Source organism: Carcharodon carcharias, assembly GCF_017639515.1.
Source record: "Carcharodon carcharias isolate sCarCar2 chromosome 27 unlocalized genomic scaffold, sCarCar2.pri SUPER_27_unloc_1, whole genome shotgun sequence".
NCBI lineage: Eukaryota > Metazoa > Chordata > Chondrichthyes > Lamniformes > Lamnidae > Carcharodon > Carcharodon carcharias.
The window spans coordinates 2,434,007-2,574,810 of record NW_024470624.1 but is presented as its reverse complement, the minus strand read 5'-3'; the positions used below and the strand labels follow the sequence as shown (position 1 = coordinate 2,574,810).

At 45.8% G+C, this 140,804-nt stretch overlaps 9 protein-coding genes and 1 pseudogene across 12 annotated transcripts; 3 read left to right on the top strand and 7 right to left on the bottom strand.

The window, feature by feature from the left end:
- Positions 1-22,963: 22,963 nt before the first annotated feature.
- Positions 22,964-24,610, bottom strand: LOC121273604 (zinc finger protein 239-like; the record flags this gene model as incomplete). The annotated part of the gene is made up of 2 exons (XM_041180759.1): positions 22,964-23,018; positions 23,946-24,610. Coding segments are annotated over 2 exons (720 nt in total), but the record flags the coding sequence as incomplete, so codon positions are not given.
- A 1,799-nt stretch (positions 24,611-26,409) lies between these two features.
- LOC121273681 (zinc finger protein 229-like) lies at positions 26,410-64,045 on the top strand. 2 transcript variants are annotated; one of them, XM_041180832.1, is made up of 4 exons: positions 26,410-26,670; positions 27,667-28,824; positions 42,005-42,819; positions 62,659-64,045. In XM_041180832.1, the coding sequence occupies exons 2-4, from the start codon at positions 27,994-27,996 to the stop codon at positions 64,043-64,045; spliced, it is 3,033 nt and encodes a 1,010-aa protein (XP_041036766.1). In that variant the 5' UTR covers positions 26,410-26,670; positions 27,667-27,993. The 2 variants fall into 2 exon arrangements, with proteins under 2 accessions (XP_041036766.1, XP_041036767.1); XM_041180833.1 differs by lacking the exons at positions 26,410-26,670; positions 27,667-28,824; positions 42,005-42,819 and adding an exon at positions 62,450-62,622 and having other exon boundaries at positions 62,707-64,045.
- LOC121273685 (gastrula zinc finger protein XlCGF57.1-like) lies at positions 34,355-36,415 on the bottom strand. The gene has a single exon (XM_041180839.1). It carries the CDS (start codon positions 36,232-36,234, stop codon positions 34,588-34,590), a length of 1,647 nt encoding a protein of 548 aa, XP_041036773.1. The 5' UTR covers positions 36,235-36,415; the 3' UTR covers positions 34,355-34,587.
- On the bottom strand, positions 57,696-60,500 carry LOC121273696 (zinc finger protein 239-like). 2 transcript variants are annotated; one of them, XM_041180853.1, is made up of 2 exons: positions 60,333-60,500; positions 57,696-59,719 (listed from the first exon to the last, which is right to left on the bottom strand). In XM_041180853.1, exon 2 carries the CDS (start codon positions 59,359-59,361, stop codon positions 58,432-58,434), a length of 930 nt encoding a protein of 309 aa, XP_041036787.1. In that variant the 5' UTR covers positions 59,362-59,719; positions 60,333-60,500; the 3' UTR covers positions 57,696-58,431. The 2 variants fall into 2 exon arrangements, with proteins under 2 accessions (XP_041036787.1, XP_041036788.1); XM_041180854.1 differs by having other exon boundaries at positions 60,343-60,500.
- Positions 64,046-72,690: 8,645 nt separating the features above from the next.
- On the bottom strand, positions 72,691-84,165 carry LOC121273603 (zinc finger protein 229-like). The gene is made up of 3 exons (XM_041180758.1): positions 84,055-84,165; positions 76,756-78,026; positions 72,691-72,699 (listed from the first exon to the last, which is right to left on the bottom strand). Exons 2-3 carry the CDS (start codon positions 77,752-77,754, stop codon positions 72,691-72,693), a joined length of 1,008 nt encoding a protein of 335 aa, XP_041036692.1. The 5' UTR covers positions 77,755-78,026; positions 84,055-84,165.
- Positions 84,166-86,886: 2,721 nt separating this feature from the next.
- LOC121273692 (oocyte zinc finger protein XlCOF20-like) lies at positions 86,887-92,557 on the bottom strand. Its single transcript, XM_041180847.1, has 2 exons — positions 92,496-92,557; positions 86,887-92,290 (listed from the first exon to the last, which is right to left on the bottom strand). The coding sequence occupies exon 2, from the start codon at positions 92,073-92,075 to the stop codon at positions 91,038-91,040; it is 1,038 nt and encodes a 345-aa protein (XP_041036781.1). The 5' UTR covers positions 92,076-92,290; positions 92,496-92,557; the 3' UTR covers positions 86,887-91,037.
- Positions 92,558-102,681: 10,124 nt separating this feature from the next.
- Positions 102,682-120,588, bottom strand: LOC121273699 (zinc finger protein 239-like). Of its 2 annotated transcripts, XM_041180859.1 has the most exons (4): positions 120,423-120,588; positions 118,510-119,515; positions 116,899-116,931; positions 102,682-104,530 (listed from the first exon to the last, which is right to left on the bottom strand). In XM_041180859.1, exons 2-4 carry the CDS (start codon positions 119,181-119,183, stop codon positions 103,555-103,557), a joined length of 1,683 nt encoding a protein of 560 aa, XP_041036793.1. In that variant the 5' UTR covers positions 119,184-119,515; positions 120,423-120,588; the 3' UTR covers positions 102,682-103,554. The 2 variants fall into 2 exon arrangements, with proteins under 2 accessions (XP_041036793.1, XP_041036792.1); XM_041180858.1 differs by lacking the exons at positions 116,899-116,931; positions 118,510-119,515; positions 120,423-120,588 and adding an exon at positions 108,010-108,217 and having other exon boundaries at positions 102,682-104,845.
- On the top strand, positions 108,255-123,221 carry LOC121273725 (annotated as a pseudogene).
- A 2,262-nt stretch (positions 123,222-125,483) lies between these two features.
- On the bottom strand, positions 125,484-131,254 carry LOC121273602 (zinc finger protein 239-like). The gene is made up of 4 exons (XM_041180757.1): positions 131,209-131,254; positions 128,741-129,705; positions 126,973-127,063; positions 125,484-125,648 (listed from the first exon to the last, which is right to left on the bottom strand). The coding sequence occupies exons 2-4, from the start codon at positions 129,337-129,339 to the stop codon at positions 125,484-125,486; spliced, it is 855 nt and encodes a 284-aa protein (XP_041036691.1). The 5' UTR covers positions 129,340-129,705; positions 131,209-131,254.
- Positions 131,255-138,617: 7,363 nt separating this feature from the next.
- On the top strand, positions 138,618-139,567 carry LOC121273706 (oocyte zinc finger protein XlCOF15-like). Its single transcript, XM_041180867.1, has one exon. The coding sequence runs from the start codon at positions 138,697-138,699 to the stop codon at positions 139,453-139,455; it is 759 nt and encodes a 252-aa protein (XP_041036801.1). The 5' UTR covers positions 138,618-138,696; the 3' UTR covers positions 139,456-139,567.
- The last annotated feature ends 1,237 nt before the right edge of the window (positions 139,568-140,804 follow it).

Here is a 140,804-nt window from a genome sequence, read left to right as displayed (position 1 = left end):
AGGAGGGAGACAGAGTGGGAAAGGAGAGAGGGTGACAGAGTGGGAAAGGAGAGAGGGAGACAGAGTGGGAAAGGAGAGAGGGAGACAGAGTGGGAAAGGAGAGACGGAGACAGAGTGGGAAATCAGAGAGGGAGACGGAGTGGGAAAAGAGTGAGGGATACAGAGTGGTAAAGGACAGAATGACACAGAGTGGGAAAGGAGGGAGACAGAGTGGGAAAGGAGAGAGGGAGACAGAGTGGGAAAGGAGAGTGGGAAAGGAGAGAGGGAAAGGAGAGAGGGAGACAGAGTGGGAAAGGAGCGAGGGAGACAGAGTTTGAAAGGAGAGAGGGAGACAAAGTGGGAAAGGAGAGAGGGAGACAAAGTGGGAAAGGAGAGAGGGAGACAAAGCGGGAAAGGAGAGAGGGAGACAAAGAGGGAAAGGAGACAGGGAGACAAAGTGGGAAAGGAGAGAGGGATACAAAGTGGGAAATGAAAGAGGGAGACAAAGTGCGAATGGAGAGAGGAAGACAAAGTGCGAAAGGAGAGAGGGAGACATAGTGCGAAAGGATAGAGGGGAAAAGAGTGGGAAAGGAGAGAGGGGAAAAGAGTGGGAAAGGAGAGAGGGAGACAGATTGAGAAAGGTGAGAGGGAGACAGAGTGGGAAAGGAGAGGAGACAGAGTGGTAAGGAGAGAGGGAGACAGAGTGGGAAAGCAGAGAGTGAGACTGAGTGGGAAAGGAGAGAGGGAGACAGTGTGAGAAAGGAGAGAGGGAGACAAAGCGGGAAAGGAGAGAGGGAGACAAAGTGGGAAAAGAGAGAGGGAGACAAAGTGGGATAGGATAGAGGGAAAAAGATTCGGAAAGGAGAGAGGGCGACATATTGGGAAAGGAGAGAGGGAGACAAATTGGGAAAGGAGACTGGGAGACAGAGTTTGAAAGGAGAGGGGGAGACAGTGTGGGAAAGGAGAGAGGGAGACAGAGTGGGAAAGGAGAGAACGAGACAGATTGGGAAAGGAGAGAGGGAGACAGAGTGGGAAAGGAGAGACGGAGTCAGAGTGGGAAAGGAGAGAGGGAGACATATTGGGAAAGGAGAGAGGGAGACAGAGTGGGAAAGAGAGGGGAAGACAGAGTGGCAAAGGAGAGAGGGAGAGAAAGAGGTAAAGGCGAGAGGGAGACAAAGTGGGACAGGAGAGAGGGAGACAATTTGGGAAAGGAGAGAGGGAAAAAGAGTGTGAAAGGAGAGAGGGAGACAGATTGGGAAAGGAGAGAGGGAAAGGAGAGAGGGAGACAGATTGGGAAAGGAGAGTGGGGAACAGAGTTTGAAAGGAGAGAGGGAGACAAAGTGGGAAAGGAGAGAGGGAGACAAAGTGGGAAAGGAGTTAGGGAGACAGGGTGTGAAAGGAGAGAAGGAGACAGAGTCTGAAAGGAGAGAGGGAGACAGAATGGGAAAGCAGAGAGGGCGACAGAATGGGAAAGGAGAGAGGGAGCCAGAGTGGGAAAGAAGAGAGGGAGACAAAGTGGGAAAGGAAAGAGGGAGACAACGTGCCAAAGGAGAGAGGGAGACAAAGTGTGAAAGGAGAGAGGGGAAAAGACTGGGAAAGGAGAAAGGGGAAAAGAGTGCGAAAGGATAGAGGGAGACAGATTGAGAAAGGTGACATGGAGACAGAGTGGATAAGGAGAGAGGGAGACAGAGTCGTAAAGGAGTGAGTGAGACAGAGTGGGAAAGGAGTGAACGAGAAACAGTGGGAAAGGAGAGAGGGAGACAGAGTGGGATTGGAGAGAGGGTGACAGAATTGGAAAGGATAGAGGGAGACAGAATGGGAAAGGAGAGAGGGCGACAGAGTGGGAATGGAGAGAGTGCGACAGAGTGGGAAACGAGAGAGGGAGCCAGAGTGGGAAAGGAGACAGGGAGACAAAGTGGGAAAGGAGAGAGGGAGACAAAGTGGGAAAGGAGGGAGTGAGACAAAGTGGGAAAGGAGAGAGGGAGACCAAGTGCGAAAGGAGAGAGGGGAAACGAGTGGGAAAGGAGAGAGGGGGAAAGAGTGGGCAAGGAGAGAGGGAGACAGATTGAGAAAGGTGAGAGGGAGACAGAGTGGGAAAGGAGAGGAGACAGTGTGGGAAAGGAGAGAGGGAGACAGAGTGGGAAAGGAGAGAAGGAGACAAAGCGGGAAATGAGAGAGGGAGGCAAAGCGGGAAAGGAGAGATGGAGACAAAGTGGAAAAGGAGAGAGGGAGACAAAGTGGGAAAGGAGAGAGGGAAAAAGAGTGGGAAAGGAGAGAAGGAGACAGATTGAGAAAGGAGAGAGGGTGACAGAGTTTGAAAGAACAGAGGGTGGCAGAGTGGGAAAGGAGCGAGGGGGTCAGAATGGGAAAGGAGAGAGGGCGACAGAATGGGAAAGGAGAGAGGGAGCCAGAGTGGGAAAGGAGAGAGCATGACAGAGTGGGAAAGGAGAGACGGAGACAGAGTGGGAAAGGAGAGAGGGAGACAGACTGGGAAAGGAGAGAGGGAGACAGAGTGGGAAAGGAGAGAGGGAGACAGAGTTGGAAAGGAGAGCGGGAGACAGAGTGGGAAAGGAGAGAGGGAGAAAGAGTGGGAAATGAGAAAGGGAGACAAGGTGCGAAATGAGAGAGGGAGACAGAGTGGGAAAGGAGAGAAGGAGACAGAGTGGGAAAGGAGGGAGACAGAGTGGGAAAGGAGAGAGGGTGACAGAGTGGGAAAGGAGAGAGGGAGACAGAGTGGGAAAGGAGAGAGGGAGACAGAGTGGGAAAGGAGAGACGGAGACAGAGTGGGAAATCAGAGAGGGAGACGGAGTGGGAAAAGAGTGAGGGATACAGAGTGGTAAAGGACAGAATGACACAGAGTGGGAAAGGAGGGAGACAGAGTGGGAAAGGAGAGAGGGAGACAGAGTGGGAAAGGAGAGTGGGAAAGGAGAGAGGGAAAGGAGAGAGGGAGACAGAGTGGGAAAGGAGCGAGGGAGACAGAGTTTGAAAGGAGAGAGGGAGACAAAGTGGGAAAGGAGAGAGGGAGACAAAGTGGGAAAGGAGAGAGGGAGACAAAGCGGGAAAGGAGAGAGGGAGACAAAGAGGGAAAGGAGACAGGGAGACAAAGTGGGAAAGGAGAGAGGGATACAAAGTGGGAAATGAAAGAGGGAGACAAAGTGCGAATGGAGAGAGGAAGACAAAGTGCGAAAGGAGAGAGGGAGACATAGTGCGAAAGGATAGAGGGGAAAAGAGTGGGAAAGGAGAGAGGGGAAAAGAGTGGGAAAGGAGAGAGGGAGACAGATTGAGAAAGGTGAGAGGGAGACAGAGTGGGAAAGGAGAGGAGACAGAGTGGTAAGGAGAGAGGGAGACAGAGTGGGAAAGCAGAGAGTGAGACTGAGTGGGAAAGGAGAGAGGGAGACAGTGTGAGAAAGGAGAGAGGGAGACAAAGCGGGAAAGGAGAGAGGGAGACAAAGTGGGAAAAGAGAGAGGGAGACAAAGTGGGATAGGATAGAGGGAAAAAGATTCGGAAAGGAGAGAGGGCGACATATTGGGAAAGGAGAGAGGGAGACAAATTGGGAAAGGAGACTGGGAGACAGAGTTTGAAAGGAGAGGGGGAGACAGTGTGGGAAAGGAGAGAGGGAGACAGAGTGGGAAAGGAGAGAACGAGACAGATTGGGAAAGGAGAGAGGGAGACAGAGTGGGAAAGGAGAGACGGAGTCAGAGTGGGAAAGGAGAGAGGGAGACATATTGGGAAAGGAGAGAGGGAGACAGAGTGGGAAAGAGAGGGGAAGACAGAGTGGCAAAGGAGAGAGGGAGAGAAAGAGGTAAAGGCGAGAGGGAGACAAAGTGGGACAGGAGAGAGGGAGACAATTTGGGAAAGGAGAGAGGGAAAAAGAGTGTGAAAGGAGAGAGGGAGACAGATTGGGAAAGGAGAGAGGGAAAGGAGAGAGGGAGACAGATTGGGAAAGGAGAGTGGGGAACAGAGTTTGAAAGGAGAGAGGGAGACAAAGTGGGAAAGGAGAGAGGGAGACAAAGTGGGAAAGGAGTTAGGGAGACAGGGTGTGAAAGGAGAGAAGGAGACAGAGTCTGAAAGGAGAGAGGGAGACAGAATGGGAAAGCAGAGAGGGCGACAGAATGGGAAAGGAGAGAGGGAGCCAGAGTGGGAAAGAAGAGAGGGAGACAAAGTGGGAAAGGAAAGAGGGAGACAACGTGCCAAAGGAGAGAGGGAGACAAAGTGTGAAAGGAGAGAGGGGAAAAGACTGGGAAAGGAGAAAGGGGAAAAGAGTGCGAAAGGATAGAGGGAGACAGATTGAGAAAGGTGACATGGAGACAGAGTGGATAAGGAGAGAGGGAGACAGAGTCGTAAAGGAGTGAGTGAGACAGAGTGGGAAAGGAGTGAACGAGAAACAGTGGGAAAGGAGAGAGGGAGACAGAGTGGGATTGGAGAGAGGGTGACAGAATTGGAAAGGATAGAGGGAGACAGAATGGGAAAGGAGAGAGGGCGACAGAGTGGGAATGGAGAGAGTGCGACAGAGTGGGAAACGAGAGAGGGAGCCAGAGTGGGAAAGGAGACAGGGAGACAAAGTGGGAAAGGAGAGAGGGAGACAAAGTGGGAAAGGAGGGAGTGAGACAAAGTGGGAAAGGAGAGAGGGAGACCAAGTGCGAAAGGAGAGAGGGGAAACGAGTGGGAAAGGAGAGAGGGGGAAAGAGTGGGCAAGGAGAGAGGGAGACAGATTGAGAAAGGTGAGAGGGAGACAGAGTGGGAAAGGAGAGGAGACAGTGTGGGAAAGGAGAGAGGGAGACAGAGTGGGAAAGGAGAGAAGGAGACAAAGCGGGAAATGAGAGAGGGAGGCAAAGCGGGAAAGGAGAGATGGAGACAAAGTGGAAAAGGAGAGAGGGAGACAAAGTGGGAAAGGAGAGAGGGAAAAAGAGTGGGAAAGGAGAGAAGGAGACAGATTGAGAAAGGAGAGAGGGTGACAGAGTTTGAAAGAACAGAGGGTGGCAGAGTGGGAAAGGAGCGAGGGGGTCAGAATGGGAAAGGAGAGAGGGCGACAGAATGGGAAAGGAGAGAGGGAGCCAGAGTGGGAAAGGAGAGAGCATGACAGAGTGGGAAAGGAGAGACGGAGACAGAGTGGGAAAGGAGAGAGGGAGACAGACTGGGAAAGGAGAGAGGGAGACAGAGTGGGAAAGGAGAGAGGGAGACAGAGTTGGAAAGGAGAGCGGGAGACAGAGTGGGAAAGGAGAGAGGGAGAAAGAGTGGGAAATGAGAAAGGGAGACAAGGTGCGAAATGAGAGAGGGAGACAGAGTGGGAAAGGAGAGAAGGAGACAGAGTGGGAAAGGAGGGAGACAGAGTGGGAAAGGAGAGAGGGTGACAGAGTGGGAAATGAGAGAGGGAGACAGAGTTTGAAAGGAGAGAGGGAGACAGAGCGGGAAAGGAGAGAGGGAGACAGAGTGGGAAAGCAGAGAAGGAGACAGAGTGGGAAAAGTGCTAAGGAGACAGAATGGGAAAGGACAGAATGAGACAGAGTGGGAAAGGATGGAGACAGAGTGGGAAAGGAGAGAGGGAAACAGATTGGGAAAGGAGAGTGGGAAAGGAGAGAGGGAAAGGAGAGAGGGAGAGAAATTGGGAAAGGAGAGATGGAGACAGAGTTTGAAAGGAGAGAGGGATACAGAGTGGGAAAGGAGAGTGGGAAATGAGAGAGGGAGACAGAGTGGGAAAGGAGCGAGGGAGACAGAGTTTGAAAGGGGAGAGGGAGACAAAGAGGGAAAGGAGAGAGGGAGACAAAGTGGGAAAGGAGAGAGGGAGACAAAGTGGGAAAGGAAAGAGGGAGACAAAGTGCGAATGGAGAGAGGGAGACAAAGTGCGAAAGGAGAGAGGGAGACATAGTGCGAAAGGAGAGAGGGGAAAAGAGTGGGAAAGGAGAGAGGGGAAATGGGTGGGAGAGGAGAGAGGGAGACAGATTGAGAAAGGTGAGAGGGAGACAGAGTGGGAAAGGAGAGGAGACAGAGTAGGTAAGAGAGAGGGAGACAGAGTTGGAAAGCAGAGAGGGAGACAGATTGGGAAAGGAGAGAGGGAGACAGAGTGGGAAAGGAGAGAGGGAGACAAAGCGGGAAAGGAGAGAGGGAGACAAAGAGGGAAAGGAGACAGGGAGACAAAGTGGGAAAGGAGAGAGGGATACAAAGTGGGAAATGAAAGAGGGAGACAAAGTGCGAATGGAGAGAGGAAGACAAAGTGCGAAAGGAGAGAGGGAGACATAGTGCGAAAGGATAGAGGGGAAAAGAGTGGGAAAGGAGAGAGGGGAAAAGAGTGGGAAAGGAGAGAGGGAGACAGATTGAGAAAGGTGAGAGGGAGACAGAGTGGGAAAGGAGAGGAGACAGAGTGGTAAGGAGAGAGGGAGACAGAGTGGGAAAGCAGAGAGTGAGACTGAGTGGGAAAGGAGAGAGGGAGACAGTGTGAGAAAGGAGAGAGGGAGACAAAGCGGGAAAGGAGAGAGGGAGACAAAGTGGGAAAAGAGAGAGGGAGACAAAGTGGGATAGGATAGAGGGAAAAAGATTCGGAAAGGAGAGAGGGCGACATATTGGGAAAGGAGAGAGGGAGACAAATTGGGAAAGGAGACTGGGAGACAGAGTTTGAAAGGAGAGGGGGAGACAGTGTGGGAAAGGAGAGAGGGAGACAGAGTGGGAAAGGAGAGAACGAGACAGATTGGGAAAGGAGAGAGGGAGACAGAGTGGGAAAGGAGAGACGGAGTCAGAGTGGGAAAGGAGAGAGGGAGACATATTGGGAAAGGAGAGAGGGAGACAGAGTGGGAAAGAGAGGGGAAGACAGAGTGGCAAAGGAGAGAGGGAGAGAAAGAGGTAAAGGCGAGAGGGAGACAAAGTGGGACAGGAGAGAGGGAGACAATTTGGGAAAGGAGAGAGGGAAAAAGAGTGTGAAAGGAGAGAGGGAGACAGATTGGGAAAGGAGAGAGGGAAAGGAGAGAGGGAGACAGATTGGGAAAGGAGAGTGGGGAACAGAGTTTGAAAGGAGAGAGGGAGACAAAGTGGGAAAGGAGAGAGGGAGACAAAGTGGGAAAGGAGTTAGGGAGACAGGGTGTGAAAGGAGAGAAGGAGACAGAGTGTGAAAGGAGAGAGGGAGACAGAATGGGAAAGCAGAGAGGGCGACAGAATGGGAAAGGAGAGAGGGAGCCAGAGTGGGAAAGAAGAGAGGGAGACAAAGTGGGAAAGGAAAGAGGGAGACAACGTGCCAAAGGAGAGAGGGAGACAAAGTGTGAAAGGAGAGAGGGGAAAAGACTGGGAAAGGAGAAAGGGGAAAAGAGTGCGAAAGGATAGAGGGAGACAGATTGAGAAAGGTGACATGGAGACAGAGTGGATAAGGAGAGAGGGAGACAGAGTCGTAAAGGAGTGAGTGAGACAGAGTGGGAAAGGAGTGAACGAGAAACAGTGGGAAAGGAGAGAGGGAGACAGAGTGGGATTGGAGAGAGGGTGACAGAATTGGAAAGGATAGAGGGAGACAGAATGGGAAAGGAGAGAGGGCGACAGAGTGGGAATGGAGAGAGTGCGACAGAGTGGGAAACGAGAGAGGGAGCCAGAGTGGGAAAGGAGACAGGGAGACAAAGTGGGAAAGGAGAGAGGGAGACAAAGTGGGAAAGGAGGGAGTGAGACAAAGTGGGAAAGGAGAGAGGGAGACCAAGTGCGAAAGGAGAGAGGGGAAACGAGTGGGAAAGGAGAGAGGGGGAAAGAGTGGGCAAGGAGAGAGGGAGACAGATTGAGAAAGGTGAGAGGGAGACAGAGTGGGAAAGGAGAGGAGACAGTGTGGGAAAGGAGAGAGGGAGACAGAGTGGGAAAGGAGAGAAGGAGACAAAGCGGGAAATGAGAGAGGGAGGCAAAGCGGGAAAGGAGAGATGGAGACAAAGTGGAAAAGGAGAGAGGGAGACAAAGTGGGAAAGGAGAGAGGGAAAAAGAGTGGGAAAGGAGAGAAGGAGACAGATTGAGAAAGGAGAGAGGGTGACAGAGTTTGAAAGAACAGAGGGTGGCAGAGTGGGAAAGGAGCGAGGGGGTCAGAATGGGAAAGGAGAGAGGGCGACAGAATGGGAAAGGAGAGAGGGAGCCAGAGTGGGAAAGGAGAGAGCATGACAGAGTGGGAAAGGAGAGACGGAGACAGAGTGGGAAAGGAGAGAGGGAGACAGACTGGGAAAGGAGAGAGGGAGACAGAGTGGGAAAGGAGAGAGGGAGACAGAGTTGGAAAGGAGAGCGGGAGACAGAGTGGGAAAGGAGAGAGGGAGAAAGAGTGGGAAATGAGAAAGGGAGACAAGGTGCGAAATGAGAGAGGGAGACAGAGTGGGAAAGGAGAGAAGGAGACAGAGTGGGAAAGGAGGGAGACAGAGTGGGAAAGGAGAGAGGGTGACAGAGTGGGAAATGAGAGAGGGAGACAGAGTTTGAAAGGAGAGAGGGAGACAGAGCGGGAAAGGAGAGAGGGAGACAGAGTGGGAAAGCAGAGAAGGAGACAGAGTGGGAAAAGTGCTAAGGAGACAGAATGGGAAAGGACAGAATGAGACAGAGTGGGAAAGGATGGAGACAGAGTGGGAAAGGAGAGAGGGAAACAGATTGGGAAAGGAGAGTGGGAAAGGAGAGAGGGAAAGGAGAGAGGGAGAGAAATTGGGAAAGGAGAGATGGAGACAGAGTTTGAAAGGAGAGAGGGATACAGAGTGGGAAAGGAGAGTGGGAAATGAGAGAGGGAGACAGAGTGGGAAAGGAGCGAGGGAGACAGAGTTTGAAAGGGGAGAGGGAGACAAAGAGGGAAAGGAGAGAGGGAGACAAAGTGGGAAAGGAGAGAGGGAGACAAAGTGGGAAAGGAAAGAGGGAGACAAAGTGCGAATGGAGAGAGGGAGACAAAGTGCGAAAGGAGAGAGGGAGACATAGTGCGAAAGGAGAGAGGGGAAAAGAGTGGGAAAGGAGAGAGGGGAAATGGGTGGGAGAGGAGAGAGGGAGACAGATTGAGAAAGGTGAGAGGGAGACAGAGTGGGAAAGGAGAGGAGACAGAGTAGGTAAGGAGAGAGGGAGACAGAGTTGGAAAGCAGAGAGGGAGACAGATTGGGAAAGGAGAGAGGGAGACAGAGTGGGAAAGGAGAGAGGGAGACAAAGCGGGAAAGGAGAGAGGGAGACAAAGAGGGAAAGGAGACAGGGAGACAAAGTGGGAAAGGAGAGAGGGATACAAAGTGGGAAATGAAAGAGGGAGACAAAGTGCGAATGGAGAGAGGAAGACAAAGTGCGAAAGGAGAGAGGGAGACATAGTGCGAAAGGATAGAGGGGAAAAGAGTGGGAAAGGAGAGAGGGGAAAAGAGTGGGAAAGGAGAGAGGGAGACAGATTGAGAAAGGTGAGAGGGAGACAGAGTGGGAAAGGAGAGGAGACAGAGTGGTAAGGAGAGAGGGAGACAGAGTGGGAAAGCAGAGAGTGAGACTGAGTGGGAAAGGAGAGAGGGAGACAGTGTGAGAAAGGAGAGAGGGAGACAAAGCGGGAAAGGAGAGAGGGAGACAAAGTGGGAAAAGAGAGAGGGAGACAAAGTGGGATAGGATAGAGGGAAAAAGATTCGGAAAGGAGAGAGGGCGACATATTGGGAAAGGAGAGAGGGAGACAAATTGGGAAAGGAGACTGGGAGACAGAGTTTGAAAGGAGAGGGGGAGACAGTGTGGGAAAGGAGAGAGGGAGACAGAGTGGGAAAGGAGAGAACGAGACAGATTGGGAAAGGAGAGAGGGAGACAGAGTGGGAAAGGAGAGACGGAGTCAGAGTGGGAAAGGAGAGAGGGAGACATATTGGGAAAGGAGAGAGGGAGACAGAGTGGGAAAGAGAAGGGAAGACAGAGTGGCAAAGGAGAGAGGGAGAGAAAGAGGTAAAGGCGAGAGGGAGACAAAGTGGGACAGGAGAGAGGGAGACAATTTGGGAAAGGAGAGAGGGAAAAAGAGTGTGAAAGGAGAGAGGGAGACAGATTGGGAAAGGAGAGAGGGAAAGGAGAGAGGGAGACAGATTGGGAAAGGAGAGTGGGGAACAGAGTTTGAAAGGAGAGAGGGAGACAAAGTGGGAAAGGAGAGAGGGAGACAAAGTGCGAAAGGAGAGAGGGAGACATAGTGCGAAAGGAGAGAGGGGAAAAGAGTGGGAAAGGAGAGAGGGGAAATGGGTGGGAGAGGAGAGAGGGAGACAGATTGAGAAAGGTGAGAGGGAGACAGAGTGGGAAAGGAGAGGAGACAGAGTAGGTAAGGAGAGAGGGAGACAGAGTTGGAAAGCAGAGAGGGAGACAGATTGGGAAAGGAGAGAGGGAGACAGAGTGGGAAAGGAGAGAGGGAGACAGAGTGGGAAAGGGAAGAGTAAGACAGAGTGGGAAAGGAGAGAGGGAGACAGAGTGGGAAAGGAGAGATGGAGACAGAGTGGGAAAGGAGAGAGGGAGACAGATTGGGAAAGGAGAGAGTGGGACAGAGTGGTAAAGGAGAGTGGGAGACAGAGTGGGAAAGGAGAGAGGGAGACAGAGTTCTAAAGGAGAGAGTGAGACAGAGTGGGAAAGGAGAGAGGTGGACAGGATGGGAAAGGGGAGAGGGAGACAGTGGGAAAGGAGAGACGGAGACAGAGTGGGAAAGGAGAGAGGGAGACAGAGTGGGAAAGGAGAGAGGGAGACAGAGTGCGAAAAGTGAGAGGGAGACAAGTGGGAAAGGAGAGAGGTAGACAGAGTGGGAAATGAGAGAAGGAGACAGAGTGGGAAAGGAGAGAGGGAGACAGTGTGGTAAGGGAGAGAGGGAGACAGAGTGGGAAAGGAGAGAGGGAGACAGAGTGGGAAAGGAGAGACGGAGACAGAGTGGGAAATCAGAGAGGGAGACGGAGTGGGAAAAGAGTGAGGGATACAGAGTGGTAAAGGACAGAATGACACAGAGTGGGAAAGGAGGGAGACAGAGTGGGAAAGGAGAGAGGGAGACAGAGTGGGAAAGGAGAGAGGGAGACAAAGCGGGAAAGGAGAGAGGGAGACAAAGAGGGAAAGGAGACAGGGAGACAAAGTGGGAAAGGAGAGAGGGATACAAAGTGGGAAATGAAAGAGGGAGACAAAGTGCGAATGGAGAGAGGAAAACAAAGTGCGAAAGGAGAGAGGGAGACATAGTGCGAAAGGATAGAGGGGAAAAGAGTGGGAAAGGAGAGAGGGGAAAAGAGTGGGAAAGGAGAGAGGGAGACAGATTGAGAAAGGTGAGAGGGAGACAGAGTGGGAAAGGAGAGGAGACAGAGTAAGTAAGGAGAGAGGGAGACTGAGTGGGAAAGGAGAGAGGGAGACAGAGTGGGAAAGGAGAGAGGGAGACAGAGTGGGAAAGGAGAGACGGAGTCAGAGTGGGAAAGGAGAGAGGGAGACATATTGGGAAAGGAGAGAGGGAGACAGAGTGGGAAAGAGAGGGGAAGACAGAGTGGCAAAGGAGAGAGGGAGAGAAAGAGGTAAAGGCGAGAGGGAGACAAAGTGGGACAGGAGAGAGGGAGACAATTTGGGAAAGGAGAGAGGGAAAAAGAGTGTGAAAGGAGAGAGGGAGACAGATTGGGAAAGGAGAGAGGGAAAGGAGAGCGGGAGACAGATTGGGAAAGGAGTTAGGGAGACAGGGTGTGAAAGGAGAGAGGGAGACAGAGTGTGAAAGGAGAGAGGGAGACAGAATGGGAAAGCAGAGAGGGCGACAGAATGGGAAAGGAGAGAGGGAGCCAGAGTGGGAAAGAAGAGAGGGAGACAAAGTGGGAAAGGAAAGAGGGAGACAACGTGCCAAAGGAGAGAGGGAGACAAAGTGTGAAAGGAGAGAGGGGAAAAGACTGGGAAAGGAGAAAGGGGAAAAGAGTGCGAAAGGATAGAGGGAGACAGATTGAGAAAGGTGACATGGAGACAGAGTGGATAAGGAGAGAGGGAGACAGAGTCGTAAAGGAGTGAGTGAGACAGAGTGGGAAAGGAGTGAACGAAAAACAGTGGGAAAGGAGAGAGGGAGACAGAGTGGGATTGGAGAGAGGGTGACAGAATTGGAAAGGATAGAGGGAGACAGAATGGGAAAGGAGAGAGGGCGACAGAGTGGGAAAGGAGAGAGTGCGACAGAGTGGGAAACGAGAGAGGGAGCCAGAGTGGGAAAGGAGACAGGGAGACAAAGTGGGAAAGGAGAGAGGGAGACAAAGTGGGAAAGGAGGGAGTGAGACAAAGTGGGAAAGGAGAGAGGGAGACCAAGTGCGAAAGGAGAGAGGGGAAACGAGTGGGAAAGGAGAGAGGGGGAAAGAGTGGGCAAGGAGAGAGGGAGACAGATTGAGAAAGGTGAGAGGGAGACAGAGTGGGAAAGGAGAGGAGACAGTGTGGGAAAGGAGAGAGGGAGACAGAGTGGGAAAGGAGAGAAGGAGACAAAGCGGGAAATGAGAGAGGGAGGCAAAGCGGGAAAGGAGAGATGGAGACAAAGTGGAAAAGGAGAGAGGGAGACAAAGTGGGAAAGGAGAGAGGGAAAAAGAGTGGGAAAGGAGAGAAGGAGACAGATTGAGAAAGGAGAGAGGGTGACAGAGTTTGAAAGAACAGAGGGTGGCAGAGTGGGAAAGGAGCGAGGGGGTCAGAATGGGAAAGGAGAGAGGGCGACAGAATGGGAAAGGAGAGAGGGAGCCAGAGTGGGAAAGGAGAGAGCATGACAGAGTGGGAAAGGAGAGACGGAGACAGAGTGGGAAAGGAGAGAGGGAGACAGACTGGGAAAGGAGAGAGGGAGACAGAGTGGGAAAGGAGAGAGGGAGACAGAGTTGGAAAGGAGAGCGGGAGACAGAGTGGGAAAGGAGAGAGGGAGAAAGAGTGGGAAATGAGAAAGGGAGACAAGGTGCGAAATGAGAGAGGGAGACAGAGTGGGAAAGGAGAGAAGGAGACAGAGTGGGAAAGGAGGGAGACAGAGTGGGAAAGGAGAGAGGGTGACAGAGTGGGAAATGAGAGAGGGAGACAGAGTTTGAAAGGAGAGAGGGAGACAGAGCGGGAAAGGAGAGAGGGAGACAGAGTGGGAAAGCAGAGAAGGAGACAGAGTGGGAAAAGTGCTAAGGAGACAGAATGGGAAAGGACAGAATGAGACAGAGTGGGAAAGGATGGAGACAGAGTGGGAAAGGAGAGAGGGAAACAGATTGGGAAAGGAGAGTGGGAAAGGAGAGAGGGAAAGGAGAGAGGGAGAGAAATTGGGAAAGGAGAGATGGAGACAGAGTTTGAAAGGAGAGAGGGATACAGAGTGGGAAAGGAGAGTGGGAAATGAGAGAGGGAGACAGAGTGGGAAAGGAGCGAGGGAGACAGAGTTTGAAAGGGGAGAGGGAGACAAAGAGGGAAAGGAGAGAGGGAGACAAAGTGGGAAAGGAGAGAGGGAGACAAAGTGGGAAAGGAAAGAGGGAGACAAAGTGCGAATGGAGAGAGGGAGACAAAGTGCGAAAGGAGAGAGGGAGACATAGTGCGAAAGGAGAGAGGGGAAAAGAGTGGGAAAGGAGAGAGGGGAAATGGGTGGGAGAGGAGAGAGGCAGACAGATTGAGAAAGGTGAGAGGGAGACAGAGTGGGAAAGGAGAGGAGACAGAGTAGGTAAGGAGAGAGGGAGACAGAGTTGGAAAGCAGAGAGGGAGACAGATTGGGAAAGGAGAGAGGGAGACAGAGTGGGAAAGGAGAGAGGGAGACAGAGTGGGAAAGGGAAGAGTAAGACAGAGTGGGAAAGGAGAGAGGGAGACAGAGTGGGAAAGGAGAGATGGAGACAGAGTGGGAAAGGAGAGAGGGAGACAGATTGGGAAAGGACAGAGTGGGACAGACTGGGAAAGGAGAGTGGGAGACAGAGTGGGAAAGGAGAGAGGTAGACAGAGTGGGAAAGGAGAGAGGGAGACAGAGTGCAAAAAGTGAGAGGGAGACAAGTGGGAAAGGAGAGAGGTAGACAGAGTGGGAAATGAGAGAAGGAGACAGAGTGGGAAAGGAGAGAGGGAGACAGTGCGGTAAAGGAGAGAGGGAGACAGAGTGGGAAAGGAGAGAGGGAGACAGAGTGGGAAAGGAGAGACGGAGACAGAGTGGGAAATCAGAGAGGGAGACGGAGTGGGAAAAGAGTGAGGGATACAGAGTGGTAAAGGACAGAATGACACAGAGTGGGAAAGGAGGGAGACAGAGTGGGAAAGGAGAGAGGGAGACAGAGTGGGAAAGGAGAGTGGGAAAGGAGAGAGGGAAAGGAGAGAGGGAGACAGAGTGGGAAAGGAGCGAGGGAGACAGAGTTTGAAAGGAGAGAGGGAGACAAAGTGGGAAAGGAGAGAGGGAGACAAAGTGGGAAAGGAGAGAGGGAGACAAAGCGGGAAAGGAGAGAGGGAGACAAAGAGGGAAAGGAGACAGGGAGACAAAGTGGGAAAGGAGAGAGGGATACAAAGTGGGAAATGAAAGAGGGAGACAAAGTGCGAATGGAGAGAGGAAAACAAAGTGCGAAAGGAGAGAGGGAGACATAGTGCGAAAGGATAGAGGGGAAAAGAGTGGGAAAGGAGAGAGGGGAAAAGAGTGGGAAAGGAGAGAGGGAGACAGATTGAGAAAGGTGAGAGGGAGACAGAGTGGGAAAGGAGAGGAGACAGAGTAGGTAAGGAGAGAGGGAGACTGAGTGGGAAAGGAGAGAGGGAGACAGAGTGGGAAAGGAGAGAGGGAGACAGAGTGGGAAAGGAGAGAGGGAGACAGAGTGGGAAAGGAGAGAGGGAGACAGAGTGGGAAAGGAGAGATGGAGACAGAGTGGGAAAGGAGAGAGGGAGACAGAATGGTAAGGAGAGAGAGAGACAGACTGGGAAAGGAAAGAGGGAGACAGACTGGCAAAGGAGAGTGGGGGACAGAGTGCAAAAGGAGAGAGGGAGAGAGCGTGCGCAAGGAGAGAAGGAGACAGAGTGCGAAAGGAGAGAGGGAGACAGAGCGGGAAAGGAGGGAGGGGAAAAGAGTGGGAAAGGAGAGAGGGACTCAGAATGGGAAAGGAGAGAGGGAGGCAGAGTGGGAAAGGAGAGAGGGAGACAGAGTGGGAAAGGAGAGAGGGAGACAGAGTGGGAAAGGAGAGAGGGAGACTGAGTGGGAAAGGAGAGAGGGAGTCAGAATGGGAAAGGAGAGAGGGCAACAGAATGGGAAAGAAGAGAGGGAGCCAGAGTGGGAAAGGAGAGAGCGTAACAGAGTGGGAAAGGAGAGAGGGAGACAGAATGGGAAAGTAGAGAGGGAGACAGACTGGGAAAGGAGAGAGGGAGGCAGAGTGGGAAAGGAGAGAGGGAGACAGAGTGGGAAAAGAGAGAGGGAGACAGAGTGGGAAAGGAGAGTAGGAGACAGAGTGGGAAAGGAGGGAGACAGAGTGGGAAAGGAGAGAGGGTGACCGAGTGGGAAAGGAGAGAGGGAGACAGAGTGGGAAAGGAGAGAGGGAGACAGATTGGGAAAGGAGAGAGGGAGAAAGAGTGGGAAAGGAGAGAGGGAGACAGACTGGGAAAGGAGAGAGGGAGTCAGAATGGGAAAGGAGAGAGGGCAACAGAATGGGAAAGGAGAGAGGGAGCCAGAGTGGGAAAGGAGAGAGCGTAACAGAGTGGGAAAGGAGAGAGGGAGACAGAGTGGGAAAGGAGAGAGGGAGACAGACTGGGAAAGGAGAGAGGGAGACAGAGTGGGAAAGGAGAGAGGGAGACAGACTTGGAAAGGAGAGAGGGAGACAGAGTTTGAAAGGAAAGAGGGAGACAGTGTGGGAAAGGAGAGAACGAGACAGAGTTTGAAAGGAAAGAGGGAGACAGAGTGGGAAAGGAGAGAGCGAGACAGAGGGAAAAGGAGAGAGGGAGACAGAGTGGGAAAGGAGAGAGGGAGACAGAGTGGGAAAGGAGAGAGGGAGACTGAGTGGGAAAGGAGAGAGGGAGTCAGAATGGGAAAGGAGAGAGGGCAACAGAATGGGAAAGGAGAGAGGGAGCCAGAGTGGGAAAGGAGAGAGCGTAACAGAGTGGGAAAGGAGAGAGGGAGACAGTGTGGGAAAGGAGAGAGGGAGAGAGAGTGCGAAAGGAGAGAAGGAGACAGAGTGCGAAAGGAGAGGGGGAGACAGAGTGGGAAAGGAGAGAGGGAGACAGAGTGGGAAAGGAGAGAGGGGGACAGAGTGAGAAAGGAGATAGGGAGACAGGGTGTGAAAGGAGAGAGGGAGACAGAGTGGGAAAGGAGAGAGGGAGACAGAGTGGGAAAGGAGAGAGGGAGACTGAGTGGGAAAGGAGAGAGGGAGTCAGAATGGGAAAGGAGAGAGGGCAACAGAATGGGAAAGGAGAGAGGGAGCCAGAGTGGGAAAGGAGAGAGCGTAACAGAGTGGGAAAGGAGAGAGGGAGACAGTGTGGGAAAGGAGAGAGGGAGAGAGAGTGCGAAAGGAGAGAAGGAGACAGAGTGCGAAAGGAGAGAGGGAGACAGAGTGGGAAAGGAGAGAGGGAGACAGAGTGGGAAAGGAGAGAGGGGGACAGAGTGAGAAAGGAGATAGGGAGACAGGGTGTGAAAGGAGAGAGGGAGACAGAGTGTGAAAGGAGAGAGGGAGTCAGAGCGGGAAAGGAGAGAGGGAGACAGAGTGGGAAAGGAGAGAAGGAGACACAGTGAAAAAGGAGGGAGACAGATTGGGAAAGGAGTGAGACAGAGTGATAAAGGAGAGAGGGAGACAGATTGAGAAAGGAGAGAGGGAGACAGAATGGGAAAGTAAAGAGGGAGACAGAGTGGGAAAGGTGAGAGGGAGACAGAGTGGGCAAAGTGAAAGGGAGACAGAGTGGGAAAGGAGAGAAGGAGACAGAGTGGGAATGGAGAGAGGGAGACAGTGTTGGAAAGGAGAGAGGGAGTCAGAGTCGGAAACGAGAGAGGGAGACAGATTGGGAAATGAGAGAGGAAGACAGAGTGGGAAAGGAGAGAGGGAGACAACGCGGCAAAGGAGAGAGGGAGACAAAGTGGGAAAGGAGAGAGGGAGACAAATTGGGAAAGGAGAGAGGGAAAATCAGTGGGAAAGGAGAGAGGGAAAGGAGAGAACGTAACAATAGTGGGAAAGGGGACAGGGAGACAGAGTGGGAAAGGAGAGAGGGAGACAGAGTGGGAAAACAGAGAGGGAGACAGAGTGGGAAAGGACAGAGGGAGACAAAGTGGGAAAGGAGAGAGGGAGACAAAGTGGGCAAGGAGAGAGGGAGACAAAGTGGGAAAGGAGACAGGGAGACAAAGTGGGAAAGGAGAGAGGGAGGCAAAGTGGGATAGGAGAGAAGGAGACAAATTGCGAAAGGAGAGAGTGAGACAAAGTGCTAAAGGAGAATGGGAAAAGAGTGGGAAAGGAGAGAGGGGAAAGAGTGGGAAAGGAGAGAGGGAGACAGATTGAGAAAGGTGAGAGGGAGACAGAGTGGGAAAGGAGAGAGGGAGACTGAGTGGGAAAGGAGAGAGGGAGTCAGAATGGGAAAGGAGAGAGGGCAACAGAATGGGAAAGAAGAGAGGGAGCCAGAGTGGGAAAGGAGAGAGCGTAACAGAGTGGGAAAGGAGAGAGGGAGACAGAATGGGAAAGTAGAGAGGGAGACAGACTGGGAAAGGAGAGAGGGAGGCAGAGTGGGAAAGGAGAGAGGGAGACAGAGTGGGAAATGAGAGAGGGAGACAGAGTGGGAAAGGAGAGTAGGAGACAGAGTGGGAAAGGAGGGAGACAGAGTGGGAAAGGAGAGAGGGTGACCGAGTGGGAAAGGAGAGAGGGAGACAGAGTGGGAAAGGAGAGAGGGAGACTGAGTGGGAAAGGAGAGAGGGAGACTGAGTGGGAAAGGAGAGAGGGAGACAGAGTGGGAAAGGAGAGAGGGAGACAGAGTGGGAAAGGAGAGAGGGAGTCAGAATGGGAAAGGAGAGAGGGCAACAGAATGGGAAAGGAGAGAGGGAGCCAGAGTGGGAAAGGAGAGAGCGTAACAGAGTGGGAAAGGAGAGAGGGAGACAGAGTGGGAAAGGAGAGAGGGAGACAGACTGGGAAAGGAGAGAGGGAGACAGAGTGGGAAAGGAGAGAGGGAGACAGACTGGGAAAGGAGAGAGGGAGACAGAGTTTGAAAGGAAAGAGGGAGACAGAGTGGGAAAGGAGAGAACGAGACAGAGTTTGAAAGGAAAGAGGGAGACAGAGTGGGAAAGGAGAGAGCGAGACAGAGGGAAAAGGAGCAAGGGAGACAGAGTGGGAAAGGAGAGAGGGAGACAGAGTGGGAAAGGAGAGAGGGAGACTGAGTGGGAAAGGAGAGAGGGAGTCAGAATGGGAAAGGAGAGAGGGCAACAGAATGGGAAAGGAGAGAGGGAGCCAGAGTGGGAAAGGAGAGAGCTTAACAGAGTGGGAAAGGAGAGAGGGAGACAGAATGGGAAAGTAGAAAGGGAGACAGACTGGGAAAGGAGAGAGGGAGGCAGAGTGGGAAAGGAGAGAGGGAGACAGAGTGGGAAAGGAGAGAGGGAGACAGAGTGGGAAAGGAGAGAGGGAGACTGAGTGGGAAAGGAGAGAGGGAGTCAGAATGGGAAAGGAGAGAGGGCAACAGAATGGGAAAGGAGATAGGGAGCCAGAGTGGGAAAGGAGAGAGCGTAACAGAGTGGGAAAGGAGAGAGGGAGACAGAGTGGGAAAGTAGAGAGGGAGACAGACTGGGAAAGGCGAGAGGGAGGCAGAGTGGGAAAGGAGAGAGGGAGACAGAGTGGGAAAGGAGAGAGGGAGACAGAGTGGCAAATGAGAGAGGGAGACAGAGTGGGAAATGAGAGAGGGAGACAGAGTGGGAAAGGAGAGTAGGAGACAGAGTGGGAAAGGAGGGAGACAGAGTGGGAAAGGAGAGAGGGTGACCGAGTGGGAAAGGAGAGAGGGAGACAGAGTGGGAAAGGAGAGAGGGAGACAGAGTGGGAAAGGAGAGAGTGAGACAGAGTGGGAAATCAGAGAGGGAGACAGAGTGGGAAAAGAGGGAGGGAGACAGACTGGGAAAGGAGTGAAGGAGACAGAGTGGGAAAGGAGGGAGACAGAGTGTGAAAGGAGAGAGGGAGAGAGAGTGGGAAAGGAGAGAGGGAGACAGAGTTTGAAAGGAGAGTGCGAATGGAGCGAGGGAGACAGAGTGGAAAGGAGAGAGGGAGACAGAGTGGGAATGGGAGTGAGAAAAGAGAGAGGGAGAGAGAGTGGGAAAGGAGAGAGGGAGAGAGATTGAGAAAGGAGAGGTGGAGAGAGGAAGAGAGAGTGGGAAAGGAGCGAGGGAGACAGAGTGAGAAAGGAGAGAGGGAGATAGAGTGGGAAAGGAGAGAGGGAGACAGAGTGGGAAAGGAGAAACAGAGTATTTTTTAAATGGTGAGAAATTGCGAAGTTTTGATGTCCAAAGGGAGGTGGGTGTCCTTGTTCAGTCGTCACTGAAAGATCACATCCAGGTGCAGCAAGCGATGAGGAAGGCAAATGGTATGTTGGCCTTCATTACAATTGGATTAGAGTACAGGAGTAAAGATGTCTTCCTGCAGTGATATAGAGCCTTGGTGAGACCTCACTTGGAGTATCATGTACAGTTTTGGTCTCCTTATCTAAGGAAGGATATACTTGCCATAGAGGAAGTGATGCCAAAGTTCACCAGACATTTAGATGCAAAATTACACGGATGCTGTAAATCTGAAGCAAAAACAGCTGGAAAAACTCAGCAGGTCTGACTGTGTCCCTGGAGAGGAACACAGTTAATGTTTCGAGTCCGCATGACTCTTTATCAGAACTAAAGAGAAATAGAAATGAGGTGAAATATAAGCTGTTTAAGGGGGGGTGGGAGAGGTGGAGCTGGATAGAGGGCCAGTGTTAAGTGGGGGCAAAGGAGAGATTGCCAAAGGTATCATAGACAAAAGGTCAAAGGGGTGCTGATGGTGGTGACAGTAGCTAAAGGATGTGCTAATGGTGACATTAAGGGTAGAAAGCAGGATGAGCAAGTGACAGATAGCCCATGTGGGAGTGGGGTTGGGGGGAAGGGATCGAAATAGGCTAAAAGGTGGAGATAAAACAATGGATGGAAATAAGTTTAAAAATAATAATAGAAATAAATAGGAAAAGAAAAATATATTTTAAAAAATATAATAATTATTAGAAAAAAGGGATCGAAAAGGGGATGAGGATGGAGGAGAGAGTTCATGATCTAAAATTGTTGAACTCAATATTCAGTCTGGAAGGCTGTAAAGTGCCTAGTTGGAAGATGAGGTGCTGTTCCTCCAGTTTGCGCTGGGCTTCACTGGAACAATGCAGCAGGCCAAGGACAGACATGTGGGCAAGAGAGCAGGGTGGTGTGTTGAAATGGCAAGCGACAGGGAGGTCTGGGTTTGGCCTCTCCAATGTAGATGAAACTGCATTGGGAGCAGCGAATGCAGTAGACTAAATTGAGGGAAGTGCAAGTGAAATGCTGCTTCACTTGGAACGAGTGTTTGGGCCCTTGGACTGTGAGGAGGGGGGAAGTAACTTGCAGGTGTTGCAACTTCTGCGGTTGCATGTGAAGGTGCTGTGGAGGGGCTTGAGGTGTAGGGGATGATGGAGGAGCGGACCAAGGTGTCCCGGAGGGAAGGGTCCTTACGGAATCCCTATGGAATGAAGGGAAGATGTGTTTGGTGGTGGCATCATGCTGGAGTTGGCGGAAATGGTGGAGGATTATCCTTTGAATGCGGAGGATGGTGGGGTGATTAGTGAGGACAAATGGGACCCTATCATGATTCTAGGAGGAAGAGGAAGGTGTGTGGGCAGATGTGCGGGAGATGGGCCGGACACGGTTCAGGAGCCCTATCAAGCTCCGTGGGTGGAAAACCTCGTTTAAGGAAGAAGGAGGACATGTAAGAGGAACTGTTTTTGAAGGTAGCAACATCAGAACAGATGCGACGGAGGCGAAGGAACTGAGAGAATGGATTGGAGTCCTTACAGGAAGCGGGGTGTGAGGAGCTGTAGTCGAGGGAGCTGTGGGAGCCGGTAGGTTTGTAATGGATATTGGTGGACAGTCTATCACCAGAAATTGAGACAAATAGGTCAAGGAAGGAAAAGGAAGTGTCAGAGATGGACCACGTGAAAATGATGGAGGGGTGGAAATTGGAAGCAAAATTGATCAATTTTTCCAGGTCCAGACGAGAGCATGAAGCAGCACCGAAGTAATCATCGATGTACCAGAGAAAGAGTTGTGGGAGGGGGTCTGAGTAGAACTGGAACAAGGAATGTTCCACATACCCCATAAAGAGACAGGCATAGCTGGGGCCCATGCGGGTACCCATAGCCACACCTTTTATTTGGAGGAAGTGAGACGAGTTTAAGGTTTAGCCAGCTGGAGGAGAGTGGTGGTGGTGGATGGGGATTGTTCGGGCCTCTGTTAGAGGAAAAAGCGGAGAGCCCTCAGACCATCCTGGTGGGGGATGGAGGTGTAGACGGATTGGATGTCCATGGTGAAGAGGAAGCGGTTGGGGCCAGGGAACTGGCAATTGTTGACATGATGTATGGCGTCCGAGGAATCACGGATGTAGGTGGGAAGAGACTGGAAAAGGGGAGAGAGAGGATGGAGTCAAGATTGCAAGAAATGAGTTCCGTGGGGCAGGAATAGGTTGACATGATCGGTCTGCCGGGACAGTCCTGTTTGTGGATTTTGGGTAGGAGGTAGAAGCGGGCCGTCCGAGGTTGGGAGACTATGAGGTTGGAAGCTGTGGAGGGAAGATCCCCAGAGGAGATGAGGTCAGTGACAGTCCTGGAAACAATGGCTTGATGTTCAGTGGTGGGGTCCTGGTCCAGGGGGAGGTAGGAGGAAGTGTCTGCGAGTTGACACTCAGCCTCTGCGAGGTAGAGGTCAGTGCGCCAGACAACAACAGCACCACCCTTGTCAGTGGGTTTGATAACAAAGTCAGGGTTGGACCTGAGAGAACGGAGTGTGGCAAGTTCAGAAAGAGACAGGTTAGAATGGGTGAGAGGAGCAGAGAAATTGAGACGACTGATGTCACACCGACAGTTCTCAATGAAAAGATCAAGAGCAGGTAAGAATCCAGAGGGAGGGGTCCAGATGGAGGGAGAATATTGGAGGCAGGTAAAATGATCTGTTGAATGGGGAATGGGACTCCTGCCCAAAGAAGTGGGCACGGAGACAAAGGCGGCGGAAGAAGAGTTCAGCATCGTGCTGAGCCCGAAATTCATTGAGGTGAGGGCGTAAGGGTATGAAATTGACTCCTTGGCTGAGCACTGAACGTTCAACAGAGAGGGGAAGACAGACAGAGGGTGGGGGGTGGGGGTGGATGGCGGCATCTGGAACCAGGGTCTCAGAGTAACAGGTAGGCCATTTAGGATGGAGATGGGGAGGAATTTCTTCAGCGGGTGGTGAATCTTTGGGAATCCTCTACCCCGGAGATGCTGTGGAAGCTCAATCATTGATGAGCTTGCTGAAGACTGAGATTGATAGATTTCTAGATGGTGCAGACATCAAGGGGATTCTGAAACTGAAGATAGTGCGGGAAAATGGCATTGAGGTAGATGATTAGTGATGATCTAGTTGAATGGCGCAGCAGGCTTGAGGGGCCGAATGGCCTACTCCTACTCTTATTTCCTATGTTCCTATGCACCCCACCAAACTTAAACAAATAGAACTTTCATACTCCTTAACCTTGTGTCGATCCTCAGTACGAGGTGAACCTGGGTAACATGTTCACCAATCTAATCCACATGCTGACAAGGTGCAGCCACTATCTAACACAGCACAGTTGAATGAGTCTGTGACTAACACACTCATCACTGGACCAAAGCTCCTTGTGACTTGTACAATTCCTTCAGAGTGATCATCATCATCATCTTCAGCCTCAGAATTCTCTGTGTCATGTGTCACTTCAAAGACCCTGATTTTCCATTTTGGGCAGTTCATCACATAATGATATTTTAAGTCAGACCTGAAACACCTGTTAATTGTTCCTTGGTCATTCCTGGGGTTCATTCACCTATTAGTGCTGTTCCAATCCTGTCCTTTGTTGTGATTTCCAGATCTGCTAAAGATGTTTTCACCCTCATTTGATACCTGTCAAAGTCCAACTATGCTTCATAGGCATCCAATAGATCATCTTTCTTGTAAATCTCATCAATGAACCTGAATAGAAAGATCCAAACCTTCATCAGTATCCAACTGAGGGGCATCCAGCTCAATAAATACTTTGCTTCTGATTTTACTTTTGTTGGGAAGTGACAATGCCAAGACCAGACCTTGTTTCCTCCTTGGTAGAGACGTAACCCGTGTCCACATATCCACTTCATTCTTCCACTGGTCTTGTGGCTCAGACTCCGAGAACATCGGCAGGTAATCAGACCCTGACAATTTCCACTTGCTTTCAGCCATTTCTCACAAAAGCTACTCAGATTATAGGTTTCTGTCTGATATTTTATTTTCATTTAGTTTCCAACCTCCACCATTAGACAAGCATTCTCTGTTACCATGTTATAATCCTGACAGTCTGATGGTGAAGGAGGAAACTGGAGCCAGTCTTTACATGATATAGATTTATTCACTGAGTGAAACATTACAGGTATATACCTCCTGACTCCGCTACACCCTATGTCAGTAAGTGTCTCTTTTACTCTTTTGAATAAACCAATTAAAGTAAATTAAAGAAAACGAGGGACAAAGTAAGAGGCAGCCCCTTAAAGGGATACTGCAGAAAGAAAAACTAATCTTAAAGGAAACTTACAAATATTAATCAAAATGTGATTAAAGGGGTCAATAAAGCCCCCCAGTCCCCCGTGGTGAGTGTCTCTTTAAATGCTTTCATTTAACCATTCAATCAATGCCCTCCATCTCTGTATACTTAACCTCAACTGATACAATTAACACCCACAGTCAGAGCATCGAAAAGGTCTCTAATCAGTGTGAACTGTCTGGTGTCTCAGCAGCTCGGACGAACAAGTGAATCCCTTCCCACACACAGAGCAGGTGAACGGCCTCTCCCCTGTGTGAACTCGCTGGTGTGTCTGCAGGTGGGATGACTGAGTGAATCCCTTCCCGCACTCAGAGCAGGTGAACGGCCTCTCCCCGCTGTGAACCCGCTGGTGCCTCTGCAGGTTGGATGAATCACTGAATCCCTTCCCACACAGGGAGCAGGTGAACGGCCTCTCCCCGGTGTGTACCCGCTGATGCCTCAGGAGGTCGTATGACGTCCCAAAGCTCTTTGCGCAGTGAGAGCAGCTGAACGGTCTCTCCTCAGTGTGAATGCGCTGGTGGATCATCAGGTAGGCAGAGTTTCTAAAGCAACTCCCACAGTCAGAGCATTGAACAGGTTTCTCATTGGTGTGAGTGCAGTGGTGTCCCAGTAGACTGGATGACTGGCTGAATCCCTTACCACAAACACAGCAAGTGAACAACCTCTCCCAGGTATGAGTACATTGGTGTCTCCGCAGGCTGGATAACTGAGTGAATCCCTTCCCACACTCGGAGCAGGTGAATGGCCTCTCCCCGGTGTGAACTCGCTGGTGTATCAGCAGGTTGTATGAACTACTGAATCCCTTCCCACATTCAGTGCAGGTGAATGGTCTCTCCCCGGTATGAACTCGCTGGTGTCTCTGCAGGGTGGATGAATCAATGAATCCCTTCCCACACTCTGCGCAGGTGAAGGGCCTCTCCCCTGTGTGAACACGCTGGTGTATCAGCAGGTTGTATGAACTACTGAATCCCTTCCCACATTCAGTGCAGGTGAACGGCCTCTCCCCAGTGTGAACTCGCTGGTGCGTCTGCAGGGTGGATGAATCGATGAACCCCTTGCCACACACGGAGCAGGTGAATGGCCTCTCTCCACTGTGCCTGCGTCGATGAGTTTCCAGCTCACAGGGGGCACGGAATCTCTTCCCACAGTCCCCACATTTCCACGGTTTCTCCATGGTGCAGGTGTCCTTGTGTCTCTCCAGGTTCGATGATCAGTTGAAGCCTCATCCACGCACAGAACACGTGTATGGCCTCTCCCTACTTTGAATGGTGCAGTATTTTCAAGGTTTGTAACCGGTTAAAGCTCTTTCCACAGTCCTGACATGAGTTTTGGTTTGAGATTTCTGTCTGCAAATCCTCCCCTTCTAATATCCTGTAAAAGGAGTTAGGAGTTTACAAAAGTCATCACGGTCAGTACAGGACAGAAATTCAGAACAGACAAATCTAGTTTCTATGGAATATTTTTTCCTCTCTCATTTCCCAAAAGCTGTAAATCTCCGTCCCACACACTCTTCCTCCATTCTCATTCTGCTGTACCTAATATACACCCTCCCAATTCTCCTGAAAGTGCCAATGAATGATCATCCATTGATCCATGCTCATCGTCTCCTGTTCTAGGCAGAGAGGAGTTCAAAATCTTTATGCAGGCTGCTCGGCAAAAATCAGTCTATATTACTGGACACAAAATGTGCGCAATATACAGTACTGTAAGACTTGATTGGAGATATATGGTGGGCGGAAGGGGGGTAGGGTAGTGAGGAAGAATTTTATTGAGGCAGAGTGGTCATGACCTACAACACTAGACATAGAAATTCAGAACAGACAATTCTATTTGCTATGGTTCCTGTGACTGGAAATATTATATATATAAGCACCATAAGACAAGAAAGATCCATGAATAATATATCTAACATGTACCATATAACAACACTAGACATAATCTCTGTTGTTACAATCTCCATGGAGACCGATAAACTTAAATTAAACAAACTCCCAGGCAACCTCAAGGAAGTAAACTGAAGGACAAGGTTTCCCTTTTTTTAAAGTGTTACTGTAACAATCAAACTAAAATCAACATCAGTGAAGCTTGAATTAAGAGACAAATAGTATTTGAATAGACAGGATAAATCTGACTTTAAGCAGCTCATACAATAAAAACAGGGTCCACAAAATCCCCAGCATTTCCCCCCTCAGCACTAATTCCAGTTATAGTGTCCCACACCTCTCTGTATTTCCCAGGGGGAGGGGAAAGAAAGTGTTTTACTCACAGATGTTGGACACAGGAGGAAATGTTAGTCTGTGGGTGAAGCTAAAACCAAAAGTTGTGCTGTTTAAAATCAAACTGCATTGACTGGGAAGAAAATGAAGGGAAGACATTTTGCAAAGTGCCCTCCCTTCCCCCACTCCCTCTCCCTTTCCCTTCCCCCACTCCCTCAGCTGCTGGGCTGCACGCAGGCGCAGAGAGCACCGCTGAGCCGAGCTGTCCGGAGCAGGCACAGTGCGGCTGCCGCCAGCTGTCACTCTCGATCTCATTTCGGGCCAGCCTCCCCGGAGGAGGTCTCCAAGCCTCCCTCTCGCTCTGGGCGCAGCCGTCAGCCGGTTGCCTGGAAACCTTGGCTCGTGGAGGTGGAGAGGGATCAATGGGTGGGGGCGGGGCTCCCGTGTCCGCGCGCTTGGCCTGCGGACTGGAGCCCGAGGACGTCACCGCGGAGCCAGAACAATTCCGATTGGCTAATTCAGTGCGTTCTGTTGCGGACGTCATAATAATTGACAGGGGCGTTGTCAGCACGCTGCATCCGATTGGGAACAATACCACTAGTTACTGTACGGCGGATTGGACAACAGCTCAGCGCGGCTGGCGGTCAAAGTCTGCCACCCCCACGTGGTCTCGGGTACCGCCCCCTCATTGTCTTCGTGCGGGGCATTGACGAATGGGAAGATCTGGAGGACCGGATGGTTTTCTGGTCCTCCAGCCAATCATTGCGCGAGCTTTGTGTGAATGAAGATTGAGCTTCACACAGACTAAAACTTCCTCCTGTGTCCAACATCTGTGAGTAAAACACTTTCTTTTCTCCCCCTTTCCATTTATTTTCTCATTCTCGGGGCAAATTGTTGACTTGCAGGAACTGAAGGGAAAGGAAGTGAATCCAGGGAGGGTGCAGACTCTGGAAAGGTTGGCCCAGGTCTCTCTCTCTCTCTCTCTTAAAGACATTGACATCCTTTGCTCCCTCAGCTTGACACATTCATTTGTCTGGCTAAAAGGATGCTCTCTTTCCTAATGTTCACAATTAAAGGGGTGGTCTCCCCAGGAGATGACTGACATTTAAGGGGACAGTAAATTAATATAGGACAGAGATATGTCTAGTATTGTTTTATGGTACATATTAGATATATTATTTATGGTTCTGTATTAAAGTTCATTTGTCATTATTTGTAGTGTTGTAATATAGTACTGTAGCTACGTTATATATTTCCAGTTATAGAGTCATTATGGCACAGGAGTCCATTCAGCAGCTCGAGACTCTCTGTAGAGCAAACCAGTCAATCCCATTTCCCCTCCGTATCCCCGTTCCCGTGCAAGTTTATTTCCTCCAAGCGCCCATCCAATTTCATTTTGAAATCATTGATCATTTCCGCATCCACCACTCTCGCAAGCGGCGAGTTCCAGGTGATGGCCACTCGCTGCTTAAATTAAGTGCTTCCTCACAACCCCTCTGTGTCTCTAATCATGTAATACAGCCCTCTTTGTTACATGCATTTTTAGTCCACGAAGGCCAGCACCTGCATGTAGCTTTTCAGTCTCTGTGTCCTGGATGGGAATCAGTGAGCGTGCAACTGGCGGTCAGCTTGAACTGGCACATTAAGGAGAATTGGGAGGGTGTATATTAGGTACAGCAGAGTCAGAATGAAGGGAGAGTGTGTGGGATGGAGATTTACAGCTTTGGGGGAAGGAGAGAGGAAAGAATGCTCCACAGAAACTAGAATTGTCTGTTCTGAATTTCAATCCTGTACTGACAGTAATGGCTTCTGTAAACTCCTTTTACAGCATATTAGAAGGGGAGGATTTGCAACTGAAATCTCAAAGCAAATACCACATCAGGATCCAACAGAGTCACCTTTTCATTTTCATCAGCCTTTGAATTTAGAAGGAGAAATGTTTGTCTGGTCTGTCAGCTTCCAGAGATTTTAAACATGAGTCTGACTGAAAAATTACTAAGAGCATAGGTCAGAGTGGTAGCATTCCAGTGCACCAGTTACACTGCCTAAAAGATATCAGAATGTTCACAGCAGCAAGAGACCGTACACATGTTCTGTGTGTGGACGAGGCTTCAACTGATCATTGATCCTGGAGACACACAAGGGCACCCGCATCATGGAGAAACCTTGGAAATGTGGGGACTGTGGGAAGGAGTTTCGTTGTCCATCTGAGCTGGACACTCACCGGCGAGTTCACACTGGGGAGAGGCCATTCATCTGCTCCGAGTGTGGGAAGGGATTCAGTGATTCATCCGGCCTGCTGGGACACCAGCGAGTTCACACCGGGGAGAGACCATTCACCTGCTCCGACTGTGGGAAGAGATTCAGCCATTCATCCACCCTGCTGAGGCACCAGCGAATTCACACTGGGGAGAGACCATTCACCTGCTCTGTGTGTGGGAAGGGGTTCACTCAGTCATTCTGCTTGCTGAGACACCAGCGAATTCACACTGGCGAGAGGCCATTCATCTGCTCTGAGTGTGGGAAGGGATTCACTCTGTCATCCATCCTGCTGACGCACCAGCGAGTTCACACTGGGGAGAGGCCATTCATCTGCTCTAAATGTGGGAAGGGATTCATTGACTCATCCAACCTGCGGACACACCAGCGGGTTCACACCGGGGAGAAACCATTCATCTGCTCTGATTGTGGGAAGGGATTCAGCGATCCATCCAACCTGCGGACACACCAGCGAGTTCACACTGGGGAGAGGCCGTTCACCTGCTCTGAGTGTGGGAAGGAATTCAGTGATTCATCCAACCTGCGGATACACCAGCGAGTTCACACCGGGGAGAGGCCGTTCACCTGCTCTGAATGTGGGAAGGGATTCAGTGATTCATCCAACCTGCTGACTCACCAGCGAGTTCACACCGGGGAGAGGCCATTCATCTGCTCCGTGTGTGAGAAAGGATTCACTCTTTTATGCAACCTGCTGAGACACCAGCAAGTTCACAAGTGATTGAGTTGAGAATCTGACAAAAACACCCTAAGGGAATTTGCAACCACAAGGCATGGCCCATGTTGACTTAAGAAGTGATATCTCGAAGGATAAGAACTGTAAAAGGGCAGGTGGGCTCTTTTAGCTGGAGACATTGGGTCTGACAATTATTGTCCCATCTTTGTGAGAGAGGTGAATTCTTCATGCAGACCTCAGGGTCAAAAGCTTTGGTTTTGAAGCTAAAAGTTAATTCATGTCAACATCAATTGGACATCCCAACTGGTGTCTGTTACCATAGAGATAAGTGATTGAGGGTGGAGCCTTGGTTGGAATTCTGGGTGTTTCTCACAGAAAGCAGGCTGTCTGCAGGTCACTTGGAAGCAGGAGCTGTGAACCAGCTGTGGGACTAGAAGCCAAGAGGACCATCAGGAATTAGGGGCGTCCCTAATGTTCAAATCCCTCAGCAAGAAGGTAGTGAAGGACTGAGGAGCCCACCGTTTTCAGGCCTTAAAGTTGGGTTTCTTAGACTAACATTAATGGAAGGACCCCCATTAAAATCTTGGAGCTCGGAGAGTAGCTGGACTACTGTGGAGAATTAAAGTGAATTCTGGAGAGCGTTGACATCCCTTTGGGATGGTCCCAGGCACAGAAGCGAATGAACCTTCAAGATATCATTCAGCATAAGGGAACTCTTGGGGAGGAAGTTTAAAAGTAGAACTGGGTTTATAGCATAAATCTTTATAAACTGTAGTGTTAAGTTTGTAGTACAAGTTTTCAATTTTGTTTTATATACACAGTAAAGTTTGTTTTTGTTTAAAAAAAGAATCTTGTGGTGTAATTCTTTCAGTTATCACTGGGTGTTCGAATTTCTCTTTAAACATTAACTGTCCCAACTGGGATTGTAACAATACGTACAGACAATATTTCAAAACAAATCCAAGAGGAAAAAATATGATTTTCCTTATTTTGTTACATTGTAAGACCTCCCCCCCTCTTCTTGGATCCCCAACAATTTCTTAGCTCGAACACTTTTTATGAAACAATCTGATAATTGATGACGAAAAATGGAACTAATTGTAGTCCCTTCTAAAGCAAGAGGGCTATCGCCCAGCACAGAGGCTAATTTGGGATTTCTCTTATAGTCCGTTTGTTAGGGACTATACCCTCCAACCATCTGAGGTGAATTCTTTACATGAATCGTCCATGTCAGTGCAGTTGTCGACTTGAAGTTTGGCTGATCAGCTTAGATTTTCTGCAGCATTTCATCGATCACAGCGTGACTCCTTTCACAGAGTCCATTGCTGAAAGGACTTTCAGCTGCGGTGTTCTTGACCATAATGTTCATGTTTTCACACACGTCTCTAAACTCGTCATTAGCAAATTTCCCCTCCATTATCGGTCAGAAACTTAGCTGGTGCCCCAGGTCCAGACCCTATCTATTTCCCCATGACTTGGTCTATAATCTCCCTTTTGTCCTTGCCATGTATTATTGGAGAAAGACTAAATCAGGCTACCATATTTTTTTTATTCATTCATGGGATGTGGGCTTCGCTGGCTGGGCCAGCATTTGTTGCCCATCCCTAATCGCCCCTTGAGAAGGTGGCAGTGAGCTACCTCCTTGAACCGCTGCAGTCTATGTGGTGTAGGTACACCCACCATGCTGTTAGGGAGGGAGTTCCAGGATTTTATCCCAGCGACAGCGAAGGAACGGCCAATATATTTCCAAGTCAGGATGGTAATTGATTTGGAGGGGAACTTCCAGGTGGTGGTGCTCCCATGTGTCTGCTGCCTTTGTCCTTCTAGACAGTAATGGTCGTGGGTTTGGAAGGTGCTGCTCGAGGAGCCTTGGTGAGTTGCTGCAGTGCATCTTGTAGACGGTACACACTGGCTGCTACTGTGTGTCGGTGGAGTGAATGCTTGTGGATGTGGTGCCAATCGAGCGGGGCTGCTTTGTCCTGGATGGTGTCGAGCTTCTTCAGTGTTGTGGGAGTTGCACTCATCCAGGCAAGTGGAAAGTATTTCATCACACTCCTGACTTGTGCCTTGTAGATGGTGGACAGGCTTTGGGGAGTCGGGAGGTGAGTTACCGTCGCAGGATTCCCAGCCTCTGACCTGTTCTTGTAGCCACAGTATTCATATGGCTAGTCCAGTTCAGTTTCTGGTCAATGGTAACCCCCAGTATGTTGATAGTGGGGGATTCAGTGATGGTAATGCCATTGAATGTCAAGGGTCAATGGTTAGATTTTCTCTTGTTGGAGATGGTTATTGCCTGGCACTTGTGTAACGCGAATATTACTTGCCACTTGTCCGCCCAAGCCTGGATATTGATTGTCCAGGTCTTGCTGCATTTGGACATGGAATGCTTGAATATCTGAGGAGTTGCGAATGGTGTTGAACATTGTGCAATCATCAGCAAACACCTCCACTTCTGAACTTATGATGGAAGGAAGGTCATTGATGAAGCAGCTGAAGATGGTTGGGCTGAGGACACTACCCTGACGAACTCCTGCAGTGATGTCTTGGAGCTGAGATGACTGATCTCCAACAACCACAACCATCTTCCTTTGTGCTAGATATGACTCCTACCAACAGAGATTTTTCCCCCTAATTCCCATTGAATCCAGTTTTGCGAGGGCTCCTTGATGCCATACTCAGTCAAATGCTGCCTTGATGTCAAGGGCAGTCACTCTCACCTCACCTTGTGAGTTCAGCTCTTTTGTCCATGTTTGAACCAAGGCTGTAATGAAGTCTGAGTCAGGAGCTGAGTGGACCTGGTGGAACCCAAACTGGGTGTCAGGGAGCAGGTTATTGCTAAGCAAGTGCCGCTTGATAGCACTGTTGATGACCCCTTCCATCACTGTACTGATGATCGAGTGTAGACTGATGGGGCAGTAATAGGCAGGGTTGGATTTGTCCCACTTTTTGTGTACAGGACATACCTGGGCAATTTTCCACACAACCAGGTAGATGCCAGTGTTGTAGCTGTACTGGAACAGCTTGGCTAGGGGTGCAGCAAGTTCTGGAACACAAGTCTTCAGTACTATTGCTGGAATATTGTCAGGGCCCAAAGCCTTTGCTGTATACAGTGCCTTCAGCCGTTTCTTGATATCATGTGCAGTGAATCAAATTGGCTGGAGACTGGCATCTGTGATGCTGGGGACCTCCGGAGGAGGCTGAAATAGATCATCCACTCAGCACTTCTGGCTGAAGATTGTAGCAAATGCTTCAGCCTCATCTTTTGCGCTGATGTGCTCGGCTCCCCCATCATTGAGAATTGGGATAATTGTGGAGCCCCCTCCTCCAGTGAGTTATTTAATTGTCCAACACCATTCATCACTGGATGTGGTAGGACTGCAGAGCATAGATCTAATCCTTTGGTTGTGGGATCGCTTAGCTCCATCTATCATTTGCTGCTTATGCTGTTTGGCATGCTAGTCCTGTGTTACAGCTTCAGCATGTTTAGGTATGCCTGGTGCTGCTCCTGGCATGCCCTCCTGCACTCTTCATTGAACCAGGGTTGATCCCCTGGCTTGATGGTAATGGTAGAATGAGGGATATGCTGGGCCATGAGGTTACAGATTGTGTTCAAGTACAATTCTGCTGCTGCTGATGGCCCACAGCGCCTCATGGATACCCAGTCTTGACTTGCTAGATCTATTCAAAATATTTCCCATTTAGCATGGTGATAGTGCTACACAACAGGATGGAGGGTATCCTCAGTGTGAAGGCAGCACTTCATCTCCACAATGACTGCGCGGTTGTCACTCCTACCAACACTGTCATGGACAGATGCACCTGCGGCAGGCAGGTTGGTGAGGATGAGGTCAAATATATTTTTCCCTCTTATTGGTTCCCTCACCACCTGCCACAGACCCAGTCTAGCAGCGATGTCCTTTTGGACTTGGCCAGTAGTGGTGTTACCATGCCACTCTTTGGGTGGGGGACTTCAATATCCACCACCGAGTACATTCTGCACCCTTGGTCCTTCCTCCAAGTGATGTTCAACATGGAGGAGCACTTATTCATCAGCTGAGGGGGGCAGTGTGTGGTAATCAGCAGGAGATTTCCTTGCCCATGTTTGACCTGATACCACGAGACTTCATGGGGTCCGGAGTCGATGCTGAGAGGAGTCTTAGAGCAACTCCCTCCCAAATGTATACCACTGTGCTGCCACCTCTGGTGGATCTTTCCTGCCATTGGGACAGGACATACCCAGGGATGGTGATGGTGGAGTCTGGGACGTTATCTATCAGATATGATTCCATGAGGATGGCTATGTCAGGCTATTGTTTGACTAGTCTGTGAGTCAGATCCCATGGCACTAGATGTTAGTAAGGACAGGGCTGGGTTTGCCATTGTCACTTCCAGTGCTTGGATCGATGCCAGGTGGGTCTGTCCAGTTTCATTCCTTTTTTGAGGCTTTGTCACAGTTTGATACAACTGAGTGGCTTGATGGCCATTTCAGTCAACCATGTTGCTGTGTGTCTTTCCAGGCCAAGTAAGACCAGATTTCCTTCCCTAAAGGGCAATAGTGAATTAGGTGGGGTTTTTTTTAATGACAATCGACAATGGTTTCATGGTCAGCATTAGACTTTTAATTCAATTTTCCATCATCTGCGGTGGCGGGATTCGAACCTGGGTCCCGAGAGTGCCATGTCTCCGAATTACCCAGATTACTAGTCCAAGCACAATACCACTACACCATTGCCTCCCCTTTGGCAGGAAGTGTGAGCAAATTGTCAGTGTAACTTTAAGAACATTTCCTTTCTTTCCCTCTGATTCTTATCATTGATGCCATTAATCCTTCTCAAACACTCTGATTAGAAACATCAGGTATTGTTAAGGGGAGACGATAATGTCCTGATTGAGTCATCTGCAGATCCACTGACTTTCCAAAAACAGTTGCCTGATCTCGCTTCATGTCCAGTTGCATTTGTGCATTTTTCATGGAAGGTTTACTCAACAGGAAGGGTATCTCACTAGAGACTGCACCAGTCCTGATAAAGTGGCTGACTTCACTATTTTGCATGCAATCCCCACTCTTTTTAGTGACTTCAATGTGATCACATCACCAAAGACAAGGACAACTTTCATACTCCTTCACCCTGTATCGATCTTCACCATGAGGTGAATATGGATAATGTTTTCACCAATCTGATCCACATACTGTCGAAGTGCAGCCACTGTCTAACACAGCACAGTTGAATGAGTCTGTGACTAACACACTCATCACTGGACCAAAGCTCCTTGTGACTAGTACAATTCCTTCAGAATGATCATCATCACCTTCAGCCTCAGAATTCTCTTTATCATGTGTCACTTCAAAGATCCTGATTTTCCACTTTGGGCAGTTCATCACATAATGATATTTTGAGCCAGATCTTTCAGCCATTTCTCACAAAAGCTACTCGGATTGCAAGTTTTATTTTCCTTTAGATTCTAACTTTCACTATTAGACAAGCATTCACTGGTATCATATTATAATCCTGACCACCCTTTGGTGAAGGAAGAAACTGGAGCCAATCTTTATTTGGTATAGGTTTATTCACAGAGTGAAACATTACAGGTATATGCCTCCTAACTATGCCCTACTATGTGTCAGTATTTCTTTATATGTGTTCATGTAACCATCCAATCAATGCCCTCGAACAGTATGTTAACCTCCATTAACAAAATTAACACCCATCGTCAGAGCATCAGAAAGGTCTCTAATTGGTGTGAACTAGCTGGTGTCGCAACAGGTTGGTTAACCGAGTGAATCGCTTCCCACACTCAGAGCAGGTGAACGGCCTCTCCCTGGTGTGAACTTGTTGATGTGTCAGCAGGTAGAATGAAAGAGCGAATCCCTTCCCACACATGGAGCAAATGAACGGCCTCGCTCCAATGTGAACTCGCTGGTGTGTCTGCAGATGGGATGACTGAGTGAATCCTTCCCACACTGAGGGCGGGTGAATGTTCTTTCCCAGTGTGAATTCGTTGGTGTGTCAACAGGATGGATGGCTGAGTGAATCCCTTCCCAAACTCAGAGCCGGACAACGGCCTCTCCCTGGTGTGAACTACCTGATGTGCCACCAGGTGGGATGACTGAGTGAATCCCTTCCCACACACAGAGCAGGTGAACGGCCTCTCCCTGGTGTGAACCACCTGATGCGCCACCAGGTGGGATGACTGAGTGAATCCCTTCCCACACTCGGAGCAGGAGAATGGCCTCTCCCTGGTGTGAACTACCTGGTGTGCCACGAGGTGGGATGATTGAGTGAATCCCTTCCCACACTCAGAGCAGGTGAACGGCTTCTCCCCAGTGTGAACTACCTGGTGTGCTACAAGGTGGGATGACTGAGCAAATCCCTTCCCACACACAGAGCAGGTGAATGGCCTCTCCCCAGTGTGAACTACCTGGTGTGCCACTAGGTGCGCAGACTGAGTGAATCCCCTCCCACACTCAGAGCAGGTGAAAGGCCTCTCCCTGGTGTGAACTACCTGGTGTGACACTAGGTGGGATGACTGAGTGAATCCCTTTCCACACTCGGAACAGGTGAATGGCCTCTCTCTGATGTGAACTACCTGGTGTGCCACTAGGTGGGAGGATTGAGTGAAACCCTTCCCACACACAGAGCAGGTGAACGGCCTCTCCCTGGCGTGAACTAGCTGATGTGCCACAAGATGTGATGACTGAGTGAATCCCTTCCCACACTCAGAGCAGGTGAACGACCTTTCCCTGGTGTGAACTACCTGGTGTCTCAGCAGGTGGGATGACTGAGCGAATCCCTTCCCACACTCAGTGCAGGTGAATGGCCTCTCCCTGGTGTGAACGACCTGGTGTGCCACTAGGTGAGATGACTGAGTGAATCCCTTCCCACACTCAGAGCAGGTGAATGGTCTCTCCTCGGTGTGAACGACCTGGTGTGCCACTAGGTGAGATGACTGACTGAATCCCTTCCCACACTCGGAGCAGGTGAAGGGCCTCTCTTCGGTGTGAACTACCTGGTGTGCCACAAGGTGGGATGACTGAGTGAATCCCTTCCCACACTCTGAGCAAGTGAACGGCCTCTCCCTGGTGTGAACTACCTGGTGTGCCACTAGATGGGATGACTGAGTGAATCCCTTCCCACAAGCAGAGCAGATGAATGACCTCTCCTTGGTGTGAGCTATCTGGTGGGCCACGAGGTGGGATGACTGTGTGAATCCTTTCCCACACACAGAGCAGGTGAACAGCCTCTCCCTGGTGTGAGCGACCTGGTGTGCCACGAGATGCAATGACTGAGTGAATCCCCTCCCACACTCCGAGCAGGAGAATGGCCTCTCCCCAGTGTGAACGCGCCGATGAATTTCTAGCGCAGACGGGATCCGGAATCCCTTCCCACAGTCCCCGCATTTCCATGGTTTCTCCATGGTGTTGGTGTCCTTCTGTCCCTCCATGTTTGTTGATCAGTTGAAGCCTCGTCTACACACAGGACACTTGTAGGGGTATCCCCGCTGTGAATGGTGTGATGTTTTCTCAGGCTGTGCAACTGGCTAAAGGCCTTTCCACAGTCAGTGCACTGGAAACACTCTCACTTGGGTATGTGTGTGTCGCTGCTTTTCCAGTCACACTGATGTTTAAAATCTTTCCCCACAGACAAACATTTCTTCTTCCACATTCAAAGGTCAATGATATTCAGGTCCCAGTGAATTGTGTGACTCTGTCAGATGTTGACGTGATGTTTGGTTTGAGATTTCTGTCCGCCACTAATATCCTGCAAAAGGAGCTTACAACAATTATCACAATCAGTACAGGATTGAAATTCAGAATAGACAATTCTAGTTTCTATAGAAGGTTCTTTCTTCTCTCATTTGTGGGGAGGCAGTGGTGTTGTGGTACTGTCACTGGACTCGTCAGTCAGAGACCCAGGGTAATGTTCTGCAGACCTGGGTTCGAATTCCACCATGGCAGATGGTGACATTTGAATCCAATAAAAATCTGGAATGATGATGACCATGAAACCATTGCCAATCGTCATAAAAACCCATCTGGTTTACTGCTGCCCTTTAGGGAGGGAAATATGCTGTCCTTACCTGGTCTGGCCTGCATGTGATTCCAGACCCACAGCACTGTGGTTGACTCTTAAATGCCCTCTGAACAAGGGAAATTAGGGATGGGCAATGAATGCTGGCCTAGCCAGGCGATGCCCACATCCCATGAAAGAATATAAAAAACAGTTGCAAATCTCCATCCCACACACACACTCTCCTTTCTCAATATCCTGTACCCTCCCAATTCTTCTGAAGGTGTCGATTTATGCTGATCAATAGATCCATGTTCAGCACTGCCGGTCCAGCACATAGAACCATGAGATATATATATACGTACATATTACTGGAGTACAAGTGTGTGTAATATAATGTAATATGTATTCCATGATTAGAGGTATAAAGGAAGACCTGTATTTAGGAGTGAGTGATCATGCTAGGGAAGTCTTGTTACAACTGTACAGGGTGTTGGTGAGGCCACACCTGGAGTACAGTGTACAGTTTTGGTCCCTGTATTTATGAAAGGACATCCTGGCATTGGAGGCAGTTCAAAAGGGATTCACTAGGCTGATTCCTGAGATGAAGAGGTTGACTTTTCAAGAACGGTTAAACAGGTTAGGCCTTTATTCATTACAGTTTAGAAGAATGAGGGGTGATCTTATTGAAACTTACAAGATTCTGGGGGCGGTTGACAAGGTAGATGTTAAGAAGATGTTTCCACTAGTGGGGGAATCTCGAACTAGGGGACATACTTATAGAATGTGAGGACACTCATTTAAAAAGGAGATGTGAATGAATTCCTTCTTCAGAGGGCAGTGAATGTCTGGAATTCTCTACCCCAGAGAACTATGGAGGCGAGATCACTGAAAGTATTTAAAGAGGAGGTAGATAGATTTTTGTAATATCAGGGAGTTGAGGGTTATGAGGAGCTAGCATGAAAGAGGAGTTGAGGCCTGGGGCAGATCAGCCATGGTCTTATTGAATGGCGGGCTTGAGGGGCCGAATGTGCCTACACCTGCTCCTATTTCTTATATATGGCCTGGAACTCAATGTATCTGAGGAAGGTGGGACTAGAGATGATCAATGATTTCATAATAAAACTTGATGGGCACTTGAAGGAAATAAACTTGGAGGGGAACAGGGATATAGTGGGGGAATGGGACTGACTCGATTACTGTACAGACAGTCGGCATGGAATTGAGTTGCTGAATGGACTCCTTCTGTGCCATAATGACTCGATGACTGGAAATATGTAACGTAGCTGCAGTCCTATATTAGAAGACTAGAAAAAATAAAAATGTATTTTATTACTGAACCATAAATAATATATCTAATATGCACCATATAACACTGGACATATCTCTGTCCTATATTAATTTACTGTCCCCTTAAATGTCAGCCATCTCCTGGGGAAACCACCCCTTTAATTGTGAACATTAGGAAAGAGACCATCCTTTTAGCCAGACAAATAAATGTGTCAAGCGGAGGAAGCAAAGGATATCAATGTCTTTAATGATGTGAATGCGTTGGGAGTCAGTTCAGAGGGTGTTTACTACGTTGAATAAGTGGGTTGTCTTATGAGGAAAGATTGGAGAGACGGGAGGTTAGAAGACTGAGGAGAGACCTGATTGCAGTGTATAAGATCCTGAACGTAGACGTGGAAAGGATGTTTTAAAAGGTGTCCTTTCAGGGCAGAGGTGAGGAGAATTTTTTCTTTCTGAGGGTTGTGCGACTTTGGAACTTTCTGCATCAGAAGCGGTGGAGGCGGGGCCACTGAATATTTTTAAGCAGGTGAATAGATTCTTGTGAAGCCGGGGGAATCAAAGGTTATCGGGGGTGATATGGGAATGTAGAGCTCGAAACACAAACAGATCAACCGTGATCTTATCGAATGGCGGAGGAGGTTTGAGGGGCAAATGGCCTACTCCTGCTCGTAAGAGAGAGAGAGAGACCTAGGCCAACCTTTCCAGAGTCTGCACCCTCCCTGGATTCACTTCCTTTCCCTTCAGTTCCTGCAAGTCAACAATTTCCCTCCAGAATGAGAAAAGAAATGGAAAGGGGGGGGGAAAGAAAGTGTTTTACTCACAGATGTTGGACACAGGAGGAAGTTTTAGTCTGTGTGAAGCTCAATCTTCATTCACACAAAGCCCGCGCTCTGATTGGCTGGAGGACCAGAGTCCTTCCAGTCCTCCAACTCTTCCCATTGGTCAATCCCTCAGCATGAAGGGAAGGGGGGGCGGGCTCTCCCCTGCACATGCGCAACTTCCCCTCTCGCGAGTTCTCCGAGCGGCTTCTCGCTCTGGCCGGTGACGTCAGCCGGTTGCCTGGAAACGTCAGCTCGAGGGGGTGGAGGGGAAGGGGGAACAATGGGTGGGGGCGGAGCTCCCGTGTCAGCGCACCTGGCCTGCAAACTGCAACCTGAGGACGTCACCGCGGAGCAGAATGATTCCTATTGGCTGATTCAGGCCTGGTTCCATTGTGGACGTCACAATGCGGAAGTTAGACAATGAGCTTCAGAATAAAACTTCCTCCTCTGGGCAACATCTGTGAGGAAATTAATGTTTCCTCCTTTCCATTTATTTTCTCATTCTGGGGGGAAAAATGCTGATTTGCAGGAACCGAAGGAAAAGGAAGTGAATCCAGGGAGGGTACAGACTCTGGAAAGGTTGGCCCAGGTCTCTCTCTCTCTTAAAGACATTGACATCCTTTGCTCCCTCAACTTGACACATTTATTTGTCTGGCTAAAAAGATGGTCTCTTTCCTAATGTTCACAATTCAAGGGGTGGTTTCCCCAGGAGATGGCTGACATTTAAGGGGACGGTAGAGTAAGGTAGGACATAAGCAAAATACTGCTGGAAATCTAAAACAAAAACATGTCTTGGGTTTAGATAGAGCATGTGTAGTGTTATATGCACATACTCAATATTTGTGATTCTCCGAAAAAGTGAATTTATTATTTCTCATTTTTTACATCGTATTCCATATTTCCAGTCATTGCAGCACCGAAAGTCCATTTAAGAGGCAGTAAATTAATATTGGCAGATAGCTCTAATGTTGTGATATACTGATCTTATTTATGGTTCTCTGATTAAGTACATTTGTCATGATTTCTAGTCCTGTAATATAGTACTGAAGCTAGGTTTTAAAAATTTATTCATGTATGTGGCATCACTGGCTAGGGCAGCATTTTTTGCCCAACCTTAATTGCCCTTGAGAAGGTGATGGTGAGCTGCTTTCTTGAACCGCTGCAGTCCATGTGGTGTAGGTACACCCACTGTGCCGTTAGGGAGGGAGTTCCAGGATTTTGATCCAGCGACAGTGAAGGAACGGCCGATACATTTCCAAGTCAGGATGGTGAGTGACTTGGAGAGGAAGTTCCAGGTGGTGGTGTTCCCATCTATCTGCTGCCCTTGTCCTTCTAGATGGTACTGGACATGGGTTTGGAAGGTGCTCCCTAATGAGCTTTGGTGAGTTCCCAGAATGCATCTTGTAGATGGTACACACTGGCTGTCACTGTGCCTTGGTGGTGGAGGGAGTGAATGTTTGTGGATGGGGTGCCAGTCAAACATGCTGCTTTGACCTGGATGGTGTCAAGCTTCTTGAGTGTTATTGGAGCTGCACTCACCCAGACAAGTGGAGAATATTCCATCACAGGGAGGATGCAGACTCTGGAAAGGTTGGTCCAGGTCTCTCTCTTTTAAAGATGTTGACATCCTTTGCTCCCTCAACTTGACACATTTATTTCCAGTCAGAATAATTATGGCACAGAAGGAGTCCATTCGGTAACTCGAGTCCATGCCGATTCTCTGTAGAGAAATCCAGTCAGTCCCATTCCCCTTCTATATCCCCATTGCCCTGCAAGTTTATTTCCTTCAAATTGATTTCCTTCATCCATTCATTCAATTTCATTTTGAAATTATTGATCATTTGCGCTTCCACCACCCCCTTAAGCAGCGAGTTCCAGGTCCTGACTGCTTGCTTCCTAATAAATCTCTTCCTCACTTCCCCCCTGTATCTCTAATCAAGTGATACACACTGTATATTACACATTTTTAGTCCAGTCATATATATGCCTAGCAGCCTGCAGGAAAACTTCAGATCCCTGAGCTCCTGGATGGGAAACAGTGTGCGTGGGTATGTTGGGAGGGTGCATATTAGGTACAGCAGAGTGAGAATGGACCGAGAGTCTGTGGGACGGAGATTTACAGCTTTAGTGGCTACAAGAGCAGGTCAGAGGCTGGAAATTCTGCAGAGTCTAACTCACCTCCTGACTCCCCAAAGCCTGTCCACCGACTACAACCCACTTGATTGGCACCCCATTCACAACCGTTCAGCTTTCACTTCCTCCACCACTGACACACGGTGACAGCAGTGCTTACCATCTACAAGATGCACAGCAGAAAGTCACCAAGCTGCTTTGACAGCATCTTCCAAACCCGTGACCTCTACCACTTAGAAGGACAAGAGCGGCGGATACATGGGAACACCAACAGCACTTGCAAGTTCCCCTCCAAGTCACTCACCGTCATGGCTTGGAAATATATCGGCCGTTCCTTCACTGTCGCTGGGTCAAAATCCTGGAACTCCCTCCCTAACAGCACTGTGTGTGTACCTACACCACATGGACTGCAGCGGTTCAAGTAGATGGTTCACCTCCACCTTCTCAAGGGGCAATTAGGAATGGGCAATAAATGCTGGTCTGGCCAGCGACGCCCACATCCGATGAATGAATTTTTAAAAAGCTAAGAATATTCCATAGAAACTAGAATTGTCTGTTCTGAATTTCTATCCTGGACTGACAGTGATGACTTTTATAAATTCCTTTTACAGAATATTAAGAAGTTGAGGATTTGCAGACAGGAAACTCAAACCAAACATCACATCAAGACCTGACAGAGTCACTGATTCCATCAGGACCTGAATATCATCGGCCTTTGAATATAGAAGGAGAAATGTTTGTCTGCTCTGTCTGCTTCAAAACGTTTTAAACATCAGTGTGACTGGAAAAGCACCGAGACACACACACCCGAGTGAGAGTGTTTCCAGTGCACTGACTGTGGAAAGAGCAGTCACCAGTTACACAGCCTGAAAAAACATTAGCACCATTCACAGTGAGGAGAGAGACCATTGTGTGTGTGGACAAAGCTTCAACTGATCTTCGAACCTGGAGAGACACAAGAACACCCGCACCATGGAGAAACCGTGGAAATGTGAGGACTGTGGGAAGGGCTTCCGGTTCCCATCTGAGCTGGAAATCCATCGACGCAGTCACACCGGGGAGAGGCCGTTCACCTGCCCCGAGTGTGGGAAGGGATTCGCTCATTTATGCAACTTTCAAACACACCAGCGAGTTCACACTGGGGAGAGGCCATTCATCTGCTCTGAGTGCGGGAAGGGATTCACTCATTTAACCCACCTGCAGACACACAAGCGAGTTCACACCGGGGAGAGGCCGTTCTCCTGCTCTGATTGCGGGAAGGGATTCACTCAGCTATCCCACCTGCTGAGACACCAGAGAGTTCACACTGGGAAGAGGCCGTTCACCTGCTCTGAATGTGGGAAGGGGTTCACTCACTCATGGAATCTGGTGACACACAAACGAATTCACACTGGGGAGAGGCCATTCACCTGCTGTGCGTGTGGGAAGGGATTCAGTCGGTTATGCAGCCTGCAGACACACCAGCGAGTTCACACCGGGGAGAAGCCATTCACCTGCTCTGAGTGCAGCAAGAGGTTCACTCAGTTATCCCACCTGCTGTCACACCAGCGAGTTCACACCGGAGAGAGGCCGTTCACCTGCTCCATGTGTGGGAAGGGATTCAGTGAATCGTTCACCCTGCAAATACACCAGCGAGTTCACAACGGGGAGAGGCCATTCACCTGCTCAGAGTGTGGGAAGGGATTCACTAAGTCATCCAACTTGCTGACACACCAGCAAGTTCACAATGGGGAGAAGCCGTTCATCTGCTCCGAGTGTGGGAAGGGATTCACTCAGTCATCCAGCCTGCGGAGACACCAGAAAGTCCACAACTGATTACAGATTTTGGATTCTACTGTTATTGCTGCTGTTAATCTCATTCAGGACTGAACCATGTTCATTCTGACACTTGGTGAAGTGGGAGGGTTGGACGGTTTCTTTCTGCTGGACTGGCCGGTCTCACAACTTTGCTTCCAGTGGCTGATGCTCTTTGAGACTTGTTGTGAATATCTAGTTTCATATTTTATATGAATTACAGAATGAAAGGGTGTTTGGAATGTAAAAGATATTTAGTTTGAAACTTTTTGGAACTCCCCAGAACATGCCAGGTTGCCATGGAGGTGGGCTGTGCTGGCTGGAATGTTCTTTTGTTTAATTTATCTAAGGTGTTTCTCACAGAAGGAAAGTTGGCTGTGGTAGATTGGGAAATTACATTTAAAAATATGATGCTAGATAGGCAATGGTTGGCATTTAAGGATAGATTATATCCTAATTGTTTTAAATTCTGTTCCTCTATTGAGTATATGTCAATGCTTTGACAATGTTACAATTATGTCTCATTCCCTTGGCCACATGAACCATTTCATGCCACACTTGGTGTCAAGTGGCTGTGCATGTTTGGGACTCGTTTTTCCGTGTATTTCATCATGTGCTTCCGTGTATTAGTTGCTTTACATGTAATAAATCACATCTGCACACTCACACCGGTATCCCAATAGCATGTGTGGCAGGAGAGGATTTAATTTAAATAGCACCATTTTTTCCTCTCACCACCGGTCCATAACTAGAAAGGTGTTTTTGATTTGTTTCCCCCTGTATAAGTATTTCCCAACCCCTCATTTTTGGTGTGATCCAATTTCTATTTAATAACCCCACAGCAAACTCAAGATTGGATGAACTCAAAAGGCTAGTTCATTTGCACACTCTCAAAATGCAGGAGGAGGGTCACAACGTTGCCTCCTTTGCCTTCAAACAGGAAAACAGGAATAGAAAAAAGTAATATTTACAGTGCATAGACCACAGCAAAAAGGAAAATACAGTTTTATGTGGGTTCTAGAGCCCAGAATCAAAGTCCAATGAGATATTCCTTCACAGAGGTCGGTGAGCTGAAAACTGATGCTGGATAATTCACTTGTCCAGGGCTGTTGATTTCACATGATGAGTTAGGCATCTAGAGATGAATCAGTCTTATAGACGATGGTACAGAATTTCCAGTAGAATCAGCGAGGTGCCCAACCTGGGCCAGAGCTCCTTGTCTGTGACACTGCTAGTTAGATGGTAAAAAGCAGACTGAGACTGTGCAGTACAGCAAGGCAATGTTACGGGTTCCACAAGCCAGAGGCCATGTCACATGACTCCCATCTCTCCGTAAAGGCAAAGGACATGTATCCCTTGTATAGATCCCCGTGATTGTTCAATGTCTCAGCCATTAAGAATTGAAAGGAGGGTTGCAGGGCCCTTTGCCTTTGGGGACGAGCAGACTCCTACTGGCCAGCCTGGGTTATGAAATACAGATGGCCTTTGTATTGCTCTCTTTGAATTTAGTCTGCACAGCCCACAGGGAGGTCATTAGTTTCTCTTCAGGGAAACAAGGTGCCAGTTTCTCCAATACTGCCAGGCAGCTCCTTTTGTTTGAGGGTAACGCTCAGAGATAGAGACAGCCATTTTTAGGTCTTAGTCCAGTTTTAAATTTTCAGAGATAGCAATGAGCATATCTCTGTATATTTTACAAAAGAAAAATATACAGGGTGAGGTCTGAGCCCTCACACATGTCTCACAGTTTTGACTTTCATGCAATGTTATTAAAAGTTCACATGGTGGGTGGGGATATGTCTCAAGAGATTTGCTTATCTCTCCCTGTATGATGCTGATATTTCAGGTAGTGTCTTGGATTTTAAATGTGGGTTTCTTTATATAAAAAAGGGCACAGAGGCAAATGGTAGAAATATTTCCAAGTGAAACCTATCAACATATTCATCTCATCAGCATATCCCTGAATTTCACTAGAATCTGCATGGATACCAGATTGATTGATTCCATTCAGCTACACCCAAGGTGAGTTATTCCAATTCCTTCACTGTCCATTACAATCAAACATTCCCATTCTGTTCCAGGCATGAACATATCTTGTTTCTTTGTTCTTTATTGTAGATGTTAGGGCTGGGGTTATTCTCCTTGAAGCACAGGAGGTTGAGGGGAGATTTGATAGAGGTGTACAAGATTATGACAGGTTTAGATAAGGTAGACAGAGAAAAGCTGTTCCCATCAGCTGATGGTACAAGGATTAGTGGACACAAATTTAAGGTTTTAGGTCAGAGGCGTAGAGGGATGTGAGGAAGAAGTTTTTTTTACACAGCGATTGAGAATGACCTGGAACTCGCTGCCTATGAGGTGGTGCAATCAGAGATGATGAACAATTTCAAAAGAAAATTGGTTGGACACTTGAAGGCAATAAACTTGCAGGGATACAGGGATATAGAGGGGGAATGGGACTGACTGGGTCACTCTACAGAGAGTCAGCATGGACTCAAGGTACCAAATGGACCTTTTTGAAGGTAACTTTGTAACATTTAACCCATGTTGGTGCAGCTGTTCAACAAAATTAACAACTTCTTAAACAAATATTTGTGACTCTTGACCAATGGGAAAAGTGTTCCTCGTTTCCCCACAACAAATTGAGCCAATCAGCTTGGAGTCCCTTCTAACTGTGAACTACAACTTGTATCTAAACAGGGTGTCCTGGAACACCTGGTGCTCTGACCCCTTCCTGACCTAAACACCAGTTTTTTTTTCCTTAAAGCTACATTACAGTATCTGGAACTGAAAGAGACAGGCAATTGAAGACTTTTCATTACTTTTCATTAAGTTTACATACTGTACAATTTGATAATGTAAGTCTCATTAATTAGACAAATGTATCATCGGGGTGAAGTCTAACAGTTAACACTGATAAAGAGGCTGACTCCAGTTATTTTACATGGAATCCCCACTCTTTTTAGTGACTTCAGTGTGTTGACATCATCAGACCCAGACAAGTAGAACTTTCATACTCCTTAACCTTGTGTTGATCCTCATGATGAGGTGAACCTGGGTAACATTTTCACCAATCCAATCCACATACTGATGAGGTGCAGCCACTGTCTAACACAGCACAGTTGAATGAGTCTGTGACTAACACACTCATCACTGGACCAAAGTTCCTTGTGACTAGTACAATTCCTTCTGAGTGATCATCTTCAGCCTCAGAATTCTGTGTGTCATGTGTCACTTTGAAGACCCTGATTTTCCATTTTGGGCAGTTCATCACATAATGATATTTTGAGGCAGACCTGAAACACCTGTTAACTGTTCCCTGGTCATTCCTGGGGTTCATTCACCTATTAGTGCTGTTCCAATCCTGTCTTTTGTTGTGATTTCCAGATCTGCTAAAGATACTTTCACCCTCATTCGAAACCTGTCAAAGTCAAACTATGCTTCATAGGCATCCAACAGATCATAGGAACATGTGAGTTAGGAGCAGGAGTAGGCCATTCAGCCCCTCAAGCCTGCTCTGCCGTTCAATAAGATCATGGCTGACCTGGCTGTGGTCTGAAATCCCCTTTCCTGTTCCCCGCCCTCCCCTCATCACTCGTTACCCCCTTGTCTATCAAAAATCTCTATAAATCTGCCTATGACCCAGCCTCCGCTGCTTTCTGGGGAAGAGAATTCCACATACTAATCACCCTCAGAGAGAAAAAGAAAATCCTCATCTCCGATTGAAACGGTTGACTCCTTATTCTTAAACTGGTTCTAGTCTCTCCCACAAGTGGAAACGTCCTCGGGGTATCCACCCTGTCAAATCCCCTCAGAATCTTATATGTTTCAATAAGATCACCTCTCATTCTTCTAAACTCCAATGGTTATAGGCCCAACCTGTTCAGCCTTTCACCGTAACCCAGGAGTAAGTCGAGTTAATCTTCTCTGTACTGTTTCTAACATAATTACATATTTCTTTCAAATAAGGAGATCAAAACTGTATACAGCATTCCAGATGTGGCCTCACCAAGGCCCTATACAGCTGCAGTAAAACTTCCCTGCTTTTATATTCCATCCCCCTCGCAATAAACACCAACATCCCACTTGGCTTCCTAATTACTTGCTGTACCTGTAGGCTAACTTGTTGTGGTTCATGTACCAGGACACCCAGATCCCACTGTCCCACTAAGTTCTGGAATCTGTCCCCATTTAAGTAATATAATAGTAAGATTGGAATAATTATTATATAATAATAATGATATTAGAGGGCAATTAGGAATGGTCAATAAATGCTGGCCTTCCATCATGTCCAATGAATAAGTAAGACAAAAAATATATATATAATAATCTCTGGATTATTACCTGAGCCAAGACCAATTTGGTGTAGGGTAAATAAGATTAGAGAGATGAATGGGTGGCTCAAAGTCTGGTGTGGGAGAAATGGGTTTCCATTCATGGGACACTGGCACCAGTACTGGGGAGATTGGGAGCTGTACCATTGAGACCGGTACCATGCTGGGACCAGTTTTCTGGTGAGTCATAAAACTAGGGTGGTAGAGAGGGCTTCAAAATAAATAATGGGTGTGGGGTTGTTGGGGGGGGTGGGGGGTTTGCAGAATCATGCAAGAGGGGATTTGATAAATTAAAGGGAAACAACAAGGTAACAGAGCAGAGTAGTGATTTGGATAATGATAACCAGAGTGTGGCAGGTAAAAAAACAGATTACGAATTTTCAAGTGCACCAGCAGATAAGACCAGAGAGTGCAAACATGGTAAAAAGACAGAATTAAAGGCTCTGTATCTGAATGTGTGCAGCATCCATAAAAACATGGATGAATTGTTAGCACAGATAGAAATAAATATGTATGACCTGATTAGCGTTACAGAAACATGGTTGCGGGGTGACCAAGGCTGGGACCTAAATATTGAAAGGTATTTGACATTTCGAAATGATAGGAAACCGGGTAAAAGTGGTGGGGTAGCTCTGTTAATTAAGGATGGCATCAGAACAGTGGTGAGAGATGACCTTGGCTTGAAAGAGCAAGATGTAGAATTAGTTAGGGTGAAGATAAGCAATAGTAAAGGTAAGAGGCCACTCGTGGGAGTAGTTTATAGGCCTTGCTAACAGGAGTTACACAGTAGGACAGTGTGTGCAGGATAATAATGCAGACTTGCTCAGAAACTAGACTAGAGGCGCGACATGAAATGGTTAACGTGGCTTGAAGAGTAAGCAAACATTTTTTTCAATGATCTAGGCACTAACACATCCTCCATAGAGAAACTGACTTGTAGGGGCTAAGATGGAAAAAGCAACCCAGCGTAATGCATACGAATAGGACAGTTCAACAAAACAGCAGACATACGGCCCAGCCAGGGTAAGGGGGGGGGGGGGGGCGGGCGGGGTGTGCTGTAAGCACAGCAAGGTCACATAACAACGTGGTTACAGTGATGAATGTAGTAAACTGAAATAAGAGCCTGTGACTAAAGACATCAGTTGACTACTGATAGGTATAAAGTGATTGGAGGTGCTAACTATCTCTGTTACCGGTGTAGATAAGGAGCCAGATGTCATTATGAGAACCACAGTGACTGTCGATCTTGGTACACAGGCTGGTGGTGGGGGGGGGGGGGGAGAAAAAGCAGATGGAATAAAGAGATGATTGTTGAAATTGTATCTCGAGCATCAGAAGTTTGAATCCGTTGTAACTAAAATCATGTGATGTGCAACCACAAAGCTACGTGACTGCAAGTGTGTTTAAGCTGGTGATTTGTTTTCAGCCGTAGAGTTCATTTTGGACTGCCCAATGTGACTCTCCCTGCATCGCTTGTGCAAGAAACGATCGTAAACCATACTTGAGTCTCCGGGGTGACATCAACTACAACTGACATTAAGATGATTAAGAAGGTAATGGTCAGCGACAGTAAAGGTAAAAGGAATTTTGGACTGGGACAGTTGAAGGCTAGGGAGAAATAATACTTAATAAGATTTATCCTTAAGGTGGATACAGGTGAAGGGGGAGCTGGAGAATCTTTTAAGTCCACACATAACCTACTGCTTTAATTATATGTGTACTTATCCATATAACCCAGAGGGGTCCCTCTTTCTAGGAATCTCGTTGTTGGGTGTAGGGAGTGTCAGCAAGATATAATAATTTTCATAATGTTATTGGAATTTATTGTAAAGTAGAGTAATAGTGGGGTCTGTATCTATGTCTGTGTGTGTGTGTGTGTGTGTGACTTAACTGAATTAAAGGCAGCTGGTCTGAAGGCTATGATGTAACAGAAGATAAGCTAGGTTTGAAGTATTAATGAGGTAAACATAGGTGTAAATGGAACATTAGCACTTTTAAATAGACCAGACTAGCTTGAATTCAAAACAGGGAGCGAAATATTACAGGTAGCCAAGAGAAGAAACAGTGTGTTTATTTTTCCTGAAGATTACTGGTAAAATTGGTACTATGATAGATTTTATTATTAGAGAGGGAAAAGTCCAAAGACATAGTGAAACAATGGGAATTTGCATTCAAAGGGGAGAATATGTATAAAGGAGAGAAGGTTGTATGTAAGGGCAGGAGTTCTAAGACCTAAAACAAGTGTGAAAAGCCCCCAGCATCTAAATCTCAAACTGCTGTCTACAAAGAGCTAAAGTTAAGAAAACTGACTCTGAACTGAATTGTGTTTATGTGTCTTACTGTTGCCATAACAGAAGTGTAACTAGGAGTTAGATTAACTAGGGGATTTAGGAGCTTTCATAGTAGTAATTTGTAGATCCCATAGTCATAAAGTCACAAAGGTCTACAACACAGAAAAAGGTCCTTCGGCCCATCGAGTCTGCACCGGTCAAACAAGTACCTAACTATTCTAGTCCCATTTTCCAGCACTTAGGCCCATAGCCTTGTATGTCATGGCATTGCAAGTGCACATCCATATATTTCTTAAATGTTATGAGTGTTTCTGCTTCTACCACTCTTTCAGGCAATGAGTTCCAGATTCCCACTACCCTCTGGGTAAAAAATTTCTTCCTCACTTCCTATTTAAACCTCCTGCTCCTTATCTTAAATCTATGCCCCCTAGTTATTGATCCCTCCACCAAAGGGAAAAGTTCCTTCCTGTCTACCCTATCTATGCCCCTCATAATTTTATACACCTCAATCATGTCCCCCCTCAATCTCCTCTGCTCCAAGGAAAATAACCCCAGTTTATCCAATCTCTCCTCATAACTAAAACTCTCCAGCCCAGGCAACATCCTGGTAAAACTCCTCTGCGCTCTCTCTATTGCAATCACATCCTTCCTATAATGCAGATCCCAGAACTGCACGCAATACTCTAGCTGTGGCCTAACCAATGCTTTATACAGTTCCAGCATAACATCCCTGCTCTTACACTCTATGCCTCGGCTGATAAAGGCGAGTATCCCATATGCCTTCTTAACCACCTGTTCCACTACCTTAAGAGACTAGTGGACATGCACACACATGTCCCTCTGATCCTCGGTACTTCCCAGGGTCCTACCATTCATCATGTATTCTCATGCCTTGTATGTCCTGCCCAAGTGCATCACCTCACACTTATCTGGATTAAATTCCATTTGCCACTGATCAGCCCATCTGACCAGCCCATCTATATCCTCCTATAATCGAAGGCTATCCTCCTCACTATTTACCACTCCACCAATTTTCGTGTCATCCGCGAACTTACTGATCACCCTCCTACATTGAAGCCTAAATTGTTTATATATAACACAGACAGCAAGGGACCCACTGGAACAGGCATCCAGTCACAAAAACACCCCTTGACCATCACCCTCTGCTTCCTACCTCTCAGCCAATTCTGGATCCAATTTTCCAAATTGCCTTGGATCCCATGGGCTCTTACCTTCGTTATCAGTCTCCCATGTGAGACCTTATCAAAAGCCTTGCAGCAGTCCAAGTAGACTACGTCAAATGCATCTATGTGTGCATGTAAAATCATTTCTTATATTAATTAGAGGTTTAATTTAGTGTTATAAAAAACCTATAAGACTCAGTAGTCTTATTATCACTGAATTCAAGGCAGGCATATTGAAATTTACACAAGTTGCAAAACCATTGTACCAGTTGTTCCCAGTTTCCCTTTGGGATTTGAGTGGTTCAGCGTTTACCATCGGCTGTGCCATAACAAAGTTGGGGGGTCTTTGCAGGATGTTTTTGAAATTCCTTGACTGGATTGGAGTTGGTGAATCTGAAGGTTACGAGTACAAGAAGCATTTTGAATTCAGGAGTTGGTGTGAGGGGTTTTTCTTGAAGTGGTGAGACTGTAATATGGCTTTGGCAATTGCTAAGACTTGGCTGGGAGTTGAAGTTCTAAATTTGGCTGGTTTACAAGAGGTAACTAAAGTTAAGTTAATGGATTTGGTGGAGAGGTTACCTGCAGGGGCAAAGAAAACAGACATAATTTAAGGTATAGCACAGCACTTAAAGTTGGAAGTGATACCTCACACTAGTGAATTACAGCTGGAGGTAGGGAGACTTCAGTTACAAGTGAAGAAAGTTGAACACAAACAAGCAAAAGAAATGAAAATATCTTGAGCTAGAGGCAGCAGAAAAGGAAAGGGCAGAGAAGGAAAAAGAAAGGGCATTTCAAAAGGAACAGGCAGAAAAGCAGGAGAGAGAAAGAAAACAAGAAAGTGAATTCGAAATAGTAAATTTAGAAAAGCATTCCTTATTTCATTTGAGAAGATAGCTAAGCAGATGAAATGGCCCACAGGAAAACTGGACATTGTTGTTACAATCCAGGTTGGTGGGTAGAGCACATGAGGTTTATGCTTCACTGTCAGAAGAAGTGTCAATGAACTATGATGTGGTTATTAAAAAAGGCTACTTTGAGTGCATATGTGTTGGTTCCTGAGGCATACAGGCAGAAATTTAGGAATATGAGAAAACAGCCTGGGCAAACTTATACTGAGTTTGAGAGAGTAAAACAAAGTAATGTTGACCAGTGGATATGGGCATTAAAGATAGAGACAACATATGCAGCTCTTAGAGAAGTAATTCTTTTATAAGATTTTAAACATTCAATCCCTTCAGAAGTGAGAACTCATGTGGAGGTACAGAGGGTTGAAACGGCAAGACAAACAGCAGAGATAGCTGATGATTATGAGTTACTTCTTAGAGCTAAACATTTTCTTCATCACCCTTTTAAATCAGAGAAGGATAGAAAGTGGGAAGGTGAAAGGAAGGTGGGTAGTCAGGAAAGAGGAGTAGGTGGAAATTCCCAGGAAGCTTTTTCACAGAATAAAAAGGAAGGTGCAGAGGGTAGAAGTGACATTCGAAAATTGAGTGTTTTCATTGTAATAAAGTTGGACACACAAAGTCAGTGTTTTGGAAATTGCAGGGAAAATCTGTGGAATTATTGGGATGCAGAAAAGTTCTGGAAATAGAAGTACTGTGGGTTCTGAGGTTCAGGCACAAGAAAAAACGATGTTTTATGTACAGTTAAACAGGAAGAATGAGGGTTAGGTAAAAAAGTGGGAATATTTTCACAAATTACCCAAAAGAATTCTGAGGAGAACGTTGCAGAAATGTTTAAATACTTTGTGTATGAATGGAAAGTCTTGTCATGTGTACAGAGTGGAGTAGATAAAGATGTTAAAAATTTAAGAGATACGGGGGCTAAATATTGTGGGATAGTGACGTTTGTTGTTCAGAGGGAGTAATGCAGGTGCAGGTGTGGTTCATGGAGATGCTAAACCTATTCCACTGTGGAAGGTAAATTTAAGGAGTAAGTGGAAAACAGGTGAGGTGATTGTTGGAGTAGTGGAAAATTTGCCCATTGCAGGGGTTCAATTTATTTTGGGTAATGATATAGTTGGATCACAGATCTGAGTGCTGCCTATGAGCGTTGAGCAGCCTGTTGAAGTGATTTCAACAGAAGTGTTGCAGAGAGAGTATCCTGGATTGTTTCCAGGATCACAAGCTCATATTTTGAAACAAGAAGAACAGGAAGTTCAAAGGCAGAGAGAAGGTGCGGAAATCCAATTAGCTGACACTGTGTTTAATAAGGTTGTTCAAGAAAAAAGACTGGAAGACAATGAAGTGTTTACCTCAAGGCAGTTATTGGAGTTACAGAAAAAGGATTCACAAATAAGACAATTCTATCAGACAGCTTACTCATAAACAGAGGCAAAATGTATTCCAGAATGTGATTACCTTAAGGATAATGTTTTAATGACAATATGGAGGACTTATCATGCTTCAACAAATGAAAGCTGGAGGGAGGTACATCAAATTGTAACACCATTTGGATATAGAGATGAGATTCTGAGGATAGCTCTTGAAATTCCATTGGGGGGACATTTAGGAATTAGAAAGACACAAGCGAAGATTCAAAAACATTTTTTTTTGGCCTGTATTGCATAGGGATGTAGACAGATTCTGTAGAACATGTCTCACATGTCAGGTAATAGGGAAACCACAAACAGTGATTAAGCTGACATCTTTAATTCCAATTCCAGCATTTGAAGAACATTTTGTGAGGGTCATGGTTGATTGTGTAGGACCCCTCCCTAAGACTAAAAGTGGTAAATCAGTACTTACTGACAATAATGGATGTGTCTACCAGGTTTCCTGAAGCAATACATTTGAGAAATATCACAACAAAAAAATTGTGGAAGAATTGACTAAATTTTTTAAAAGATATGATTTATCTAAGGAAATACAATCAGATCAGGGTTCAAACCTCATGTCCCAACTGTTTAAGGAAGTAAAGAACAGGTTGAGAATGAAACAGTTTAAGTCAACAGTTTAACATCCTGAGCCAAAAGAGGCTTTGGAAACATGGCATCAAACTCTAAAAATTATGATGAGGGGATATAGTCAGGATTATCCACGGGATTAGGAAGCAGGAATTCCATTATTGTTATTTGCTATTAGGGATGCTCCTAATGCAATGACTGGTTTTAGTCCTTTTGAACTAGTTTATGGTCATGAGGTAAGGAGACCACTGAAATTGATTCATGCGAAATTGGTGGGTTAAAATTCAGAAACTACTCTGCTGGACTATGTATCAAATTTCAGAGAGGGATTGAACAGAGCATGTGAGTTAGCTAGGAAACATTTAGTGATATTACAGCAAATGATGAAAGCGAAGGTAAACAGGACTGCTACAGTTCATAGTTTTGTTGCTGGGGAGAAAGTGCTAGTTCTGTTACCAGTACTGGGTGACTCGTCAAAAGCGAGATTTAGTGGGCCTTACAGGATTGAAAATAAATTGTGTGAAGTAAATTATTTAGTGAATACACCAAATAGAAGAAAGAAGCAGAGGGTGTGCCATGTAAATATGCTTAAAAAGTACTTTGACAGAGAAGAAGACCAAAAGGAGGTATTAGTGGTGGTAGAAATCGAGAAAGAAGTAGAAATGCAGGATTCTGAAATTGATTTTCCTCTCATAAAATTGGAAAATGAGGGGGGATTTGAAACTTTAAATGTACTATTGAATTACTTTCCAGACAAGTGTCAAAATGATTTGGAGAAGCTATTGCAGTCACACGAAGCTATCTGTGGGAATAAGTTAGGGAGGTTTCAGCTTCACTAAGGCAACATCCTGATAGATTAAATCTAGCAAAGTTATCACAAGTACAGGAAGAAATCGAATTCATGCTTCAAAATGATATCATTGAGTCCAGTTGCAGTAACTGGAGTTCGCCTATTGTGCTGGTACTGAAACCGGATGGAACACAAAGACTGTGTGTGGATTATTGAAAGGTGAATGCAGTGACAAAAGCGGATTCATATCCAATACCACGGTTGGAAGGTTGTATTGAGAAAGTGGGACAATCAAAATTTATCACAAGGATTGACTTGCTAAGAGGATATTGGGAAGTACCTTTATCAGAGAGAGCAAAGGAGATATCGGCTTTTATGATGCTAGATGGACCACATCAGTTTAAAGTCATACCATTTGGTAAAAAAATGCTCCTGCAACATTTCAAAGACTGACAAAGTAATTGCAAGTCTGAGCAATTGTGCTGTGAAAATTGATGACATGATAGTTTTCAGTGTTATGACACAGCAGATGGTAAATGCTGAGCTGTTCAAACCCCAGAGGGAAACTTGAAACAACTGTCACAGCTAATTTTCAATTTGTATGTTTTGAGATGTGGGCTTTGAATTCAGTAATAAATAAGATCACTGAGTCTTAATACATTTTTATAAAACTAAATTAAACATTTATTAATAAAAGAACAGATTATAAGCACATACATACATCCACAAATTACAGCTACAATAATTTTTAAATCCCCTAGTTCATCTGATTCCTAATTACACTTTCATTAAGGCAACAGTAAAATGCATAGATTTTAAAAGACCCAGGCAAAGTAAACGATACCCTGAACAGTCAAGTGCAAAGTGAATTCTCTTAACTTCAGTCCCTGGAGGCAGCAGTTTGGTACAAACAGACTGAAGGCATTTCACACTTGTCAGATCTTAAAAATGCCTGCCCTTACACACAGCTTTCATTCCTTTATTTTCCCCTTTGAATGCAAATTCCAACTGTTTCACTCTGCCTTTAGACTTTATCTTTCTGATAATAAAACTCTTTCATAGCACTAAGTTTTACCAGTAATCTTTCAGAAAAATAAACACACTGTTTCTTAACTTTACCTGGCTAGGTGACACATTTCTCTCCTCTGAAAACAATCTAGTCTGGTTTATTAAAACATGCAAATTGCCCCCTTTACGCTTTTACATTCTAAAGCTTCCCCGTGTTTACCTAATTCACATTTCAAACCTAATTTCTCTTCTTACATCAAACCAGACTATCTGTCTCTAATACAGTTAAGTCTCTCTCTCTCTCTCTCACACACACACACACATACAGATTCTATTTTACAATAAATTCCAATAACAATATGGACATTATTATATCTTCCTGACATCAGTCAGATGTGGGAGGTGCATTTACAACATCTGGAAGAATTATTTACTCAATTACAAGAAGCTAATTTGGTGGTGAACTTGGCTTGAAGTGAATTTGCGAAAAAGAGCAAGTTACATGTCCAGGCCATACCATTGGACATGGTAAGGTGGCTCCGAGAGATGTGAAAGTCATGGCTATCATGGATTTCCCTGCGCCTACAGCAAAACAAGAAGTTTTGAGATTTCTGGGTAGGAATGGGTTTTATCGGAAATTTGCACCAAGTTTTAACAGAGAGGTCGCTCCACTGACTGACTTATTAAAAAAGAACATGAAGTTTCAATGGATACAGGAGTGTCAGAAGGCAGTTTGAAAACAATATTGACCACAACGCCAGTGTTGGCTGTACCCAATTGCGCTAAGCTATTTAAGTTGGCCGTTGATGCAAGTTATATAGGCATTGGTGTCATACTGTTACAAGACGATGACACTGGAATTGAACAACCGATAGGGTATTTTTCACGGAAGTTGAATGTACGATAGGGAAGATATTCAATGATAGAAAAGAAGACTCTGGTGTTGGTGTTAGCATTGCAGCATTTTGAAATTTAGGTTGCAAACAATTAGTCAGAGAAAATTGTTTATACAAATCACAATCCTTTAAAGTTTCTGGATAAATATCGAGACAGAAGTGCAAGGCTATTTAGATGGAGTTCATTACTGCAACCATTTAATCTACAGATTATACATGTAGCGGGACGAGGAAAATCTGATTGCAGATGCATTGTCAAGAGTTGAAGCTTAAAGGGAAAATTGGACATTTAAGACCGAGACACTGGACTAGCATGATTTCTGTTAATACCAAGGGTTTGCGTATATATTATAAAAGCAAAAAACTGCGGATGCTGGAAATCCAAAACAAAAACAAAAATACCTGGAAAAACTCAGCAGAGAGGAGCACAGTTAAAGTTTCGAGTCCGAATGACCCTTCAACAGCGTTCTGTTGAAGGGTCATTCGGACTCGAAATGTTAACTGTGTTCCTCTCCGCAGATGCTGCCAGACTTGCTGAGATTTTCCAGGTATTTTTGCGTATATATTGCTATGTTAATGTATGCATCTGGTTGTGTTATAGTGTAATAAGTATAAGAGGTAAGGTAAGATGGGTTCAGAAAATGAAGCCGTCTTTTTAAGTTATGATGGTTCATTTTTTTAATAAGGAGGGAAATGTCAGGAAGATATAATTTTCATAATGTTATTGGAATTTTTGGTAAAATAGAGGGGTCTGTGCCTATACCTAGGGTTGAAGTGTTAAGGAGATAAACATAGGTGTAAATGGAGCAATTGCATTTTTTCAATAGACCAGACTAGCTTGAATTCAAAAAAGGGAGTGAAATGTTACACGTAGCCAGAAGTGAAAAAAGTGTATTTATTTTTCCCAAAGATTACTGGTAAAATTGGAACTATGGTAGATTTTATTATTAGAGAGGGAAAAGTCCAAAGACATCGTGAAACAAAGTAATTTACATTCAAAGGGGAAAATAGGTATAGAGGAGAGAAGGTTGTGTGCAAGGGTAGGAATTCTAAGATCTAACACAAGTGTGAAAAAGCCTCCTGCATCTAAGCCTCAATCTGCTGCCTACAGAGTTAAGAAAACTCACTTTGAATTGGATTGTTCAGGGTATCGTGTTTCTTTGCCTGAGTCTTTTAAAATCTATGTGTCTTACTGTTGCCTTAACAAAAGTGTAACTGGGAGTTAGATTAATTAGGGGATTTAGAAGCTATCATAGTAGGAATTTGTAGATCTATGTGTGTATGTAAAATCTTTTGTTCTATCAATAAAGGTTTAACTTAGTTTTGTAAGAAACTTATAAGACTTGGTGGTCTCATTACTACTGAATTCAAGTCACGCACCTCAAAATTTATACAAATTGCAAAACAGTTGTGGCAGTTGTTTCAAGTTCCCCTTTGGGGTTTGAGCAGCTCAGCATTTACCATCAGCTGTGCCATAACAGGGAGAAAGGGAATAATGTTGCCTCCCCACATCCTGTAGGGATGGGGACGAGAGCTGAGTGTGGATTTAACACCACCCTAAGCTGTCCCCTGGAAATTTCCAATGTCTGCCATGACCCAACACAGGTGGCATACCAAGGAGAAGGGGAATATTGTGTGCCCACCAGCGCGTCTCAATAGCATTCGGTTATACGTGCTGGCAGCGATCAACTCGAGAGTGGAGAAGGGGAATACTGCGTGCCCACCAGCAAGTCTCAATACCAGTATGTTAACACCCACTGCCCAGTGATCAACTCAAGTTTCTGCTTCCATCCCCTGGGCCCCAACAACAATCGGGCATTCAGCCATAACCTTCATCTGGCCTCCTCGCAGGATGCGGGTGAATATAACCGATGATCCAAACAAGAACTTGCGGATTTGCCCGCTTCCCGAGGGGAAATGGATCCTGAAGCTGCCGAAACATCGACTGGAGTTGGGAAAGAGGCCCTGACAGCAATGAATGTTAAAATCCTGCCATCCAGGTGGAGTCAATCGTTATTTGGTTTAGATTTATTCACAGAGTGAAACATTACAGGTATATACTTCCTAACTACAGGCTGTGTAAGTGTCTCTTTATATGTACTCAAGTAACCATCCATTCAATGCCCTCCACCTGTCTATACCTCTAATTGATACAATAACACCCACAGTCAGAGCATCTAAAAGGTCTCTAGTCGGTGTGACTGCCATGGTGTCTCAGCAGCTTGGACGAAGAAGGGAATCCCTTCCCACACACGGAGCAGGTGAATGGCCTCTCTGCTTTGTGAATTCGCTGATGTGTCTGCAGGTGGGATGACTGAGTGAATCCTTTCCCACAATCAGAGCAGGTGAATGGCCTCTCCCCGGTGTGAACTCGCTGATGCCTCAGTAGGTTGGACGATGTTCTAAACCTCTTTGCGCAGTGAGAGCAGCTGAACGGTCTCTCCTCAGTGTGAATGCGCTGGTGGACCATCAGGTAGGCAGAGTTTCTGAAGGAACTCCCACAATCAGGGCATTGAACAGGTTTCTCATTGGTGTGAGTGCGTTGGTGTCCCAGCAGACTGGATGACTGGCTGAATCCCTTCCCACATTCATAACAGGTGAAAGGCCTCTCCCCAGTATGAATGCGTCTGTGTTTCAGCAGGCTGGATAACAGAGTGAATCCCTTCCCACACTCAGAGCAGGTGAATGGCCTCTCCCCAGTGTGAATGCGTCGGTGTGTTAGCAGGAGGGATGAGTGAGTGAATCCCTTCCCACACACAGAGCAGGTGAATGGCCTCTCCCCGCTGTGAACTTTCTGGTGTCGCTGTAGGGTGGATGAATCACTGAATCCCTTCCCACACTCAGAGCAAGTGAAGGGCCTCTCCCCGGTGTGAACTCGCTGGTGTATCAGCAGGTTGGATGAATTACTGAATCCCTTCCTACACTCAGGGCAGGTGAACGGCCTCTCCCCAGTGTGAACTCGCTGGTGCCTCTGCAAGGTGGATGAATCGATGAACCCCTTGCCACACACGGAACAGGTGAATGGCCTCTCTCCACTGTGCCTGCGTCGATGAGTTTCCAGCTCACAGGGGGCACGGAATCTCTTCCCACAGTCTCCACATTTCCACCGTTTCTCCATGGTGCGGGTGTCCTTGTGACTCTCCAGGTTCGATGATCAATTGAAGCCTCGTCCACACACGGAACACATGTACAGACTCTCCCTGCAGTGAATGATGCAATGTTTGTTCAGGCTGTGTAACTGGTTGAAACCATTTCCACAGTGAGTGCACTGGAACATTCACATCCGAGTGTGTGCCTCTCAGGGCTTTTCCAGTCACATTGAGGTTTGAAATTTTTTTCAGCAGACAGAACAAGCATTTCTCCTTCTAGATTCAAAGGTCGATGATATTCAGGTCCTGATGAATTGTGACTCTGGCAGATCTTGATGTAATGTTTGTTGTGGTTTTCCTGTCTGCAAATCCTCAACTTGTAATATTCTATAAAAAGAGTTTACAAAAGCCATCACTGTCAGGACTGGATAGAAATTTAGAATAGATAATTCTGCTTTCTATAACCTCTATGATTGGAAATGTTCATATATATAGTTTATTACAGTGAGTGGTGATATTTTGAAACTTGCTACCTGCAAGGCAGGTGGAAGACCAATGATTTCAAATTGAAATTGGATGGGCACTCGAAGCAAAGGCACTCGCAGCGCTATAGGAATACAGAGGGGGAATGGGACTGACTGAATTGGTCTACAGAGAGTTGATACGGACTCAAGGTGCCCAATACTCTCCTTCTGTGTCTTAATGGCTTTAGGACTGGAAATTTATAATGTAGCTACATTACTATATCAGAACACTAGGAATAATAATGTGTACTTTACCAGAGAACTGTAAATAATATACCCAATATGTACCACATAACAACACTAGACATATCTCTGTCCTATATTAATTTATTGTCCCCTTAAATGTCAGCCATCTCCTGGGGAAACCACCCCTTTAATTGTGAACATTAGGAAAGAGACCATCCTTTTAGCCAGACAAATAAATGTATCAAGCTGAGGGAGCAAAGGATATCAATGTCTTTAAGAGAGAGAGAGACCTGGGCCAACCTTTCCAGAGTCTGCACCCTCCCTGGATTCACTTCCTTTCTCTTCAGTTCCTGCAAGTCAACAATTTGCCCCCAGAATGAGAAAAGAAATGGAAAGGGGGAAACATTGATTTCCTCACAGATGTTGCCCAGAGGAGGAAATTTTAGTCTGAAGCTCATTGTCCAACTTCCACGTTGTGACGTCCACAACGGAACCCTGCCTGAATCAGCCAATAGGAATCACTCTGCTCCGCGGTGACGTCCTCGGGTTCCAGTCCGCAGGCCAGGCTCGGGGACACGGGAGCCCCGCCCCCACCCATTGTCCCCCCTCCCCCTCCACCTCCTCGAGCCAAGGTTTCCAGGCAACCGGCTGATGGCTCCAACCAGAGCGAGAAGCCGCTCGGAGAACTCGCGAGAGGGGAAGCTGTGCGGTGGAGAGCCCGCCCCCTTCCCTTCGTGTTGAGGGATTGACCAATGGGAAGATACGGAGGACCGGAAGGACTCTGGTCCTCCAGCCAATCAGGGTGCGGGATTTGTGTGAATGAAGATTGAGCTTCACACAGAATAAAACTTCCTCCTGTGTCCAACATCTGTGAGTAAAACACTTTTTTTTCTCCCCCTTTCCATTTCTTTTCTCATTCTGGGGGGAAATTGTTGACTTGCAGGAACTGAAGGAAAAGGAAGTGAATCCAGGGAGGGTGCAGACTCTGGAAAGGTTGGCCCAGGTCTCTCTCTCTTAAAGACATTGACATCCTTTGCTCTCTCAGCTTGACACATTTATTTGTCTGGCTAAAAGCATGGTCTCTTTCCTAATGTTCACAATTAAAGGGATGATTTCCCCAGGAGATGGCTGACATTTCAGGGGACAGTGAATTAATATAGGACAGAATCTGGTGTTGTTATATGGTACATATTAGATATATTACTGATGATTCTGCAGTAAAATACATTTATTATTATTTCTAGTCCTGGAATATAGTACTGTAGCTACTTTATATATTTCCAGTCATAGAGTCATTACAGCACAGAAGGAGTCCATTTGGCAACTCAAGTCCATGCCGACTCTCTGTAGAGTAAAATTTTTTTCCAATAAATTATAAAGATTTTCCTTTTCCCACCTATTTCCATTATATATAAAAAAAACCCACTAGAGCTATACCTTGAGTGCCCTACCATCCATTCTTAATTAGCACATTCGTTTAGATAATATCACCAACTTTAACTTTAACACCTATGTGTTCTATTGTACTATTGTCGTTGACATCTTTTGATGATCTGCTTCTATCACTGCTTGTTTGTCCCTACAACCACACCCCCCCTCCCCCCCCCCACCTCTTTGTCTCTCTATCTCTCCGCCCCCCACACACCTTAAACCAGCTTATATTTCAACTCTTTCTTGGACTCGAACGCAAGTTCTGTCGAAGGGTCATGAGGACTCGAAACGTCAACTCTTTTCTTCTCCGCCAATGCTGCCAGACCTGCTGAGTTTTTCCAGGTAATTCTGTTTTTGTTTTGTTCTCTGTAGAGTAATCCAGTCAGTCCCATTCCCCCTCTATATCCTGTTCTCCTGCAAGTTTATTTCCCTCAAGTGCCCATCCAATCTCATTTTTTAATTCTCCACTTCCACCACCCTCATAGGGGATGAGTTCCAGGTCATGACCATTCGCTACCTAAATAAAGTTCTTCCTTGCATTGCCTGCATCGTAACCCAGTGAAACAGTCCTGTAGATTACACCCAAAGCAGCCCAAAGAAGAGGGGAAAGAATGTTCCATAGAAACTAGAATTGTCTGTTCCGAATTTCTACCCTGTACTAACAGTGATTACTTTTGTAAACTCGCATCATAGGAAATTAGAAGAGGAGGATTTGCAGGCAGATAACTCGGGCCAGAATCTGACAGAGTCATGCAACTCATCAGGACCTAAATATCATCGGCCTTTGAATGTGGAAGGAGAAATGTTTCTGTGTTGTGTTGGCTTCAAAAGGTTCTAAACATCAGGGGGACTGGAAAAGGCCTGAGACACACACATCCGAGTGAGAGTGTTTCCAGTGCAGTGAGTGTGGAAAGAGCTTTCGCCAGTTACATAGCCCGAAAAAACATCACCATTCACAGTGAGGGAGAGACATTATATGTCTCTATTGGCTGGTTCTGTGTGAGAACAAGGCTTCAACTGACTGTTGGACCTGCAGAGACACAAGGACACGTGCACCATGGAGAAACCGTGGAAATGTGGGGACTGTGGGAAGGGATTCCGGTTCCCGTCTGCTCTGGAAACTCATCGACGCAGTCACACCGGGGAGAGGCCGTTCATCTGCTCTGTGTGTGGGAAGGGATTCAGTGGTTCATCCCAGCTCCAAACACACCAGCGAATTCATGCTCTGGAGAGGCCATTCAGCTGCTCTGAGTGTGGTAAGGGATTCAATGATTCGTCCCATCTGCTTTCACATCAGCGAGTTCATACTGGAGAGAGGCCTTTTCCCTGTTCCATGTGTGGGAAGGGATTCAGACATGCGTCTCACCTGCTGACCCACCAGCGAGTTCACAGCGGGGAGAAACCATTCACCTGCTCTCAATGTGGGAAGGGATTCAGTGATTCATCCACCCTGCGGAATCACCAGCGAATTCACACCGGGGAGAGGCCATTCACCTGCTCCGTGTGTGGGAAGGGATTCACTCAGTCGTGTAACCTGCTCAAACACCAGCGAGTTCACACCAGGGTGAGACCATTCACCTGTACTCAGTGTGGGAAGGGATTCAGTGATCCATCCAACCTGCAGACACACCAACGAGTTCACACTGGGGAGAGGCCATTCACCTGCTCTGAGTGTGGGAAGGCATTCACTCGGTCATCTAGCCTGCTGACGCACCAGCGAGTTCATACGAAGGAGAGGCCGTTCACCTGCTCTGAATGTGGGAAGAGATTCACTGAGTTTTGCCGACTGCAAGCACACCAGCGAGTTCACACCGGGGAGAGGCCGTTTACTTGCTCTGACTGCGGGAAGGGATTCACTTGGTTATCCAACCTGCGGACACACCAGCGAGCTCACACTGGGGAGAGGCCATTCACCTGCTCTGAGTGTGAGAAAGAATTCAGTCGGCTATCCCACCTGCAGATACACCAGCGCGTTCACACTGGGGAGAGGCCATTCACCTGCTCTGAGTGTGGGAAGGGATTCAGTAATTCATCCCATCTGATATCACACCAGCGAGTTCACACTGAGGAGAGGCCACTCACCTGCTCCGTGTGTGGTAAGCAATTCAAACACTCATCGAACCTTCTGAAACACCAGCGAGCTCACAGTGGGGAGAGGCCATTCACCTGCTCTGAGTGTGGGAAGAAGTTCAAAGATTCATCCACCCTGCTAAAACACCAGCGAGCTCACACTGGGGAGAGGCCGTTTACCTGCTCTGACTGTGGGAAAAGATTCAAAGACTCTTCACACCTGCGGACACACCAGCGAATTCATACCGGGGAAAGGCCATTCACCTGCTCTGTGTGTGGGAAGGGATTCACTCATTCATCCAGCCTGCTAACACACCAGCGCATTCACACCGGGGAGAGGCCATTCACCTGCACTGAGTGTGGGAAGAGATTCAGTGCATTATGCAATCTGCTGACCCACCAGCGAATTCACACTGGGGAGAGGCCATTCACTTGCTCCCTGTGTGGGAAGGGATTCACTCATTCACCCCACCTGCTGAGACACCAGCGAGTGCACAAGTGATTTCAGAGTTGGATTCTGCTGTTAATCACATCCAGGACTGGACCATGTTCATTCTGACACTTGGTGAAGTGGGAGGGTCGGAGGGTTTCTTTCTGCTGGACTGGCCGGTCTCACGACTTTATTTCCAATGGGCTGATGCTGTTTGAACGTTGTTGCGAATATGTTGGTTCATATTTCATGTGGATCATAATATCAAAGTGTGTTTTAAAGGTAAAAGGTATTTAGTTTGCATTTCTGTTTAGAACTTCCCAAAGTATGCCATGTTGCCATGTAGATGGGCTGTACAGGTTAGAAGTTCTTTTGTTTAATTTATCTATCTGTTTCTCACAGAAGACAGTTACAGATTTGATCTTGTGTGGGCTACAGCTCACTTCAGTTCGCGTGATGGGAAAAGAAATTGGATGATTTTCCCAGCTTTAAGCAAGAGGAATAGATCTCCAGTGGTCCCCAAGGTGTGAGGAATGGAGGTTTTAAAAATTATTTTGGGGGAATAATGTGTTATTCTGTGAAGCAGGCTGTGCATGCGTGTGTAGATGATTTAATTAAGCTGGGAAAAAGTTCATAGAAGACAGGTTGCCTGGGGGGTTTAAAACACAAAAGGATAAAGGCGATAGGTTTGAGGTACAAGTGAATAGGTTGGATCTAATATTTGCATTTTTAGATAAGCTGAGTTTGTTTGAATATCAAAGGGAAGTCAGAGGTATCAAGAAACATGTTTGTACCTTGCAGGAGTTCCATAGGTAAACAGGACAGGGTAAATAACATTTTATTGACCTGAAAGCAGAGGAAAAAATAGAAACATGAAAGATTTTATACTAAGAAGGATTTGAGGTTCAAAGAGGTGTGAGGACAATGGAACATGAAATGAAAGGGGGAGAAAGGTATTTTAGAGTCGCTAGAGCTGAGCTGGGAGCTGTTAGTTGTAGCTCTAGGCTGGGAGTAGAGGAAGTTTGAATCGGCATCCAGTCGAGCCAGAGAAGCCTCGGGCTACAACATGCAGGCTTGTTCTGAAGGCTTGGATTTCCACAGCAAGTGGAAGAGAGTTAGAGGTCATGTTGTATGCTTCTATTGAAGCTTCAGAAGTTTGCCTGGGGTAATATTACTGGATTTTTATTGTTAAACATCTGTAAGGGAGTGTTGCCTGGAAGGTGTTTACTTGTGGGCCTGATCAAGTAGGGAGTCTTTTGGGGGAATGTGTTGTAAGACTAAATTTAGCTGTGCAACTGTAATCTTGTTTGCTTAAGTTTTCATTTATTCTTGTACGTAATGCTTTTGCTTTTAATTTTTAAAATCCCAAAAGTGTTACTGGATTTCTAGCTGCTGAGATCAGTATGTTTTCTTCTCGTTTTCAGAATACAAAAAACAAGACTATGACCCGTAAGCCAAGTTTCTCCCTGGGATTTGGTTTGCTCAGCGGTTAACATCGGTTGTGGTCATAAAAAATTTGGGGGCTCTTTGCGGGATTTTCAAAATTCCTTGATTGGGTTGGAGTTTGTGAATCCAAGGGATACAAGTGTGAGAAGAACGCTGAACTCTGGAGTTTTATGTTGGGGGCTTTTTAAGTGTTTGGACTGCAAAATGACTTTGGCAATTTATAAGACCTTTCTCGGAGTGAAAAATGTGAGTGTGGAGTATTTGAAATCTTTGACTAAAACTCAGTTGAGAGAGTTAGCAGATGAAGTGCAGTTAGAGATAAAAGCAGAATTTAGTAAGGCTGATGTGGTTAAAGTACTTACCCAGCGTTTAAAGCTGGGGGATGGGACACCTGAAACTGGTGTGTCAGAGCCAGAGGCAGTAAGACTTCAGTTACCAATGAAGCAGCTTGATATACAAAAAGATAGAAAAAGGCAAAAGCTTGAATTGGAAGAAAGAGAAAAAGAAAACAGAGGAAAGAACGAGAAATGACAAAACTTGAAGAATATTAATAAGAAAACTACCCAAGGGAGTTCTGAAAGGCAGGGTACAGAGATTTTATATGCAAAGGAAAGCTGTACTCATGTATACAGGGAAGAGAAGGAAAGGGACACAGGCGACTAGCCAGTCCTTAATGTTATGGGATAGCGCCATCTGTTGGTCCAGAAGGGTTACTGCAGGAGAGAGTTTTGATCCGGGTGATTCAGGGAGGAGTCAAAGTTATTTCATTGTATGAGGTGAAGTTAAAGAGTGATGTGAAAACTGGAGAGTTGATTGTTGGGGTAGTAGAGAAATTGCCCATTGCAGGGGTTCGGTGTATTCTATGGAATTATATAGCTGGATCACAGGTATTGACAATGACTACTGTAGTGGAGCAGCCGGTTGAGACACAATCAACAGAGGTTTTACAGAAAGAGCATCCTGGATTGTTTCCAGATTGTGTGGTGATGAGGTCACAAATGCACAAGTTTAAACAGGAAGAGGAAGAATCTAAAAGACACGAGGAGGATGCTGAAATTCAGTTGGCTGGATCAATCTTTGAAAAGATTAATCAGGAGAAGATTAGAGTGGATGAGGCTGAGGTGTTTAGTTCATTGAAGTTAGTGGAGTTACAGCAGCTGTCAGGAAGATATAATTCTCATAATGTTATTGGAATTTATTGTAAAATAGAGTAATAGTGTGTGTGTGACTTAATTGGATTAAAGGCAGTTGGTCTGAAGGCTTTGATGTAAACATGGTAAACATGGGGGAAGTTTAGACTGGAAGGTATAACAGGACATTTGCATTTTTAAATGAACCAGACTAGATTGTTTTCAAAGGAGGGGTGAAATGTATGACCCAGCCAGGTGAAGTTTAGAAACTGTGTTTATTTTTCCCAAAGATTACTGGTAAAACTTAGTGTTGTGAGAGATTTTTTTATTAACAGGAAGGTAAAGTCCAAAGACAGAGTGAAACAATGGCCATTTGGATTTAAAGGGGAAAATATATATAAAGGAGTGAAGGCTGTGTGTAAGGGAAGGCAGTCTAAGATTCAACAGGTGTGAAACACCTTCAGCTCGTATGTACCAAACTGCTGCCTTCTCGGGCTGAAGTTAAGAGAACTCACTTTGAATTCGACTGTTCAGGGTATCGTTTATTTGCCTGGGTCTTTTTAAAAATATGTATCTTACTGTTGCCATAACGAAAGTGTAATTGGAGGAGTCAGATGAAGTAGGAGATTTAGAAGTATCATAGTAGTAATTTGTAGATCTAAGTATGTATTTAAAGTCATTCCTCCTATTGATAAATGTTTAATCTAGCTTTGTAAAAACCTATAAGACTCGGCGGTCTTCTTACTACTGAATTCAAGGCATGCATCTCGAAATTTATACAAGTTGCAAAACAAGTTGTTTTAAGTTTCCCTTTGGGATTTGAACAACTCAGCATTTACCTTCGGCTGTGCCATAACACAGCAGGATCCAGACTCGAAATAATTAATAAGTAATAGTGTGTGTGTGACTTAATTGGATTAAAGGCAGTTGGTCTGAAGGCTTTGATGTAAACATGGTAAACATGGGGGAAGTTTAGACTGGAAGGTATAACAGGACATTTGCATTTTTAAATGAACCAGACTAGATTGTTTTCAAAGGAGGGGTGAAATGTATGACCCAGCCAGGTGAAGTTTAGAAACACTATTATAACAGACAGCTTATTCTGAAACAGGAGCAGGACACACTAGAAAGTGTTATTACATTAAGAACAATGTGTTACAGAGGAAATAGAGACTGCCTCATTCTCCAGCAGATGAAAAGTGGGCAATAGTGCATCAAGTAGTGATACCACCTAGGTCCCGGAATGAAATTTTGAGAGTGGCTCATGAAATTCCAACGGCTGGACATTTGGGAATTAGGATAACTTGAGCGAAGATACAAAAACATTTCTATTGGCCTGGACTGCTTAAAGATGTGATCAAATTCTGCCAAAGATATCACACATGTCAGGTGATAGGAAAACCTCAGGCAGTAATTAAGCCTGCACCTTTAATTCCAATTCCAGCATTTCAGGATCCTTTTACTAGGGTTGATTGATTGTGTAGGATCCCTCCCTAAAACTAAAAGTGGGAATCAGTACTTACTGACAATCGTGGATGTGTCCAGGAGATTTCCAGAAGCAACAGCTTTAAGGAAAATTACAGCGAAGGTGATTGTAGAGGAATTAACCAAATTCTTTACAGGATATGGATTATCAAAAGAAATACAGTCAGATCAGGGTTCAAATGTCATGTCACAGCTGTTTAAAAAAGAAATGAACAGCCTAGGAATAGAGCAATTTAGGTCGTCAGCCTATCACCCTGAATCACAAGGTACCTTAGAAAGGTGGCATCAGACTTTAAAGACTATGATTAGAGCATATAGTCAAGACTATCCACATGATTGGGATCGAGGGGTTCCATTCTTGTTGTTTGCTATTAGGGACGTCCTTAATGAGTCAACAGTGTTCAGTCCTTTCGAGTTAAATTATGTTCATGAAGTAAGGGGACCACTCAAACTGATTCAGGAGAAATTAGTGAGTCAAAATTTTGAAACCACTTTCCTGGATTATGTATTGAAATTAGAATAGAGATTAAGTAAGGTCTGTGAGCCATCTAGGAAACATTTCAAGATATATCAACAAGTGACGAAGGCAAACATAGATAAGAAGGCAAAAGCCCTTAGTTTTGTGGCTGGGGAGAAAATGTTAGTATTGTTGCCGGTGTCAGGTGAACCACTGAAGGCAAAGTTTAGTGGACCTTACCAGATCGAAAAGAGACTGAGTGAGGTAAACTTCGTAGTGAATACCCTCAGAAAGAAGGAAGAGACAGCGAATGTGTCATGTAAATATGCTCAAAAAATACTTTGACAGAAAGGATAAACAGGAGGTGGTACTGGTGGTGGTATGTAAGGAAACGGGGGTAGAAATTAAAAATTCTAAAATTGACCTTCCTCTGATTAAATTGGACAATGAGGAAGTACTTAAAAATCTAAACGTGGTGTTAGGTTGTCTTCCAGAAAAGTGTCGGAGTGATTTAAAACAGCTATTGCAGTCACACAAAGCAATTTGTGGAAATAAATTGGGGAAAACAGATTTAGCGGTACATGATGTTGATGTGGGGAATTCAGATTCAATAAGGCAACACCCATATACATTAACTCCAGTAAAATTAACTCAAGTGTGAAAAGAAATTGAATTTATGCTTCAAAATGACGTCATAGAGCCCAGTCACAGTAATTGGAGCTCACCTTTTGTCATGGTGCTGAAACCAGATGGGCCACAAAGACTATGTATTGATTACCGAAAAGTGAATGCAGTAATGAAAGCGGATTCATATCCTATTCCACGATTGGAGGATTGTATTGAGAAAGTGGGACAGTTGACATTTATCACAAGAATTGGCTTGCTGTGAGGATATTGGCAAAAGGCATAAGGGATATAATTATTTGTGACGGTATAGCCGGATGGTCTATATCAATGCAAAGTAATGCCCTTTGGTGAGAAAAATGCACGAACGTTTCAGGGACTAACAAACAAAGTGATTGAGGGACTGAGCAGTTGTGCTGTATATATTGAACAAACAAAAGAACATAGAAAAGTACAACACAGGAACAGGCCCTTCGGCCCTCCAAGCCTGCGCCAATCATATTGCCTGTCAACTAAAACATTTTGCACTTCCGTATCCCTCTATTCCCATCCTATTCATGTATTTGTCAAGCTGCCTCTTAAACACAGAGATAAAAACAAAAAAACTGCGGATGCTGGAAATTCAAAACAAAAACAGAATTACCTGGAAAAACTCAGCAGGTCTGGCAGCATCGGCGGAGAAGAAAAGAGTTGACGTTTCGAGTCCTCATGACCCTTCGACAGAACGGTTCTGTCGAAGGGTCATGAGGATTCGAAACGTCAACTCTTTTCTTCTCCGCCGATGCTGCCAGACCTGCTGAGTTTTTCCAGGTAATTCTGTTTTTGTTTTGCCTCTTAAACACCACTATCATACCTGCTTCCACCACCTCCTCTGGCAGCGAATTCCAGACACTCACTACCCTCTGTGTAAAAAACTTGCCCCGCACATCTCTTCTATAGTTTTCTCCTCTCACCTTAAATCTATGTCCCCTAGTAATTGACTCTTCCACCCTGGGAAAAAGCTTCTGATTATCTACTCTGTCCATGCCACTCATAATTTTGTAAACTTCTATCAAGTCGCCCCTCAATCTCCGTCACTCTAGTGAGAACAATCCAAGTTTCTCCAACCTCTCCTCATAGCTAATAACCTCCAGACCAGGCAGCATCCTGGTAAACCTCCTCTGCACCCTCTCCAACGCCTCCATATCCTTCTGGTAATGTGGTGACCAGAATTGCACGCAATATTCCAAGTGTGGCCTAACCAAGGTTCTATACAGCTGCAGCATGACTTCCCAACTTTTATACTCAGTACCCCTGCCAATGAAGGCAAGCATGCCATATGCCTTCCTGACTACCTTATCCATCTGTGTTGCCACTTTCAATGACCTGTGGACCAGTACACCCAGATCCCTCTGCCCGTCGACACACTGAAGGGTTCTGCCATTTACTGTATAATTCCAGCCTGTATTAGACCTTCAAAAATGCATTAACTTGCATTTGTCCGGATTAAACTCCATCTGCCATTTCTCCGCCCAAGTCGCCAACCGATCTATATCCCGTTGTATCCTTTGACAATCCTCTTGACTATTGGCAACTCCTCCAACCTTAGTGTCGCCTGCAAAATTACTAATTAGCAGTTACATTTTTCTCCAAATCATTTATGTATACCACAAACAGCAAAGGTCCCAATACTGATCCCTGCAGAACTCCACTAGTCACAGCTCTCCATTCAGAAAAGCACCCTTCCACTGCTACCCTCTGTCTTCTATGACCAAGCCAATTCTGTATCCATCTTGCCAGCTCACCTCTGATCCCATGCAGCTTTACCTTCTGTACCAGTCTGCCATGAGGGACCTTGTCAAAGGCCTTACTGAAATCCATGTATATAACATCCAATGCCCTTCCATCGTCAATCATCTTGGTCACTTCCTTGAAAAACTCAATCAAGTTAGTGAGACACAACCTCCCCTTCACAAAACCATGCTGCCTCTCACTAATACGCCCATTTGCTTCCAAATGGTAGTAAATCCTGTCATGAAGAATTTTCTCCAATAATTTCCCTATCACTGACGTAAGGCTCACCGGCCTGTAATTTCCTGGATTGATTACTTAGTAGTATTCAGTCAAACGTGGGAGGAACATTTACAATATTTAAAGGAACTCTTTGATCAACTCCAAGAAGCCAATTTGATTGTAAATTTGGCTGGAAGCGAATTTGCAAAGGCACAAGTTGAGGAAAGTTTGAGGACTCTGGGTATATACTCAATGGAGTTTAGAAGGATGAGGGTGGATCTGATTGAAACTTACAGAATACTGAAAGGCCTGGATAGAGTGGACGTGGGGAAGATGTTTCCATTAGTAGGAGAGACTAGGACCTGAGGGCACAGCCTCAGAGTAAAGGGAAGACTTTTTAGAACAGAGATGAGGAGAAACTTCTTTAGCCAGAGAGTGGTGAATCTATGGAATTCATTGGCACAGAAGACTGTGGAGGCCAGGTCATTGAGTGTATTTAAGACCGAGATAGATAGGTTTTTGATTGGTAAGGGGATCAAAAGTTACGGGGAGAAGGTGGGCGAATGGGGTTGAGATACTTATCAGCCATGATTGAATGGCGGAGCAGACTCGATGGGCCAAATGGCCAAATTTCTGCTCATATGTCTTATGATCTTATAAGTTACATATTTAGGTCACACTGTTGGACATGGTCAAGTTGCCCCACGAGATGCAAAAGCTGTTGTGGAATTCCCAGTGCCTACCACAAAATGGGAAGTTTTAAGATTTCTCGGCATAAGCGGATTTTATCAGAAATTTGTGTCAATCTCAGCAGCGCTCCACTGACTGAATTATTAAAAAACAGAAAATTCCAATGCACATTGAAGTGTCAACAGCTTGAAAGCTGTACTAACTACTACACCTGTTCTATCAGCACCTGATTATACGAAGCAGTTTAAGTTGGCTATTGACGCCAGTGATGTGGGTGTTGGTGCTGTGTTGCTACAAGAGGATGAACTTGGAGTTGAGAAGCCGGTGGGATATTTCTCATGGAAGTTGAACATACACCAGAAGAAATATTCAAATGTGGAGAAAGAGACTTTAAATTTGGTGTTAGCTTTGCAACATTTTGAAGTCTACGTTGCAAACAATTCTTCAGAGACGGTTACATATACTGACCACAATCCTTTGAAGTATCTGGAAAAGTTTCAGAACAAAATCACCAGACTGTTTCAGTGGAGCTTATTATTATTGCAACCATTCAATTTACAAATTATGCACATGGCTGGAAGAGAAAATATAATTGCAGGTGTGTTGCCAAGAGCTTAAACTTCAAAAGAACTTGGATATTGGCAAATGGGGAATGGACTGGAATGAGCTCTACTTTTACAACAGACTTGTAAATATGTTCATGGTCGACGTATGTACACCAACGTGTAATAGTTTGTATAGATAAACATAGCAAGGAATTCAAAATGGGTTGAAAAAATTATGATGGTTCATTTATTTACAAAGAGGGGCTGTGTGAGAAATGGTGGTTTTTAAAAAAAATTGGGGAATATTGTGTTATTCTGTGAAGAAGACTATGTCTGTGTGTAAATTATTTAATCAAGCTGGGCAAAAGTTAATAGAAGTCAGAAACAAAAAGAGTTCTGAAGAAGAGTCACACAGAGAAGACTCGAAACATTAACTCTGTCTTTCTCTCCACAGATGCTGTCAGACCTGCTGAGCTTTTCCAGTAATTTTTGTTTTTGTTTCAGATTTCCAGCATCTGCAGCATTTTGCTTTTAATGGAAGTCAGATTGTCTGGGGTATTTAAAACATGAAAGGATAGAGGCATTAGGTTTGAAGTACATGTGAACAGGTTAGATCTAACATTTGCATTTTTAGATAAGCCAAGAGTTTGTTTGATATCAAAGGCAAGTCAGAGGTGACAAGGAACATGTTTGTATCTTGCAGAAGCTCCATAAATAAATAGAAGAGGGTATATCGCGTTGGGTAGAAGGTTGGCTGCTGACAGAAAACAGAGTATGCATAAATGGGTAATTTTCTGATTGACAGGTTGTAATGAGCAGAATCCTGTGGGGGTCTGTGCTGTGGCCTCAACTTTTTAGTTTATATCAATGACTTAGATGAGGGGAGCGAAGGCATGGTAGCTAAGTTTTCAGATGACACAAAGATAGGTAGGAATGTATGTTATGAAGAGGACATGAGGCTGCAGACTGATATTGATAGATTGAGTGAGTGGGCAAAATCTGGAAGATGGAGTACAATGTGGGAAAATGTGAAGTTTTTCACTTTGGCAGGAAGAATGAAAAAGCAGAGTATTACTTAAACCGAGAACGACTCTAGAATTCTGAGGTGCAGAGGGATCTAGGTGTTCTAGTGCACGAGTCACAAAAAGTTAGTATACAGGTACAAGAAGTAATTAAGAAGGCTAATGGAATGCTATCAGTTACATAGAGCATCGTTGAGACCACATCTTGAATACGGTGTGCAGTTTTGGTCTTCTTATTTAAGAAAGGATGTGAATGTGTTGGAGGTGGTTCAAAGTAGGTTTACTAAATTGATAACAGAATGAGGGGGTTATCTTATGAGGAAAGGTTGGACAGGCTGGGCTTCTTTCCGCTAGAGTTTAGAAGAGTGAGGGGTGACTAGATTGAAGTGAACAAGATCCTGAACAACCTTGGCAAGGTGGACACAGGAATGACGTTTCATCTTGTGGCTAAGTCCAGAACTAGGGGCCACTGTTTTAAAATTAGGGCAAAAGATGAGGGGATTTTTTTTCTCTGAGGGTTGTGCAACTTTGGAACTCTCTGCCTCAGGTGGTGGTGGAGTTGGGGGTTACTCAGTAGCTTTAAAGCGGAAGTAGATAGATTCTTGTTAGGCGAGGGAATCAAAGGTTATTGGGGGAAGATGGGAATGTGGAATTGGTAACACAAACAGATCAGCCATGATCTTATTGAATGGCAGAACAGACTCGATGGGACGAATGGCCTAATTTTGCTATTATTTTGTATGTTCGTATGTTTATTGATCTGAAAGCAGAAGAAACAATAGAAATATTGAAGATTTTATGTTTGCAAGGATTTGGGGTTCAAAGAGGTGTGAGAACAGTGGAACATGAAGTGAAAGGGGGAAAAAATGTATTTTTAGAGTTACTGTAGCTGGAACTGAGCTGGAAGCTGTTAGCTGTAGCTCAAGGCTAGGAGAAGAGGCAGTTTGAATCAGCCATCCAGTCAAGTTAAACATCCAAAAGGGTGTTGCCTGGAAGGTGTTTGCTTGTGGATCCGACCAAATAGGGAATCTTGGGGGACTAATTTTAACTGTGCAACTGTAATCTTGTGCGCGTAAGGTTTTGTTTATTCTTTTTAATAAAACTTTTACTTTTAATTTTCAAGATCCCAAAACTCTTACTGGACTTGCTGCTGCGATCAATACGTTTGCTTTCTAATTTTCAGAATACAAAAAAAGGGTACGGCCTGTAAGCCAAGTTTCCCTCTGGGATTTGGTTTGTGCAGCAAAAAACATCAGCTGTGGTCATAACAAGGTTGAAAGGCAGTTGGCCTTGAGGCAGAAAGCAGTCGGCTTGAACCGTTAGCTTGGACAGGGCTGTGAAGAAGCTGTGGGAGCCGACTGGGAAAAAGCAGTCGGTCTGTCCAATGTCAGCTCAAGAAGGCAGTGGGAAAGAAGTCTGGAAGTCTGGGTGCCAGACTGGGAAACTGAGGAGAAATCAAAGTAAATTCCAGAGGGCTGTGGCATACCTTTGGGATGGTCCTCAAAGAAAGTGAATGAACCATCAAGATTTCAAAAGAGAAGGGAACTCTTAAGGGAGGAAGTAAAAGGAAAACTAGATTCAGAGCATGCGTAGATATGTACTATAATGTAAAGGTAGGAGTGCTTACTTTGTTTTGTTTTTTGTATGTACAATAAAGTTTGCTGTTTAAAAACATGACTTTTTGTGGTGTCATTCTTTCAGTGAATCCCTGGGTGTTCAGATTTCTCTTTGAACGTTAACAGTCCCGACCGGGATGGCAACATTTTAGTTTGGTGACTGGGGAGTAAAAGTGAGCAGAAACGGTCAGTGAGAATCTCCACACAGAGCGAGGCAGCAGAAGCCAGTCAGGCTCAGGAAGAGGTGAACAGATAATGGGTGTTTTCAAGTTACTGAAAGGGACAGCGTGGCCTGTTTGTTGTTGTTCTTTGTCATGGGCAGTGAGTCGGAACTAGTGAGTCAGAAGCTTTTTTTTTATTTTTTCACAGAATGTGAGCATCGCTGTCAAGGTCAACGTTTATTGCCCATCCCTAATTGCCCATGAGAGGAGGGTGGTGAGCCACCTTCCAGGGCCGCTGCTGTCTATCTGATTCAAGTTTTCTGTAACAACTGAGTGTCTTGCTCGGCCATATCCGAGGGCAGTTAAGGGTCAGCCACATGACTGTGGGTCCAGATTCACATGTAGGTCAGACCAGGTAAGGGTGGCAGATTTCCTTCCCTGAAAGGCATTGGTGAACCAGATGGATAAGAGAATTCCAAAGATTCACAAGCCTCTGAGAGAAGAAATTTCTCCTCATCTCAGTCTGAAATGATCGGCCCCTTATCCTGAGACTGTGCTCCCGTGTTCTAGATTCCCCAGCCAGGGGGAAACAGCCTCTCAGTGTCCACCCTTCAGACCCTGGCACTGGCTGCACGTTGGCTCCACCATTTGCCAAATCGACCCTCCGGGACCGACGTGAGGGGGGCACATTCTTGATGAATTCGACCCCAGGCTCCCTCCCAGCCGGGGGATCACCGTGAGGGGTGGGAAGCCCAGCTTTGCCTCCTGTGGCACTGGGGCCAGGTCTGGTGCCCCTTCCCCCTGCCCCCCCCAACCCGGGCAGATACCAGGGATCCAACATTGATCCACTTGGGGGTCTAAAAAAATCAGAAGCATTTTCAAAGCAAATGCTGATTCTCCTTTCAATTGATGTATTTGTCACAAAGAAAAACCCAGTCAAAATCTCATCTTGTAATTTAGTGCAGCAGCTATGTTAAATATTTCCAGTTATAGAGTCATTGACGATACAAATTCAACAAGATTAAACTATTTACACGTGTCTTTTTCATATTCTAACATTCAGGGTTAATATGAAGTACATGTGAATGAACAGACAAACTGTGGTCAAACACACCACACTGCACAATAAATAGCAGGTGTGACCAAGACAGAGTCCATGGATTTCTCAACAACCCACCCAGATGTCAGGAACACTGAGAGTCAGCCAATCTCACTGAAACTCTGTCTCTGCTTCGAGGGATTCCAGTCCTCATCTTTGAAGATCTAACCTTGAAATTCTGCCCAGGCCTGGCCCTGTGCTGTAGACTCAATGGAACAGAGACAAATGTATTCATTTTAGATCTACCTGTAGTGGTAGGAAAAACACTATTTACTATCAAGGATAAAATAAATGTCCTTCATCAACTTTTGTGGATCATTTCAGTGGAAATGTGCACTCCCAGGCTCAAAGAGCATCAGCCACTGGAAGCAAAGTCGTGAGACCAGCCAGTCCAGCAGAAAGAAACCCTCCGACCCTCCCACTTCACCAAGTGTCAGAATGAACATGGTTCAGTTCCGGGTGTGATTAACAGCAGCAATAACAGTAAAATCCAACCCCTGGAATCACTTGTGAACTTGCTGGTGTCTCCGCAGGTGAGATGACTGAGTGAAACCCTTCCCACACTCGGTGCAGGTGAACGGTCTCTCCCCGGTGTGAACTCGCTGGTGTGTCAATAAGTTGGATGAATTACTAAATCCCTTCCCACACTGGGTGCAGGTGAACGGTCTCTCCCCACTGTGAACCCGCTGGTGTGACCACAGGGTGGCTGAATCACTGAATCCCTTCCCACAGTTTGAGCAGGTGAACGGTCTCTCTCCAGTGTGGATTCGTCGGTGTGTCAGTAAGTTGGATGAATTACTAAATCCCTTCCCACATTCGGTGCAGAGGAACGGTCTCTCCCCAGTGTGAACTCGCTGGTGTCTCAGCAGGTTGGATGAATCACTGAATCCCTTCCCACACTGAGTGCAGGTGAACGGCCTCTCCCCGGTGTGACTGCGTCGGTGTGTCTGAAGGCTGGATGATGTTCTAAACCTCTTCGCACAGTGAGAGCAGCTGAATGGTCTCTCCTCAGTGTGAATGCGCTGGTGGACTCTAAGTTCCGCAGCACTTTTGAAGTCATTCCCACAGTCAGGGCATTTAAAGGGTCTCTCATTGGTGTGAGTCACGTGGTGTCTCAGCAGGCTGGATGACTGAGTGAATCCTTTTCGACACACGGCGCAGGTGAACGGCCTCTCCCCAGAGTGAACTCGCTGGTGTGTCAATAAGTTGGATGTATTACTGAATCCCTTCCCACATTCAGGGCAGTTGAACGGCCTCTCCCCGGTGTGACTGCGTAGATGAATCTCCAGCTCGGACGGGGATCGAAATCCTTTCCCACACTCGGAGCAGGGGAACGGCCTCTTCCCTGTGTGAACTCGTTGGTGCGTCAGCAGGCGGTTTGACTGAGTGAATCCCTTCCCACACTCAGAGCATGTGAATGGCCTCTCCCCGGTGTGACTGTGTTGATGAGTTTCCAGCACAGACAGGGATCGGAACCCCTTCCCACACTCCCCACATTTCCACGGTTTATCCATGGTGCAGGTGTCCTTGTGTCTCTCCAGGTTCGGCAATCAGTTGAAGCCTCGTCCTCATAAAGAACACGTACAGTCTCTCCCTACTGTGAATGGTGCGATGTTTCTTTCAGGCTGTGTAACTGGTTAAAGCTCTTTCCACAGCCAGTGCACTGGAACACTCTCACTCGGGTGTGTGTGTCTTGGTGCTTTTCCAGTTATATTGAGTGACTGTCAGATCTTGATGTGACATTTAGTTTGAGATTTCAGTCTGCAAATTCTCCCCTTCTAACGTCCTGTAAAAGGAGTTTACAAAAGTCATCACTGTCAGTACAGGATAGAAATTCCGAACAGAAAATTCTAGTTTCTATGGATCATTCTTTCCTCTCTCGTTTTCTAAAAGTTGTCCCACACATTCTCCTTCCATTTTCATTTTGCTAAACTGAATATTCACCCTCCCAATTCTCCTGAAGGTTCCGATTCACGCTGATAAATAAAGCTTTGCTCATAATTTCATGTCCTGGACACAGAGAAATGTGTGATATACAGTACCTTTTTTCTTAATTAAAGAAACAGTGGAAAACATTATTTAGACAGTGAGTGGTCATAATCTGGAGCTCTGCCTATGAGGGTGGTGGAAGGGGAGACAATTTCAATAAGAAATTGGATGGGCACTTGAAAGAAATAAATTTGCAGGGGAACGGGGATATAGAGTGGAAATGAGACTGACTGGATTGTTCTACACAGAGTCAGCATGGACTCGAGTTGCCAAATGGACTCTTTCTGTGCCGTAATGACTCTGTGGCAGGAAATATATAATGTAACTACAATGCTGTATTATAGGACTAGAAATAATAAAAGTGCTTTATTACATAAATAATATATCCAGCATGTACCATAAAACAACACTCGACATATCTCTGTCCTGTATTAACTTACTGTCCCCTTAAATGTCAGCCATCTCCTGGGGAAACCAGCCCTTTAATTGTGAACATTAGGAAAGAGACCATCCTTTTAGCCAGACAAATAAATGTGTCAAGCTGAGGGAGCAAAGGATGTCAATGTCTTTAAGAGAGAGAGAGAGAGAGACCTGGGCCAACCTTTCCAGAGTCTGCACCCTCCCTGGATTCACTTCCTTTCCCTTCAGTTCCTGCAAGTCAACAATTTCCCCCCAGAATGAGAAAAGAAATGGAAAGGGGGAGAAAAGGAAGTGTTTTACTCACAGATGTTGGACTCAGGAGGAAGTAGACTCCCAGCTAGCTTGAAACTAAATAAAAAAAATAAAAACAAAAAACTGCAGATGCTGGAAATCCAAAACAAAAACAGAATTACCTGGAAAAACTCAGCAGGTCTGGCAGCATCGGCGGAGAAGAAAAGAGTTGACGTTGAGTCCTCATGACCCTTCAACAGAACTGATCTTACTTTACAAGGAGAGGGAAATATAAGCTGGTTTGGGTGGGGGGAGGGAGGGGGGGGGGGGGGGGGGGGGGGGGGGGGGGGGTGGGGGGGAGGAGTGGAGGGGAGGGTGGTGTTAGGATAGGAGCAGATCATCAAAAGACAAAAGAACACAGAGGTGTTGAAGTTGGTGATATTATCTAAACGAATGTGCTAATTAAGAATGGATGGTAGGGCACTCAAGGTATAGCTCTAGTGGGGGTGGGGGGAGCATAAAAGATTTAAAAATAATGGAAGTAGGTGGGAAAAGAAAAATCAAGACCTAAAGTTGTTGAATTCAATACTCAGTCCGGAAGGCTATAAAGTCCCTAGTCGGAAGATGAGGTGTTGTTCCTCTAGTTTGCGTTGGGCTTCACTGGAACAATGCAACAGGCCAAGGACAGACATGTGGGCAAGAAAGCAGGGTGGAGTGTTAAAATGGCAAGCGACAGGGAGGTTTGGGTCATTCTTGCGGACAGACCGCAGGTGTTCTGCAAAGCGGTCGCCCAGTTTACGTTTGGTCTCTCCAATGTAGAGGAGACCGCATTGGGAGCAACGGATACAGTAGACTAAGTTGGGGAAAATGCAAGTGAAATGCTGCTTCACTTGAAAGGAGTGTTTGGGCCCTTGGACGGTGAGGAGAGAGGAAGTGAAGGGGCAGGTGTTACATCTTTTGCGTGGGCATGGGGAGGTGCCATAGGTGGGGGTTGAGGAGTAGGGGGTGATGGAGGAGTGGACCAGGTGTCCCGGAGGGAACGATCCCTACGGAATGCCGACAGGGGGACTGAAGGGAAGATGTGTTTGGTGGTGGCATCATGCTGGAGTTGGCGGAAATGGCGGAGGCATCCTTTGAATGCGGAGGCTGGTGGGGTGATAAGTGAGGACAAGGGGGACCCTATCGTGTTTCTGGGAGGGCGGAGAAGGCGTGAGGGTGGACGCACGGGAGATGGGCCAGACACGGTTGAGGGCCCTGTCAACGACCGTGGGTGGAAAACCTCGGTTAAGGAGGAAGGAGGACATGTAAGAAGAACTGTTTTTGAAGGTAGCATCATCGGAATAGATGCGACGGAGGCGAAGGAACTGAGAGAATGGGATGGAGTCCTTACAGGAAGTGGGGTGTGAGGAGCTGTAGTCGAGGTAGCTGTGGGAGTTGGTAGGGTCGTAATGGATATTGGTGGACAGTCTATCACCAGAGATTGAGACAGAGAGGTCAAGGAAGGGAAGGGAAGTGTCAGAGATGGAGGGGAAAATGAAACCAAGTAGACAATTAAAGTATAACCATTTACAAAATCTGAAATTTTCAACATCTTCCTGGGATTTTGGACACTAACAGTCGATCCACTGTCAGAGATGCTTTTGCCATTTTCTACAGGTGTGACCACCCTGCACCTTCTTTCCAGTAAAATAACCTGGGGCTCCCTTTAATCTTTAACAGTCAAGACACCAGGTTTGATATCAGCGGAGTTCAGAACAGGTCACATCACCCCCTTCATTCCTCCATTTTACCCTGAAGTGAAAACACAGTCTCAAAACAGAACAATCATATAAAACCTCATGTTTGTAACACAACAATTATTTATACTGGAGTTTTTATTATTAGATTTAGTAGTTGGAGGCAAAGGGTGGGGGCTTTTCAAGGGTAACTTTCCCTTCCTAACTTTGTATTGTCTCTAGTGTCAGCCGTGGCTCAGTGGGTAGCACTCTCACCTCTGGGTCAGAAGGTTCAAATCCCAGTTCAAGGAACCCAAGCACAAAAATCAAAGCCAGTACTGAGGGAGCTCTGCACTGTTGGAGGTGCTGTCTTATGGATGAGTTGTTAAACAAAAGGCCCATCTGCCCTCTCAGGAGGATATTAAAAAAGTGACACAGCCACTATTTCTGCCCCTCTCTCCTTGCCAACTGTAAGGGTCAATATGCTTCAGTCCTGTCCTGGATGTGATTAACAGCAGCAACAACAGCAGAATCGAACCCCTGTAAACATTTGTGAACTCGCTGGTGTCTCAGTAGGTTGGATATCTGAGTGAATCCCTTCCCACACACAAAGCAGGTGAATGGCCTCTCCCCAGTGTGAACTCGCTGCTGTGTCAGCAGACTGGATGACTGCGTGAATCCCCTCCCACATACAGAGGAGGTGAACGGCCTCTCCCCAGTGTGAATGTTTGGTGATCCTGCTGGGTGGCTAAGTCACTGAATCCCCTCCCACACATAGAGCAGGTGAACAGCCTCTCCACAGCAGGAACTCGCTGATGTGCCTGCAGAAGGGACGAACCACTGAATCCCTTCTCACACACAGGGCAGGTGAACGGCCTCTCCCCAGTGTGAGCACGTTGATGAGTTTCCAGCTCAGATGGGAACCGGAATCCTTTCTCACAGTTCCCACATTTCCATGGTTTCTCCATGGTGTGCATGTCCTTGTCCCTCTTCAGGTTCAATGATCAGTTGAAGCCTCGTCCATACGACGAACACGTGTACAGACTCTCTCCGCTGTCAATGGTGTTATGTTTTTTTTCAGGCTGTGTAACTGGTTAAAGCTCTTTTCACAGTCAATGCACTGGAACACTCTCACTCGGGTGTGTCTGCCTTGGTATTTTTCTAGTCACATTGATGTTTAAAATCTTATAAAGCAGATAGAACAGAGAAAGATTCTTCCTTCTAGATTAAAAGGTCATTAAAAGTCAAGTCCTGATGAATCAAGTGACTCTGTAATGCCTTGATCTGATGTTTTGTTTGAGATTTCTGTTTGTAAATCTTCCCCTTCTAACATGCTGTAAAATGAATTTACAAAACTCAGCACTGTCAGTACAGGATAGAAATTCAGAACAGACTATTCTAGTTTCTATGGAATATTCTTTCCTCTCTTGTTCCCCAAAAACCGTAAATCTCTATCCCACAAACACTCCCTCCATTCTCACTCTCCTGTATCTAATATACACCCTTTCAAGTGCTGAAGATGCGAATCAATGCTGATCGACAGAAAATGCTCACCGTTTCCTGTCCTGGACACACAGACCTGAAAATCTTCAAGCAGGCTGCTAGCCATATATCCGTCTATATTACTGGACAAAATTGTTTGCAATATACAGTCATGTTAGATAAAAGCAAAAAACTGTGGATGCTGGAAATCCAAAACAAAAATAGAAAATACCTGGAAAAATTCAGCAGGTCTGACAGCATCTGCAGAGAGGATCACAGTTAACGTTTCGAGTCCATATGACTCTTCAACAGAACTAAGGAAAAATAGAAGAGAGGTAAAATATAAACTGGTTTGGGGTGGGGGGGGTGGGACAGGTAGAGCTGGACAGAGGGCCAGTGATAGGGGGAGATAGCCAAAAGATGTCATAGACAAAAGGACAAAGAGGTGTTAACAGTGGTTATATTATCTAAGGAATGTGCTAATAGGTGACATGAAGGGTATAAAGTAGAACGAGCAAGGTACAGATAGCCCTAGAGGGGGTGGGGTGGGGGGAAGGGATCAAAATAGGCTAAAAGGTGGAGGTAAAACAATGGATGGAAATACATTTAAAAATAATGGAAATAGGTGGATAAGGAAAAATCTATATAAATTATTGGAAAAAAGGGGGATCGGAAAGCGAGTGGGAATGGAGGAGAGAGTTCATGATCTAAAATTGTTGAACTCAATATTCAGTCTGGAAGGCTGTAAAGTACCTAGTTGGAAGATGAGGTGCTGTTCCTCCAGTTTGCATTGAGCTTCACTGGAACATTGCAGCAGGCCAAGGACGGACATGTGGGCATGAGAGCAGGGTGGAGTGTTGAAATGACAAGCGACAAGGAGGTCTGGGTCATGTTTGCGTACAGACCGAAGGTGTTCCGCAAAGTGGTCACCCAGTCTGCATTTGGTCTCTCCAATGTAGAGGAAACTGCATTGGGAATAGCGAATGCAGTAGACTAAATTGAGGGAAGTGCAAGTGAAATGCTGCTTCACTTGAAAGGAGTGTTTGGACCCTTGAACGGCGAGGAGAGAGGAAGTAAAGGGGCAGGTGTTGCACCTTCTGCAGTTGCAAGGTGCTGTGGGAGGGGGTTGAGGTGTAGGGTGTGATGGAGGAGTGGACCAGGGTGTCCCAGAGGGAACGATCCCTACGGAATGCCGCCGGGGGGGTGATGGGAAGATGTGTTTGGTGGTGGCATCATGCTGGAGTTGGCGGAAATGGCGGAGGATGATCCTTTGAATGTGGAGGCTGGTGGGGTGATAAGTGAGGACAAGGGGGACCCTATCATGTTTCTGGGAGAGAGAGGAAGGCGTGAGGGCGGATGCACGGGAGATGGGCCGGACATGGTTGAGGGCCCTGTCAACGACCGTGGGTGGAAAACCTCGGTTAAGGAAGACTTGATTGGTGATATGGTGTTGGGGGGAGCGAGGAAGAATTTTATTCAGGCAGCGAGTTGACATGACTTACGACAATACTAGAAGTAAATTCAGAACAGACAATTCTAGCTGCTGTGAGCCCTGTGACTGGAAATATATATGTTGGGTTGCTACAGGACAAAATACAGAAATAAGAATAAATGTATTTTATCAGAGAACCATAAATATTTAATATGCAGCAGAAAACAACACCAGACATATCTCTGTCCGATATTAATTTACTGTCCCCTTAAATGTCAGCCATCTCCTGGGGAAACCACCCCTTTAATTGTGAACATTAGGAAAGAGACCATCCTTTTAGCCAGACAAATAAATGTATCAAGCTGAGGGAGCAAAGGATGTCAATGTCTTTAAGAGAGAGAGAGAGAGAGACCTGGGCCAACCTTTCCAGAGTCTGCACCCTCCCTGATTTCACTTCCTTTCCCTTAAGTTCCTGAAAGTCAACAATTTGCCCCCAGAATGAGAAAAGAAATGTAAAGGAGGAGAAAAGAAAGTGTTTTACTCACAGATGTTGGACTCAGGAGGAAGTTTTAGTCTGTGTGAAGCTCAATCTTCATTCACACAAAGCCCGCGCTCTGATTGGCTGGAGGACCAGAATCCTTCCGGTCCTCCAATTCATCCCATTGGTTAGTCCCTCAGCATGAAGGGAAAGGGGCGGGCTCTCCTCCACACATGCGCAGCTTCCCTTCTCCAGTGCTCTCCGAGCGGCTTCTCGCTCTGGTCGGAGCCGTTAGCCGGTTGCCTGGAAACCTTGGCTCGAGGAGGTGGAGGGGGAGGGGGAACAATGGGTGGGGGTGGGGCTCCCGTGTCCGCGCGCCTGGCCTGCAGGCTGGAACCCGAGGCGGTCACCTATTGGTTGATTCAGGGTTCCATTGTGGACGTCACAATGCGGAAGTTAAACAATGAGCTTCAGACTAAAACTTCCTCCTCTGGGCAACATCTGTGAGTGAATCAATGTTTTCCCCTTTCCATTTCTTTTCTTATTCTGGGGGGAAATTGTTGACTTGCAGGAACTGAAGGGAAAGGAAGTGAATCCAGGGAGGGTGCAGACTCTGGAACGGTTGGCCCAGGTCTCTCTCTCTCTCTCTTAAAGACATTGACATCTTTTGCTCCCTCAGCTTGACACATTTATTTATCTGGCTAAAAGGATGGTCTTTCCTAATGTTCACAATTAAAGGGGTGGTTTCCCCAGGAGATGGTGAAGGTGAAAGTAAATTAATATAGGACAGAGATATGTCTCATGTTGCAATATGGTACTGATTATTATAGAACCATAAATATATCTAAAGTATATTATTATTCCTAGTCTTGTAACATAGTACAATGACTACTTTATATATTTGCAGTCATAATCATTAAGGCACAGTAGGATTCCATTTAGCAACTCGAGTCAATGCTGACTCTTTAGAGCAATCCAGTCAGTCCCATTCCTCCTCTTTACCCGTAACCTGCAAGTTTTTTGCCTTCAAGTGCCCATCAAATTCCATTTGAAATTATTGATCGGCTCCACTTCCACCACCCTTAAAGGCAGTGATTTGCAGGTCGAGATAACTCATTGTTGAGTCACGGGGGGAATGCAAGGAAGGCCTTTACGTAGACAAAGTGATACAGTAGTCTATTATACACATTTTTGCCAAATAATATGGAAATATTTACATTAGATTGGCAGCCCAATGAGGATGCATGAAGACTTTCAGGTCTCTTGATTCCCAGACAAGAAGCGACAAGCATGGATCTGTCTATCAGCATGCATCGGCACCTTCAGGAGAATTGGGAAGGTGCATAATAGGGACAGCAGAGTGAGAATGGAGGGAGAATGTGTGGCCATCCCACGTTCTAATGCACCAGCGAGTTCACACCTTTTGGGGGATGAGAGAGGAAAGAATGTTCTATAGAAACTAGAATTGTCTGTTCTGAATTTCTATCCTGTACTGACAGTGATGACTTTTGTAAACTCCTTTTATAGGATATTAAAAGAGGAGGGTTTACAGACAGAAATCTCAAACCAAACATCACGTCAAGATCTGACAGAGTTACTCGAATCATTGGGACCTAAATATCATTGGCCTTTGAATCTAGAAAGAGAAACGTTTGTCTGTTCTGTCCAGTACAAAAGGTTTAAAACATCAGTGTGTCTGGAAAAGCACCAGTACACACACACCTGAGACACACACACGCACCAAGTGCATCATTCGCAGTAAGGAGACACCGTCCATGTGTTCTCTCCGTGGACGAAGCTTTAACTGACCAACAAACCTGGAGAGACACAAGGATATCCACACCATGGAGAAACCATGGAAATGTGGGAACTATGGGAAGCGATACCGCATCCCATCTGAACTGAAAATTCATCAACGCATCCATACCGGGAAGAGGCCATTCATGTGCTCTGAGTGTGGGAAGGGATTCACTAAGTCATCCAGCCTGATTACATACCAGTGAGTTCACACTGGAGAGAGGCCATTCAGCTGCTCTGAGTGTAGGAAGGGATTCACTCAGTTATCCAGTCTGCTGACACACCAGCAAGTTCACACGGGTGAGAGGCCATTCACCTGTTCGAAGTGTGGGAAAGGATTCACTCGACCATCCCACCTTCTGAGACACCAGTGAGCTCACACCAGACAGAAGCCATGACTTGCTCTGTTTGTGGGAAGGGATTCAGTGATTCATCCAACCTGTTGAGTCACCAGCGAGTTCACACCAGGGAAAGACCATTCACCTGCTCGGAGTGTAGGAAGGGATTCACTTGGCCATCCCACCTGCTGAGACACCAGCGAGTTCACAAGTGATTACAGGGACTGGATTCTGCTGTTATTGCTGCTGTTAATCACATCCAGGACTGAACCATGTTCATTCTGACTCTTGGTGAAGTGGGAGTGTCGGAGGGTTTCTTTCTGCTGGACTGGCCGGTCTCACGACTTTGCTTCCAGTGGCTGATGCTCTTTGAGCCTGGGAGAGCACATTTCCACTGAAATGATCCACAAAAGCTGACAAAGGACATTTGTTTTACCCTGGATAGTAAATAGTGTTTTTCCTACCACTACAGGTAGATCTAAAATAAATATATTTGTCTCTGTTCCATTGAGTCTACAGCACAGGGCCAGGCCAGTCGGCTCAATTGGTCTCTGTCAGTATTTATGCTCCACATGAACCTCCACCCACCCCTCTTCATCTCCCCCCATCAGCATATCCTTCTATTCCTTTCTCCCTCATGTATGTATCTAGCTTCCCCTTAAATATATTCATGTTATTCACCTCAACCACTCGCTGTGGGAGCAAGTTCCACATTCTCACCACTCTCTGGGTAAAGAGGTTTCTCATTAAATCCCTATTGGATTATTGATCCCTTTCATAATCTTAAAGGCTTCCATCAGGTCACCCTTCAGTCTTCTCTTTTCTAGAGAAAAGCAGCCCCACCCTTTCCTGAGGGTTAAATGCTCTCAGTACAGGTATTATTCTTGTGAATCTTTGTTGCCCCTTCTCCAGTGCCTCTATTTCCTTTTTGTAAATGAGGATCACAAATATTGACAGTACTCCCAGTGTAGTCTAACCACGGTTCGAAACAAGTCGAAAATAACCTCCCTGCTTTTCAATTCTATCCCTCTAGAATGGAACCCTATATCTGGGCCCCACATTTTAGGAAAGATGCGAAGTTCTTAGAAAGGGTGCAGAGGAGATTTGCAAGAATGGCAGCGGGGTGAAGGGACTTGGAACAGACTCAGTGCTAGCTGATTCTATTCAACACGACATGACGGTGGGTAACACTCTTGCCTCTGAGTCAGGAGGTGGGGGGTTCGAATCCCCACTCCAGAGACTCAAGTCCCCATAATCCAGGGTCTACACTCCCGGTGCCAGTACTGAGGGAGAGCTGTCCTGTCGGAGGGACCATCTTTCAAATGAGACATTAACCCGAGGGCCCCGTTTGCCCTCTCAGGTGGATGTATAAGACTGAATAGCCACAATTGGAAGGAGAGCAGGAGGCGGAGAAGTTCACCCCCAGTGTCCTGGGGCCTGATATTTATCCCTCAATCAACATCAATAAAAAGAGATGATCTGGTCATCATCACATTGTTGTCTGTGGGATCTTGCTGTGCACATTGAGTGCTACGTTTCCACAGTGAAATGCTTCATTGGCAGTGAAACACATTGAGATGCCCTCAGGTGATGAAAGGTGCTATATGAATGCAGGTTTCTTTTTAAACTGACAGCCTCCTACCCTTACAGGCAGATCGTCCAGCAGCAGCATGAGCCAGCACAAGCCAGCTGACTGGGGGGGCAGGAACTCCCAGTGTGGACCGAGGCTGCTTCCCTTCAGAGGTCACTGAATCCATTGTGGGAAGTGGCCATTAAAGAGGGAGCCTTGACTTGCTGGTCTGAGAACCCAGCCCTTTTCACCCTGTGTAATGCTGGCTGAGAATAGACATTGGGGCTGCTCAATGTACTGAAAGTATCTCTGCTATTGAAGATGGGCGGAGGTAATGTTTTCATCTCTGTTATTCTGTTTGTCTGTAAACAATTTATCTCAGACACTCATGGATGGTTTTTAACAAAACTCAGTACGCTGACAGGCTATGGCCCACAGAAGAACTGACTTGTTTTTGGTGAAGGTCCGAATCCTGAAACTTTTGAAGGGATCCGTTCACATTGGGAGATCGGGAGAATTGACCTTTTCTTTTCGATTGTTGTAGTTTGTTTTATTGCGAATGTCGATTGTTTTCAAATGTTGTGGATTGTCTCCGCTTCTGGGGTGGAATTGGTCACTGCTGTCAAAATGTGAGCAGAGTTTTCAGAGCAGGTTGTTGAATGTGGAGATGGATGCTGTTCATAAAAATGTTTATTTTTACTGCTTTGCAGCTACAGACCATGTTTTCATCCCTGTTTGTCTGTCCGTAACACATCTCACAAACTATTGGATGTGCTTGAACAAGTGTGTTACACAAATATGGTATGACCCAAGGAAGAAATTATTACATTTGGTGAAGATGCAGACCAGATCCAGATCCTGGAATCTTTTGTATTCACTCATAGTGCTCGGTCCTCTGCAGGCAAAAGGAATTTTGTCCAGGCAATTCACCTTTTCAATTAAACAAAAGCTTGGGGGGTACAAGTGTTCCCTCGTGCATTTCCTATGGCAACCCCTCAACCAATCAGAGCCCGTGTGCCAACAAATCAACACCCTGTTTCTCAGTCAGTATAAATTGTTGTTACCTTTGACATTTGGTATTCTTGCATCTGTCCTGACGAGTGCAAGACAAAAAGCTTCAACAGCCTGTCTCGTTTTTCAGTAATACTCAAATTTTTAAAAACGTTTGTTAACATAGGGAGATTGGGTGAAATAATGATTAGTTTTCTCCACAACAATTTATTGTAAACAATGATAACAAACTGTCATCAAAAAAGTCACATACATTTGTACTAGCAATTTTTTTTATTTTAATGCTAAATGTTCCAGATCCAGATCATTTTCCAGATCCGAAGATCAATTCTATCCATGTAGTTAAAAATTCTATTTACAAATGATCGTTTCTGCTCACTGCACAATGATAAAGCAATGTGCAGCCATCAGCTAATCCCACACTCCCAATGAAGTCTATTGCCTGATGTCAGCTGATTGTGGAATCACAAACAAGCTGATGTCACCTTATGACATCATCACAATAGAATGTGATGACATCAGCAGATTGCATAATCCCAATGATGTCAGCTCGATCTTAGACATAAGCGGTGTGATGGGAAATGTACAGAACTGGACCAGTTTTCTTCAATAGAGGAACTCTGCTGCCCGTCTCCCAACTCACACTCAGTCCCGTTCACCTATCACCCTCTGTGCTCCCTGACCAACATTGGCTCCCACTCAAGCAATGCCTCAATTTTAAAATTCTCCTCCTTGATCCTGATTTTACCTCTGTAAAAGTGAATGGGATTTTGAATTAAGCTAAATTCAGGCCGATTCTTTTCAAATCCCTCCACGGCCTCCTTTTTTCAAATCACCACGTGGTCTCACACTCTCCCCATCCCTGTAATCTTCTCCATCCCTACAACCCTCCGAGATGCCTGTGCTCCACTAATTCTGGCCTCTTCAGTATCCCCGGTTTCAACTGCACAACCCCTGGGGGCAGTGTCTTCAGCTGCCTGGGCCCCACGCTCTGGAATTCCTTCCCTAAACCTCTCTGCCCCTCGATCTTTTTTACTCCTTTAGGACATTCCTTAAAATCTACCTCTCTTACCAAGCTACTGGTCATCTGAGCTAATATCTCTTTATGTGGCTCAGTGTCAACTGTAAGCTCCCTGGGATGTTTAAAGGTGCTACATAAATGCAGGTTGTTTATGTTGTGGTGTTTGAATTATTTTCAGGGGATGCCGCTATTGTTAAGCAGTCAAACACTTTCTTGCTGCGTCCAGAGAGAGCTACAGGAAGGCTGTTGACTATAATCGGCCATGCAAGGCTTTGTTCCATGTTTAAATATACAGAGGACTGGAGACATTGTTATATTGGTCACTCAGAGCTGAAGAGAAACATCTCTTTAAATACAGATAGAGGGAAGAGGCTGAAATGAAATCTGTCCCTTTTAACCTGCACAAAAGCAGGAGACTCACATTCACAGGCTGCAGGAGTCCATTCAGCCCATCGGACAACTGCCATCACTTTGAAAGGACTCTCCGATTCATCCAACTGCTCTTTCCCCACAGCCCTGCTAATTCTGCCCTTTCAAGTATTTACCCTTTGGAAAGATACCATTGAATCTGCTTTCAGGCAGATCAGAATAACTCGCTGTGTCAAAAAATAAAATCTCATCTCCCCCACTGGTTCCTTTGTTAATTACCTTAGAGGGACTCACTTTCTGTTAGAGAACCTTCCAACCCCTCTCACCCACTTTCCCTAAAGTGCAGAAATCTAATCATGAAAAGCCCAGAAAAAATCAAATATTTGGACTGATAAAAGTTTATTAATGAAACAGAACATGGTTTAAAAAATACAGAAAATTACTTGAGGGTCAAAGACAATCAGAGTAAAAGGATGTGCACAATGTTCTGAACCTAAATGGTTTCTCTTTAATTCATCTGTCCCCTGTTCGTTGCCCTCTTTGTGGAACACCTCCACTCAGTCCACAAGCATGACCCTGACCTTCCAGTTGCTGCCATTATAATTCACCACGTTGCTCTCATGCTCACATTTCTGTCCTCGGCCTGCTGCAATGTTCCCGAGAAGCCCGACACAAGCTGGACAAACAGCACCTCATCCTCTGGTGAGGCACTTTACAGCCTTCTGGACTCAACATTGAGTTCATCAACTGAGACCGTCAACTCTGTCAATCTGTTTTGCTCTTTTTTTGCCAAGTGCCAGTCTGCATCTTGTTTTCATGATTTTTGCTTTCAGACAGAGCTGTCCTTTATTCTGCCGTTAATACTTACTCTGGACCAATGCTTTGTTTCTTTACTACAATCATTTCCTCTCCTTTTACCTTTTGCTTCATGACATTTTTGTTATTTAATCTTGCCTGCCCTCTAACCAATCCCTGACTTTCCCTTTTGCTCTACTGGACCCTCCCCCCTTTCTCAACCGCCAGTCCAGCAGAAAGAAACCCTCTGACCCTCCCAATTCACTTGTGAACCCACTGGTGTTTCTGCAGGTGGGATGACTGACTGAATCCCTTCCCACAGTCGGAGCAGTGGAAGGGTCTGTCCCCAGTGTGAACTCGCTGGTTTTTCTGCAGGTTTGATGACTGCCTGAATCCCTTCCCACACTCAGAGCAGGTGAACGGTCTCTCTCCAGTGTGAATTCGCTGGTGTGACTGCAGGTTGGATAACTGAGTGAATCCCTTCCCACAGTCAGAGCAGGTGAACGGCCTCTCCCTGGTGTGAACTCGCTGGTGCGACTGCAGGTTGGATAACCGAGTGAATCTGTTCCCACACTCAGAGCAGGTGAACGGCCTCTCCCCAATGTGAACTTGCTGGTGTGACTGCAGGCTGGATAACTGAGTGAATTCATTCCCACACACAGAGCAGATGAACAGTCTCTCTCCAGTGTGACTGCACCGATGGGTTGCCAGTTTTGATGGGGGCAAAATCCCTTCCCACAGTCAGAGCAGTTGAAGGGCGTCTGCCCGGTGCGAGCTTGCTGGTGTGACTGTAGGCTAGATAACTGAGTGAATCCCTTCCCACACACACAGCAGATGAACGGCCTCTCCCCGGTGTGACTGCGTCGATGAGTTTCCAGCTTCGATGGGGAACACAATCCCTTTCCACAGTCAGAGCAGGTGAACGGTCTCTCCCCTGTGTGAGTGCGTCGATGAATTTCCAGCTTTGGTGGGGAACAGAATCCCTTCCCACACTCAGAGCAGATGAGCTGCCTCTGCCCGGTGTGAATTCGCTGGTGTGTCTGAAGGCTGGATAACTGAGTGAATCCCTTACCACACACAGAGCAGGTGAACAGCCTCTCCCCGGTATGACTGCGCCGATGAATTTCCAGCTTCGATGGGGTTTTGAATCCTTTCCCACAGTCCCCACATTTCCACGGTTTCTCCATGGTGTGGGTGTCCTTGTGTCTCTCCAGGTCTGACAGTCAGTTGAAGCCTTGTTCTCACACGGAACATGTATAATATCTCTCCTCACTGTGAATGGTGATGTTTTTCAGGCTATGTAACTGGTGAAAGCTCTTTCCACAATCAGTGCACTGGAAACACTCTCACTCGAGTATGTGGGTCTCGGGACTTTTCCAGTCCCCCCGATTTTTGGAACCTTCTGAATCAGACAGAACACAGAAAAATTTATCCTTCTAGATTCAAAGGATGTCAATGTCTTTCAGAGAGAGACCTGGGCCAACCTTTCCAAAGTCTGCACCCTCCCTGGATTCACTTCCTTTCCCTCCAGTTCCTGCAAATCAACAATTTACCCCCAGGATGAGAAAAGAAATGGAAACGGGGAGAAAATAAAGTGTTTTACTCACAGATGTTGGACACAGGAGGAAGTTTCAGTCTGAAGCTCATTGTCCAACTTCCGCATTGTGACGTCCACAATGGAAATCTGTCTGAATCAGCCAATAGAAATCAGTCTGCTCCGCGGTGACGTCCTCGGGTTCCAGTCTGCAGGCCAGACGCGCAGACACGGGATCCCCGCCCCCACCCATTGTTCCCCCTCCCCCTCCTCGAGCCAAGGTTTCCAGGCAACCGGCTGACGGCTCTGGCCAGAGCGAGAAACCGCTCGGAGAATTCGTGAGAGGGGAAGCTGCGTATGTGCGGGGAGAGCCCGCCCCTCCCGTCATAATGAAGGATTGACCAATGGGACTAGTTGGAGGACCTGAACGACACTGGTTCTCCAGCCAATCAGAGTGCGGGCTTTGTGTGAATGAAGATTGAGCTTCACATAGACTAAAACTTCGTAACAAAAACAGAATTACCTGGAAAAACTCAGCAGGTCTGGCAGCGTCGGCGGAGAAGAAAAGAGTTGACGTTTCGAGTCCTCATGAGCCTTCGACAGACTTCGTCCTGTGTCCAACATCTGTGAGTAAAACACTTTCTTTTCTCCCCCTTTCCATTTCTTTTCTCATTCTGGGGAGAAATTGTTGACTTGCAGGAACTGAAGGGAAAGGAAGTGAATGCAGGGAGGGTGCAGACTCTGGAAAGGTTGGCCCAGGTCTCTCTCTCTCTCTTAAAGACATTGACATCCTTTGCTCCCTCAGCTTGACACATTTATTTGTCTGGCTAAAAGGATGGTCTCTTTCCTAATGTTCACAATTAAAGGGGTGGTTTCTGCAGGCTGACATTTAAGGGGACAGTAAATTAATCTGAGACAGAGATATGTCTAATGTTGTTATATGGTACATTTTAGATATATTATTTATGGTTCTGCATTAAAGTACATTTTTATTATTTCTAGCCATGTATAGATTACTGCAGCTAGAGATTTTCTGCCATGGAATCATTACAGCACAGAAGGGGACCATTCTGGAATTCAAGTCCATGCCAACTCTCTGTAGAGCAATCCAGTCAGTCCCATTCCCCCTCTATATGCTTGTTCCCCTGCAAGTTTATTTCCTTCAAGTGCCCATCCAATTTCAATTTGAAATCATTGATCACCTCTGCTACCTCCAGCCGCACAGGCAGCGAGTTCCAGGTCATGGCTCGTCACTTCCTAAACAAAGTTCATCCTCAAATCTCCCACCATGTTTACAGCCTGTATCAAGATTTTCATGTCTGTGTCCACGACATGAAGCAGTGACCATGGATCTGTCAACTAGCATGAATCGCTCCTTCTGGAGAATTGGGAGGGTGTACACTCAGTACAGCTGAGTGAGAAGGGAGAGACTGTGTCCAGAATAGACTTTGGGGGAAAGACAGAGGAAGGAATGATACACTGAAACTAGACTTGTGTGTTCTGAATTTATATCCTGTACTGACTGTGATGCTATTTGTAAACTCCTTTTACAGGATATTAGAAGAAGATGATTTGCAGAGAGAAATCCCAAAGCGAATTTCATGTCAAAATCTGACAGAGTGACTTGATATATTGGGACCTGAATATCATCAGGGAGAAATATTTCCCTATTCTGTCTGCTTCGAAAGGTTTTAAAGATCAGTGTGACTGGAACAGTAGGTAGACACACACACACACACACACGCACAGGCACAAACACGAGTGAAGAGTGTTCCAGTGCACTGACTGTGGAAGGAGCTTTAACCAGTTACTCAGTTGAAAAAAGCATTGCAGCATTCATAGCAGTGAGAGACTGTACATGTGTCCTGTGTGAGGATGAGAGTTCAACTGATCATTGAGCCTGGAGAGACACAAGGACACCTGCATCACGGATAAACAGTGGGAATGTGGGGACTGTGGGAAGCGATTCAGATTCCCATCAAAGCTGGAAATTCATCGACGCAGTCACACCAGGGAGAGGCCATTCATCTGCTCTGTGTGTGGGAAGGGATTTGGTGATTTATCCGCCCTGCTGACACACCAGCCAGTTCACACTGGGGAGAGGCCATTCACCTGCTCCGAGTGTGGGAAGGGATTCACTCTGTCATGCCACCTGTTGAGATACCAGTGTGTTCAGAAGTGATTCCAGGGACTGGATGCTGCTGTTATTGCTGCTGTTAATCACATCCAGGACTGAACCATGTTCATTCTGACACTTGGTGAAGTGGGAGGGTCGGAGGGTTTCTTTCTGCTGGACTGGCCGGTCTCACGACTTTGCTTCCAGTGGCTGATGCTCTTTGAGCCTGAGAGTGCACATTTCCACTGAAATGATCCACGAAAGCTGATGAAGGACATTTATTTTATCCTGGATAATAGTGTTTTTCCTACCACTACAGGTAGATCAGTCAACACCTCGTTGTCCTTTTTGTCTATGACATCTTTTGGTTATCTCCACCTATCACTAGCACTCTATCCGGCTCTACTTGTCCCACCCCCCCTTAAACCAGCTTATATTTCACCTCTGTTCTATTTTTCCTTAGTTCTGTTGAAGAGTCATATGGACTCGAAACGTTAACTGTGCTCCTCTCCGCAGATGCTGTCAGACCTGCTGAGTTTTTCCAGGTATTTTTATTTTTGTTTTTGTTCTAAAATAAATACATTTGTCTCAGTTCCATTGAGTCTACAGCACAGGGCCAGGCCAGTCGGCTCAATTGGTCTCTGTCAGTATTTATGCTCCACATGAGCCTCCACCCACCCCTCTTCATCTCCCCCCATCAGCATATCCTTCTATTCTTTTCTCCCTTAGTATGTATCTAGCTTCCCCTTAAATATATTCATGCTGTTCACCTCAACCACTCGCTGTGGTAGCGAGTTCCACATTCTCACCATTCGCTGGGTAAAGACATTTCTGAAGAAACCACTCTATCCACCACGCCAGGGGGTTGGGGTGGGGTGGGGGGGACGGTGTGGGGAGGAGGTGGCGGGACTGAGCCTGTCCAAGAGAGAGAGGAAGCTGTGGTTTTAACATATAAACCACTCTCAATTAGGTTAGGGATCTCAATGTACAAACAGCCACACTTAGAAATATAGAAATAGCTGGGAATCAGAGGATAGTGGCTGAAGATCAGGAAATGCTCAAATTCAAACCTGCCCAGAATGCAGCAGGATGGGCTGAGCAAGGTGACGCTGAGCTAAAAGGGGCCAGGGTGCACACACACTTCGATCGAAAGGGGTTTGTGTACACGTAGGCTCTGATCGAAGGGGGTTTGTGTACACGCAGGCTCTGATCGAAGGGGGTTTGTGTACACGCAGGCTCTGATCGAAGGGGGTTTGTGTACACGCAGGCTCTGATCGAAGGGGGTTTGTGTACACGCAGGCTCTGATCGAAGGGGGTTTGTGTACACGCAGGCTCTGATCGAAGGGGGTTTGTGTACACACAGGCTCTGATCGAAGGGGGTTTGTGTACACGCAGGCTCTGATCGAAGGGGGTTTGTGTACACGCAGGCTCTGATCGAAGGGGGTTTGTGTACACGCAGGCTCTGATCGAAGGGGGTTTGTGTACACGCAGGCTCTGATCGAAGGGGGTTTGTGTACACGCAGGCTCTGATCGAAGGGGGTTTGTGTACACACAGGCTCTGATCGAAGGGGGTTTGTGTACACACAGGCTCTGATCGAAGGGGGTTTGTGTACACGCAGGCTCTGATCGAAGGGGGTTTGTGTACAAGCAGGCTCTGATCGAAGGGGGTTTCTGTACATGCAGGCTCTGATCGAAAGGGATTTGTGTACACACATACAGGAGGCAATAGCGAGTCCACACAGGGGAGAGGCCTTATATGTGTTCTGAGTGTGGGAAAAGATTCACTCAGTGAAACATACTGCAGACACACCAGCTATTTCACATTGGGCAGAGGCCATTCACCTGCTCCGAGTGTGGGAAGGGATTCACTCACTCATCCAAACTGGTAACGCACAACCAAGATCGCACTGGGGAGAGGCCATTCACTTGCCCACAGTATGCGAAGGGATTTAGTGATGTATCCACCCTGCAGAACCACCTGCAGAGACACCAGCGAGTTCACAGGGGATTACAGGGTCTGGATTCTGCTGTTATTGCTGCTGTTAATCACATCCAGGACTGAACCATGTTCATTCTGACAGTTGTTTAAGTTTGAGGATAAGTTCTTTCTGCTGGACTGGCCAGTCTGTTGCTTGAAGCATATGTCCTTATGTATTAGGAACCTAGAACTCACGGTGCTCCTTCAGGAGAAGAAAAGATCAAGTAGATGTTACCCCAGGCGGGGCCAGAACAGAACTGGAAAATAACGGAGTGAAATTGAGTGAGGGGTCAGAGAGAGAGTTCTCCTCCCCCTCAAGATGTGGACTGTAAGAATCCTGGGGACCCCCTACTTCGGGTTTTCTTGCTAATTAGTGAACACTAAATAAAAACAATGACAGGCTGTGCATTGATTTTTAATTTGATTGTTACACTTCTCCTGTTTTAATTCCTGCTGTGATTATTCTCTGGGTGAGGATGGTTGACAGGTGATAGGATGGGAAATTGTGGTTTGGAATGCTGACTCCCTGTACCAGGGAGAGCGTGGGAAGCCCATTGTTTGAGAGTTTGATGTGGCTTGGGCGGGTACAGATGGTTCAAAGACAGGTTTTGTAATTGGTCCATTCAAATGTTAGCTCAGCAATGATTGGGTTAAATCAGTCTCCATTGACTTTGTGATGTAATAAAGTATCAGAAGGGATTCCCCGAGCACAGAGATTTGTAGAGGTTTTACATATTGCATTGACTGGTGCCATGGCATCTGGGGCAGACCAGGGAGCATTTACGTGGAGATGGTGCTTCTACCCAGAGTGTAATGGTAATGCTGCTGCACTTTGATACTACTGCTCAGACATGAGCATGTGTCAGGTCTTATTTATACTGAATAAAATCTAACCACTGTTACCAATAAGGGTTATCACTGTGAATCATTTTAGAGTTTGGAAAAGGGGGATAAAGGGTTAATACATACAAATTAGGAGCAGTAGGCCATTCGGCCCCTTGAGTCTGCTCCATCATTCAATAAGATTATGGCTGATCTGCTTGTGGCCTCAATCCACTTTCCTTCCCAACCTCAAAACCCTTTTCATTCCCTTGTCAGTCAAGAATCTATCAAACTCAGCCTTAAAAATACTCACTGACCCGGCCTCCACCGCTCCCTGGGGAAGAGTTCCACAGACTGGCAACCCTCAGAGAAATAAATTCTCCTCATCTCTGTCCTAAATGGGAGACCCTTTACTTTTAAACTGTGGCCCCTATGTCTAGTCTTTCCCACAAGGGGAAACATCCTTTCAGAATCCACCCTCTCAAGCCCTTTCAGGATCTTATATGTTGCAATGAGATTACCTGTCATTCTTCTGAACTCCAATGGGGTTGACCATTTAAGACTGAGATTAGAAGAAACTTTTTCACTCAGAGGGTGGTGAACATATGGAATTCTCTACAACAGAGGCTGTGGAGGCCAAGTGACAGCATATTAAAGAAGGAAGTACATAGATTTATGGAGTTTAGAGGTGTCAAGAGGTATGGGGAGAGAGTGGGAGTATGGTGTTGAGATAGAGTATCAGCTATGATCCTGTTGAATGGCAGAGCAGGCTCAAAGGACTGAATGACCTTCTACTCCTATTTTCTATGGATACAGGCCTAACCTGTCCAGCCTTTCCTCAGAGGATAACCCCCTCATTCCAGGAATCAGGCGAGTGAACCTTTTCTGAACTTCTTCGAATGCAATTCTGTCATTTCTTAAGTAAGGAGACCAAAATTGTACACAGTACTCAAAATGTGGTCTCACCGAGGCCCTGTACAACTGCAGGAAAACATCCTTACTTTTACATTCCATTCCCCTCGCAATAAACACCAACATGCCATTTGCCTTCCTAATCACTTGCTGTACCTGAATACTAATTATTTGTGCTTCCTGTACCAGGACACCCAGATCCCTCTGTGCCTCAGAGTTCTGCAATTTATCTCCATTTTAATAATATGTTGTTTGTTTTATTCTTCTTGCCAAAGTGGACAAGTTCACATTTTCCCACATCTCCATCTGCCAAATTTTTGCCCATCCAGTTCACCATCTATATCCCTTTGCAGATTCCTTAAGCCCTCTTCGCAAATTATTTCCCTACATATCTGTGTTTCATCAGCAAATTTAGCCACCATACATTCGATCCCATCATCCGAGTCATCGATATAGATTGTAGATGGTTGAGTGCCCAGCACTGATCTCCAGTGGCCCTCCACTTGTCACATCTTACCAACGTGAAAATGACCCATTTATGCCTACTCTGTTTCCCTGTTAGCTAACCAATCCTCTATCTGTGCGAATATGTTACACTCTCCACTACAAGCTCTTACTTTGTGTAGTAGCCTTTGCTGTGGTACCTTGTGAAATGACATCTGAAATCTAAGTAAACCACATCTACAGGTTCCCCTTTACCCACATTTCTTGTTACTTCCTCAAAGTACTTTGATAAATTAGTAAGTAACGATGGATTCCCTGAACCCCATTTTCGAACATTGTGTGTCAACAGAAAAATAAAACCTCATCTCCCCCTCTGACTCCTTTGTCAATTACCTTAGAGGGACTCACTTTCTGTTAAAGAGCCTGCCAACCCCTCTCACCCACCTTCACTAAGGTGAATAAATTTAATCAGGAAATCAAATACTTTTACTGATAAAAGTTTATTAATGAAACAAAACATAGTTAAAAAACATAAAATTACTTGACAATTGAAGACAACCAGAGTAAAAGCACAATTTTCTAGACCGAAATGGTTTCTCTTCGGCTCCTCTGTACCCCGTTCCAGTGACTCCTGACTTTGGACACAAAGGCACAGAACCCTGGGGATCGGGTCACCAACAGCCCCGGTCACCCCCTCCTGGGCCCTGATTGGTTGAAGGCCCATTTCCCAGTCAGTCCTCCAGCACCTTCCTGTCTCTCTGTCAGTGTGACACCCATGGCAGTTTCCAACTGGGGCGCAGGCCCCATTAATCACAGTTAAATTCAGCTCTCAGCTCCATCGCCTGGCCGTCATTGACACGAGAAATAGAGAGTCAGAAAGGTGCTGGAGGCTCAAATGGGAAGTTGAAACTTGTGGCTCTGAACCAAATATTAGGATCTCTGTAAAGACCAGTAAATTGTAAAACAAAATTCAAATTTCCAGTGATCAAATTAAAGGATCACACGACAGGACTTCAAGTTTTATGACTTTTACTGCAGCAAACAAACTAGAAGCAACATTAACTAAACAACATTTTTGTGGGCAACGTATACCTTAAACTATCAAACAGAAATTTGCTCTATGACTTTGAATATAATCAAAAATCCTACTCCACTGTCATACTTTACTCGGTTCCTGAAATAGACACTCAATTCTCTGGAACCTGTCCAAAGTGATTCTTCACTCCCGAGGGTTTACTTCCATTCTTTTCCTTTCCCAGTCTGGCAACCTTTAAGAACTGTCTTTCACAGTGAAGGTTCTCCCTCTAACTCAAGCAAGGCAAATCTTCCAGTCTTGTTTTAAATCCTCATGAATTTGGTCTTTTCAGTCTGAGCACAAGGTCCTATCCACATTCCCATGTGGTGAAACAGAGACTTGTCGCCTCTATCAGATCCTGGAAGACTGCTCTGTCTGTGAAATTCAGAGATGCCTTTTAGGGGGACTTTCCAATCCGATCCTACAATGGCTTCCCATGCATCCTTCCCCTTTCAAAGCCTATCTCCATGGCTATGTGAATCACATTGGCCTTGGATCCAGGTAGACATGCCGATTAATTATCTTCCAGACTCTCAACTTCATTCTATCTTGAAATTAAATAGAAAATTTAAGTATAGCCATTTACAAATTCTGACATTTTCAATACCTTGCTAGGACCTTGGAGACTAACAGACTAACTGAATATTGAAAGATGCATGACATTAAGAAGGGCAAGAAGCTAGTGGAGGGGTGGCACTGTTAATTAATGATGACATTAACATAATAGAGAGGGATGACCTAAGTTCAGGAAACCAGGATGTAGTAGCATTTTGTGTAGAGATCAGAAATGATAAAGGCACAAAATCATTTGTGGGAGTGGTGTACAGCCCCCTAACAGTAACCACATGGTAGGATGGAGTATAAAGGAAGAAATAATGGAAGCTTGTCAGAAAGGTACGACAATAAAAATGAGGGATTTTAACCTACATATAGACTGGAAAAATCAGATGGGCAAAGGGAGCCTAGATAGGAAGGTCATAGAATGTTTTCAGGGTAGTTTCTCAGATCAGCATGTTCTGGAACCAATCAAGAGAGCAGGCTGTAGTCGACCTGGTATTGTACAATTAGATAAGATTAACTAATGACCTCATAGTGAAGGTGCCCCGAGGTAGCAGCAATCACAATATGGTTGAATTTTACATTCAGTTTGAGGGAGAGAAATGTGGGTCAAAGACAAGTATTTTAAACTTAAAGGGCAATTATGAGGGCATGAAAGCAGAGCTAGTTAAAGTGAACTGACAAATTAGGTGATGGGATAGGTCAAAATGGATGCAGTGACAGACAATTAAGGGGATATTTCAGAATATACAGAATAGATACATTCCAACAAGAAAGAAAAATTCTAAGGGGAGGATCCACCACCCGTGGCTAACTATAAAAGTTAAACATAGCATCAAACTTACAGAAAAAGCATATGATTGCACAAGGATGGCTGGCAGATAAGAAGATTGGACAGAAAAAAAAAACAGCAATGACAGACTAAAAGATTAATAAGGAGGCAAAAATTAGAGTATGAGGGAAAGCTAGCTGAAAATAGAAAAACAGATTTCTATAGATGTTTAAAACAGAAAAGAGTTAACAAAATAAGCATTGGTTTTATAGAAGTGAGTCTGGGGAATTAATAATAGAAAATAAGGAGATGGCAGATGAATTAAACAATTATTTTGCATCAGTCCTCACTGTAGGGTATTCAAGTAACATCCCAGAAATAACTGTAAAACAGGAAATGGAAGGGAGGGAGGAACTCAAGTAAATTATGGTCACCACAGAAGTGGTACTGAGCAAATTGTTGAAGCTACAGGCTGACAAGAACCCAGGTCCTGATGGACTTCATCCTAGGGTCTTAAAAGTGGCTAGTGAGATAGTTGATGAATAGGTTGAAATTTCCCAAAATTTCCTGGATTCAGAAAGGTTCCATTAGATTGGAAAATAGTGAGTGTAACTCCTTCATTCAAAAAGGGAGACAGAAAGCAGGCCAATTAGCTTAACATCTGTCAGAGGGACAATGTGAGAAGCTATTATTAAAGATGTTATAACAGGGCACGTAGATAAATTCAGGGTAATCAGGCAGAGTCAACATAGTTTTGTGAGAGGGAAATCAAGTTTTACCAATTTATTGGAGTTCTTTGAAGAAGTAACATGTGCTGTGGATAAAGGGGAACCGGTGGAGTACTAGCTTAGATTTTGAGAAGGCATTTGATAAAGTGCCACATCAAAGGTTATTGTGGAAAATCAAAGGTCATTCTCTAGGGGGTAACATATTGGCATGGATAGAAGATTGGCTAGCTAACAGGAAACAGAGTTGGCATAAATGGTCATTTTCTGATTGGCAAGATGTAATGAGTGGTGATCACAGTGATCAGTGCTGAGGCCTCAACTTTTTACAATTTATATAAATGACTTGGGTGAAGGGACCGAAGGAATGGTTGCTAAATTTGTTGATGATACAAAATAGGTAGGTAAGTAAGTTGTGAAGAGGACGTAAGGAGACTACAAAAGGATATAGACATGTTAAGTGAGTGGGCAAATAAATATCTGGCAAATGGAGTGTAATGTGGGAAAATGTGAAATTGTCAACTTTGGCAGGAAGAATAAAAACGAAGCATATTATCAAAATGGTGAGAGATTGCAGAGCTCTGAGATGCAGAGGGATCTGGGCGTCCTTGTGCATGCATCACAAAAGCTAATTATGCAGGCAAATCAAGTAATTAAGAAAGCTAACAGAATGTTATTGTTACCAGTAGGGAGGTTATGCTTCAGTTATACAGGGCAATGGTGAGACCACATCTGGAGTACAGTGTACAGTATTGGTCTCCTTATTTCAGAAAGGATGGAAGTGCATTGGAAGCTGTTCAGAGAAGGTTTACTAGACTAACAGCAGGAATGGGAGGATTGTCTTATAAGGAAAGGGTGGGACAGGCTGGGCTTGTATCTGCTGGAGTTTAGAAGATTAAGAGGCGACTTGATTGAAACATTTAAGATCCTGAGGGGCCTCAACAGGGTGGATGTGGAGAGGATGTTTCCTCTTGAGGGAGAATCTGGAAATTGGGGTCACGGTTTAAAAGTAATGGGTTGTCCATTTAAGACAGAGAAGAACATTTTTCTCTGAAGGTAGTGAGTTTTTGGAACTCAGCTTCTTGGTCCACCTTTGCTGCATTCAAAAAAAGCTCAATTCAAAAAATGTTCCAATCCTCAGGCTTACTACTTTTTTTGGTCACTTTATGAGCATCTTCCTTTGATCTAATGCAATCTTCAACTTCTCTTCTAGGCCACAGTTGGGTTTTCCTGTTGGGTTTTTGTTCCTTAAAGGAATCTATATTTGTTGTAAATATGTAATAATTCCTTCAATGTTAGCTATTGTCTGTCTACCATCATAGCTTTTCATGTAGTTTCCCAATCTACCACAGCCAAATTGACCCTCAAACTGTGATAGTTTTCTTCTGTGAGAAACACCCAGAAAATTTACACAAAAGAACCATCAGACCAGCACAGCCCATCTCCCTGGCAACATGGCATGCTTTGGGTGGTTCCAAATAGAAATGCAAACTAAATATCTTTTACATTCCAAACATCCTTTCATCCTGTGATCCCTGTGAAATATGAAACTAAATATTCGCAACAAGTCTCAAAGAGCATCAGCCACTGGGGACAAAATCGTGGGACTGGTCAGTCCAGCAGAAAGAAATCCTCCGACCCTCCCACTTCACCAACTGTCAGAATGAACACGGTCCCAAGTCCTGGATGTGATTAACAGCAGCAATAACAGCAGAACCTAACCCCTGGAATCACTTGTGAACTTGCTGGTGTCTCAGCAGGTGGGATAATTGAGTGAATCCCTTCCCACACCCTGAGCAGGTGAATGGCCGCTCCCCAGTGTGAACCTGCTGGTGCACCTGCAATTTAGATAACCGAGTGAATCCCTTCCCACACTTGGAGCAGGTGAACGGCCTCTCCCCGGTGTGAACTTGTTGGTGTGACTGCAGTCTACATAACCGACTGAATCCCTTCCCACACTTGAAGCAGGTGAACGGCCTCTCCCCAGTGTGAACTCGCTGGTGTATCAGCAGGGCCGATGAATTCCTGAATCCCTTCCCACACTCGGAGCAGGAAAATTGTCTCTCCCCAGTGTGAAATCGCTGGTGCATGTACATATTGGATGAATCAATGAATCCCTTCCCACACTGAGAACAGGTGAATGGTCTCTCCCCAGTGTGAATTCGCTGGTGTGCCTGCAGATGGGATAACCGACTGAATCCCTTCCCACACTCAGAGCAGCTGAACGGCCTCTCCCCTGTGTGAACTCGCTGGTGCCTGTACAGATTGGATGAATCAATGAATCCCTTCCCACACTGAGAACAGGTGAATGGCCTCTCCCCAGTGTGAATTCGCTGGTGTGATTGCAAGTTGGATAACTGAGTGAATCCCTTCCCACATTCGGAACAGGTGAACGGCCTCTCCCCAGTGTGAAGTCGCTGGTGTGTTTGCAGGTGATGTAACTGAGCGAATCCCTTCCCGCATTCAGAGCAGGTGAACGGTCTCTCTCCGGTGTGAACTCGCTGGTGTGACTGCAGGTGGGATAACTGAGCGAATCCCTTCCCACACTCAGAGCAGGTGAATGGCCTCTCCCCGGTGTGAATGCGTCGGTGGGTTTCCAGCTCAGAGGGGGCTTTAAATCCCTTCCCACAGTCCCCACATTTCCATGGTTTCTCCATGGTGCGCGTGTCCTTGTGTCTCTCCAGGTTTGACAATCGGTTGAAGCCTCTTCCTCACACAGAACAGATGTACGGTCTCTCCTCACTGTGAATGGTGCAATGTTTTTTCAGGCTGTGTAACTGGTCAAAGCCCTTTCCACAGTCAGTGCACTGGAAACACTCTCACTCGGGTGTATGTGTGTGTCTCAGTGCTTTTCCAGTCCCCTTGATGTTTAAAATGTTTTGAATCAGACAGAACAGCCAAACATTTCTCTTTTTAAATTCAAAGGCTGATGATATTCAGGTCCTGATGATTTGACTGACTCTGTCAGATCTTGATGTTTGGTTTGAGATTTCTGTCTGGAAATCGTCCCCTTCTAATATTCTGCAAAAAGCATTCACAACAGTCATCACTGTCAGTATAGGATAGAAATTCAGAACAGACAATTCTAGTTCATAGAATACAGAACATTCTTTCCCCTCTCGTTCCCCAAAAGCTGTAAATCTCCCTCCCACACATTGTCCCTCCATTCTCATTCTGCTGTACCTAATATACACCTTCCCAATTCTCCTGAAGATGCTGATCGACAGATCCATGCCCATCGCTTCCTGTTTAGGACACAGAGATCATAAGAAATAGGAGCAGGAGTAGGCCATTCAGCCCATCGAGCCTGCTCAGCCCGTTCAATGAGATTTCTTTTATCCATTCATGGGATGTGGGCGTCTCTGGCTGGGCCAGCATTTATTGCCCATCCCTAAACGCTCTCTGAACGAGGGCAATTAAGAGTCATCCACATTGCTGTGGGTCTGCAGTCACACGTGGGCCAGACCAGGTAATGACAGCAGATTTCCTTCCCTAAAGGACATTGGTGAACCAAGTGGGTTTTTAGAACAAGTGGCAATGGTTTCGTGGTCGACATTAGACTTTTAATCCCAGATTTTTATTGAATTCAAATTTCACCATCTACTGTGGTGGGATTTGAACTCAGATACAGCATGACCCTGGGCCTGTGGAATACTAGCCCAGTGACAATACCACTATGCCACTGCCTTCCCCAATGGCTGATCTAGCTCAGCGCCATTTTCCTGCACTATCCCCAATATTCCTTGATATCTTCAATATCTAAAACCTATCAGTCTCTGTCTTAAATATATTCAATGACCCAGCCTCCTCTGGTCCATGTGGAAGAGAATTCCAAAGACTAACGACACTTTGAGAGAAGAAATTCCTCCTCATCTCTGTCTTAAATGGGAGACACCTTATTTTTAAACTGTGCCCCTATTTTGAAACTCCCCCATGAGTGGAAACATCCTCTCAGCATCTACCCTGTCAAGCTGCCTCAAAATCCAATATCTTTCAATAAGATCACCTCTCATTCTTCTCAACTCCAATTTGTATAGGCCCAACCTGCTCAATGTTTCCTCATAAGGCAACCCCTTTATCCAAGGAATCAGCTGAGTGAACCCTCTCTGAGCTGCTTCCAATGCAAGTCTATCCCTGCTTAAAGAAGGAGCCCAGAGCTGTACACAGTAGTCTAGTTGTGGTCTCACCAATACTCTGTACAGCTGCAGTAAGACTTCCCGACTTCTATACTCCATCCCCCTTGTACTAAAGGCCAACATTCCAATTGCCTTCCTCATCTGTACCTGCATACTGACTTTTTGTGATTCATGTACAAGGACACCCAGATCCCTCTGTACTGCAACATTCTGCACTCTCTCTCTCTATTTGAATAATATTCTACTTTTCCATTCTTCCTGCCAAAGTGGACAACCTCATATTTTCACACATAAAACTCCACCTGCCAATTTTTCTCCCACCCACTTCACCTATCCCTATCCCTTTGCAGACTCTTTGTATCTTCCTCACAACTTGCTTTCCTACCTATCGTTGTATCAGCAGCAATTTTGGCTACAATACAGTCAGTTCCTTCATTCAAGTGATTAATCTGGATTGTAAATGGCTGAGGCCCCAGTACTGATCCCTGTAGGACTCCACTGCTTACACGTCGCTAACCTCAAACCCCGACTCTCTGTTTCCTGTTAGTTAGCCAATCCTCTATCCGTGCTAATATGTCATCCCCAACACCATGAGCTCTTATCTTGGGCAGTTACCTTTTATGTGGCCCTTTCGCGAATGCCTTCTGGAAAACAAGATATGTGACATCTACTGTTTCCCCAGTGACAGATGTTAGACTGACTGGCCTAGAGTTTCCTGCTTTCTGTCTCCCTCCTCTCGAATGGTTGTGTTACATTTGTGGTTTTCCAATCCACTGGGACCTGTCCAGAATCTCGGGAATTTTCAAAGCTGACAAACAATGCATCCACTAACCCTGCAAACACTTCCCTTAAGACCTGAGGGAAGAGGCCATCAGGTCCCGGAGACCTTTCAGCCGTTAGTCCCATTAGTTTTCCTGGGACTTTTGATCTCAAGATCATGATTATTTTAAGTTCCTCCTTCCCTTTTGTCCCCTGCTTTTCTACTAATCCTAAGATGCTCTTTGGGTCTTCTACTGTGAAGGCAGATACAAAATACCTGTTGAATGTCTCTGCCATTTCCATCTTCCCCACTATTCATTTCCCAGTTTCACCCCTAGGTGCTTTCACTACTTTTTCCCTTTTTATATACTTCTGGAAGCTTTTACTGTCTGTTTCATATTTATTGCTAGTTTTCAGTCACACTCCAGTTTATCTCTCTCTTTTTGTTCATGATGCTTTGCTAGTGTCTAAGATTTTTCCAAACTTCTGGCCCACCACTAATCTTTGCAGCATTGAAAATCATCACCCAAGCTGCTAGTCTTAAATATATGTCAGTGCCTATAATAATGGGCCAAGTGTAATATACAGTCCAGGATTATTTGAACAGAGATATAGGTAGGATATGAGGAAGGACTTTATTTAGGCAGCAGGTCGTAATGTCCTGGAACCCGCTGCCTCTGAGGATGGTGAAAGTGGAGACAATCAATAACTTCAAAACGAAATTGGATGGGCACTTGAAGGAAATAAACTTGCAGGGGCACGGGGATATAGAGGGGGAACTGGACTGATTGGATTGCTCTACAGAGAGTAGGCATGGACTTGAGTTCCAGAATGGTCCCCTTCTGCCATAATGACCCTATGACTGAAATAAATAACGTAGCTACAGTGTTACATTACAGACTAGAAATAATAATAAATGCACTTTATTACAGAACCATAATAATATATCTATTATGTACCATATGACAACACTGGACATATCTCTGCCCTACATGAATTTACTGCCCCCTTAAATGTCAGCCACCTCCTGGGGAAACCACCCCTTTAATTGTGAACATTAGGAAAGAAATCATCCTTTTAGCCAGACAAATAAATAAATGTGTCAAGCTGAGGGAGCAAAGGATGTCAATGTCTTTAAGAGAGAAAGAGAGAGAGACCTGGGCCAACCTTTCCAGAGTCTGCACCCTCCCTGGATTCACTTCCTTTCCCTTCAGTTCCTGCAAGTCAACAATTTGCCCCCAGAATGAGAAAAGAAATAGAATGGGGGAGAAAAGAATGTGTTTTACTCACAGATGTTGGACACAGGAAGAAGTTTTAGTCTGCGTGAAGCTCAATCTTCGTTACACAAAGCCCGCGCTCTGATTGGCTGGAGGACAAGAGTCCTTCCGGTCCTCCAACTCTTTCCATTGGTCAGCCCCTCAGCATGCGGGGAAGGGGGCGGGCTCCCACGCACCTGCGCAGCTTCCCTCTCCCGTGTTCTCCAAGCGGCTTCTTGCTCTGGCCGGAGCCGTCAGCCGGTTGCCTGGAAACCTTGGCTCGAGGAAGTGGAGGGGAAGGGGGAACAACGGGTGGGGGCGGGGCTCCCGTGACCGCGCGCCTGGCCTGCTGGCTGGAACCCGAGGACGTCACCGCGGAGCAGAGTGATTCCTATTGGCTGATTCGGGCCGGGTTCCATTGTGGACGTCACAATGCGGAAGTTGGACAATGAGCTTCAGACTGAAACTTCCTCCTCTGGGCAACATCTGTGAGGAAATCAATGTTTCCCCCTTTCCATTTCTTTTCTCATTTTGGGGGGAAATTGTGTGGGACAGAGAGAACAGAATGTTCCACAGAAACTAGAATTGTCTGTTCTGAATTCCTATCTTGCACGCACAGTGATGACTTTGTAAATTCCTTTTACAGGATATTAGAAGGGGAGGACTTACAGACAGAAATCTCAAACCAAACTTCACGTCAACATGTAACAGAGTCACACGATTCACTGGGACCTGAATATCATCGGCCTTTGAATCCAGGAGGAGAAATGCTTCTGTGTTCTGTCTACTTTGGAAGGTTCTAAATATCAGGGGGACTGGAAAAAGCCGGAGGCCCACACACCCGAGTGAGAGTGTTTCCAATGCACTGACTGTGGAAAGAGCTTTCACCAGTTACACAGCCTGAAAGAACCTCACACTGCTCACAGAGGAGAAAGACCGTTCGCAGTGTGTTCACAGCCTCAAAAGATTGTCAAACCTGGAGGGACACAAAGACAGAAATAGACATAAACTCTATATTTATCTATGAGATCCACACCATGGAGAAACCGTGGAAATGTGGAGACTGTGGAAAGGGATTCCGTTGCCCATCTGAGCTGGAAGCTCATCAACGCAGTCACACTGGGGAGAGGCCATTCACCTGCTCAGAGTGTGGGAAGGGATTCGTTAAGTCATTCAACCTGCAGACTCACCAGCGAGTCCACACCGGGGAGAGGCCATTCACTTGCTCTGATTGTGGGAAGGGATTCAGTCGGTCAACACACCTGCGAACACACCAGCGAGTTCACACCGGGGAGAGGCCGTTTACCTGCACTGAGTGTGGGAAGCAATTCACTAAGTCGTCCAACTTGCTGACACACCAGCGGGTTCACACCGGGGAGAGACCATTCACCTGCTCTGTGTGTGGGAAGGGATTTAGCGATTCATCCACCCTGCTGACACACTGGCGGGTTCACACCGGGGAGAGACCATTCACCTGCTCTGAGTGTGGGAAGGGATTCACTCGCTCAACCTATCTGCTGACTCACCAGCGAGTTCACACTGGGGAGAGGCCGTTCATTTGCTCTGTGTGTGGGAAAGGATTCACTCTGTTATCCACCCTGCTCGGACACTATAGAGTTCATAAGTGATTTCAAGATTTGGAATCTGCTGTTCTTGCTGTTGTTCATCACATCCAGAGCTGAACCATGTTCATTCTGACACTTGGTGAAATGGGAGGGTTGGAGTGTTTCTTTCTGCTGGACTGGCCGGTGTCACAACTTTGCTTCCAATTGCTGATGCTCTTTGAGCCTGGGAGTGCATATTTCCACTGAAATGACCTGCAAAAGCTGATGAAGGACAGTTATTTTATCCTGGATAGTAAACATTGTTTATCCAACCACTACAGGTAGATCTAAAATAATACATTTGTCTCTGTTCCATTGAGTCTGCAGCACAGGGCCAGGCCAGTCAGCTCAATTGGTCTCTGTCAGTATTTATGCTCCACATGAGCCTCCACTCACCCCTCTTCATCTACCCCCATCAGTATATCCTTCTATTCCTTTCTCCCTCCTGTATGTATCTAGCTTCCCCTTAAATGTATTCATGTGATTCACCTCAACCACTTGCTGTGATAGTGAGTTCCACATTCTCACCATTCGCTGGGTAAAGTGGTTTCTCATGAAATCCTTATTGGATTATTGAATCCCTCTGTCATCTTAAAGACTTCCATGAGGTCACCCTTCAGTCTTCTCTTTTCTAGAGAAAAGCAGCCCCAGCCTTTCCTGAGGGTTAAATGCTCTCAGTTCTGGTATTATTCTTGTGAATCTTTGTTGCCCCTTCTCCAGTGCCTCTAATTCCTTTTTCTAAATGGAGATGACAGATGTTGACAGTACTCCCAGTGTAGTCTAACCATGCTTTGAAACAAGTTGAACATAACCTCCCTGCTTTTCAATTCTATCCCTCTTGAATGAATCCCTATATCTGGGCCCCACACTTTAGGAAAGATGTGAAGTTCTTAGAGAGGGTGCAGAGGAGATTTACGAGAATGGCACCAGGGATGAGGGACTTCAGTTAGTTGGAGAGACTGGAGCAGCTGAAAATGTTTTCTTTAGATCAAGAGTCATTAGGAGAGAGGAGGAGCCCACATAGTGCATCGAGTCCATGCCAGCTCTCTGTAGAGCAAACCAGCCCGACTATGCTGTGCTACCCCCAAATCCTTGAAAGTTTATTTCCCTCAAATCTCCACCCAATTTCCTTTTGAAATCGTTCATCGTCTCCGCTTGCACCACCCACATAGGCAACGAGTTCCAGGTCATTACCACTCGCTGCATAAAACAGTTCTTCCTCACTTCCCCCCTGCATCTCTTACACAAAACCTTAAATCTGTCTCCCCCTTGTCCTTGTACCATGGGAACAGCTTTTCTTTGTCCACCTTATCTAAACCTGTCATAATCTTGTACATCTCTATCAAATCTCCCCTCAACCTCCTTTGCTCGAAGGAAACCGACCCCAGCCTGACGTCTACAATAAAGAACAAATAAAATGTTAATGTTGAAAATCAAATGGGAATGTTTGATTTCTGTTTTGAAGATATAGGAAAATATTGTGCTGGATAATAAAGAAATTGGAATAACTCACCTTGGATGTATTTCAGTGGAATGTAACAATCTGGTTTCCACCTACATTCTAGTGAAAGGCAAGAAAGTGGAGATGAAATGAATAAGTTGATCACTATATCTTGGCAAAATTTGTATCCTTTGCCGATGAACTTCATTTAAAAAAAACGAGTCTTCATTCTCTGATTGTTTTATTGATCCGAAAGGTGTAAAAGGGGCCAAACTTCAGCAGAAATCTGGCAGAGCTGAAAACAGATGACTTGATATGTGGGAACAGGGCGACGAACAGCCCCCAGAGGACAGAGAAAACAAGAACAAAAACACCTGGAAAAACTCCGCAGGTCTGGCAGCATCTGCAGAGAGGAACACAGTTAGCGTTTCGAGTCCAAATGACCTTCAACAGAACTAAGTAAAAATAGAAAAGAGGTGAAATATAAGCTGGCTTAAGGTGGGGGGGGGAGGTGGTAGAGCTGGATAGAGGGCCAGTGATAGGTGGAGATAACCAAAAGATGTCACAGACAAAAGGACAAAGAGGTGTTGAAGGTAGTGATATTATCTAAGGAATGTGCTAATTAAGGGTAGAAAGCAGGAAAAGTAAGGTACAGTCGCCCTAGTGAGGGTGGGGTGGGGGGAAGGGATCGAAACAGGCTAAAAGGAAGAGATAAAACAATGGAAATAGGTGGAAAAAGAAAAATCTATATAAATTGTTGGGAAAAAAGAGGGGTAAATCGGAAAAGGGTTGGAGATGGAGGAGAGAGTTCATGATCTAGAATTGTTGAACTCAATATTCAGTCCAGAAGTCTGTAAAGTGCCTAGTCGGAAGATGAGGTGCTGTTCCTCCAGTTTGCGTTGAGTTTCACTGGAACAATGCAGCAAGCCAAGGACGGACATGTGGGCATGAGAGCAGGGTGGTGTGTTAAAATGCCAAGCGACAGGGAGGTCTGGGTAATGCTTGCGGACAGACCGAAGGTGTTCCGCAAAGCGGTCACCCAGTCTGCATGTAGAGGAAACCGCATTGGGAGCCATGAATACAGGAGACTAAATTGAGGGAAGTGCAAGTGAAATGCTGCTTCACTTGAAAGGAGTGTTTGGGCCCTTGGATGGTGAGGAGAGGGGAAGTAAAAGGGCAGGTGTTGCACCTTCTGCAGTTGCATGGGAAGGTGCCGTGGGAGGGGGGTTGAGGTTTAAGGGGTGTTGGAGGAGTGGACCAAGGTGTCCTGGAGGGAACGATCCCTGCGGAATGCCGCCGGGGGGGTGAAGGGAAGATTTGTGTGGTGGTGGCATCATGCTGGAGTTGGCGGAAATGGTGGAGGATGATCCTTTGAATGCGGAGGCTGGTGGGGTGATTAGTGAGGACAAGGGGGACTCTATCATGTTTCTGAGAGGGAGAGGAAGGTGTGAGGGCAGATGCACGGGAGATGGGCTGGACACGGTTAAGGGCCCTGTCAACCACAGTGAGTGGAAAACCTCGGTTAAGGAAGAAGGAGGACATGTCAGAGGAACTGTTTTTGAAAGTGGCATCATCAGAACAGATGCGATGGAGGTGAAGGAACTGAGAAAATGGAATTGAGTCCTTACAGGAAGCGGGGTGTGAGGAGCTGTAGTCGAGGTAGCTGTGGGAGTCGGTAGGCTTTTGGACAGTCTATCACCAGAAATTGAGACAGAGAGGTCAAGGAAGTGAAGGGAAGTGTCAGAGATGGACCATGTGAAAATGATGGAGGGGTGGAAATTGGAAGCAAAATTAATAAATTTTTCCAGGTCCAGACGAGAGCATGAAGCAGCACCGAAGTAATCATCGATGTACCAGAGAAAGATTTGTGGGAGGGGTCCGGAGTAGGACTGGAACAAGGAATGTTCCACATACCCCGTAAAGAGACAGGCATAGCTGGGGCCCATGCGGGTACTCATAGCCACACCTTTTATTTGGAGGAAGTGAGAAGAGTTTAAGGAGAAATTGTTCAGTGAGAGAACAAGTTCAGCCAGACGGAGGAGAGTGGTGGTGAATGGGGATTGTTTGGGCCTCTGTGTGAGGAAGCGGAGAGCCATCAGAGCATCCTGGTGGGGGATGGAGGTGTGGAGGGATTGGACGTCCATGGTGAAGAGGAGGCGGTTAGGGCCAGGGAACTGGAAATTGTTGATATGATGTAGGGTGTCAGAGGAATCATGGATGTAGGTGGGAAGGGACTGGACAAGGGGAGAGAGAATGGAGTCAAGATAGCAAGAAATGAGTTCTGTGGGGCAGGAGCAAGCTGACACGATCGGTCTACTGGGACAGTTCTGTTTGTGGATTTTGGGTAGGAGGTAGAAGCGGGCCGTCTGAGCTTAGGAGACTATCAGGTTGGAAGCTGTGGAAGGAAGATCTCCAGAGGAGATGAGGTCAGTAACAGTCCTGAAAACAATGGCTTGATGTTCAGTGGTGGGTTCATGGTCCCGGGGGAGGTAGGAGGAAGTGTCTGCGAGTTGGCACTCAGCCTCTGCGAGGTAGAGGTCAGTGCACCAGACAACAACAGCACCACCCTTGTCAGCGGGTTTGATGACAAAGTCAGGGTTAGACCTGAGAGAACGGATTGCAGCAAGTTCAGAGAGAGACAGGTTAGAGTGGGTGAGAGGAGCAGAGAAATTGAGACGACTAACGTCACACTGACAGTTCTCAATGAAAAGATCAAGAGAAGGTAAGAATCCAGAGGGAGGGGTCCAGGTGGAGGGAGAATATTGGAGGCGGGTAAAAGGATCCGTTGAATGGGGAGAGGACTCCTGCCCAAAGAAGTGAGCCAGGAGACAAAGGCGGCAGAAGGAGAGTTCAGCATCATAAAGAAAATAAGAGTGCCTTGAATCCTAGATGACACCTGGGTGTCAAGGCCACCATGTTTTCACTGCTTGGCATGGGAATGCTGACTCCCTGTACCGGGGACGGAGCGTGGGAAGCCAATTGTTTGAGAGTTTGATGTGGCTTGGGCAGGTACAGATGATTCAATGACAGGTTTTGTAATTGGTCCATTCAAATGTTAGCTCGGCAATGATTGGGTTAAATCAGTCTCCATAGACTTTGTGATGTAAAAAAGTATCAGAAGGGATTCCCCGAGCACAGAGATTTGTAGAGGTTTTACATATTGCATTGACTGGTGCCATGGCATCTGGGCAGACCAGGGAGCATTTACGTGGAGATGGTGCTTCTACCCAGAGTGTAATGGTAATGCTGCTGCACTTTGATACTACTGATCAGACATGAGCATGTGTCAGGTCTTATTTATACTGAATAAAATTAACCACTGTCACCAATAAGGGTTATCACTGTGAATCATTTCAGAGTTTGGGATAAAGGGTCAATTGACTTCCTGAACCCCATTTTCTAACATCGCTGTGTCAAAAATAAAATCTCATCTCCCCCTCTGGCTCCTTTGCCAATTACCTTAGAGGGTCTCACTTTCTGTTAAAGAGCCTGCCAACCCCTCTCACCCACTTTCCCTAAAGTGCAGAAATCTAATCATGGAAAGTCCAGAAAAATCAAATAGTTTTGCTGATTAAAGTTTATCAATGAAACAGAACATGGTTAAAAGAAACAGAAAATTACTTGAGGATCAAAGACAACCCGAGTAAAAGGATGTGCACAATGTTCTGGACCCAAATGGTTTCTCTTCGGCTCCTCTGTACCCTGTTCCCGCGGCTACCCGCTTTGGACACTGAATCCCGGGGGTCGGGTCACCCCCTCCCGGGCCCCGATTGATTGGAGGCCCATTTCCCAGTCAGCACTCCAGCACCTTCCTGTCTCTCTATCAGTGTGATGCCCATGGCAGTTTCCCAACTGGGGCGCAGGCCCCGTTATTCTCAGCTAAATTCAGCCCTCAGCTCCGTCGCCTGGCTGTCATTGACACGAGCAATAGAGAGTCAGAAAGGTGCTGGATGATCAAATGGGAACTCAAAATGTGTGGCTCTGAACCAACACTTCAACATTTGTCACTCAAATACTTGTTATTTATACTGGGGTTTTTATTATAAGATTTAAGCACTGGAGGCAAAGGGCGGAGGATTTTAAAGGGTAACTTTCTGTTCCTAATGTTGTATTGTCTAGAGTGTCAGCTGTGGCTCAGTGGATCACACTCCCACCTCTGGGTCAGAAGATTGTGGGTTTAAGTCCCAGTCCAGGGACCTGAGGACAAAAATTACGACCAAACTTCTGAGTGCCAGCACTGAGGGAGTGCAGCACTGTCAGAGCTGCTGTCTTTTGACCCAATGGCCCTGTCTGCTGCTTCAGGTGGACTTAGAACTTCCTGGGGCCACTATTTTGAAGAACAGCAGGGGAGTTATCCCCTGTGTCCGAACGAAAATTTATCAATCAACATCACTAAAAACAGATCATCTGATCATGACCATATTGCTGTTTGTGGGATCTTGCTGTGTGTAAATTGGCTGCTGCATTTCCGAAATTACAACAGTGACTGCACTTCAAAAGTATTTCATTGGCTGTAAAGCACTTTGGAATATATTGTGGTCGTGGAAGACAGCATATAAATGCAAATTTTTAAATTTTACATTTATATGACATAATCCTGTTATCTGTAACTTAATTGATTTCTGTCATCTCCAACTTGCCATTTAATAAATTCACTTTGGTTCAGACAAGACATTGACTTTTACAACTTAATGTGGGTGATCAGTCTGTAGAAGCGTAACCCTCTCTGGCTCCTTCTTTCACAGTAATTCTTGTGGAGTTCGGCCTCGGGAGTCTGGCTCCCTCTCTGACAGTAATTTCCTTGGAACTCAGCCTCGGGAGTCTTCAGTACTTGGCCAGCAAGGAAGACCTTCAGAACCTCTACTTTTATCCCCAAAGTGATCATTACCTCACGTCAGAGTTGGACCAGCTGTAACATGACAATTTGTTTACTAGATTAATTTAATGGATCCCCAATTACTTACACCACCTTCCCTCATTACCTTAGACAGGAATACAATAGAACTGTTTGACACTATCCCTTTGTCTGATCCTATACCATCCCTTATTCAGACAGTTTCAAACGTTGAGGCTAATCAGAGCTTGAAGGTCTCTCTTGTTGGTACATTTATCATCATTGCACGTTATTTACATACACAGCAATTAAGGTTTTACATTTTTACAGCAAATAAAACTCAGTATTTTACTATAACTACTGGTTAATTATTGATCACTACTTATTCAATCATCTATTACCGAGTGGTAGCTAATTAATACAGTAATCTTGAATTAACACATTTGGTTAATACAAGATATATTGGTTCAAAAAGACAGCTTGTGGAAGACAATAGCTTTCTTTCTTACTGATTTTGATTGTATTGAAAAATGAGCTTCATTCTTGAGCTGGACTTTGACAGAATATGAAATCCTGTAGCTTATCAAAATTAGAAAAGAATGTCTTTGTTTAACCAATTACTGTTAGCTCTGCAGTGTCGAGAAACATTTAGGTTTATACTGTGTTAATTTTTAAAATAAAGATCCAGCCTTTACAAAGTAATTATCTCTTACGTTGCAAGGTTCATTACTGAATAATCATTTGTTTCATGATTACCTTTCAATACAAAATCAATATATAGTTAATAAAGTTACTGAATGTGAAATGGCTGCAGCAAGCCACGTGTTAGGGTTTTAAATGGCTTCCCTGACCTTGTTACTCATAACAGTGAATATGGTATGAAAGCGATTGAATTTTAAAAGTAAATTTGATTACCCAGGCTTCAGTACAGTTTCCTACATTACATCTGTGACTATACTTCAAATGTTCTTTGTTGACTGTAAAAACATTTTAGGAGGTTCTGTGGTCATGAGAGATGCTATAGAAATGCAATTTATTTCTAACTGTCCGCATACTTGGATATTTAAACTCAGTCCCCTCATCAAAATCATTGATAAAGATTGAGCTTTAATTTTGTGTAATGACCATGTGTTTGACACCATTTTGAATACTCCGTGAAAATCAAAACAGAGTATATCCTGCATTACTTGTATGAAAACACAGCGAATTGTTGTGATGTGGAATGCACTGCCTGAACACAGTGTGAGGAGCAAATTCGAATCTATCTTTGAAAAGGGAACAGGACAAATCCTTGAAAGGAAAACAAAACTATGGGACAAGGGGATGAATTGGATAGCTCTTTCAAAGAGCCAGCATGGGCACGATGGGCCAAATAGCCTCCTTCTGTGTTCTATGAGCCTCGTGTGCAATTAAAGTAATGACCTGGAACCCACTTCCTATGAATGTGGTAGAAGCAGAAATGATGGAATCTCTCCGAAAGGAGATTGGATGGGCACTTGAGGGAAATAAACCTCCAGGGATATGGGGATAGAACGGGGCAGTGGGACTGACTGGTTTGCTCTACAGGCAGCCAGCATGGGCTCAATGGGCTGAATGGCCCCATTTCCTACCCTAATGACTCTATGATCTACAGAGAGAAATTTTAGCTGCTCCAGTCTCCCCATTAACTAAACCCCTCATTCCTGGTGCCATTCTCATAAATCCTCTCTCCAGTCTCTCTAAGAACTTCACATCTTTCCTCAAGTGTGGAGCCCAGATATAGGGTTCCATTCTAGAGGGATGGAATTGAAAAGCAGGGAGGTTATGTTCAACTTGTTTCGAACCATGGTTAGACTACACTGGGAGTACTGTCAACATTTCTGATCTCCATTTAGAAAGAGGAGATAGAGGCACTGGAGAAGGGGGCAACAAAGATTCACAAGAATAATCCCAGAACTGAGAGCATTTAACCCTTAGGAAAGGCTAGAATAGAATATATTTAAATATATATAGAATATATGATAGAATATATTTAAGGGGAAGCTGGATACATACATGAGAGAGAAAGGAATAGAAGGATATGCTGATGGGGGGAGATGAAGAGGGGTGGGTGGAGACTCATGTGGATCAGAAGTACTGACATAGACCAAATGAGCCAAATGGCCTGGCCCTGTGCTGTAGACTCAGTGGATCAGAGACAAATATATTTATTTTAGATCTACCTGTAGTGGTAGGAACTCGCTGGTGTCTCAGCCAGGTGGATAAATCCCTTCCCAAACTCAGAGCAGCTGAATAGTCTCTCCTCAGCTGTGAATTCGACGATCAGTTGAAGCCACATTGATGGATAATCAGACCCTGGCAATTTCCACTTGCTTTCAGCCATTTCTCACAAAAGTTACTCAGATTGTAAGTTTCTGTCTGAAATTTTATTTTCCTTTAAATTCCAACCTTCATCATTAGACAAGCATTCTCTTCTACCATGTTATAATCCTGACAGCCTTAGGGTGGAGTCAATCTTTGGTATAGATTTATTCACAGAATTAACCATTACAGGTACATACCTCCTGACTCCACGTTATGTCAATAAGTCTCTCTTTATTTGTGCTCAAGTAAATATCCAATCAATATATACTTAACCTCAATTGATTCAACTAACGCCCAAACACAGAGGTCTACTTGGTATGACTGCCATGGTGTCTCAGCATCTCCGATGAACAAGTGAATCCCTTCCCACACATGAAGCAGGTGAATGGCCTCTCCCCAGTGTGAACCCGTTGGTGTGACTGCAAGTGCACTGACTGAGTAAATCCCTTCCCACACTCAGAGCAAGTGAACGGCTTCTCCCCAGTGTGAACTCGCTGGTGCCTCTGCAGGTTGGATGAATCAGTGAATCTCTTTCCACATACGGAGCAGCAGAATGGCCTCTCTCCATTGTGAACTCGCTGGTGTATCTGCAGCAGGGATGACTGAGTGAATCCCTTCCCACAGTCAGAGCAAGTGAATGGCCTCTCTCCGGTGTGAACTCGATGGTGCGTCTGCAGGTGGCATGACTGAGAGAATCCCTTCCCACACTCAGAGCAGGTGAACGGCCTCTCCCCAGTGTGAACTCGATGGTGCGTCTGCAGGTGGCATGACTGAGTGAATCCCTTCCTACACTCAGAGCAGGTGAACGGCTTCTGCCCAGTGTGAACTCGCTGGTGCAGCTGCAGGTTGGATGACTTAGTAAATCCCTTCCTGCACACAAAGCAGGTGAATGGCCTCTCCCCGGTGTGACTACGTCGATGAATTTCCAGCTTAGATGGGCAATGGAATCCCTTTCCACAGTCCCCACATTTCCACGGTTTCTCCATGGAGTGGTTGTCCTTGTGACTATTGAAGCTCAAACGTCACGTGCACAGTCTCTCTCCACTGTGAATGGTGTGATGTTTTCTCAGGCTGTGTAACTTGTTAAAACTCTTTCCACAGTCAGTGAACTAGAACACTCTTACTCGGAAGTGTGTGTCTCAGTTCTTTTCCAGTCACACTGATGTTTAAAACCTTTTGCAGCAAACAGAACAGGCAATCATTTCCCCTTCTAGATTCAAAGGCTGATCATATTCAGGTCCCAATGAACTGAGTGACTCTGTCAGATCATGGCCTTTAGTTTGAGATTTTTGTCTGCAAAACCTCCTCTTCTAAGATCCTGCAAAAGGAGTTTACAAAAGTCATCACTGTCAGTGCTGGATAGAGATTCAGAATAGACAATTCTAGTCTCTCTAGAACATTCTTTCCTCTCTTGTTACCCAAAAGCTGTAAACCTCCATTCCACACACACTCCCTCCATTCATGCTGATTGACAGATCCATGCTCACCACCTCCTGTCCAGAACACAGACCTGAAAATGTTCATGCAGGCCACCAGCCATATATATTTTTATAGTAGAGGACTGAAAATGTGTGCAATATACAGTAATGCACCACTTCATTAGAGATAAATGAGGGGATGTGAGGAAGAGCTTTCCTTAGGAAGTGAGTGGTCATGACCTATAACACTAGACACATCGCTGTTGTTACAATCTCCATGGGGTCCAATAATCTTAAAATAAACAAATTCCTGAACAACCCCAACCTCAATGAGCACAAAGGTTTCACTTTTTAAATGGACTCCTTCTGTGCTGTAATGACTCTATGACTGGAAATGTATAACAAAGCTACAATTCTACATTACAAGACTATAAATATTTGGCAAATGTACTTTATTACAGAACCATAATACATCTAATATGTACCATGGGAAAACACTAGACATATCTCTGTCCTATATTAATTTATTGTCCACTTAAATGTCAGCCATCTCCTGGGAAACCACCCCTTTAATTGGGAACATTAGGAAAGAGACCATCCTTTTAGCCAGACAAATAAATGTGTCAAGCTCAGGGAGCAAAGGATGTCAATGTCTTTAAGAGAGAGAGAGAAACCTGGGCCAACCTTTCCAGAGTCTGCACCCTCCCTGGATTCACTTCCTTTCCCTTCAGTTCCTGCAGGTCAGCAATTTGCCCCCAGAATGAGAAAAGAAATGGAAAGGGGGAGAAAAGAAAGTGTTTTACTCACAGATGTTGGACACAGGAGGAAGTTTTAGTCTGTGTGAAGCTCAATCGTGATTCACACAAAGCCCGCGCTCTGATTGGCCGGAGGACCAGGGTCCTTCCGGTCCTCCAACTCTTCCCATTGGTCATCTCCTCAGCATGAAGGGAAGGGGCGGGCTCTCCTCCGCACATGCGCGGCTTCACCTCTCCCGAGCTCTCCGAGCGGCTTCTCGCTCTGGCCGGAGCCGTCAGCCGATTGCCTAGAAACCTTGTGCTCGAGGAGGTGGAGGGGGAGGGGGAACAATGGATGGGGGCGGGGCTCCCGTATCCGAGCGCCTGGCCTGCAGACTGCGTCCCGAGGACGTCACCGCGGTGTAGAGTGATTCCTATTGGCTGATTCAGGCCGGGTTCCATTGTGGACGTCACAATGCGGAAGTTGGACAATGAGCTTCAGACTTAAACTTCCTCCTCTGGGCAACATCTGTGAGGAAAAACATGTTTCCCCCTTTCCATTTCTTTTCTCATTCCCCCTCTATATCCCGTTCCCCTGCAAGGTTATTTTCTTCAAGTACCCATCCAATTTCATTTTGAAATCACTAATGATCTCTGTTTCCACCATCCTCACAGTGAGTGAATTCCAGATCATGTCCCCTCGCTGCCCGAACAAATTTCTCCCTCATCCCCCAGGTAGCTCTAATAACGTAGGAGAGTCATGTATATTGCACACATTTTTAGTCCACTGAGCATATATATTGTGAAATTAGTGATTGCCTCTGCTTCCACGACCGTCATAGGTGGTGAGTTGCAATCTCACTGGGCCTGGATAGGAAGCAGTGAGCATGGGTTTGTCGATCAGTGTGAGTCAGCACCTTCAGGAGAATTGGGAGGGTATTTATTAGGTACAGCAGAGTGAGAATGGAGGGAGAGTGTGTGGGATGGAGATTTACAGTTTATGGGTAACAAGAGGGGAAAGAATGTTCCATAGAAACTAGGATTGTCTTTTCTGAATTTCTGTGCTGTCCTGATAGTAATGATTTTTCTAAACTTTTTACAGGTAACTGCAAGGGGAGGATTTTCTGCCAGAAATCCCAAACTAACTATCACGTCAAGATCTGACATTATTACTTCATTCACTGGGACCTGAATGTTATTGGTCTTTGAATCCAGAAGGAGACACAGACACGCCCGATTCAAAATGTTCCATTGTACTGACTGTTAAAAGAACTTTAAACAGTTATATGCAGTTGAAAAAACATCACACCATTCACAGCGGGGAGAGACCGTACACGTGTTCTGTGTGTGGACGAGGGTTCAACTGATCGTCAAACTTGGAGAGACACAAGGACACCTGCAGCATGGTGAAACCGTGGAAATGTGGGGACTGTGGAAAGGGATTCCAGACCCCATCTGAGTTGGAAACTCATCGACGCAGTCACACCGGGGAGAGGCCATTCACCTGCTCTAAGTGTGGGAAGGGATTTACTCAGTCAAGCAACCTGCTGAGACACCAACGTGTTCACACTGGGGAGAGGCCATTCACTTGCTCTGTTTGTGGGAAGGGATTTGGTCATTCATCCACCCTGCAGGATCACCAGCGAGTTCACACCGGGGAGAGGCCAGCCACCTGCTCTGAGTGTGGGAAGGGGTTCAGTCGGTTATCCAACCTGCAGGAACACCAGAGAGTTCACACTGGGGAGCGGCCATTCACCTGTTCTGTGTGTGGAAAGGGATTTACTCATTCATCCACCCTGCAGGAACACCAGCGAGTTCACACTGGGGAGAGGCCATTCAGCTGCTCAGTTTGCGGGAAGGGATTCACTAAGACGTCCACCCTGCTAACACACCAGCGAGTTCACACTGGGGAGAGGCCGTTCACCTGCTCTGAATGTGGGAAGGGATTCACTCAGTTATCCAGCCTGCAGAGACACCAGCGAATTCACAACTGATTGCAGGGGCTGGATTCTGCTGTTTTGGCTGCTGTTAATCACATCCAGGACTGAACCATGTTCATTCTGACACTTGGTGAAGTGGGAAGGTCGGAGGGTTTCTTTCTGTTGGATTGGCCGGTCTCATGACTTTGCTTCCAGTGGGCTGATACTCTTTGATCTGCAAAACTGATGAAGTACATTTATTTTATCCTGGATAATAAATATTGTTTTTCTCACCACTACATGTAGATCTAAAATCACAGCGATCAGTGCCTGGACCTCAACTGTTTACAATTTATATAAATGACTTGGAGGAAGGGATTGAAGGGATGGTTGCCAACTTTGCTGATGACACAAAGATAGTTGGGAAAGTAAGTTGTGAAGAGGACAACAGGAGGCTACAAACAGATCTAGAAAGTGAGTGGTCAAGGACCTGGCAGATGGAGCATAATGTGGGAAAATGTGAAATTGTCCATTTTGGCAGGAAGCATAAAAGAGAAGCATATTATCTAAATGGTGGGAGATTGCAGAGTTCTGAGGTGCAGAGGGATCTGGGTGCCCTAATGTGTGATTCATAAAAGACTAGTCTGCAAGTGCAGCAGGTTTTTAGGAAAGCTAATAGAACATTATCATTTATTGTGAGGGGAATTGAATACAAAAGTAGGAAGGTTATGGTTCAGTTGTACAGGGCACTAGTGGGATCAGATGTGGAGGACTGTGTGCAGTATTGGTCACCTTATTTAAGGAGGGATGTAAATGGGTTGATCTGGAGGACTGTGTGCAGTGTTGATCACCTTATTTAAGGAAGGATGTAAATGGGTTGGAAGTAGTTCAGAGAAGGTTTACCAGACCAATACCTGGAATGGGAGGGTTGTCTTATTAGGAAAGGTTGAACAGGCTGGGCTTGTATCCACTGGAGTGTACAAGAGTAAGAGGTGACTTGATTGAAACATATAAGATGCTAAGGGGTCTTGACAGGGTGGATGGGGAGAGGATGTTTCCTCTGGTGGGGGAATCTAGAATTAGGGGGTCACTGTTTAAAAATAAGGGGTTACGCATTTACAACAGAGATGAGGCAAAATTATTTCACTCATAGGGTCATGAGCCTTTAGAACTCTCTTCCTGAAAATGTGGTGGAAGCAGAGTCTTTGAATTCTTTTAAGGCAGAAGTGATATATTCTTGGTAAGCATGGGGGTGATAGGTTATCGGGGGGTAGGTGGGATGCAGATTTCAGGTTACTATCAGATCAGCCACGATCTTATTAAATGGCGGAGCAGGCTCGAGGGGCTGAATGGCCTCCTCCTGCTCCCTGTTCATATGTTCATAACTACATTTGTCTCTGTTCCATTGAGTCAACAGCACAGGGCCAGGCCAGTCAGCTCAATTGGTTTCTGTCAGTATTTATTTTCCACATGAGCCTCCATCCACCCCTCTTTCATCTCCCCCATCAGCATATCCTTCTGTTCCTTTCTCCCTCATGTATGTATCTAGCTTCCCCTTAAATATATTCATGCTATTCACCTCAACCACTCACTGTGGGAGCGAGTTCCACATTCTCACCACTCGCTGGGTAAAGAGGTTTCTCATGAAATCCCTGTTGGATTATTGAACCCCTCCATAATCTTAAAGACTTCCATCAGGTCACCCTTCAGTCATCCCTTTTCTAGAGAAAAGCAGCCCCAGCCTTTCCTGAGGGTTAAATGCTCTTAGTTCTGTTATTATTCTTGTGAATCTTTGTTGCCCCTTCTCCAGCGCCTCTATTTCTTTTTTCTAAATGGAGATCACAAATGTTGACAGTACTCCCAGTGTAGTCTAACCATGGTTCAAAACAAGTTGAACATAACCTCCCTGCTTTTCAATTCTATCCCTCGAGAATGGAACCCTATATCTGGGCCCCACACTTCAGGAAAGATGTGAAGTTCTAGAAAGGGAGCAGAATAGATTTGCGAGAATGGCACCAGGGATGAAGGGCTTGGAGGTAGATTCAGTCTTGGTTTTGAACAGAGTGTTGGATCATCATCTGAAGAGGAGAAATTGACAGGTTTATGGGGAAAAGGCGGGGGGGTTGGCTCCAATGAGTTGCTCTTGCAGAGAGCTGGCACAGACACTATGGGCTGAATGGCCTCCTTCAGTGTTGGAACCATTCCATGATTCTAGAACACCAGCTTGCTGATTCTATTCAACACGGCATGACGGTGGGTAGCGCTCTCGCCTCTGAGTCAGGAGCTGGGGGGTTCAAATCCCAACTTCAGAGACTCGAGCCCCCATAATCCAGGGCCCACACTCCCAGTCCCAATACTGAGGGAGAGCCGTCCTGTCAGAGGGACCGTCTTCAAATAAGACATTAACCTGAGGGCCCGGTCTGCCCGCTGAGGTATATGTACAAGACTGAATGGCCACAATTGGAAGAGCTGGAGGAGGAAGAGTTCACCCCCAGTGTCCTGGGGCCTGATACTTATACTTCAACCAACCTCAGTAAAAACAGAAAATCTGGTCATCATCACATTCCTGTCTGTGGGATCTCGCTGTGCACAAATTGGCTGCCAGGTTTCCTATAGTGACACTTCAGAAAGAGCTGGATTGGCAGTGAAACACATTGAGATACCCTGAGGTGGTGAAAGGTGCTATATAAATGCAGGTTTCTTTTTATACTTACACTCTCCTACCCTTACAGGCAGATCGTCCAGCAGGAGCATGAGCCAGCACGAGCCAGCTGACTTGGGGGGGCAGGAACTCCCAGTGTGGACCGAGGCTGCTTCCCTTCAGAGGCCACTGAATCCATTGTGGGAAGTGGCCTTTTAAAGAGGGAGCCTTGACTTGCTATTGTGAGAATCCAGCCCTTTTCCCCCTGTGTAATGCTGGCTGGGAATAGACATGGGGGCTGCTCAATGTACTGAAAGTATCTCCGCCACTGAAGATGGGCGGAGGTAATGTTTTCATCCCTGTTATTCTGTTTGTAAACAATCTATCTCAAAAACTAATGGATTTTAATAAAACTCGGTACGCCGACAGGTTATGGCCCACAGAAGGACTGATTTGTTTTTGGTGATGACCTGAATCCAGGAAGTTTTGAAGGGATCCGTTCACATTGGGAGATCGGGAGAATTGACTTTTTATTGTCGATTGTAGTTTGTTTTATTTCGAATGTTGAGTGTTATCAAATGTTGTGGATTGTCTCCGCTGCTGGGGTAGAATTTGTCACAGCTGTCAAAATGTGAGCAGAGTTTTCAGAGCCAGTTGTTAGATGTGGACATGGTTGCTCTAAATAAACATTTATTCTTTCTGCTTTGCAGATACCAAACATGTTTTCATCACTGTTTGTCTGTCCATAATAAATCTCAAAAATTAATGGATGGATTTGAACAAGCACAGTACACAAATATGGTCTAGCCCAATGAAGAAATATTTAGATTTGGTGAAGATGTGGACCATATCCAAATCCTGGAATCTTTTGTATTTGTATCAGAGCCCTGTCCTCTGCAGACTAAAGGAATTTGTCTAGGCGTTTCACCTTTTCAATTAAACAAAAGCTTGGGGGACAATTGTTCGCTGATGCATACCCCACAGCAACCCCTCAACCAATCAGAGTCCATGTGCCAACTAATCAACACCCTGTTTCTTTGTCAGTATAAACTGTTGTTCCCTTTGACATTTGGTATTCTTGCATCTGTCCTGATGAGTGCAAGACAAAAAACTTCAACTGCTTTTTTAAAATGTTTGTTAAAATTGGGAGATTGAGTGAAATAATGATTCAGTTCCTCTCTGACAATTTTTTGTAAACAATGATAACAAACTGTCATCAAAAAAGTCACATACTTGCAAATTTGTTAATTTTTGTGATAAATGTTCCAGATACGGATCATTTTTCAGATCCAAAGATCAATTCTATACGTGTAGTTAAAAATTCTGTTTAAAAACTCACACAAATGAATGTTTCTGCTCCCTGCACAATGGTAAAGCAATGTGCAGCCATCAGCTAATCCCACACTCCCAATGAAGTCTATGGTCTGGTGTCAGCTGATTGTGGAATCACAAACAAGCTGATGTCATCTTATGACATCATCACAATAGAATGTGATGACATCAGCAGATTGCGCAATCCCAATGGAATACGATGATGTCAGCTTGATCTTAGTCATAAGGGAAATGTACAGAAGGGAAATGTACAGATCTGGAACAGTTTTCTTCAATAGAGAAACTCTGCTGCCCGTCTCCCAACTCACACTCAGTCCCGTATACCTATCACCCCCTGTGCTCACTGACCGACACTGGCTCCCACTCAACCAATGCCTCCATTTTAAAATTCTCCCCAGGCCCGGTTTTACCTCTGTAAAGGTGAATGGGATGTTGAATTAAGCTAAATCCTGGCCCATTCTTTAATATCCCTCCACGGCCGCCTTTTATTCAAATCACCATGTGGTCACACACCCACAATCTCCCCATCTCTGTAACCTTCTCCATCCCTACAACCCTCCGAGATATCTATGCTCCACTAATTCTGGCCTCTTCGGTATTCCCGGTTTCAATTGCACAACTACTGGGGGCCATGTCTTCAGCTGCCTGGGCCCAACACTCTGGAATTCCCTCCCTAAATATCTCTGCCCCGCAATCTTTTTTGCACTTTTAGGACATTCCTTAAAACCTACCACTTTGACCAAGCGACTGTTCATCTGAGCTAATATCTCTTTATGTGGCTGAGTGTCAACTTCTGTTTTGTAATCGTCCCTGTGAATCTCCCTGGGATGTTAAAAGGTGCAATATGAATGCAGGTTGTTTTTTTTTGTTGTGTTTGAATTATTTTCAGGGGACGCCGCTATTGTTAAGCAGTCAAACACTTTCTTGCTGCGTCCAGAGAGAGCTACAGGAAGGCTGTTGATTATAATCAGCCATGCAAGGCTTTGTTCCATGTTTAAATATACAGAGGAGTGGAGACATTGTTACACCAGTCACTCAGAGCTGAACAGAATCCTGTCTCTTTAAATACAGATACAGGGAAGAGGCTGAAATGAAATCTGTCCCTTTTAATCTGCACAAAAGCAGGAGTTTCAGGTTCACAGGCTGCAGTAGGAGTCCATTCAGCCCATCGTGCCCCTGCCATCTCTTTGAAAGGATTCTCTGATTCCTCCAATTGCTCTGCTCTTTCCCCACAGCCCTGTAAATTCTTCCCTTTCAAGTATTTACCCTTTGAAAAGACACTGTTGAATCTGCTTTCAGGCAGATCAGAACAACTCGCTGTGTCAAAAAATAAAATCTCATCTCCCTCTCTGGCTCCTTTGCCAATTACCTTAGAGGGACAAACTTTCTGTTAGAAAGCCTGCCAACCCCTCTCACCCACTTTCCCTAAAGTGCAGAAATCTAATCATGAAAAATCCCAGAAAAGTCAAATACATTTACTAACAAAAGTTTATTAATGAAACAGAACATGGTTAAACAAACAGAAAATGACTCGAGGATCAAAGACAACCAGAGTAAAAGGATGTGCACAATGTTCTGGACCCAAATGGTTTCTCTTTAATTCATCTGTCCCCTGTTTGCTGCCCTCTTTGTGGAACACCTCCGCTCAGTCCACAAGCACAACCCTGACCTTCCAGTTGCTGCCATTATAATTCACCACCTTGCCCTCATGCTCATATTTCTGTCCTCGGCCTGCTGCAATGTTCCCAAGAAACCCAACACAAGCTGGACGAACAGCACCTCATCCTCTGATGAGGCACTTTACAACCTTCTGGACTCAACATTGAGTTCAACAACTTCAGACCCTCAACTCTGTCCTCTGTTTTGATTTTTTTTTACCAAGTGCCAATCTGCATCTTGTTTTCATGTTTTTGCTTTCAGACAGAGCTGTCCTTTATTCTGCCATTAACACTTACTCTGGGCCAAAGCTTTGTTTCTTTACTACAACCATTACCTCTCCCTTTGTCTTTTGTTCCATGATATTTTTGTTATTTAATCTCGCCCGCCCTCTAACCAATCCCTGACTTTCCCTTTTGTTCTACCGGACCCTCCCCACTTTCTCAATAGCAACAAACCCATCACATTTCTCCCTCTCTGAAATTCTGGACAAGAGTCATATTGGACTCAAAACGTTAACTCTGTTTCTCTCTCCAAAGATGTTGCCAGACCTGCTGAGTTTTTCCAGCACTTTCTGTATTTATTTCAGATCTATCTGTAATGGTAGAAAATCACTATTTACACTCCAGGATAAAATAAATGTACTTCATCAGCTTTTGTGGATCATTTCAGTGGAAACGTGCACTCCCAGGCTCAAAGAGCATCAGCCACTGGAAGCAAAGTCGTGAGACTGGCCAGTCCAGCAGAAAGAAACCCTCCGACCCTCCCACTTCACCAAGTGTCAGAATGAACATGGTTCAGTCCTAGATGTGATTAACAGCAGCAATAACAGCAGAATCCAACTCCTGCAATCTCTTGTGAACTCGCTGGTGTCTCAGCAGGTTGGATAAATGAGTGAATCCCTTCCCACACACAGAGCAGGTGAATGGCCTCTCCCCGGTGTGAACTCGCTGGTGTCTCTGCAGGTGGGATAACATAGTGAATCCTTTCCCACACTCGGAGCAGGTGAACGGCCTCTCCCCAGTGTGAACCCGCTGGTGTGTCAGCAGGGTGGATGAAACAGTGAATCCCTTCCCACACTCAGAGCAGATGAAGGGTCTCTCCCCCGTGTGAACTGCCTTGTGTTTTTTAAGGTCAGATGAATTACTGAATCCTTTCCCACACTCGGAGCAAGTGAATGGTCTCTCCCCTGTGTGAACTCGCTGATGCCTCAGCAGGTTGGATGATTCAGTGAAGCCCTTCCCACACTTGGAGCAGGTGAACGGCCTCTCCCCAGTGTGAATTCGCTGGTGTCTCAGCAGGTGGGTTGAATGACTGAATCCCTTCCCACATTCGAGGCAGGTGAACAGCCTCTCCCCAGTGTGACTGCGTCGATGAATCTCCAGCTCAGATGGGGATTTGAATCCCTTCCCACAGTCCCCACATTTCCACGGTTTCTCCATGGTGCGTGTGCCTTTGTGTCTCTCCAGGTCTTATGATCAGTTGAAACCTCGTCCTCACACAGAACATCTATAGTGTCTCTCCTCACTGTGAATGGAGTGATGTTTTTTCAGGCTGTGTAACTGGTGAAAGCTCTTTCCACAGTCAGTACACTGGAAACACTCTCGCTTGGGTGTGTGGGCCTTGATGCTTTTCTGGTCAAAATGTTGTTTAAAATTTTCTTGAAGCACACAGAACTGTCAAACATTTCTCCTTCTAGTTTCAAAGGCGAATGATATTCAGGTCACGATGAATCGAGTGACTCTGTCAGATCTTGATGTCAAGTTTGTTTTAAGATTTCTGTCTGCAAATCCTCCCCTTCTAATATTCTGTAAAAGGAGTTTACACAATTCGCCACTGTCAGTACAGGACAGAAATTCAGAACAGACAATTCTAGTTCCTATGAAACATTCTTTCCTCTCTTGTTCCCCAAAAGCTGTAAATCTCTGTCTCCAATGCACTCTCCCTCCATTCTCACTCTGCTGTATCTAATATACACCCAACAGTGCTGCACTAAATATGTGGGTAATATACGGTGTTAGGGTAAGAAGCAGTGAACTGTCAAGGAGCGTTTCAGTTGATAATTGTAGGTTAATTGACAAGTACTTCTCTGGGTGTATCTAAAGGGGAAATAGGTGAGACAATGTGTGTGTAGAATTATGCGTGCGCTAGAATAAAACTCTGTTTGAAGAAGGAAAGACCTGGTTTCTGTCTTTATTATCAAGCAGCCATCAGAGCTTAACATACAGTACTCCATTACGTGATTAGGGACAGATGGGTCTGTGAAGGAGAACTTTATTTTGACAGTGAATGCTGATTACCTGGATCTCGCTGTCTACGAAGGTGGTGGGAGCATAAGCAATCAATAGTTTCAAACCTAAACTGGATGGACAGACGAAGGGAATAATCTTGCAGGGGAACAGGGATATAGAGGGAGAATGGGACTGAGCGAATTGCTCTACAGAGAGTGGGCATGGACTTGAGTTGCAGAATGGACTCCTTCTGTGTTGTAATGACTCTATCACTGGATAATCATAACGTAGCTACAGTACTGTAGGAACTAGGAGTAGGAACGATAATAAATAAACTCTTTTACAGAATCATAATTAATATATCTAAAATGTCCCTTATCACAACATTAGACATATCTATGTCCTACATTACTGTATTGTCCAGAGGGCAGAACTCTTATAAAATAAAATAAGGAACACATCAGCCATGGGGCTGGAGGTATGATTGGGGGGTGTGATGCTGGTGACCAAGAGAGCAGTTTGGGGGGGGTTGCGGATTTCAATTTGAGAACAGCTGGGGAGAAGGGGTCTTGAGACAATAATAGTGGGAGGGATGGGGGTTAAAATTAACTAAAATTTACAACTTATTTTGTTCAATCAGAATATCATCATCTCTCTGCTGGCCGACTCACTCACTTGCCTTCTCACTCAAATCACTCTGGAGTCTCCGGGATCAGATTCCCACAGGCTGTCCAAGAAATGCGGGGCAAAAGGCAAAATAAGGAGCAATCCTGGAAAATACAGGAGAGTTAATTACCCTAAAATTGTACCCTTAAATGTCAGCCATCTCCTGGGGAAAACACCCCTTTAATTGTGAACATTAGGAAAGAGACCATCCTTTTAGCCAGCCAAATAAATGTGTCAAGCTGAGGGAGCAAAGGATGTCAATGTCTTTAAGAGAGAGAGACCTGGGCCAACCTTTCCAGAGTCTGCACCCTCCCTGGATTCACTTCCTTTCCCTTCAGTTCCTGCAAATCAACAATATCCCCCCAGAATGAGAAAAGAAATGGAAAGGGGGAGAAAAGAAAGTGTTTTACTCACAGATGTTGGACACAGGAGGAAATTTTAGTCCGTGTGAAGCTCAATCTGCATTCACACAAAGCCCACGCTCTGATTGGCTGGAAGACCAGAGTCCTTCCGGTCCTCCAACTCTTCTCATTGGTCAATCTCCAGCAAGAAGCCAATGGGGCAGCGGAAGCCTTCGTGAGCGTCGGACAACCTTTGACCCTCATGGCAGATGAGCAGGTGGCCAATAGGCAAAAAAAATCCACTCTGTGCACATGCGCAGCTTCCCCTCTCCCTCGGTCATGCGCAGTCCTGGGCCGCCCGCCCGCGCGGCGGATAGAGCGGTTCCCCCAGCGCGAGGGATTGTGGGAGCTGCAGCTGCCATTACTTGTCTGGAGCACAGTCTCCAAACTCCTGGGGTTGGGATGGAAAGTGGGGGTGGGGGGTGCAGTGACCCTGCTCTGACAGAAAGTACATGTGGGTAGTGACTGGATGTGATTGTGACGTCCCCTTAGCAAAACAGTTTGTTAACTTCAGGTGTAAAGATTTAGACACCTGGGTGACGTATTGGGGAGGGTAATAGGTGAGTGTGAAACTGAACCAGAGAGTCAGCACCTTCAGGGTAGGAGAACTGGGTAAAAGCAGGAGGAGAATAGTAACATCAATTAGGGTTATAATAAATAGGGAGGAAGAAGGGTGAGGCGCGCAGAGATTTATTGCTAGAGAAGGAGAAGGATTCTGCTATTATTCAGATCTTGGAGCAAACTATATTCATCCTGACCATTGGGGTTTATTTCTGCTCGTTAATAACCCCTGTAACTGAGATGGACTTTAATATTCTGGATGTATGTGGAATTAAACAGCTTTGGATTGAACATGCGGTGTCATGTCCTTGATGTGGGATAAATTGGGGTTGCTGATTTGCTGGGTGAGCAGTGTCTCTTTATAAACTGCTGTTTGTGATCTATCCTCATTCATTCGGGGACTCTCGGCTGAAATTATTTTCCAATAAAACAGTTCATTTTCAGCATCACATCCTAAGGTTAGGTTTGGGGTAAAGTTAGGGTTAGGTTAACTTTAGGATTATGTTTGGGGCCAGGGGTCGGGCTATGGTTAGGTTTAGGGTTATTGTTAGGTTTAGGGTTTGGTTTAGGGTTATGGTTACCATTAGGGCTATGGTTAGGTTCAGGGTTAAGTTCAGGTTTAGGTTTAAGGTTAGGTTTAGGATTTGGGTTAGGTTTAAAGTTAGGGTTGGGTTTAGGCTTATGGTTAGGGTTAGTGTTAGGTTTAGGGCTATGATTAGTTTCAGGGTTAGTGTTAGGTTTCGGCATATGTTTAGGGTTATGGTTAGGTTTAGAGTTAGGGTTATGGTTAGTTTTACCTTTAGTTTTAGGGTAGTGTTAGGTTTAGTGTTAATTTTAGGGTGAGCGTTAGGGGTAAGGTTAGGGTTAGGTATATGGTTATGCTTAGGTTCACAGTTAGGTTTACTGTTATGGTTAAGTTTAGGATTCTGGATAGGTTTAGGCTTATGTTTTGTTTTAGGGTTAGGTTTAGGGTTAGCTTTAGGGTTAGGTTAGGGTTGGGGTCAGTGTTAGGGTTATGGTTAGTTTAAGGTTAGATTTTGTGTTATTGTTAGATTTCAGGCTACAGTTAGGCCTAAGTTTATATTTAGGGTTATGGTGAGGTTTAGGGACAGTGTTAGGGTTTTGGCTATGTTTAGGGTTAGATTTAGGGTCATGGTTTAGGGTATAAGTTAGCTTTTGTGTTAGCTTTAGGGTTAGCTTTAGGGTTAGGCTTAGGCTTAGGGCTAGATTTAGGATTATGGTTAGGTTTAGGGTTAGGATTAGGGTTTAAGTTAGCTTTTGGGTTAGGTTTAGGGTTAGGGTTAGAATAATGGTTAGGTTTAGGGTTAGATTTAGGGTCATGGTTAGGCTTAGGGTTAGGGTTAGAATAATGGTTAGGTTTAGGGTTAGATTTAGTTTCATGGTTAGGTTTAAGGTTATGGTTATGTTTGGGTTCCAGTTAGGTGTAGGGTTAGCTTTTAGGTTAGGCTAGGGTTAGGGTTATGGTTAGGCCTATGGTTAGATTTAGGGTTATGGTAAGGTTTAGGGTTAGGGTTAGTGTTTTGGCTAGATTGAGGGTTAGACTTAGGGTTATAGTTAGGTTAAGGGTTAGGTTTAGGGTTAGATTTAGGGATGGGGTTAGGGTTATGGCTATGTTTAGGTTTATCGTTAGGTTCACGGTTAGGTTTAGGGTTATGGATAGAGTTAAGGTTAGGTTTAGGGTTAGTTTTAGTGTCATGATTAGATTTAGGGTTAGGTTTACGATTAAGTTTAGGGTTATGTTTAGGTTTGGGTTATTGTTAGGTTTAGACTCAGGTTTAAGTTTTGCTTTATGTCAGGTTTAGTGATCGGGTTAAGGTTAGGGTTAGGGTCAGGGTTAGTGTTAGGTTGCAGGTTATGTTTAAGATTATGGTTAGGTTTAGGGGTAGGATAAGGTTTAGGGTTATGGTTAGGGCTAACTTTAGAGATATAGTTATGGTTAGGGTTGGATTTAGGATTAGGTTAAGGTTAGGGTCAGTGTTTGTGTTTGGTTAGGTTTAGGGTTATTGTTAGGTTTAGGGTTATGGTTAGGTCTAGGATTAGATTTAGGGTAATTGTTAGGTATAGGGTTAGAGTTAGGTTTAGGGTTATGGTTAGTTTCAGGGTTAGGTTTAGGGTTAGGGTTAGCTTTAAGGCTAGGTTTAGCTTTATGGTTAGGTTTAGGCCTAGGTTATGGTTAGGTTTAGGGTTATGGTTATGTTTAGGGTTAGCTTTAGGGTTAGTGTTAGGTTCATGGTTCGGTTTCAGGTTAGATTTAGGGTTATTATTAGGTTTAGGGCTATGGTTATGTCTAGAGTTAGGTTTAGGGCTATGGTTATGTCTAGAGTTAGGTTTAGGGCTATGGTTATGTCTAGAGTTAGGTTTAGGGCTATAGTGAGGTTTATGGTTAGGTTCAGGGTTTGTTTTAGAGTTAGGTTAGGATTAGGGTTATGGTTAGCTTTAGGGTTGGGTTTCAGTTTAGGGTTAGGTTTAGGGCTATGGTTAGTTTTAGGGTTAGGGTTACATTTAGGTTTATGCTTAGGTTTAGGAGCGAGTGCCACATTCTCACCACTCTCTGGCTGAAGAAGTTTATTCTCATAATTTTCTTCTTGCCCTTTTTAATTGTTGCCCAGATCCTTAGCTCGATTTGCTGACCCTGGAATGTGGCAAAGTACAGAGAAAGGATGAGGCAACTGAGACTTCACATCACTTCTCCGAACACCAGGGCTCAGCCCGTCTCGTACACTCGCCTCTGAGTCTGAAGCTCATGGGTTCAAGTCCCCACTCCAGAGACTCGAGTCCCCATAATTGAGGGCTGATACTCTTTCAGTCTTCAGCTGCCAGTTTCCTAAGCTCTGGAATTCCTTCCCTTAACCCCTCCACTTCTCTCTCCTCCTTTAAGATTCTGCTTAAAACCTACCTTTTCTCATTGCACTGACATCGAGGACTTGACAAACTGTGTGTCCAAAACAAAGCTGATTTATTTGATATTTATCTGGAATATTAAGCTCCAGCCCAGTTACAGAGTGCATTAACATCATCAGAACATACAAACATACGAACAAAGAGCAGGAGTAGGCCATTCAGCCCCTCGAGCCTGCTCCGTCATTTACTAAGATCATGGCTGACCTAATAGTAACTTTACATCTGCATCCTGCCTACCCTCAATAACCTATCGCCCCATTGCTTACCAAGAATCTATCAGCCTCTGTCTTTAAAATGTTCAAAGGCTCTGATTCCACTACCTTTTCAGGGAGAGAGTTCCAAAGGTTTATGACCCCCGAAAGAAAAAAATTCGCCTCTGTTTTAAGTGGGCGACCGCTTATTTTAAAACATTGACTCTCTAGTTCTAGATTCCCGTATAAGAAGAAACATCCTCCCCACACCCGCCCTGTGAAGACCCCTCAGTGTCTGAAAGGTTTCAATTAAGTCGCCTGTTGCCCTTCTAAACTCCAGCGGATACAAGGCCAGCCTGTCCAACCTTTCCTCATAAGAAAACCCACCCATTCCAGATATTAGTCTGGTAAACATTCTCGGAACTGCTTCCAACGCATTTACATCCTTTCTTAAATAAGGCGACCAATACAGTACACAGTACTCCAGATATGGTCTCATGAGTGCTGTGTATAACTGAAGTATAACTTCCCTACTTTTGTATTCAATTCCCCTCACAATAGATGATAACATTCTATTAGCTTTCCTAATTATTTGCTGTACTTGCATACGAGCCTTTTGCGATTCATGCACTAAGACATCCGAATCCATCTGCATCTCGGAGCTCTGCAATCTCTCATCATTTAAATTATATGCTTCTTTTATATTCTCCCTGCTAAAATGGACGACTTCAGATTTTCTCACAAACCCCAAATGTCAGAATGAACATGGTTCAGTCCTGGATGTGATTAGCAGCATCAATAACAGCAGAATCCAAACCCGGTAGTCAAACATGAATTCACAGTTGTGTCTGGACTGAACTTTCAAACAGCCTTTCCATGGAATGAAATCACTGGTATATCAACAGGCTGGAGGATTAGTTGAATTCGTTCACACACATGGAACATTTAAATGCCTCTCCCTCGTGTGAACTCATTGGTTTGCGAGCAACTTGGCTGACTGAGTGAATCCCTTCCGAGTTGGATCAAGTGACTGGTCTCTCTCTGGTATGAGCTCATTGTTATGTTATCAAGCTCAATGAGTGCGTGAATCCCTTCCAACATTCAGAGCAGGTGACTGGCCTCTCGTGGTGTCCCAGCAGGTGAGAGGAATCCATGAACATTTTCACACACTGGGAGCGAGCAAAAGGCCTCTCCCCACTGTGACTGCACTGTTGATTTTCCAGCTTGGTTGCTTTCTCAAAGCCCCTCACATTGCCTTGTTTGCAAAGTTCATCCCCTGTTGGGTTACAGTTGTCCATCACCAAGCTGGATGACCAATTGAAGCCTCACACAGATTGCTGAAACCCTTAAGGTAGATAGATAGACAAATCATTTCTCATTCGGCATTCAAAGGCTTATGATAGTCAGGTCCGAGCTGAGTGATGCTACCTGGTCTGAACGTGATGTTTGGTTTGCATCCTTCCTCCTCTCAAACTATGAATCTCTGGCCTCCCTCCAACAGGCTCCATCTTCTCTATTCATTGTAACACTTGTTTATCCTACTTTTCTCCTCCTGCATTTTCCCCAACTCTCCAACCCTGAAGATGCTGACTCTAGGGTTCAGTTTCACACTCACCTGTTGCCTCCTCGATCTGTCACCCAGGTGTCTAAATATTTACGTCTGAAGTTAACAAACTGTTTTGCTAAGAGGACGTCACAATCAAATCCAGTGACTATCCCCATGTACTTTGTGTCAGGGTGGGGTCACTGCGCACCCCAACCCCACTTTCCATCCCAGTCTCAGGAGTTTGAAGACTGGGCTCCAGATGAATAATGGCGGCCGCAGCCCCCACAATCCGCCGCGATGGCGAAACCGCTCTATCCACCGCGCAGGCGGGCGGCCCGGGATTGCGCATGTCCGAGGGAGAGAGAGAGAGAGAGAGAGAGAGAGAGAGAGGGGAACCTGCGCACGCGCAGATTATGTCTATTCCCATTGGCCAAACACGGAACTCGTCATGGGGATCAAAGAATCCGCCGCGCTCGCGAAGGCTTCCGCTGCCCCATTGTCTGCACGCCGCAGGCTGACCAATGGGGTGAATTGGAGGACCGGAAAGACTCTTGTCCTCCAGCCAATCAGAGCGCGGGCTTTGTGTGAATGAAGATTGAGCTTCACACAGACTAAAACTTCCTCCTGTGTCCAACATCTGTGAGTAAAACACTTTCTTTTCTCCCCCTTTCCATTTCTTTTCTCATTCTGGGGGCAAATTGTTGACTTGCAGGAACTGAAGGGAAAGGAAGTGAATCCAGGGAGAGTGCAGACTCTGGAAAGGTTGGCCCAGGTCTCTCTCTCCCTTAAAGACATTGACATCCTTTCCTCCCTCAGCTCGACACGTTTATTTGTCTGGCTAAAAGGATGGTCTCTTTCCTCATGTTCACAATTAAAGGGGTGATTTCCCCACGAGATGGCTGACATTTAAGGGGACAATTTCAGGGTGATTAACTGTCCTGTATTTTAAGGAATTGTTCCTTATTTTCTCCTTTGTCCCGTTTTTCTAGGACAACCTGTGGGAAACTGATCCTGGGAGTCTCCAGGGTGAGTTTGAGTGATTTGAGTGGGACGGCAAGTCAGTGTGTCGGCCATAGAGAGATGATAATGTTGTGACTGAGCAAGATGAATTGTAAGATTTAGTTGATTTTAACCCTCACCCCTCCCACTATTATGGTCACAAGGCCCCTCCTCCCCACCCCTACCCCCCTCTCTCATTGAAACACAACCACCTCTCGCAACCTACTCTCTCTGTCACCACCCACTCCCTCACCCGTGCCTCCAGCCCCACAGCTGAAGTGTCCCTTATTTTACTTACAGGAATTGTGCACCCCAGAAAATATCGTAATATGTCTGATTTTATGATATTTATTTTTCTGTAATAAAGCACATTTATTATTATTTCTAGTCTTGTAATATAGTGCTGTAGCTATGTTATTTATTTCCAGTCATAGAGTCATTACAGCACAGAAGGGAGTCCATTCAGTAATCTGAGTCCATGCCGACTCTCTGTAGAGCAATCCAGTCAGTCCCAATCCCCCTCTATATCCCCATTCCTCTGCAAGTTTATTTCCTTCAAGTGCCCATCCAATTTCATTTTGAAATCATTGATCACCTCCACTTCTTCCACACTCATAGGCAGCGAGTTACAGATCAACACCACTTACTGTCAAAATAAAGTTCTTCCTCACAGGCCCAAGTGTCTCTAATCATGTAAGAGTTCTGTACATTTCACACTCTTTAGGTGCAGTACTGTTGTGTATATATTAGATACAGCAGAATGAAAATGGAGAGAGAGTATAGCAGAGTTGGAATGTAGGGAGAGTGTGTGCTAAGGAGACTAACAGCTTTTGGGGAATGAGAAAGTACACTACAGAAACTAAAATTATTCTGAATTTCTATCCTGTACTGACAGTGATGTCTTTTATAAACTCCTTTTACAGGATATTAGAAGCGGTGGATTTGCAGTCTGAAATCTCAAACCAGACTTCACATCAAAATCTGACAGTCACTTGATTGATCGCAACCTGAATATCACTGGCCTTTGAAGCTAGAAGGAGAAATGTTTTGTTCTGTCTGCTTCAAAATATTTTAAACATCAGTGTGGCCGGAAAAGTACCAAGAAACACACACCCGAGTGAGAGTGTTCCAGTGAACTGACTGTGGAAAGAGCTTACATCAGTTACACAGCCTGAAAAAACATCACACCATTCACAGCGGAGAGAGACCATACACGTGTTCTGTGTGTGGACGAGGCTTCAACTGATTGTTGAACCTGGAGAGTCACAAGCACACCCGCACCATGGAGAAACCATGGAAATGTAGGGACTGTGAGAAGGGATTCAAAACCCCATCGAAGCTGGAAACGCATCGACGCAGTCATACCGGGGAGAGGCCGTTCACCTGCCCTGAGTGTGGGAAGGGATTCACTGCTCCTTCCACCCTGCGGACGCACCAGCGAGTTCACACCGGGGAGAAGCCCTTCACCTGCTCTGAGTGTGGGATGGGATTCAGTGATTCATCCAACTTCCAGAGGCATCAGCGAGTTCACACCGGGGAAAAGCCATTCACCTGTTCTGACTGTGGGAAGGGATTCAGTATTTCAACCCATCTGCAGACACACCAGCGAGTTCACAGCGGGGAGAGGCCGTTCACCTGCTCTGAGTGTGGGAAAGGATTCAGTAATTCATCTGACCTTAGAAAACATCAGCGAGTTCACAGCGGGGAGAGGCCATTCACCTGTTCTGAGTGTGGGAAGGGATTCACCGTTTCATCCACCCTGCTGGCACACCAGCGAATTCACACCGGGGAGAGGCCCTTCACCTGCGCTGAGTGCAGGAAGGGATTCACTGACTCATACAGCCTGCAGACCCACAAGCGAGTTCACACCGGGCAGAGACCGTTCACCTGCACTGAGTGTGGGAAGGGATTCACTCATTCATCCAATCTGCAGACACACCAGCGAGTTCACACTGGGGAGAGGCCGTTCACCTGCTCTGAGTGTGGGAAGGGATTCACTCACTCATCGCACTTGCTGAGACACCAGCGAGTTCACAAGTGATTACAGGGTTTGGATTCTGCTGCTATTGCTGCTGTTAATCACATCCAGGACTGAACCATGTTCATTCTGACACTTGGTGAAGTGGGAGGGTTGGAGGGTTTTTTTCTGCTGGACTGGCTGGTCTCATGAATTTGCTTCCATTGGTCTGATGATCTTTGAGCCTGGGAATTCACTTTTCTGCTGAAATGATCTGCAAAAGCTGACAAAATAGATTTATTTTATCCTGGATGGTAAATATTGTTTTTCTACCACCACAGGCAGACCTAAAATAAATACAGAAAATGCTGCAAAGGCCTGGCAGCATCTGTGCAGAGAGAAACAGATTTCATATATGAGTCCAATATGACTCTTCTTCAGAAGTAAAGAGAGGGAGAAATGTGATGGGTTTGTTGCTGTTGAGGAAGAGGGGAGGGTCAGGTAGAACAAAAGGGAAAGTCAGGGATTAGTTAGCGGGCGGGCAAGATTAAATGTCAAAAATGTCATGGAACCAAATGTAAAGGGAGAGGTAATGGATATACGAAAGAAACAAAGCATTGGTCCAGAGTAAATGTTAATGGCAGAATAAGGGACAGCTCTGTCTGAAAGCAAAAATCATGACAATGAGATACTGACTGGCACTTGGTTAAAAAACACCTTGTCCCCTGTCAACGCAAGATGACCGCACAAGATGACTGCACAAGATGGCCATCAATACCCATCTGCACATGTGCACTTGTCCGTGTGAGCGCTCAACACCAATAACATCACTGGCCAGATGCTTCTGCAGTAAACCCAGTCCAGTTAAAAACATTGGAAAGTAAAACCACACATTTCTGTGGTTATTGTGAACAAAACTGTGTATGTTACAGATTGTGGAAGAGAAAACAGTGGATTGTATCTGACTCTATGTTCAAAAGGAAACAGAAACAGTGAAGAGAATAGTAAAATGTTTCAGGTATTGATGAGTGAGCTGCCAGGGTTTGTATATAATAGAACTGAAAATACGCCATGGAAACAGAGAAAGCTAAAGGAAGTGACTGAGGGGAAAATGGGTATTGGATTTTGTTCTGAATGAAATAGCCCTTTCTAGGTCCAAAATCCACTCTCTAGGATTGTTCATTGAATTTTGTTCTTCAGTTTCAGTTCGCATTAGGATTGCTGCAAGTTTGAAATTGGATTAAAAACAGGGAGAAACTAACAGGAGAGGATGAGTATCACACTGAGGCTGGGGGAATGAGTAGAGTTCTAATCTCCGTCACTCACAATGATGTCACGGCATGAAGCGGTACAACTGAGCACACCACACGTTGGCAGCAAACACAGCCACAAAAAATAGATACCAACAGAGGATAGAGTTGATGGCCTGAAGT

What these genes read in the sequence shown, in the direction of transcription:
- LOC121273685 (XM_041180839.1), bottom strand. Translation starts at nt 36,234, where the DNA reads ATGGAGGGACAGAAGGACACCAACACCATGGAGAAACCATGGAAATGC.
- LOC121273602 (XM_041180757.1), bottom strand. Translation starts at nt 129,339, where the DNA reads ATGGAGAAACCGTGGAAATGTGGGGACTGTGGGAAGGGATTCAAATCC. An exon ending in GTTCACAAGAGATTGCAGGA is followed by an intron (nt 127,064 to 128,740) that starts GTTGGATTCTGC and finishes TTAACATCCCAG; the next exon opens with GGAGATTCACAGGGACGATT. An exon ending in ACAGTCGCTTGGTCAAAGTG is followed by an intron (nt 125,649 to 126,972) that starts GTAGGTTTTAAG and finishes TATTATGGACAG; the next exon opens with ACAAACAGTGATGAAAACAT.
- LOC121273603 (XM_041180758.1), bottom strand. Translation starts at nt 77,754, where the DNA reads ATGGATAAACCGTGGAAATGTGGGGAGTGTGGGAAGGGGTTCCGATCC.
- LOC121273699 (XM_041180859.1), bottom strand. Translation starts at nt 119,183, where the DNA reads ATGGAGAAACCGTGGAAATGTGGGGACTGTGGAAAGGGATTCCATTGC. An exon ending in CACCATGGCAGTCATACCAA is followed by an intron (nt 116,932 to 118,509) that starts GTAGACCTCTGT and finishes GATTTTGATGAG; the next exon opens with GGGACTGAGTTTAAATATCC. An exon ending in AATATCCAAGTATGCGGACA is followed by an intron (nt 104,531 to 116,898) that starts GTTAGAAATAAA and finishes TGTGTGAGGAAG; the next exon opens with AGGCTTCAACCGATTGTCAA.
- LOC121273692 (XM_041180847.1), bottom strand. Translation starts at nt 92,075, where the DNA reads ATGGAGAAACCGTGGAAATGTGGGGACTGTGGGAAAGGATTCAAAACC.
- LOC121273696 (XM_041180853.1), bottom strand. Translation starts at nt 59,361, where the DNA reads ATGGAGAAACGGTGGAAATGTGGAGACTGTGGGAAGAGATTCCGTGCC.
- LOC121273706 (XM_041180867.1), top strand. Translation starts at nt 138,697, where the DNA reads ATGGAGAAACCATGGAAATGTAGGGACTGTGAGAAGGGATTCAAAACC.
- LOC121273681 (XM_041180832.1), top strand. Translation starts at nt 27,994, where the DNA reads ATGGAGAAACCTTGGAAATGTGGGGACTGTGGGAAGGAGTTTCGTTGT. An exon ending in ACCTGCTGAGACACCAGCAA is followed by an intron (nt 28,825 to 42,004) that starts GTTCACAAGTGA and finishes GAGAGACACAAG; the next exon opens with AACACCCGCACCATGGAGAA. An exon ending in TGTGGGAAGGGATTCACTCA is followed by an intron (nt 42,820 to 62,658) that starts GTCATCCAGCCT and finishes GAAGGGATTCAG; the next exon opens with TGGTTCATCCCAGCTCCAAA.